This window comes from Dermochelys coriacea, chromosome 11 (assembly GCF_009764565.3).
Source record: "Dermochelys coriacea isolate rDerCor1 chromosome 11, rDerCor1.pri.v4, whole genome shotgun sequence".
Taxonomy (NCBI): Eukaryota; Metazoa; Chordata; order Testudines; family Dermochelyidae; genus Dermochelys; species Dermochelys coriacea.
This window is the reverse complement of record NC_050078.2, coordinates 25,915,462-26,037,357: the sequence shown is the minus strand read 5'-3', so window position 1 is coordinate 26,037,357 and position 121,896 is coordinate 25,915,462. Positions and strand designations below refer to the sequence as shown.

The window sequence follows — 121,896 nt, the reverse complement described above, 5'->3', positions numbered from 1 at the left end:
AATCTACATACCACACAGACTATGCTGACAGCTTGTGCTACACACTCTCAAAGAAACTGCGGAACCACCTGATCAACATCCTCTACAGCAAACAGGGAAAGATTAAGAATGAGCTCTCAAAACTGGATACTCTCATCAAGAACCAACCTTCCACACAAACTTCCTCGTGGCTGGACTTTACAAAAACTAGACAAGCCATTTACAAAACACACTTTGATTCTCTACAAAAGAAAAAGGACACTAAGCTATCTAAACTACTATATGCCACAAGGGGCCACAACAATGGTTCCCGTAACCCACCCAGCAATATTGTTAATCTATCCAACTATACTCTTAGCCCAGCAGAAGAATCTGTCCTATCTCGGGGCCTCTCCTTTTGCCCCTCCACCCCCACGAACATGATACAGTTCTGTGGTGACCTAGAATCCTATTTTCGACGTCTCAGACTCAAGGAATATTTCCAACACACCTCTGACCAACATATTAACCCACAGAGACCTTCCTGCCAACACTACAAAAAGAAAGATTCTGGGTGGACTCCTCCTGAAGGTCGAAACAGCAGCCTGGATTTCTACATAGACTGCTTCCGCCGACGTGCACGAGCTGAAATTGTGGAAAAGCAGCATCGCTTACCCCATAACCTCAGCCATGCAGAACACAGTGCCATCCACAGCCTCAGAAACAACTCTGACATCATAATCAAAAAGGCTGACAAAGGAGGTGCTGTCGTCATCATGAATAGGTCGGAGTATGAACAAGAGGCTACTAGGCAGCTCTCCAACACCACTTTCTACAAGCCATTACCTTCTGATCCCACTGAGAGTTACCAAAAGAAACTACAGCATTTGCTCAAGAAACTCCCTGAAAAAGCACAAGAACAAATCCGCACAGACACACCCCTGGAGCCCCGACCTGGGGTATTCTATCTGCTACCCAAGATCCATAAACCTGGAAATCCTGGACGCCCCATCATCTCAGGCATTGGCACCCTGACAGCAGGATTGTCTGGCTATGTAGACTCCCTCCTCAGGCCCTTCGTTACCAGCACTCCCAGCTATCTTCGAGACATCACTGACTTCCTGAGGAAACTACAGTCCATTGGTGATCTTCCTAAAAACACCATCCTAGCCACTATGGATGTAGAAGCCCTCTACACCAACATTCCACACAAAGATGGACTACGAGCCGTCAGGAACAGTATCCCCGATACTGTCACGGCTAACCTGGTGGCTGAACTTTGTGACTTTGTCCTGACCCATAACTATTTCACATTTGGTGAAAATGTATACCTTCAAATCAGCGGCAGTGCGATGGGTACCCGCATGGCCCCACAGTATGCCAACATTTTTATGGCTGACTTAGAACAACGCTTCCTCAGCTCTCGTCCCCTAATGCCCCTACTCTATTTGCGCTACATTGATGACATCTTCATCATCTGGACCCATGGAAAAGAAGCTCTTGAGGAATTCCACCATGATTTCAACAATTTCCATCCCACCATCAACCTCAGCCTGGACCAGTCCACACAAGAGATCCACTTCCTGGACACTACGGTGCTAATAAGCGATGGTCACATAAACACCACCCTATATCGGAAACCTACTGACCGCTATTCCTACCTACATGCCTCTAGCTTTCATCCAGATCATACCACTCGATCCATTGTCTACAGCCAAGCGCTACAATATAACCGCATTTGCTCCAACCCCTCAGACAGAGACAAACAACTACAAGATCTCTATCATGCATTCCTACAACTACAATACCCACCTGCTGAAGTGAAGAAACAGATTGACAGAGCCAGAAGAGTACCCAGAAGTCACCTACTACAGGACAGGCCCAACAAAGAAAACAACAGAACGCCACTAGCCATCACCTTCAGCCCCCAACTAAAACCTCTCCAACGCATCATCAAGGATCGACAACCTATCCTGAAGGACGACCCATCACTCTCACAGATCTTGGGAGACAGACCAGTCCTTGCTTACAGACAGCCCCCCAATCTGAAGCAAATACTCACCAGCAACCACACACCACACAACAGAACCACTAACCCAGGAACCTATCCTTGCAACAAAGCCCGTTGCCAACTCTGTCCACATATCTATTCAGGGGATACCATCATAGGGCCTAATCACATCAGCCACACTATCAGAGGCTCGTTCACCTGCGCATCTACCAATGTGATATATGCCATCATGTGCCAGCAATGCCCCTCTGCCATGTACATTGGCCAAACTGGACAGTCTCTACGTAAAAGAATGAATGGACACAAATCAGACGTCAAGAATTATAACATTCAAAAACCAGTTGGAGAACACTTCAATCTCTCTGGTCACTCGATCACAGACCTAAGAGTGGCTATACTTCAACAAAAAAGCTTCAAAAACAGACTCCAACGAGAGACTGCTGAATTGGAATTAATTTGCAAACTGGATACAATTAACTTAGGCTTGAATAGAGACTGGGAATGGATGAGTCATTACACAAAGTAAAACTATTTCCCCATGGTATTTCTCCCTCCCACCCACCACCCCCCACTGTTCCTCTGATATTCTTGTTAACTGCTGGAATTAGCCTACCTTGCTTGTCACCATGAAAGGTTTTCCTCCTTCCCCCCCCCTGCTGCTGGTGATGGCTTATCTTAAGTGATCACTCTCCTACAGTGTGTATGATAAACCCATTGTTTCATGTTCTCTGTGTGTGTGTATATAAATCTCTCCTCTGCTTTTTCCACCAAATGCATCCGATGAAGTGAGCTGTAGCTCACGAAAGCTTATGCTCTAATAAATTTGTTAGTCTCTAAGGTGCCACGGGTACTCCTTTTCTTTTTGCGAATACAGACTAACACGGCTGCTACTCTGAAACCTGTCATACAGCAAGGCAGTGGCTGAACCTGGAATAACACTCAGGTAGGATTTTGTCCCCAGTGTATGGTACAGAGAACTTCAATATAAGCTGCTTCATCCTGCCACCTCCTGGAATGCATTCCTCCGTGGACATAAGTACATGAGTGTGTGGCATAAGAGTTTTATCAGCATGCCTTTGGAATGGTCATTGTATTGGTCATCCAGAAAGATGTTTGCTAATGAGACTGATATATGCTCATTATTAGGAGGTGAACCAATTTTAGACAATTTTAGAGAAAAGTCCAGGTTTGTCCTTGTATGCACAATGCTATCTTATACTACACAAATAGATACTATATAAATTAATTAGCTTTGTGATATGTATCCATCAATATGAAGGAAGAAAACTCCATGGAGAAAGTTAGAACATAGGGCTGTTGCAGTTCAACAAATATAGCAAAACAGGAGTGATAATGATTCTAGAACACACTGCGTGGAATCTTGGGATAGCATTTGAAGAGATAAATATATAGTCTCCTCTTCCTTCACCAACAACAAGTGAAGGGCTGCTAACTGACATGAGTCTCAGGAGGGAAAAAAGGTGCCATTTTTTTTCTCACTTCCACACCTTCTAGTCTACATTATTTCTTTTTGCTTGATAAAGAAAATAAATATAAGCTCCTGCACTAAAGTTTTCAGACTGTGCACCCATTCATATCAGTATCCAAAGCAATACATCTGCTAAGAAGATCTTAGAAGCTAAATAACCTCCTTTCCCTTTTTGATTGTGAACTATATGAAGACAAGAAATCTAACATTTAGAAACAAAAAATACTCTTGAAACTGTCAAAGAAACATTACAGCTTACAGTTAAAACAGACCTTAGCTTCTGTTCAGAAGCTTACCAGATGACTGGGGAACTAAAGTGAAGTGTATGGGAAAACCAGACATAAAAATAACAACAGTAGGAATCTGGGCCAACACACACACAAAAAATAATAAAAAAAAATACAGCTTTTTTGTCATGGCTATCTGATTAGGGGCTTCAGCTATTTCTTCCCTTTGTGTTCATATTCCTGTTTAGATGTGCTGTGTGAAATCACCCAGTGATGCCATCATATGGCATTATGTTTTAATACATCCAGGTTCTACTCTGTGTTCTGTTGTTTTTCTCAGATGCAAAGGGATATATTCAGTTCCACTACTGCTTAAGTAGCACAGGGACTTACTATTGTAGGTTTACTCAAATAAAATTTGCTACTTTTTTCCATAGACCAGTGACTGAGGTACTTTCCTTCAATGGTAGGCACCCAAGTTCAAATCCTTTCTCCTCATCAAGCAGAGGGGAAGATTGAATGCAGGTCTCTAATATGCTAGGTGAGTACCCTAATCACTAAGCTAAAGCTCATTAGGAGGGAGATATTACTCCCTCTGCCCTTGTTGTGAATCATTTGCTTGCTTTTGTCAAAAGACCCGGAAGTCAAAACAGATTTTTTTTGGCTCAAAATGTTTTGATTTAAAATTTTTCCTGTCAGTAATGCCAAAACATTTCAATTTGAATTTTTTTTTGGCTTTTCAATTCACTAACATTTTTTTAAATTTTGTGGTTGTTTTAGGTTTGACCCAAAAAGATTATTTTTTAAAACTGCCAGCAAACCGCAAAATGCATTATTTGCCCAGATCTAGTAATAACCCACAAGAAACACTCCTGTATTGAATACTAATGCATATTAATTTATTGGAGTAAAATTGATTTGTAAGCTTAAATCAAATATTTTTATCTACTCACCAATAAGTGATTCTAAGGAATATAGCTATAGGATAGAATCCAGTTTTAGTCTTGACTGTTTTCTAGGATTCAAGTGCCTAAATGTATCTGCCACTAGGGCTGGCTCTCTGAAGAGGTCAGGCACCAGCCTCCCTCTGACAGGCTCCGCTAAAGAGACTAAGCCAACCCAGATCCACCTGTGTGGATGGTTAATTGGATAAGTAGATGAGAGAGATTGAGAGAAACTAAAGAGAAAGAAAAGAAAATGCAAACCCCTCTGGCCAGGGGCAGACCTTGCGCAAGTAAGGGAAGGATTGCAGTCCTCTCCAGGCAGCCGAGAAGTCTGAGCCCTTATAGCAGAAGGAGCTGCTGTTGGAACTCAGAGACTTTTATTTTGGGATTTTTAAGTTTTGCCTGAGCTCTGAGGTAAGAGCCTTTAAACCACTGTGCAAGTGCCTTTTTCAGAAGGCCTTATTAAATGGAGATCTACTGCTGTAAAGTAGAGTGTTTGGCTTCTCTTTGACCAGGCTGTTAAAGTGACCTGATTCTTACCACATCAAGGGAGAAACTGAGGCAAACCACAACAGAGCAACACTCAACCACCAGGAGGTGCTCAGGAGGTGATGGTGGCCTTTTAAAAGTGTCAGACCCAGAATATAGAATAAATGGCTATCCTTATTCTGCAGTTAGGGCAATCATTACTCATGCTGCCCTTAGCAAAACTGAACAGCTAAAATATAAAATCTGGAGAGCTCTTTCTATAAGAGTCCATTTAATGTGTTGGGTATTTTCTGGATTAACACAACTTCACTAAGAAATATCTTGATTATTGGATGCTGTCAGCTGTAGATAAAGAACTTATTTATCTTCTAGGATAGGAAGCCAGTATTTTAAGGCTACAGAGTTTATAACAAAAGGGGCCACCTTTTATGGCTTTGGAAATCTGATTAAATGATCTTAAATGAGAAAGCTTGGCTAGTTTAAGAGGGATTTAGTCAGCTCTTTTTATATTAAAAACTTCATGCTAACTCTTTCCAACACAGAATTGCTAGTGATAAGTTAACTAGTGAATACTGCATATAGTCCTGTTTTTCCAGCACTAACTGCTTTGCATGTAATTCAGCTTTGTACAGTATCATGGGTGGTTTGGGTGGTGTCTGATGCTGGACTTCATCAGTGATCACAAAGCTACAAGAATAGGCATAAGAATATTCAATAAGACTTAGCTATCTAGTCAATATTGAAATGGCAGAAAATAACCATTGCTCTCCAAAAAGCAAGATGGGGATTAGATACAGCACTAATGTGTTTGAATGTCTCCGTCTACAGTAAAGCATACATAATTTATCTTTATTATTCTCATAGCCTTATAAAAGCCTCAGTCATGGAACAGGAGCCCATTGTGCTAGGTGCTGTACAAACTCAGAACTAAAAGACAGTTGCTGCCAATGTTAGACAATGTTGTTTAGCTAACATTTATATTTTAGGGCAGAAAAAAAGATATAAGGCTCCTGCAGTACCAATTATGTCATTTTATTGGCTGCTCTGTTTCCTATTTGGTAACATACTATATTGCCATATGAAGCCAATGTGTTTTTTTAAAAAAATCGTTTATTGAGATTTAAGTAATAAGAAACACCCATAGAGAAAGCTCTATGCACCCTTATGATTAAACTTAAAATCACAAAAGTTTACCATCCAGCAGCAAAAAAGAAGCATATACAAATAATCCTGAAGGACGAGCCATCGCTCTCTCAGATCTTGGGAGACAGACCAGTCCTTGCTTACAGACAGCCCCCCAATCTGAAGCAAATACTCACCAGCAACCACACACCACACAACAGAACCACTAACCCAGGAACCTATCCTTGCAACAAAGCCCGTTGCCAACTCTGTCCACATATCTATTCAGGGGACACCATCATAGGGCCTAATCACATCAGCCACACTATCAGAGGCTCGTTCACCTGCGCATCTACCAATGTGATATATGCCATCATGTGCCAGCAATGCCCCTCTGCCATGTACATTGGCCAAACTGGACAGTCTCTACGTAAAAGAATGAATGGACACAAATCAGACGTCAAGAATTATAACATTCAAAAACCAGTTGGAGAACACTTCAATCTCTCTGGTCACTCGATCACAGACCTAAGAGTGGCTATACTTCAACAAAAAAGCTTCAAAAACAGACTCCAACGAGAGACTGCTGAATTGGAATTAATTTGCAAACTGGATACAATTAACTTAGGCTTGAATAGAGACTGGGAATGGATGAGTCATTACACAAAGTAAAACTATTTCCCCATGGTATTTCTCCCTCCCACCCCACCCCCCACTGTTCCTCTGATATTCTTGTTAACTGCTGGAATTAGCGTACCTGCTTGTCACCATGAAAGGTTTTCCTCCTTCCCCCCCCTGCTGTTGGTGATGGCTTATCTTAAGTGATCACTCTCCTTACAGTGTGTATGATAAACCCATTGTTTCATGTTCTCTGTGTGTGTGTATATAAATCTCTCCTCTGTTTTTTCCACCAAATGCATCCGATGAAGTGAGCTGTAGCTCACGAAAGCTTATGCTCTAATAAATTTGTTAGTCTCTAAGGTGCCACAAGTACTCCTTTTCTTTTTGCGAATACAGACTAACACGGCTGCTACTCTGAAACCTGTGATTATGCAAGGCACTGAATTTAGCCGTATAGAGTGGAAATCTGTCAACTTCATGAAAAAACTCGCACAGATACAGACAGACATCATCTTCCTCTCCAAATGCAAACAGATGGACATCATACCGAAAGGACTGAAGGTAAAAAATCCATTACAATCTACATACCACACAGACTATGCTGACAGCTTGTGCCACACACTCTCAAGGAAACTGCGGAACCACCTGATCAACATCCTCTACAGCAAACAGGGAAAGATTAAGAATGAGCTCTCAAAACTGGATACTCTCATAAAGAACCAACCTTCCACACAAACTTCCTCGTGGCTGGACTTTACAAAAACTAGACAAGCCATTTACAAAACACACTTTGATTCTCTACAAAAGAAAAAGGACACTAAGCTATCTAAACTACTATATGCCACAAGGGGCCACAACAATGGTTCCCGTAACCCACCCAGCAATATTGTTAATCTATCCAACTATACTCTTAGCCCAGCAGAAGAATCTGTCCTATCTCGGGGCCTCTCCTTTTGCCCCTCCACCCCCACGAACATGATACAGTTCTGTGGTGACCTAGAATCCTATTTTCGACGTCTCAGACTCAAGGAATATTTCCAAAACACCTCTGACCAACATATTAACCCACAGAGACCTTCCTGCCAACACTACAAAAAGAAGGATTCTAGGTGGACTCCTCCTGAAGGTCGAAACAGCAGCCTGGATTTCTACATAGACTGCTTCCGCCGACGTGCACGAGCTGAAATTGTGGAAAAGCAGCATCGCTTACCCCATAACCTCAGCCGTGCAGAACACAGTGCCATCCACAGCCTCAGAAACAACTCTGACATCATAATCAAAAAGGCTGACAAAGGAGGTGCTGTCGTCATCATGAATAGGTCAGAGTATGAACAAGAGGCTACTAGGCAGCTCTCCAACACCACTTTCTACAAGCCATTACCCTCTGATCCCACTGAGAGTTACCAAAAGAAACTACAGCATTTGCTCAAGAAACTCCCTGAAAAAGCACAAGAACAAATCCGCACAGACACACCCCTGGAGCCAGGACCTGGGGTATTCTATCTGCTACCCAAGATCCATAAACCTGGAAATCCTGGACGCCCCATCATCTCAGGCATTGGCACCCTGACAGCAGGATTGTCTGGCTATGTAGACTCCCTCCTCAGGCCCTTCGTTACCAGCACTCCCAGCTATCTTCGAGACACCACCGATTTCCTGAGGAAACTACAGTCCATTGGTGATCTTCCTAAAAACACCATCCTAGCCACTATGGATGTAGAAGCCCTCTACACCAACATTCCACACAAAGATGGACTACAAGCCGTCAGGAACAGTATCCCCGATACTGTCACGGCTAACCTGGTGGCAGAACTTTGTGACTTTGTCCTGACCCATAACTATTTCACATTTGGTGACAATGTATACCTTCAAATCAGCGGCACTGCGATGGGTACCCGCATGGCCCCACAGTATGCCAACATTTTTATGGCTGACTTAGAACAACGCTTCCTCAGCTCTCGTTCCCTAATGCCCCTACTCTACTTGCGCTACATTGATGACATCTTCATCATCTGGACCCATGGAAAAGAAGCTCTTGAGGAATTCCACCATGATTTCAACAATTTCCATCCCACCATCAACCTCAGCCTGGACCAGTCCACACAAGAGATCCACTTCCTGGACACTACGGTGCTAATAAGCGATGGTCACATAAACACCACCCTATATCGGAAACCTACTGACCGCTATTCCTACCTACATGCCTCTAGCTTTCATCCAGATCATACCACTCGATCCATTGTCTACAGCCAAGCGCTACGATATAACCGCATTTGCTCCAACCCCTCAGACAGAGACAAACACCTACAAGATCTCTATCATGCATTCCTACAACTACAGTACCCACCTGCTGAAGTGAAGAAACAGATTGACAGAGCCAGAAGAGTACCCAGAAGTCACCTACTACAGGACAGGCCCAACAAAGAAAACAACAGAACGCCACTAGCCATCACCTTCAGCCCCCAACTAAAACCCCTCCAACGCATCATCAAGGATCGACAACCTATCCTGAAGGACGAGCCATCGCTCTCTCAGATCTTGGGAGACAGACCAGTCCTTGCTTACAGACAGCCCCCCAATCTGAAGCAAATACTCACCAGCAACCACACACCACACAACAGAACCACTAACCCAGGAACCTATCCTTGCAACAAAGCCCGTTGCCAACTCTGTCCACATATCTATTCAGGGGATACCATCATAGGGCCTAATCACATCAGCCACACTATCAGAGGCTCGTTCACCTGCGCATCTACCAATGTGATATATGCCATCATGTGCCAGCAATGCCCCTCTGCCATGTACATTGGCCAAACTGGACAGTCTCTACGTAAAAGAATGAATGGACACAAATCAGACGTCAAGAATTATAACATTCAAAAACCAGTTGGAGAACACTTCAATCTCTCTGGTCACTCGATCACAGACCTAAGAGTGGCTATACTTCAACAAAAAAGCTTCAAAAACAGACTCCAACGAGAGACTGCTGAATTGGAATTAATTTGCAAACTGGATACAATTAACTTAGGCTTGAATAGAGACTGGGAATGGATGAGTCATTACACAAAGTAAAACTATTTCCCCATGGTATTTCTCCCTCCCACCCCACCCCCCACTGTTCCTCTGATATTCTTGTTAACTGCTGGAATTAGCCTACCTGCTTGTCACCATGAAAGGTTTTCCTCCTTCCCCCCCCCGGCTGTTGGTGATGGCTTATCTTAAGTGATCACTCTCCTTACAGTGTGTATGATAAACCCATTGTTTCATGTTCTCTGTGTGTGTGTATATAAATCTCTCCTCTGTTTTTTCCACCAAATGCATCCGATGAAGTGAGCTGTAGCTCACGAAAGCTTATGCTCTAATAAATTTGTTAGTCTCTAAGGTGCCACAAGTACTCCTTTTCTTTTTGCGAATACAGACTAACACGGCTGCTACTCTGAAACCTGTGAAAAAAAAATACATGGATAGCACATAGAGAAAGAAGCACAGAACTGCAATCCAACCCGTGTGACCAGAGGAGCCATGGCATACGTCAGTCCATTATCCAAATCTTTACCCCTTTTCCTCAGAGAAGACCAGGGTTTACAATGTTAGTCAGTCTTATGTGTACTAAAGTTATGCGAGCTGGTAGCTCATTATTTGGTGTTTTTCTTAAAGCCCCAGCTCCTGGATTCATGCCCTCATGATTGCAGAGAAAAGAATAAATGTGAATCTTAAAAGGTTCCTGAAATAGAAGGCAAATAAAAAAATGGTACATAATTTTTTTAAAAAAATCTTATAGTTTGGGGCATATCTCATGAGTTTTGAATGTTTGGGATTGGCAATATTGCATTTAGACTAGAGTACTTAGGCTTCTCATGACTCTTCCCACATTTTCATAGACCACAACCTGGGTGGTAACAAAATGGCATTGCAATTTGCTCTACAGCTTTCCTAGCAGTAAGTTGTCATGATTTGTTTCTAGCTAAACCATTCTCGGCAAAGGGTGATGTGTCCCCAAAATACCTGTGAAGTATCTGGTTATCCACTGGGAGTTAGGAGAGCTTTTTCACTGACCTGTTGCGTGACCTCAGGCAAATCAGTTCCCCTGTCTGCAACTCATTTTCCCCATTAATAAGGAAAACTGATGACAGTTGCCCACCTTAAAGAGAGTAGTCCTTGTATTCAAGGAAACATGGATAATTTAAAGGTGTGGCAGCCAGATAGAGCCCCATGTGGATTTATTTGCAAAAATAATGGTAAAATTTGCAAAAGTAACCAAAATAACATGAGTAATATTTTGTAATTCAATAGAAATTTCCATCCCTGCATCTCCAAACACTTTACAAACATTAATTGAATTTCATGACACCCCTCTGAAATAATTATCCTGTCCATTTTACAGATGAGGAAATTGAATCACAGAAAAGTTAGGCGACTTGCACAAAGCCTTGCAGCAAGTTAACGTCCAAAATGTCTACTGAAATATTTTTAAAGCAAAAGTAACTCAGCGTTTTTATACAATATTCAAATAATCATAGGTATCTAAGAGGGGTTAAAATAAGAACTTACTTAGCAAAAGTATTTCCCTCTCCCATGGACTGGTCCTTATCTGATCTTTAAAGGAATGTTTTTATTTTTGATAGGAAGGAAAAGGATGCACTTCTGTATTGTAATTTTCACTTTTAAAATATTACAGTATATTTTTTCCATTAGCAAAAATAATAGCCTTCCAATTTCCCAGTAAAATGTTCTGTCATGTTATATTTTGCCACAGTATAACATGTTGCATCTGACATGACATAACAAATGGCATGACATAACACAATTAAACAAACTGCTGCATTTCAAAAATTAGAAGACTGCTTTTCTTTCCTGTCCACGAACAATTGTCACATTGGGTAGGAAATAGCTCACCTAGATCTTAAAATACTATTGACTAGAAAGTGCTGCAAAGACATTCAGTGGAGATTCTACCCACAAACTGTCAGAAACCTATTGTTCACTAAGACCCTAGGGGTCTTATCCAGCAGAAATGCAGACTCCATGGCTGCTGGCCGATAGAACAGTTGTAGGCTTAGCTTTATGTACAGCTGTGGAGAATAGCTATGGAGCTATTCTAAGGAGATTATTGCTTCCCTTGATAGGGATCACTTATTTCTATTTTAGGTTAATAAAATGCAAATAATCACAAATTAGCTTGAAAGACAAAGTGTCTGATAATTTATTACTATTTCCAGACATTCAAGAAGAGCCTGTTTCTGCCACAGAGCTTGAGGACAGATGGACAGGCAGACACAGATTAGGAGCTAAAAGAAATCCCTATATGTTGTTTCTTTATACATGTCAATCTAATTCACTGTGGACAGCATTGCAGAAACAGCCTTCAGAGGGACTTACAAAAATTACACAGAAAGCTGTATAGCCAGGTTCAAGGGATGAGAAACGTAGTTCTCCATGAATAAGTGACTAGGGCACTGGCCTGGGGATCAGGAGACAGCTGTTCTATTCCTGGCTCTCCTGCTGACCTAGTGTGTGACCTTAGACAAGTCATTTCAGGTCATATTCACAAAGGTATGTAAGTGCCTAACTCCTATTGGCTGCAATGGGAGTTGATGCATAAATATTAATGCCTGTGTGCTTTTTCCCCTTTCCCCCCACACCACCACCCTTTGTCTCTTGTCTTGTCTTTTTAGAGTATAATATTCCTTGGGGCAGGGACACACTTTGGGTTTGTACAATGCCTCCTCCCATGAGATCTCAGTTGAGATCAAGAAAGCCCCTGGGCATTACTGTAATACAAATAATAAAAATATTTCCTCTTTGAGTCACATGTTAAACCCAGATCTTCAGGTACACTTGTATTTTCACATTTTAAAATAAATTAAACTTTCAAAACCTGAAGTAAGTGAAAATATCTGTCAGCATATTATCAAATGTTCCCTCTCCCCACAACTCAATGATTGAAGTTAGGAGTCAAGGGGTGGTGGGGTTTTAGTACATTGCTCAAACTTTCAAAGCTTCATACACAACACATACCAAAAACTGGCACTTTTAATACCCTCTAGATATGCGCCAAATGGATGCAGGTCCTACCAATATTTGCACACTGCAGCAAAACTCCGGTCATGAAATGGACCAATGTGCAAGTGCTCAAGGAGTTAAAATAAGGTAGTTGATCTTGTCAAGATATTTTTACATTTACTAGCAAAAATGTTTGTTCTGTTTTAAATGCTGCAGGGAATCAGTCAGTTTGAAAGAGATGTCCAAGCAGACTCCCAGTTAGATAGTGACTGTCATGGTCAGTAAATCGTTTTGTCAAGGATTCATTTTGCGGCACCACAAAAGAAAATGTGTGATAGTTTGAAACACACTGAAACCACTTTGTGCTGATTGACATGCTGCATCCTCAAAAGAATGATCAACTATGGCTTGCTAAAACCACTCAATACTGAAGACATGGATTTCCAGGCCACCATTAGGTTTACTATGAATTGTTTAACAACAGAGTCTTTTTTGTTTTTAAGTGAAGCAACGATATAATTTCTGTCCAATAACTTTAGCATGAAGCTTGTAAGGAAAATAACCATTTCTCCATGCCCACATTTGATTCAAGAGGCATCTGGCTTCCCTTTCTGCTCTATCCGTACGCCACATGATAGTTTTCTGAGAATGGGGGAGGAAGTATAGGGACAAGATTGCACTGGGCACAGTCTTGTAATAGTTGTCCAACCTCCTATGTGAAATGACCAGAGAAAGTTCGCTATGCACGCAGATTTTAAAGGTAATTCCTAAACACAGTTGGCATATCTGATTTCGGTCTGTATGTATGAAGACTTTTTAAATGTGGAACAGAAAATTAATGTTAGGTTTATTTACCAAAGATTGTCAGTAGACTTTCAGCATTATCTTTTCCTAGGCATACATGTACCAGTTTTGACCATGCACTACTAAATGCCCTTGCATAAGTATCAACTAATAAATGAGTTTGCAGAGAAGAACCCCAGGGAGATGCAGATAGAAGTAGACTGTAAGTTCCCCACTAGTTCTATTTAAATTCTTCTTCACAATATCCACACCCTTTACATATTCATAGGCACATCGTCTGGGATACCCCCTAACCCCTCCGGTATGATAGAACTACATAAGAAGTTGTGCTGAGTGAACCCCTAATGGTTTGGCATTTCAGCTCAAGAAAAGATATGCATTCAAACTTTGCAAACCTAACACCTCCCTCCTAGAAGGCCCATGAGCTTTCCTCCTCCATGTCTTCCAGTTATAGGCGCAAGATCCAGGGATAAATGAGGAAAGCAATGAACCCCCAGCAAAGATACTAGCAAGTCAGCTGGGTGCCAGTCTTACTTGTCGGAAGGTCAGGAATGTTGTCATGGATTACAGCAGTAATGGGGGTTAAGGGAAGAAGTAGAAATGGGGATAGAAAACTGTGGTATTTGATGACAGCAATTAAGCTGACCTTCCACAAAACTGCAATTTCAGTTTGATTTGTGGGTTTGGCTAGGATTATGCAAGGTTCTGATTTTGGTTTATGTGGCTTATACATGTATTTTTAAAAGGGCTGTTGCTATTAAGACAGCAAAGAAGGGAAACCTGATTGAACTGAATCACTTCAGTGATTGGTAAAGTCAAAGGGTGTGACTGCTCTGCAGTGCCCCCGCTAGTCAGGTTTACCTAGCATGTGTGAAATGCAGGTCCCGAACTTTAGGAACAACACAAGCTAGAGTTTCTTCCAACCCCAAAACACACATAGAACTATGACAAGGATTCCTAAATAATCAGTAACATAGAAAGGTTTTGTTCCTCAGGGTGCTCTGTCATAGGAGGTGTGCACACCCATGCACTCAACAGAGATTGAAAAAAGCAGAGTCCACGGGTCTGTGCAGAACAGCCCCTCACACTCTGAAGAAATGGCATACAAGGAGGCTCAGACCCACTGTCACAGCCAGGTCATGGGCAGCCAGACCTAGTAGTTGGAGCCAGAATCCACAGTCACTACATAGGAGTCAAGGGTCGGCTGGGTTGGGATACTGGGAGGTCAGAGGCGGGTAACAAACTGGAGATCAAAACCATGATTTGGAAACCAGAGAGTCAGGCTGCATCAGGATATCAGGGGGTCAGAGGTAAGAGAGAATCTAGAAATTAGGAACAAGAGGTTAGATGCCAGGAGTCAAGCCAGATCAGAATGCCAAGAAATCAAGTTGGAGAAGTAGCAGTGGATAGCAGGAAGCACAAGGTACACAGTCCAGAGCAAGGTAGAATTCAGTTGTTCAGACTGCTTCCTGGTCCTGATACTGGTTTAAGTGGGACCAGAGGGCCAATCGGCTGTTCTGGGATTACACCAATCCACCACTAATAGTGGCAATACCAGTGATATAAATGGTCATGTTTCAGTCATACAGCATCATGTTGGGTTTCCCTTCAAGGGACTCCATATGTTGGGTTTTACTAGCAGAAGTTGGCATAACCCAGTGGTAAATTGGGCCCCTCTGTTTTTTAATGCACTATATAGTCCTCTCTCCTCCCCGTCCCTTGAAGTGTCTCCAGTATACTTTTCTCATCTTGGAATACACAATATGAAATATTTGCATATAGTACCTTACTGCTGCAGTCACTTAGAAAGGGATCTAAGTGAAAAAATATAGGAATTAAAACAATTTGGATGAATCACATATTAAGAAAATGATTGATATTCATTCATATTTGAGGGATGAGCAAGTTCAGTGAAGCTATTTCAAGCTGTGTTTCACCTTTTTTCCAAAAGGAAACAGTTTTCAGAGAGCTAAAAATGTAAACATGGAAGCAAACAGGGTGTGATTCTAATCCTTTAAAAGACTATCTATCATCAGGTAGTGAATTGAGACCTATACATACCATTCCTATGGGAGATTAGATAACCTTCTAGTTAATGTTATATTGCCAGTCACAAACAAATAGAAAACAATATGAACCGCAAAATGTCATAGGTACTTAACAAATGTCAAATATTAGTCAAGGCAAGAGAATATGATCAATTTACTTAAAACTATTTAACATTTAAATTAAACAAAGAAATATTAACAAGGAAGGAAAGAATATTTAAAAACCAAACCACAAAAAGGAAATACACTAAAGAAGTCAGTTTACCTATCAGGCTATGAAATAAACACTCTCACCTCAGCATCTATTTGCATATATTGTCCTTCTGATTTACTAGCATTAGAAACATTTGGCTATTATGCCATGAGGTACTATAGCAGGGATGGCCAAACTTACTGATCCTCTGAGCCACATACAACAATCCTCAGAAGTTTGAGAGCTGGGGTGCATTTGCCAGGGGTCGGCACTTCAGACCTGTGGAAGGCACCTGACAGGGTTTGGGGCTTCAGTCCTGCTCCTGCTGAAGCCCCGAGCCCCAGCAGGCACACCTCATGGGGCTAAAGCCCCGAGACCACCCTCCCTGCTGGGCAGAAGCCCCTACCCTACCAGCCTGCTGCAAGGCAGAGCTCTCCAGCTCCCCTCCCCAGTCTGGTAAGTGGAGAATGGGGGTTGAGTGGGGAGCTCCATAAGCCACACTTTAATGATAAAAGAGCCATATGCAGCTCGTGAGCCACGGTTTGGCCACTCCTGTACTACAGAAAACAAAGCCAAACAAGTAGGTTTAGGTATTATATTGAAAGGTTTTAATGGCTGGCATCAGGTGAGTATTTGCTCCAAAGATAGTTACAGACCTCATTAAAGTTTGTAACTTTAATTACAGTCTGTGAAAAAAAATCAGTCTTGGAGACTCATTGGAAGGAGCAATTAAGCCCTTTATGTATTAGACAGTTACATATAACAGAGGCACCACCTAAGGTACATGGTAAGTCAGAGCTAAGCCATGACTACTGGTAGCTTTTCCTGATTGCAAAGGCAGGGGCTAGGTGATTGGTTTTGCAGGTTCAAAGGCAGCATGAATGAGGTCTCATTTCTGCCCCTGGCTAGGTACAGTAGCAAGTATGGGGAAATGTATTCATAGCATGGCCAAAGAATCTGTCCCTGACTCTACTTCGGTTTTATCCATTTCAAACAAAGAGCACAACCCCTTATTAAACAGAAAGTGTTTCAAGTGGACCTTGAATATATATCTTCAAAGCATAAAACTAGGAAAGCAAGAACTGTTCTCAGATTTCATTGTTGTGGGCTCTGAAAAGTATTTAAATTATATCCTCACCTAAGCTCTGGAAGTCATTTGAAAGACATAGCTAAGCTCCTGGCAGTCTGTTCATGAACTTTGGAGACGATAGGTGCCACGTGACAACTTGCTAGAGAACTGTGCACACTTCCAACCAAAAAAATTCATTTTGCTCTTCTGTTCTCCCCAGATAGTGATTAAAATGGCTAAAAACCTCTGGCCTTAAGTTTTCTGAGCCAGATCCTCAGCCGATGTAAATCAGTGCAACTCCATTGACTTTCATGAAGCAAGGTCAATTTACACCAGCTGAGGATTGGGATCTCTAGCTACATTCCTGTGCTTGCACACCTAGTTATATTAGATAAGCCATGGGGCAAGTAATTAGATGAAATAATGTGGTTTGTTTTATACATTTTCATTTTTAGAACATACTCTTATGTTTGCCAAAATTTAAATTAGCATTTTCTCTTCTATATGGGAGTGGAATAAATAACTATGATACCTAGGTAAGATTACATAAGTATCTGAGACCTGACGATGATCTCATCTACACTGGCTTTATAACTAAGTTCTACTGAAGTCAGTGGAGTTTTTCCTGAGGACATTGGTTTGAGAGAAATCAGAATCAGGTATCCTATATTATATTATTTTGGGGGGAAAATATCTATTCAAATCAGTAAAAAAACATTTCAAATTATTTTTTAAACTCATCATGCATGGATGTGGGAAAGGAGGTCTCTTGTATTTGACTTTTACTGGAAAATATACAACAGACCTGTCCTCAAGTTGCTTTGTTTTGCAATAAGATAAGCTTAGAAATAATTACAGTGACAAAGTCAGCTTCCCTTGGATATGATCCGTGACATTGCTGGGAAACTCAGTACTGCCTAGACTCTGCCAAAAGCTTTTGGCCAGACTATCTGTGGCCTGATACTGCATTCTGTAAAACTGTGTAAATCCCATGCTACCCCAAATCCCTCAATGGCTGACAATAGTTGTAAGTATTTTATCATTGACAAGTCTTTCAGACCAATGTGTTGGAAAGGACAATTTTCTGAGATCTTGGGAACCTTTGTAAGTAGTTTGCATTGGGAACTATGCCAGACGCATGGGCCTAGTTACTTATCCTGAGAGTGAAACAGCCTAAATAAACAACCAGTGGATGAACACAGATGCTATGCTCTAAGGAAATGTCTATAAACTTGTTTTTTTAAAATATAATCAGTTATACACAAAAAGAAAAGGAGTACTTGTGGCACCTTAGAGACTAACAAATTTATTAGAGCTCACGAAAGCTTATGCTCTAATAAATTTGTTAGTCTCTAAGGTGCCACAAGTACTCCTTTTCTTTTTGCGAATACAGACTAACACGGCTGCTACTCTGAAACCTGTCAGTTATACAGTGTTTCATTATTTCCTCCTAAGAGGTCATTACAATATTAGGGCCCGATTCAATTCTCCCTGAAGTTTATGGGAATTTTTTTTAGTATTATTAAATCTTTCCATTGACTTCAATGAGTATCAGAGCAGTCCTTAAAAATGTGTAGGGTCATAAGGCACCTCTTTCACCACATCAGCCTTAGCCTCTCTCTCTGGCAGGGAGGAGGCACCTGGAATCAGTCCCATTCTGGAGGTTTTTGATCTTAACTTTGGTTAACTTAACTTTTACCAAGTGGGCCTCAGGATAGGCCCAAGTAGTTCTCTTAAGCAAAATAAAATAAAATAAAATAAAAAAAAACACAGCACAAAACAAAGATACATTTCCTCTTGCCACTGCTTATTTATATGCTGGCTTCTAGTGATTAGCCCATTCCCAAAGTGAAGTAATCTCAATGTTTCCTCTACAGAGAGGGGAGCAGTCCTCTATCTAGCAAAAGTCTTTACTCCTTGCTGCCCATAACCCTGATGCAACTTTTTTTTCCCCCTACTTTTTCCCACACTCTCACCCCCCCCCCCCAGAAGTGGTTTTTAAAGGTTACCAATGGCCCTTAATTAGACACAGGTGTCTCTGATTAACCTGAGGTAACCTCTTTTCAGGTCATAGGTTAAAAGGGCCTTTATCTTTCCAGAACTGATATACCTTCCTTCCAACACTCTCTTCTTATAGCTGTCAGCTCTGACTTTGTCACAGTAATAATAATTAACTGAAATAATAGGGTAAATTCATTAGAACCTACTCACTAATTATTAATACCAATATTTTTTTCCAAATATTGCTCCCCTTTGCTCTGGTGATTTCTTACTGGGGCTTCTCAAAAACACCTTAACAGTGAATGTTAAACCTACCAATGTCCGAACTGTCTCTCCTTGGAGAACTTTTAGCAACTTGAGCTGAACTTTCTTCATTGCATTACAAGGGGGTTTCATTGGGGTTCTTCCTATTTTAAGCAGGCACCTCTTGGGTCCTTTTGCTTTTATTTGTTCTTTTTACTTTTTTTTCTAATGTTGAAAACTTTGAATTTGAAGAATGCTAAATGTCATGAATATTGAATAACATTTCCAAACAGTAGCTATTTATTTTGTTTTGTAAACAGTTCTATTTACACTTTAATACGTGATAAATATAAGTTAGGTATTTTCCCTGCTGGACACAGAGATGCTTCACAGGTAACGTAAGTTACTAATTTCATGACTATTCAGCACATATTTCTAGATGCTGTTATTCTGATATCCTGCTGACTCATATATAATTCATACTCAATGCAAAGTTTAATGATATCTAACTCAAATATAAAATGAGCTCTGAATTTTGATGTGCTGAATCGAGTTCTAAAAAATATTCTTTCAATTCTTTTTGTAAAATGATACAGAAATAGTATCACCCAAGTCAGAGTGCTTGTGTCATTTACACCACCAACAAAAATATCACTTCATTCCAGAGGCAGGTAATGAAATGAAAACAGGAGGCATATACAAAATCCTCTCAGAAATAAAAGCAGGTGGAATAGTAATCACTCACATTTTTCAGTTTTTCAGATAGGACCTATGTCTAGTTCATGGTCAAAAGTCACTTTAATATGAATCACTCAAGACATCCGTTACACTAGGGAGTAGTGAAATTGCTTACCAATTAATTCCCTTATCATTAAACAGTTTGAAGAGAAAAGTATGATTTGACTGCTGTGAGAAAATATGTTAAAGTAGGAATTTCACAAACAAAAATGTAAATGGCCAAGTTTCTTTTTTATTACTCATTCAATATAGTATTTGCCGCCCATTCCCTACACATCGATTTATATTACCTACCTCTGGCAGGAATTTCTTTTCCTAATAAAATGAAAAAAGTTTCCTGTAAATCTTAAAGTTTGCCTAGTTTTAGCCAACTTAAGGACCTATTCTGCTCTGCAGTACATCTAAGGTGATACGCATTGCTGTGGTATCTGTGCACCTCACAGTCTTTAGTGTATTTATCCTCACAACACCTCTGAGATAGGGAGGTGCTATTATCCCCATTTTTACAGATGAGGAACTGAGGTACAGAGTAGAGCTGGTTGGAAAAATTCTGATGAAATAAAAACAACAAGGAGTCCGGTGGCACCCTAAAGGCTAACAGATTTATTTGAACATAAGCTTTCGTGGGTAAAAAAACCCACTTCTTCAGCTGCATGGAGTGGATTTTTTACTCACAAAAGTTTAGGCCCAAATAAATCTGTTAGTCCTTAAGGTGCCACCGGACTCCTATTTGTTTGTGTGGATACAGACTAACACAGCTACCCCTCTGATATCTGATGAAATGTTGTAGATTTGGTGAAATCAAAATACTTCAGAGACCGTCTGATTTCACTAAAGTACCAACAGAACTTAGCCCGCCATGGAGGTTGCAAAACCTGCCTGGTTTCATGCCAGCTCACCTATGTGGCTCCTCAGCTTCCAGGGTCCGCGATCTGCCAGGCAGGCTGCCCAAAGGCTCCATTCCCTCTCAGAGATATTTGAAATTTCGAAATATCAAAATCCTCCTCAAAATAGAATTGCCTTTCTCTGCACAGCTCTATGACACAGAGACCAAGTAATTTGCTCACATCACACAGGTGGTCTGTGGCAGAATAGGGAATTGAATGCAGTCTACCAAGTCCCAGGACCATCCTTCCTTGATACAATTGCTCAAGTGGATGATTTAGTTGGTATTGGTCCTGCTTTGAGCAGGGGGTTGGACTAGATGACCTTCTGAGGTCCCTTCCAACCCTGATATTCTATGATTCTATGAAGTCCCATAATTATCATCAGGGATCACACAGGAATACTGAAAGTAAGCAAGACCTGTAGGAATTATTTTGCAATGCTCTTACCTTAATTTAGTCATTGTGATGACACAGAGAAACCACCTGCCAGCACAGAAGAGGTTAAAGAGAGCCTTTGGCCCAGTTAGTCCCGCCCCATTATACCTGCGCCAAATCCCAGGATGGGGGTGGGTTGGGGGTGAGGGAGGATGGGTGTTGAGGAGAGATCCTGGCTCAGTTTGGGGCTGACTGCCAAAGAGGCAAGGGTTAGCTGCCTGTTTACCTGAGGGGAAGGATCACTCGCCTGCCAGCCAAAGCAGCCACCAGGAAATAAGTACCATCTCCCTTGCTAAAAGAGACTGTTGAAGAGACTTGGGAGCATCCAGCTGAAGGGTATGTCTACACTACAAAATTAGGTCGAATTTATAGAAGTTGATTTTAGGAAACGATTTTATACAGTCAATTGTGTGTGTCCCACTAAGCGCATTAAGCTGATGGAGTGCGTCCACAGTACCAGGGCTAGCATCGACTTTCAGATAGTTGAACTGTGGGTAGCTATCCCACAGTTCCTGCAGTCTCCGCTGCCCATTGGAATTCTGGGTTGAACTCCCAATGCCTGATGGGGCAAAAACATTGTCGCGGGTGGTTTTGGGTACGTCATCAGTCACCCTTCCCTCTGTGAAAGCAATGGCAGACAATCGATTCGCGCCTTTTTTCCGTGCAGACGCAATACTGCTGTCAGTAGACAGTGCAGTAGGACTGCTAACCGTCATCATCCACCGCTTCCGCTGCGACTCTGCTCTCCTGGTGCCATGAATCCACCTTGCAGGTCCTCTCATCGTTCTGTATAAATATCTATTCTCATGGCATCCGTCGTCATCCACTGCTTCCACAGCAACTCTGCTCTCCTGCAGACGCCATACCACAGCAAGCATGGAGCCCGCTCAGTTCACTGCTGCTGTTGTGAGCATTGTCAACCCCTTCCACATTATCCTGCGGTATGTGCAGAACCTGCAAAAGCAGGTGAGGAGGTGACAACAGGGTAATCATGATAGTGATGAGGACATGGACACAGACTTCTCTCAAAGCGCGGGCCCTGGCAATTTGGACATCATGGTGGTAATGGGGCAGGTTCATGCAGTGGAACGCTGATTCTGGGCCTGGGAAACAAGCACAGACTGGTGGGACCACATAGTGTTGCGGGTCTGGGATGATTCCCAATGGCTGCGAAACTTTCGCATGCATAAGGGCACTTTCAGGGAACTTTGTGACTTGCTTTCCCCTGCCCTGAAGCGCAGGAATCCCAAAATGAGAGCAGCCCTCACAGTTGAGAAGCGAGTGGTGATAGCCCTCTGGGAACCTGCAATGCCAGACAGCTACCCGTCAGTTGGGAATCAATTTGGAGTGGGTAAATCTATTGTGAGGCTGCTGTGATCCAAGTAGCCAATGCAATCACTGAGCTGCTGCTATTAAGGGTAGTGACTCTGGGAAATGTGCAGGTTATAGTGGATGGCTTTGCTGCAATGGGATTCCCTAACTGTAGTGGGGCGATAGACAGAACCCATATCCCTATCTTGGGACCCGACCACTTTTGCAGCGAGTACGTAAACCACAAGGGGTACTTTTTCAACGGTGCTGCAAGCACTGGTGGATCATAAGGGACATTTCACCAATATCAACGTGGGATGGCCAGGAAAGGTACAGGACGCTCGCATCTTCAGGAACTGTGGTCTGTTTGAACAGCTGCAGGAAGCAGACCAGAAAATTTCCTAGACCAGAAAATTACCATTGGTGGTGTTGAAATGCCTATAGTTATCCTTGGGGACCCAGCCTATCCTTTAATGCCATGGCTCATGACGCCATACAGAGGCACCCTGGACAGTAGTAAGGAGCTGTTCACCTATAAGCTGAGCAAGTGCAGAATGGTGGTAGAATGTGCATTGGACATTTAAAAGCTTGCTGGTGCAGTTTACTGACTTGGTTAGACCTCAGCAAAATCAATATTCCCATAGTTATTGCTGCTTGCTGTGTGCTCCACAATATCTGTGAGAGTAAGGGGGAGACGTTTATGGTAGGATGGGAGGTTAAGGCAAGTCGCTTGGTGGCCGATTATGCACAGCCAGACACCAGGGTGATTAGAAGAGCATAGCTGGGTGCCCTGCGCATCAGAGAAGCTTTGAAAACCAGTTTCATGACTGGCCAGGCTACGGTGTGACAGTTCTGTTTGTTTCTGCTTGATGAAAACCCGCCCCCTTGGTTCACTCTACCTGTAAGCCAACCAACCTCCCCCCTTCGATCACTGCTTTCAGAGGCAATAAAGTCATTATTGTTTCAAAATCATGCATTCTTTATTAATTCATCACACAAATAGGGGGGAAAACTCGCAAGGTAGCCTGGAAGGGGTGGGTGAGGAGGGAAGCACCGGGTGGGGTGGTGGATGAGGGGAGGAGGGAAGGACAGGCCACACTACAGTTCAAAACTTATTGAATGCCAACCTTCTGTTGCTTGGGCAATCCTCTGGGGTGGAGTGGCTGGGTGCCAGTAGCCTCCCCCCCCACGTTCTTGGGCATCTGAGTGAGGAGGATATGGAACTTGGGGAGGAGGACAGGCGGTTATACTGGGGCTGCAGTGGCAGTCTGTGCTCCTGCTGCCTTTCTTGCAGCTCCACCATACACCTGAGCAGTCAGTTTGCTCCCACATTAGCCTCAGCATTGCATCCTTCCTCCTCTCAGCATGCTCCTCCCTCCCCTCATCGCCTTCATTTAATGCTTTCCTGAACTCTGTAATTGTTTGCCTCCATGCATTCTGCTGAGCTCTTTCAGTGCAGGAGGACTGCAGGAGCTCTAAGAACACGTCATTGTGAGTGCATATTTTTTTACCTTCTAATCTGCGCTAGCCTCTGGGACAGAAATGATAGGGGGAGCGTAGAAACATTTGCAGGACAAAAAAAGGGAGAGTAGTATTTTAAAAGATACATTTTAGAGAACAAAGGGAAGACTATTTCACACTGAATCAAGTGATTCACATTACATAGTACATGTGCTTTTGGTACAATGTTGCATTTTGCCTCTTATATTGAGTGCCTGCTGGTTTGGTGTGAGACATCACACATGCTCGGCTGGGCAACAGAATTTGGCTTGCAGGCAGCCATGGTAAGGCAAAGGGTTTCGGCTTCTTCAACCTTCATAACATGGGAATGGTTTCAAACAGCAGCGCCCTCGTTTCCCACACCAACCAGCTTCATGGTTTGGGAGCCCGCCTTAGGAGGGTATTGGCTCCCAAAACCATGGGAGGGTAATGAACAGTTCCTGGATGGCCGGGGAGAAGGGATTCTCTGCTTGCCTGTTGTGCGCTATCCTCAACCTCCTCCTCCTCATCCACAAATCCTCATCCCTGTTGCGTGAGACTTCTCCCTTGCAGGTGTCCACAGACAGTGGTGGGGTAGTGGTAGGGCCCCCCCTAGAATTGCATGCAGCTCATCATAGAAGTGGTATGTATGGGGCTCTGACCCAGAGTGACCATTTGCATACTTTGTTTTTTGGTAGGCTTGCCTCAGCTCCTTAACTTTCACATGGCACTTCTGTGTGTCCCTGTTGTAGCCTCTGTTCATCATGTCCTTTGAGATTTTGGCAAATATATTGACACTTCATCTTTTGGAACGGAGTTCTGCCTGCATGGATTCTTCTCCCCATACAGCAATCAGATCCAGTACCTCCTGTTCGGTCCATGCTGGAGCTCTTTTGTGATTCTGGGACTCCATGGTCACCTGTGCTGATGAGCTCTACATGGTCACCTGTGCTGATCAGCTCGCCACGCTGGCCAAACAGGAAATGAAACTCAAAAGTTCCCGTGGCTTTTCCTGTCTACCTGGCCAGTGCATCTGAGTTGGGAGTGCTGTCCAGAGCGGTCAGAATGGAGCTCCCAGAAGCCAATACAGTTGAATTGGGTCCACACTACCCCAAATTCAACCCAGCAAGGTCGATTTTAGCGCTAAATCCCTTGCTGCGGAGGAGTACAGAAATCTTTTTTAAGAGCCTTTAAATCGACAAAACAGGCTTGGTTGTGTGGAAGGGTGCAGGGTTAAATCCACCTAACGCTGCTAAATTTGACCTAAACTCGTAGTGTAGACCAGGGCTAAGACAAAACTGGTGACCAAAGCACAGAGACCTTGTGGGGTTCTGGCTAGGACTACCAACTTCCTAGTCGCACAAAACCGAACACCCTACCCTGCCCCTTCCCTGAGATCCCGCCCCTCACTCACTACATTCCCCCTCCCTCAGTGGCTCACTCTCCCTCACCCTCACTCACTTACACTGGGCTGGGGCAGAGGGTTGGGGTGCGGGAGGGGATGAGGGCTCTAACTGGGGATGCAGATTCTGGGATGGGGCCAGAAATCAGGGTGCAGGAGGGGGCTCTGGACTGGGGCAGGGAGTTGGGGTGCAGGGGGGAGAGGCTGGGGATGAGAGGTTTAGGGTGCAGAAAGGGGTTTCAGGCTGAGGGTGGGGCTGAGGGATTCACAGTGTCGGAGGGGGCTGTGGGTTAAGGCAGGGGGTTGGGATGTGGGAGGGCTCTGGGCTGGGGCCGCCTGCTCTGGGGTGGGGCCAGGGATGATGGGTTTGGGGTACTGGAGGGGGCTCCAAGGTGGGGCCAAGGGATTTGGAGTGTGGGAGGGGACTGTGGGTTGAGGCAGGGGGGTTGGGTGCAGGGGGAGATTAGGGCTCCGGCTGGGGGTGCAGACTTGTGATGAGGGGTTCAGGGTATGGGAGGGAGCTCTGGGCTGGGGTAGGGTATTGGCGTGCAGGTGGGGCTGGGGGAGCAGGCACTGGGGTGAGGCCAGGGATGAGGGGTTTGGGGAGGGGCTCATGGCTGGGACGGGGGTTGGGCTTACCTTGGGCAGCTCCCAGTCAACAGCGCAGTAGGGGGGCTAACACAGGCTGCCTGCCTGTCCTGGCACCATGTTGCATGCAACCCAGAAGCAGCCGGCAGGTCTGGGTCCTAGGCAGGGTGGCCAGGAGGCTCCACACACTGCTCTCGCCCACAAGCACCACCCCCACCAGCTCCCGTTGGCCAGAACTGGCCAATGGGAGTGCAGAGCCAGTGCTCAGGGCAGAGGTAACCCCATAGCCCTCCTACCTAGGAGCCAGATCTGCTGGCCATTTCCAGGGTGCAGCATGGTGCAAGGCAGGACAGGTAGGAACTAGCCTACCTTAGCACCGCAGCACAGCTGACCGGACTTTTAACAGCCCGGTCGGCTGTGCTTACCGGAGCTACTAAGGTCCCTTTTCGACTGGGTGTTCCAGTCGAAAACCGGACACCTGGTCACCCTAGTTCCGGCCCTGTCAAACTTATGGCTGCTCCGCCCAGAGGAACCTGGGACTGCAGCAGGACACCACCCAAGATCTATGCGGGGTCACTGCTAGGGACAAGCCACCACAGTGACTTAGATTAAAAGGGCCACACCCCAAAACTGAAGGGACAGTGATAGGGGGTAGCCCAGAGCAGTGGATGTAGACTCCCTGCTGGGAGGTCCCCTATTCAAGGATCGAATCTCACAGGGCCCTGGGCTGGGACCCAGTGGAGTAGGAGGGCCCATATCCCCCCTACCTTAAAGACTGAGGCTTCTCAACCAGGGATGTTGAGAGTTCGAAACACTAGGCCTTCTGGCCTGCCAAGCTCCCTGTACAGCCATCAGTTGTAACAAATGCATTTTTACTTTAGAATAAGGGTTATAGAAGGAAGCTTACAATCCAGATGGATTCATAGCAGAATTTGGAGTCGACTAATGTGTGAACTTTATGTCTCTTTCAAATCATAAAACATCCCTATGCCTCACTTTTTCCATCTGTCAATTGAACTTAATTCTTCCCTGCTTGACAGGGTACTGTGGCAACTGATTAGCATTTATAAAGCATTTTTGGGTTAAAGGCTCTAACAATATTATTTAATATTAACAATATTAAAGTTGTACAGCAATAACTTCTTGGGAGATTTCTTTTAGTGGTATTTTAAATATAACATACATTTTGTAAAGATAAATTCACCAATAAAAGCAAAGTTCAAAAAAATGACCAATATAAAGTAAAACAAAATTTCTAATCTCGTTCTGTGGTCCTGCCTGCTACACCTCACACACCTTTTTCAGGGGACCTGGATTCTCCACCCTCTACCCTGAGACTAACAGACAGCAAGTTGCAGCCTGTGGTAGGGAGCCTCCGAGTCTGGGTAAACAGACTCAAGATCAGGGGGCTCACGCTATGGCCTTAAAATTAGCTGTGTAAACAGTGCTTTTAAGTTATGGTGCGAGCTGGAGCTAGGCTCTGAAGCCTACTCCCCCTGTAGACTTCAGAGCCTCAGCCACAACATCTATACAGCAATTTGTATCGCAATAGTGCAAGCCCGAGTCCGTCGACCCAGACTTGGATGCTCACTGCCACAGGCAGTGTAGACATACCCAAGTGTCTTCTTTTGGGTGGAAACGTGTAAATAAAAACAGAATGAACCTTTCAGCACTAACCTCAGCAGCTGTATTGTCTTACCGCTGTAGCCCTTAGTCATCCATTCCCTTGCTGCCCCCACCACTGTGTGTCACCATCCCTCACTATATCATATCTTAACTTAAAGCATAAGCTCCTGAGAGCAGGGACATCATTCTTCTGTATCCTCAAGAGACATGTACCTTACGGGTAACATTAAAAAACCTACATGATTAACAATTAGAAATCAATTGGGCCAGATTCCCAGCTGGTATAAAATGAAATAGCTCCATTAAAACTCTGTAGAACTGTGTCAGTTTACACCAGGTAAGAATCTGATGCATCAAATATAAATATTTCTTTACATTATAAATCCATGTAGGATAAATGTGTCTGCTTGAAAACCTGTGATTGCACTATAGTAATCTGGATTATTATTCTTTCTAATAGTATACAAATATTCAGTGCCAGTATCCGTTTAGAAATATTTTGCATTTTATCTCAGTTTCTCATGTTGGTTATGCCTCTCTTTCCATATAAATGAGCGGAACACAATAAACTCTAAAACATTTTAAGGAAATAAAAATAAGAAACCCATTTTTTGAAATATGTTAAATAACAATAGATCTATTGTTTCTCTTTGAGGTCAATTAAGAACTACTAAAGCCTGGTCTACAATGCCCAAGTGTCATAAATAATCATAGAAAAGAAAAAAACCTAACCTTGTGTTATGCTAGCCTTGGTCCTGCTACTACCTTAATAGAACCAATAAAAGTGTAAATATGAACAACCTAGGAATAGGGTTATATGAAAGATTAATCATTGCAGTAGCTACAATCATGCACATGACAAATATTTGAGAATGAGTGTCACAAATAAATGAAATCTAGTTTTGCAGCTATTTTTATTAACCATTTAGACCAGCCAAACATGCAACTTTAATATCTAAAAAGTATATTCTAAAGTTCATTAAAATGGAAGGAATAGTCAGTCCTCGTTGCTAATATCATATTCTGCATAGTTGGCAGTCTCCTTTCTGATAAATCCATCTCTTTCAGATACCTCTACTTTAATAACAGTGCTCATCTTACACCAGTTAAGCAACACTTTATTTTTTTAATGTTTGCTTGCCCTTTCCCAGCTCCATTTTTACAAACTTAGTCTTGCATTTAGTTTTGCATTTTTTTTTAAACTACTCTGGAAGCAAAAATAGTCTACAGAAAAATAGAAAATGATTGGAATCAAGGAAGCAGCAGCACTTGAGACAATGCATATGGACAACTATAGTTCCTCTTCAGCATCTTTCCATGTGCAGGCAGAGCCAATGGGGCGGGACACCTCCACTGGAGGGGAGTTCTTGCACCTGTTGTCATCACCACAGCAATGACAGCTGAAACCACAGTGCAGCAGCTGCCTGAGTCAGCAGCAGCCAGCTCAGTCCCAACCTCAAAGAGGGCAGGATATTTTAACTGAAAGAGCCAGCCTTACCATTTCTGGGTGGGCCTAACAACTCCACCAACCTTCAATATAACTGATTGCTCTCTAAGCATTATTACACCAGAACACAGGGCCAGCATGGGAATTTAGGGGACAGTTAGCTAGCTGGCTCTTTGGACTACACCCCAAAACTAACTGACTCATTTTAACCAGAGTGTGTGAGCGTGTGCATGCACACAGCCCACCTGCTTCTTCCTTTCAGCCCTAGTGATCAGTTTGCATTTTCAAGACTATCTTCTGAAAGAGAAGAGTTAACTATTTGTTGTTGGTTTTGTTTTTAATGAAAGCTCAGCTTTGCTGCCTGGGGGCCCAAAGATTGGGTCTGCTAACGAAGGGCTTGGGTATCATCTGGCTGTGTGCAATATCACAGATTAAAAGTGGTATAAAAATGAGAAACCACCATGGGCACTGGTGCTGTTCATTGTCCCCTTACCAATCCAATGCTTTCCACCCTTCCTTGCAATACCACTGCATAGAGTCTCCAGCAGCCCTGTCCCCTGCCAGGTGGCCTATCCTGATCTCAGGATGTTACCTTCTCAGGTGGTAGCAATAATCTCCCTCCAGCCACACATATGGAGAATTTGCAGCATACCATATCATACTACATCAGCTTATGTTGTGTCACGTCAGAACTAAAGACCTAAGTTTCTGTTTCCAACGTCCCCAACAGCCAGGTAATCAGCTCTCGATAAATAAAAATTGTCATGATCACAAGCCATTGGGTACCACATATTTATGACTATCCAAAGAAATAGGATGTAAATTGGCATATCTGAGTATTTAATTACATCAGGGTGAACAATTCTGTGCCAAATTAAGGGGGAAGCACTTTCAGTGTGGCGCATAGAAAGGACATCTCTGACAGATTCCAATCTCAGGATACCTACAGAATTAATCCACATGTACTTTCAGCAGAAGTACCACTACTGCAAGCCAACAAATATGCACTTTTGGGGGATGGGGGAAGTGGCTACACAACCCAGTGTCTCATTCATAAACTCTCTGTTTATTTTCAAGGCAAAAGACAGATGTGTGATGTAGCTCTGCTTCCTGATAGATGGGACTCTAAAAGCTGCCTCTAATTAGGTACCATAAGCCTCTAAATCAGTGGTGGGCAACCTGAGGCCCGTGGGCCGCACATAGCCCATCAGGGTAATCTGCTGGCAGGCCACCAGACAGTTTGTTTACATTTGCATGGCTGCCCGCAACTCCCAGTGGCCATGGTTCCCCGTTCCCGGCCAATGGGAGCTGTGGGAAGCAGCGTGGGCCACAGGGACATGTAAACAAGTGTAAATGTAAACAAACTGGCAGCCCACCAGCAGAGTACCCTGATGGGCCGCAGGTTGTGCACTACTGCTCTAAATAGTCTCATCCACACAATTTAAGGATTTGAAATGGGGCATAATACAAAAAGCAGATCTGAATTAAATTTTTTTAAAATGCACAATAAAGTTGTGTTTACAGTGAGATTCTTAAAGACCTGCTCATGCTGCAGGGAAAACAACATGGGGGGTGGGGGAGGGAAGACATTCTCTTTAGAACAATTCCACTTTGTATTGTGTATTTTCTATATTGCTTTCCTTTCCCATTTTTATTACTAGGTAAGTTTTCATGAAAACTGGATCTTTGTTTTTTTGAGATTATCTGCACCTGCTGCCTAGCCTATAAAAATGTGGTTTCAAATTCAAAGCAATAAAAACACTGCAATTAACTGGAATGATATGGTTTAAGTTGAAGCCTGAATTCATACAATGGGCCCCTTTTCCTGCTAGTGTATAAAGCTTGCCTCTTTGGTCACAAAAATTTATTTAGCAACAGTGTATTCTTTTTTACTCATTTCTTTTATCTCTGTGTTGTTATTAATTTGTTATTTGTATACATATAGCACCCAGAGGCCACATTCAGGATTGTGGTCCCATTGTACTAAGCACTCTGCAAACAAAAGAAGATTGTAAGTTCTTTGGGGGCAGAGACTGTCTGTGTGTGACACCGTCAGGCAGCACGTTGAGAAGCGGGAGTAGCTACTACACACACCACGTTCCAGCTGGAATGAGATGTTCAGAGAGGTGTAACACTCATTGACCCCTAGTGGCCTTTTGCTACCAGCACAGATGTGTACCATAAACAAACAGTGATCCCCTGGCTGAACTGTATCATTCTGCTTACACGGGGCCCTGCTGGAGGCAATTCAGCAACCATAATGGGCAACAACATAGGGCAGTGTAGGGCTAAGCAGGTTTCAACACCAAATGTGGCTGTGTTATTTCCTCTGGTAACTAAGACAGCCCCATGCTGTTCTTATACATATGGTGTGTACTGCTAGCCCATGATATGGGCAGGTGCATTCATACATGCAGGAGCAGCCTATGCAGTTGCTGGAGCACCAATATGCAGTGACTGTAATGTTAGGTCACAATCTAGCCTTTTAAAATATTAAGCAAATTAACAAACACCTCAAAAGATGCAACTGGCCATCTACTTGCCATTTTCAGTTGGTGGTTTCACACAGGCATCACGATAAATGCATCGTTCCTAATATCCAAGGGCATAAAAGAAGTTCCTAGTTACAAGAAAGAAATCCGTAGGCACTTCATGTAAATTCCCACATAACTTAATAAACAGGACTTCCCTAGAAATTGTCAAAAGATAACTTCCAAATCTATAAGATTACACCTAATCAGTGGTAAAAACAAATCCATAAATAGATCTAAGATTCCATTAAGAGTTCTACTTCCAGCCCAAAAGTGGATGAATTGCTCTTCATTTTATCAAATTTCTCATTTTTATTCTACATAAAGGTCTCCTGCTTGTCTGGATTCCAAAAAATATGAGTTTTTACTGTGAACCATCTCACACTGGCAACAGTAGAGAAGTTGGAAATCAGAGTGCATATGTTTAAGATCAGGAGCAACAGGTAAAAATTTCAGCGTAATCTGGATTGAGCAATTTTCAAGAAAAATAAGAAAACTTTTTTATTCCCCAATGGATAGAGTCAGGTCCTGAAATTCTGTGCTCTCAAAAGAGCATGCCTGCCCATTGCTTAGCAGGCTTATATGTTGAATTGTACCCTATGGCAAAACCAAAATCAATATTAAGACCTTGTGTACACTAACAAACGTATCTATAATTCTGCACCAGGCAGCTCAGACAAGGGTTAGATGATACAGTGTTAAAAGCTTCTGAGCATTTTCAAAGGCACCCAGAGTTAGCCTAGCACTGCTCATTGAAGTCAATGAGAGTTTTATGATTAGTTTATGGGAGCAGAGTTAGGCCAATGTCAAATGTTTTTGTAAATCTCGCCATACACCTTCTACCACTGCTACTAGGACTGGATCTGTGCCATGAGCAAATTACAGATACGAAGCTCATTATGGTAAATGCAGCCTAAGAGTTTATTTGAATACCTTTTTGTATCATCTTTTCCATAGCAAGGGAAGATAGCAGGAGGGTTTTCAATTTGGCTATAATTTAACTACAGAAGGAAATTACTCCTCATTCACTGCCAAAACCTAATTACGAATAAGATTTTAGAATATCAGAGCATATGAAATGAGGTGTTTCAGAATGATTCAAAGGAAATCAACAAAACTTAATTTACTATATTTAATATGATTGTGTACATTTTCATTCTGGCATCAGAATGCCACCTTGTTCCTCATTAAGGTGTATGAACGAGCCTACAATTTCCTCTCCACATCTTTTCCATTTGATATTGTAACAAACTCCTCTACTCCATTTTGTTTGTTTTCTAGCTTCACCCACCAACCCACCCAACCAACTGCTAGAGTAATTGGGTCAAGTTTCTTCCATACAGGGGAACAGCTGTGAAGAAGGGAGGCCAATGAAGCTTGTAAAATAGTTCAACCCATACCTTTCTGAAACAAAGTGCAAGATCCACTTGATCCCCTCAACATCACTCAGGCCACCGCCTGGAGGACAATTTGCGTGGTGCAGCAGCTGCAATAGGCCCTTGTTGGGAACGGGTATGTCAGGGTGGGAGGGGGAATGGCTGTACTGCTGATCCCTATATCTATTCTGGGCATCAGAACAGTTCACTGGCAGCTGTAGGAAGGCTGCTGTTAAAGTAGTCATGAGGATACATAGAGTTTGAATGGGCCAAACATAGCTTAAAGCCAGTCCCCCAACCACATCTTCTGTGTTATACCTATTGTTTGCACCTCTCAGGAGATAAAATACAGAGTGCAGACCAATGGCTGTGTCATCCACTAATAAACTGATAAAACAAACAAACATCCATCTAAAAACTAATCTTTCCCAAGATACTCCAATAAAAAATCTAAAGGAATAGAGTTTTTCTTGGAATAGAGACAAGCGGCTTGTACATAACCCATTACTTGGCAGTGTGAGGTTTGTAAATATGAGAAGCGTTTCTAATCCTAGTGCAAAAACATATTTGAAAAGGTAATTTGATTTGAGATTTACCTAAATAATGCAATTAAGTGCAGTATATCATCTTGTGTCAAGGGGGCATGTTTTCTCATCCCAGTGAGTTAGAATGTATATTGTCCTACAGCTTAGCTAGGATAACTATGCAATATATTTTTCCATTTAGCATTAACAGGAGTGATGCATTACACAGTTATAGCTATCAAGATGAAACTATATTTTTAAAATAAAAAGAATGATCATTTCCCTTTCCAGATCAGATATCTGGAGCTTTATGTTCCCTTATCACAATCCATGGGATTTTTTCCTGTATATGAACTACAGCATTAGGCCTCTCACTTGTTTGAACCAGAGTAAATCATATATAGCTCGACCACACTACTCACTAAATTTGCCAACTTTGGCCAGCAACCCCTTCCAAGTGTTACCACTTGTACAGGCTTATTAGGTTCATGATGAGCCAGTCAAAAAAATAATAATAATAATCCTATAAAAAATTTAAACAGAAAATTGAAATTGCTCCTAGAGTGGGATCTCCAAGTGAGGTACTAAAAAGATGTATTGAGAAGGCAATTGCTGCAGCATGACCCCACTCTAACAATTTTTATGTGTGAGGAAAGCCCAGTGGTTGTATATCAGTAAGGATGAAACACAAAGAGATGGAATAGAGAACAAGTGCCAGAAACATGAAAGAAGCACATTTTCCCCCCCGTAAGTCACATTTTCAGAACTTGGATGCAAAATCAAGCCTGCAAAGAAATGCATACATATAGAAAACTGTTCACCAGACTGGGTGTTTAGGTATGTAAATTTCCTCTGCATGCACTAATCTGAAGTTTGCCTGAGCATTTACCTGTACCAAGTACTTTTGAATGGGATTGATTTAAGGCCTGAATTTTAACAGACTGGGCCAAATTCATCCATGATGTACAGTAATTCTATTGACTTAAATAGAGTTGAGTATGTTTCTCAGGTATGCTGACTTCAATGGAGTTGGGCATAGAACAGAATGGAATTAAGAAGGGAATGAAGCCTCAACACAGCACACAATGGAGATGATGCAAATTACCTTTTAAGATATCAAATGCAGGGCAAAGAAAACATGCAGCATTGATGTTTTTCACTGGAACAATTTTAACTTGCTAAGTGGTGAGACTGCATAATGCACAGCACAAGTAATACGCTGCATAGTTATAACTGTATGCTATATTCCTCTGGGATACAAGATGGAGGATTTTCAGATGTGTCCGAGTCCCAGTGAAAGTCCTGTCACTTAGCTGCTTTTGAAAATCTCAGCCTAAAACAATAAGAGTCTTTGTAAGATTCTCCCATATTATAAAAATGTATCACTTATCCAAATCTATGGGAGATTCCTGGCAGTGAAAGTGACCTCCGAACAGTGCATGATGGACCATCATTTGGCTTGGAATCCACTGATCTATGCCTCAGGGAGCCCAAAATTAAAAGAAAGCAGTTAAGTTTAAAATCACATCTACGTTGAATGGCCCCATGATGAGGTTTACAGACCTAGCACAGAGACTAAGGGAGCGAAGGAGCAGAACTGGGCCAGAAGGGCCGCACCTTCTCCGCAGCTGTAAAGCATGCTCCAAATGAAGGATCTGCTCAAAAGGGCCAGGGAGGCAGAGTGAAGAAGAGGCTGTTTGAAGGGAGGAAAGTAGTTTGTAGCTTCTAGGGACAAAGTCATCCATAGGAGAGGGTCTAGATTGTAGATAAGATCCAAATGGGAGATCAGGAGCCTGCTCCGTTTCCCTCTCCTCACTGTCTGCTGAGGGAGAATAACTGGACACTAGGAAACAAGCTGGGAAATGCTCAGTTGCCTAACTGAGTTGCTGAGGCCAATTGGCAACTCCCACTGGGGGGAAAGCAGGGCTTCAACCACACCGCAAAACGAAGAGTCAACAGGGAGGTAGGAAGCGGCCCATGGGAGGCTGATTAGATGCATCAGGAAGCGGTGCCTCTCCCCTTGGGCCCTGGGCTAGGATTTTGTGCAGAAGGAGGAGCTAGGTCCCTCTACCTTACCCCTCCTCTCTTCTCTCCCACCCTATCTAGGAGAACTCTGGGACACAAGGGAATTGACAGGCCACGACCTGCCCTCCGGGCTTGCTGGCCTCTCAGCAAAACCCACTACAGGGTGGAAGGACTGTTGAGCCGCAGCCTTCTGGCCTCTGACTGAAGCCTGCTGCAGGCTCTCTTCCCCTGTCTGGCTGGGTCAATTGACCATTTATTATATAGCCTGCAATTAGGTCATATAAAAAAAGAAACACTAGCAGGTCACCTGCAGTCATTTTCAGGGTCTACCTAAAGCCCACAAAAGCAAATACATGCAAATATAACGGTGAAAATCTAGATAAACTATCCATCCCTAATACTTAACAGTTTATTCCCTAGATTTTTACAGAGTGTATTGAAGGGATATGCAATCTAGCAATCTTAACTGAAAGTTAAATTTATTTGGGTGATACTTATTGAATTTGATCAAACACAAAGTGGAAGTTATTCAATCATGGTCCATCGTGTCAAAGGGAGGCCTATTCAGAGAATCTTTAGCTGGTGATCAATGCCCCAATCGCTCAACTGACCATAATGGAATCCATGCAGTATGTTGGATCAATGTAGGTGTTGTGCCTGCAGAGTGCACTCCATGTGCTAAAAATCCTTATAAATATCCCTTAACAAAGCTGAACAGGTCACTCACACAAAGATGTTCAATATCTTCTCCTGGATCATTCCTGTGCTATCAGATGCCTAATCAGCAACAAAAGCAGCAGCAGTTTTAGGCTGAACTAATGTAAAAGTTGTTTTGAAAAGTTCGGTAAGAGTCATAGCTCAACAGAGGTATTGGGACTTCATGATTGCAAAGTGCTTGGAAATTACTGACAAGTTCAGTGCATGGGATGGGGGGTTGGGAGGGAGGGGAAGGTGGCTTTAAGCCGAATCTATGTTCCCTCCGATCCTGGGGACATTGGTACATGTTTAGTCCACAGCATAAATTAGACCTACCTTCAGGTTGCTCTAGCTTGTGTCAGTTGTCAATGGCCTTCAAGGCCCCAGGGGCCAATCAGTTGCAAACAGTGGTGCCTACTGCCCATTCTGTTGGTCCTTAGGGATCAATCAGCAGGACACTGGGGCATTCCAGCAACATCTTCAACTTTCTTGTCTTGCTTGCTATGTGCCAGCAGCAGGGAGGATGGTGATGTATGAGTTACAATCCCTACATAGGGAGAATGCTTGAGTGGTCAGACCCACTTGATTTAAAGCTGCTTTGCATTATCAGTGCAATACACAGCAGCCCTAATATGCTGCAAAGTTGAAGCCAAAATATTTAAAACTTCTGAGATCTTATATTACACCTCACTGCAAATGTTGATGGTCATGTGCTAAGACCTCTCCCAAGCTTTAGTCATGCAGGTAATCTCTTCCCTTCAATATTCCAGGGCCTGCTGGCAGAGCCAGCACTAGGCATAAGCAGACTAAGCAATTGCTTAGGGCCCCCGAGCAGCTCAAGGGGGCCCTCCATGAATTATTAGTATGTGGGGGGGAGGGGTCAAGAATATTCCTACTTAGGGCCCCCAATGGGCTGACTCCTCCTTTGCCTGCTGGTATGACACATAAGAGATTCAAACCACACCACTAGAATGCAAGTATTCACACATTAACATTCTTATTCTTGATTGGGAAACATCAGAATAAAAACAGGAGGAAAACGGAATCCTGTCAACACAGGACAATGAGATTGTTCTGAAAACAGGAAACAAACAAAAAAAGCCTATTCATGTTACAATTATAGATAAAAGAGTCATGGTCTTTTAGGGCTAACTTACTGCAAATCGTTAAAATCAATTCAAAGATCAGAGAATTTAAATAAGGGCTTTCAGGAAAAAAATATCTCTATCATCATATCCGGTGGACAGAAATGTGAATGACTTTTAAGAATAGATGGGTTATTTTCTCCATACTGTTGAGTCACAACATTATAAATGGGCTTTCCAGAAAACCAACACTCTCATAAATACAGATATGCCAGCTTGAGTTTCCTGGAATTTCAATAACACTAATTGTCCCTCCTTTTTTCCTTGCTGCTGTTTGCCATATTTCTTGGAAAACAACAGCTGTGTTTATTCTAATAGCGGCATACTGATGACTTGATGAGAGGCTAATCTGCAGGAATTCCAAGTGTGACTATCCTGTAGATATCCTCTCAAAACCCCAGACAGTATTTTTTGGATGATACAAGTCCTTGGAAAGACTAGAAGAGTATGGAAGTCCATCTGGTAGGTTTTCCTTATTTCAGCTGGCTAGTTCATTGAATTTCTTGCAATATATATCTCATTTTTCAGTTCTGGTGAAATAATTTCCCCATACATCATTGTCAAAAAGTAATTCTGCAACATGAACAATTTCAGTCCAGTACCTTCTAAGTAAAGGGACTTAAGCAGTACTCTGAATTACAATAGAAACAAGCCAGAGCATTCATCTAGAAATCAGGGCAATAAATTCAGTGGGTTTGTCAGCGTTTTCTGTGAAAACAATGAAAGCTTGAGACTGCATTATAACTTAGCAAGCAGTTTACATAATATATCAAATGATCCAGAAAAAAAAAGAACCATATGAGCAACTGAATTAACCACTTAAATGCAAAGAGCAGGCTTTCACAGTGTTGCACAGACCACAAGGCATGCATCTACTCTTCAGATCAGTCAGAACTGCACAGATAAATCCCCTCTTGTTACGATAAAAACATACCACAAAACATTTTTTTCTGGACAGTATTTCTAAGAATGGGTGAACCAGGGTGGGGGAAAAAAAGAGAGAGAGAGAGAAACCTCTCTATTAACCCTTGACTCGACTTTTCACATTTGTTGTTAATGCTGCTATTAAAAAATGTTTAATGCCTACAACCCAAATAGGAACTGGAATGAGGAGTAAGAAAGAAAAACTTACGCAATAAACAGAGAAATATGCACAAACCACAACACAGAAGCATGCTGACGCATTTGCTTTATGTAGGTTAAAGGAAATAGTATGGTTCTGGAGTCTAATGGCCTAACATCAGCGACCAATGTCCTTTAACACGAAGGACTCCAAGTAACTCCCTCAAAAAGCTGGTCATAACATTTCCAGGTGTTATTGTACATTTTTCAGTTGTCTTCCTCTAAAGGCTAGAGCATCACTGAGAGCGCTAGCCTATAACAAGGGTAGCAGGCTGTTGTGCTGCTCCAGAGCAGGCTGGGAGAGAAACTGTGATGCAGGAGGCATAATCTTATTCCCAGTCTCTCCACTGTTCTAGAGAAGGAGTAAAAGGTGACAGGTCTACATATGGTATGGGGCATCATATGCTTACCAATGCAACAGATACTTTGGGGGAGCAGTCAAGGCTTTGCTCACTTCTTCCCCGTACCCCATCCCTGTCCCAGCCTATGCAAGGAGGGATGTAGCACCTCTACTTAGCCCGCTTCCCACTGCACAAGGTAGCCTGGTGCCCTGGCACAAGAGAGTAATGGGGCATGTGACATGGCAGTCTGCCTCTTCAGGGCAATAGTGCATAGTGGTCAGTCCACCCTGCCATGTGACACAGCCCTATAAAGGTCTGAAAGGTTTTGTAGATATAAGGATGTAAGGGGATATGGATAGTGAGGAAGTGGTCTGGGACTGAATGGTGCTTGGGAGGAAAGCTCATCACTATATAATTTAGGGCTGAGGGCCAGAAGCCTTCGCCCTCCACCCCCCAACCAATTGGGAATAAGCTGGGAGAAGGGGACCAGCATAAACGCTGCATTCTCCTTCACAGCAGGGCAGATGCCATCAGGAGAAGGCTGGTCTGCTGAACCCTCTGAAGCTAAGGACTAATTGGGGAAGATGGATTGGTTGAGGGAGAAGCTAGCAAAGGTCAAAGGTAGCTAACTTACAATCAGTTCCCAGGAGAAGAGCTGGGGACTCCTGTTTTGAGAGATCAGACTCTTATCTAGACGCAGAGAGGGGTGACCTGGAGCACTTTGGTAGAAAGACTTAATAAATCAGACCCCACAAAGGAATACATCTCTTGAATCAATCTAGTCTGAGTAACTGATTGAAAGATCCTGAGGCCCTGAGTGCAATGCACCAGAAAGCCATTAGGGGGCCACAAAGGGACATGCTGAAGGGCAGCATCCCATGACATACCTATAGGTTAGGTATATACAATTTATAAGGTACAAATAATAAAAACAACTAAGTCACCAGGCGTTTTGCCCTTGACTTCAACAAGCACAGGGTCTAGCCCAAAATGCCCAGCCCTGCCCTGCATAGAGTCAGAACTGCATATTTCCTGTGTCTTGCACCTAACGGATATGACAGTTTGGATTCCTTTCACATACGCATTACATTCCCAACCCAAAAGCGGACTTTGAAACAAACCTAATGTTTCTTTTCAGCCTTGCGGGGTGATGGTCAGCCCACATCCATCTCTAAGAAGAAAAATATCCAAAAGATAACGTGTCTGCCCAATTGGGGGTTGTGGAAGTCAAGGTCTGCTTTAGTCATAGTTGTACATAAACACTATCTGTTCTATGCCCACTATTCTCTAAAATGGATGTCGTTATTCTGGACACCCATGAATCACATGTTGATATAAAATAAACTATGGGATAGTGAAACACATTTCAGAGGTTACGGACATAAAGAGGAGATTACTTCCGCACAAGGGAAGTATGAGAGTTTCCACTGATGCAGAGTTAGTTCCTTACTTTTATATAAAATGTAATAACATTTATATAACTTGGATGTATGTGTAATGTACAATAAAGAGGGATTTATCTGCCACATTAAGCCACATCTGGAGTGAAGTGTGACAGCTGCTTATTAGTGCACAGCAACAGTAAACCGCAGTTTAAAATGAATACCATCACTGCCATGGCTTGCTAGCAATCAGAAAGATTGCTATTCTAATAATGTTCATTTCCTTGTTAGAGACAAGAACTGAGGCACACACAGAGTATTAGGAGATACAAGAACTAACACATACAGAGTAGCCTACTTTTATTTACATTCTAGAAAAGGAGAGTTGGATGGCAAAACGCAAAGTTGAGCTTTGTACCCAGGTCACTATGTGGATTCCAGCAAACAACTCTGTGACTAAACCCTTTTCTCCTCTCAGACCTTTTTAAGGGGTGTTCATTTATGAAAGCTCCTTAAACAATCCTTCCCACATTACATGAACTTGGCTGCTTCAGGACACAAAAGGGAAGACTATTTGAATTCAGATATCAGCAGCACTTACTATTGAAAACAAGGGCTCAAGTGGGCTAAAGGATCCATTACATTAACCATTTATTACATTTCTATATTGACTAAGCTCTATCTATGGTAGTTCTTAATGCCTTCAGCATGTTCCCATCCTAGATATTTACTTCAATAAAGTTAATTTAATAGCTTTATCCCTTTTGGCATATTAAATATTACTATTGTCTTTGCCCTAATACTACAGAAATTGCCCTCATTTGTTCAGTCCAAGTTTCAAAGTTCAGAATATAAGAACCATCTGTCACCAGGAGTAAACTGAATTATTTTAAAACACATAATTTACATATGGCATTTCTGACCTTACTATTAGCAGTGGCCATCTTATTGAAGAGTGATATGACACTGGCAATGTGAAAACCCATTGAAAGACTGTATACCCAGATCCAGCTCTGCTTTATTAATGGTTTAAGAATAAGAAAAAAATCTAAACCCATATCCTCAGCTTCTGTAAATCTGCAGAGATCCACTGAAGTCAGTGAAACTACCTCAATTTCTACCAGCCGAGGATCTGGCTCCTAATATTTAGTATTTGAAAAATGGAATTATAAAATGTTATTTCTTTTAAACCATTAGTGAAACAGATGAGATGCTAGTTTAGATCTTGTATGCTGGGTTCTCACACAGCTAGCATCACAATGACAATTTCTTGGCCCAACAGTTGGCCCCAACAATAGGCTCAGAAATGTCCTTTACAGCTGATTTTGTTTGTTTGTTTCTTACCTTTTAAACTATCATATTACTGGGCTGTGCAAAATAGATGCAGTTCTACTTTAAGCTGGTGAATCATATTTTGTTGGGTAACTCAGTAGGTCTAAATGAAAAGCCTCTCAGAGTTGTAGATACAATTTAATACTAAAAACAGAGGTTATGTTTATATATGAGGAACTCTTGATTTACCCACACATATGGCAATCAATTGTTTGCATACCACATTGTCATACAGCATCATTCACTGATACTTTATGTGCTCATATGGGTACAGCTCACTAGAATAGCACAAGCCAACATTAACAGGGCAGGGTAAAGTAATTCAGCATCCATACACTGCATGTGTGAGTGAAAGTTTGGAGTGAGATCACAGGATGCTAGCCCAGCTGGGCTTCACTGATCTCAAACATGGAAAAGATGGGATCCTGGGTAACCAAGAAAAGAGGTCAGAGTTTGGATCTGGGGTCAAGTGGAAACTTGCAGTGAGAGCCTGGAAGGGTTCGAGTATTAGACTAGAAGTTAAGCGGGAACACAGAGGGCAAGGAGGAATTAGGGCTTGAAAAAACAGGTGGTGGTGGCTGGATGTATGAAGGTTCAGGGTTGGCTTAGGGGAATAAGGTCCAGATCCTCAATGGTATTTAGGCACTTGACACTTCAATTTCAATGAATTAGGCACCTAAATCCCTTTGAGGATCTGAATCTAAGTGAAGTTTTTATTTTTCCCTAATTGAAGAGGAAAATAAGAATGGCGATACTGGGTCAGACCAATGGTCCATCTAGCCTAGTATCCAGGCTTTCTGTTTCCGATGTACTTCAAAAAAAATTTGCTGTTAGTTTTTGTGTTTTTAGCTAGTTGCTCTTCCAATTGTTTCTTGGCCTGCCTTATTATATTTCTACACTTGACTTGCCTAAGTTTTTTGCTCCTTTCTATTTTCCTCATATTGGACATCCATTTTTTAAAGGATACCTTTTTGCATCTAACTGCTTGTTTACTCTGCTGTTTAAGAGAAACCAAAAAAATTGCCATTGTGGCTACTTTTTTTTATTGGGGGGTATACATTTGGTTTGAGCCTGTATTATGGTCTTTTGTAAATAGCATCCATGCAGTTTGCAGGCATTTCACCCTGGTGACTGTTTCTTGTAATTGGTTTAAATAGCTTCTTTGTTTTTATGTAGTTCACCTTTCTGAAGTTAAATGCTGATGTGGTGAGTTTCTTTTGTATTTACACACACAAGAATGTTTAAATTCAATGACATTATGGTCACTATAATTTCATCTCTTGGACCAGGTCCTGTGCTCCAATTAGGACTAAATGAAGAATGACCTTTCCCCTTGTGGGTTCCAGGACAAGCTGCTCCAAGAAGCAGTGATTTACACTGTCTAGAAATGTTATCTCTAAATCCCTTCCTGAGGTGACATATACCCAGTCAATATGGGGATAATTTAAATTCCCCATTATTATTGCATTTTCTGCCTTTGTCGCCTCTCTAATCTATTTGAGCATTTCACAATCAATCATCATCATCATCTTGATCAGGTGGTTAGTATTATATTCCTACTGTTATACTCCTAGTGTTCAAACATAAATTTGCTTAGTAATTAATGCACTGTGTATGGCTATAGTTCAGTTACAATCCTAACTAAATTGCACCACACAATATTAATGCTGTTATTTATCCTTTTACGGGCCATTACCTCTTATCAAATTTGCCTATTGTCATCAGCTCAAATAGTAACAATAAGTGTTGGCAATGGCAGCCTCCTTCTCCAGTAGTACAAAGGCTCTTTCGTTAATGAACAGCAATAGCAGTACATGAACTTTCCAGAAGAAACCGTTTGACGTGACAGGTTTTAAACTGAGTTACCGACTGCCTTTGGGGAAATGAGTACTTTCTGCAGGATAGTGGCACTAGCAGCAGACATATCAAGTGCTCCAGGCTACCCCTTTTACCTGGTAGAGTTTGTGTCCATGTGTCAGCCAAAGAATTAGACTTGTGGTCTCCCAGTAGTAGGGCTGTGTGATAAGGCTGGCTGGCCTTTTCTGCCCCCTGCTGGAGTTACTGGTACCGATAGACCTGGCTACCAGTCCTCCAGAGACCTAGAAAGCCTTAGTCCTCCAGAGACCTAGAAAGTCTGGTAGGAGACACTGACCAATTGGGAGAAGGCAGACAAATTAAGAAGGCTTGCCTGCTTCTTCTTGGGGGGGGGCATGAGGTGAGACTAAGGCTGAGGAAGAGCTCCTCAATGATAGTCCAGAACCCCAGGGCCAGGTCAGGGCCTTGCTTTCAAGCTCTACAGCTAAATGCTTACCTTTGAGTTTTGTTGGTTGGTTTAAAAGACAGGCAGCAAAATTCTGAGTTTGTTATCATTAGTGAATCGTTTAGGGACTGGTGCTAACCTTATGGTACAGGCTGTTCTGTGCCAAGCAGACAGCCATTACTTGTGGACTAAAACAGCGCATGCCTGCAACACCATGCTTGGTCCCATAGGGGGCTACAGAGTAGTCCCACTTGTGACAGGCAGGTTAATCTTGACTCATTAAAAGATATGTATATTAGGTGCAAAGTTTAAATCCAACCACCGGGCAGCGATGGTGACATCACAATGCCCGCCCATGATTCAGGCATGGAGAACATGTGACTTCATGGAGAAATAATCCCACATTTGACATAGTCCCACAATTAGCATATCAGATCTCTTCTTTGCATGCTGCTTGCCAAAGAAGCCAGTCTTCTCCTGTCCCTTGTGCTCTGCACATGGGCTTCAGGAGCACAGGCTCTTCACAGTGACATACCATTGCAACTTCAACAGCAAACACTGCAGACTGAACTGTACCAAACTTGAACGTGTAGTGTTCAAATTTAGTTTTGCTCATTGTTTCTTATCTTTTGAAAATGGTTCATTGTGCCCTAGTTAATAACTTATTTCTGTATCCAGTATGAGAAGAAGCCTAGCTTAGAAATTTTATTTCACAACGACTGTTTCTCTGTATATATTTCACTTTATGACATAGAGCCTTCATTTATATATATATATATTTCTCAAAGAAATTGTTTAACAGGTATAATTTCAGTTAATAAGGATATTTAATCTACTCGATAATTAACAAGTCACTGTGCACTTTCTGCCATAGTTCACTAATACTAAACTATTACTCAGTTTGTGTCACTCAATCTATGGGGTCACCTACCTGCCTTTTAAGGCTTTGTTCTATTCAGGCACTTACACAAGGCCCAGCGCTGTGGCATCTGAGTGCCTGTTGTTCAATTATTATTTCTTTTGAACCCACTTTGGGTTTTTTCCTCTGAGCCCCTCTCCTGCCTCAAACTCTTTTCCAGATACACTTCCTTTAGGGAAAGATTCCAACTAATTTGATTTATTCTTCCCTAACCACATTATTGCTCATTGTTGAGACACTACACTCCTATGGCTTCTGCTGCTGTATGGCGCTAACACATCACTCCTCATATGGGGCCTGATCCAAAGGCCAATGGAAAAATTCCTATGGCAAAGGGCTTTGAATCATCCCCCAATGCTGTAAGGATCTAGCTTTCTGTCACACAGAATAATAAGTCAGATCAGTGCTTATTTAATGAAAACACTACCAACAATCTGCCCACAAGGGCAAGTAAAAACCTATGCAAGAAATTATTTGTTCATAGGTAGAAGTAGCCCAGTGATATTTTCCAATATTCTCACATGTGTTAGCCAAAAGGTTTTTTTACCACACTAGCAGATTGAGTGTTTCAGCTAACAATATACGACCCTTTCCTGAAGGGAGAGCAATTCAGTCCTTCGCTCATACCCTACTTACTACATGCCACATCGCTAAAGTCAGCCAGTCTCTGAAACAAGCTTGATAATGGACATGAACAGTATGCATTAAATAATAATTCTGAGGTGATGAGAGAAAAAATAAGTCGTACTGCTGGATACCCACTCTATGATCAAGAACGCAACTACATTAAATTTAGTCTCAGTACTCTAAGATCTGCACTGGCTACCTCTTTGTCTGTGGGCATACTTTAAGATATTGATCATGGCCTATGAATTGCTGAATGGCCTGGGACCTGCTTACCTGAGAAAACATCTCTCCCTCATGATGTACTGCCACATCTGCAGTCAGCAGAAAAGCTTCAGTTGGATCCCTCTCATTCTAAAGAAAGGAGCTGCTGGAACTTGCTTCACCCCTTTGGTCTGAAATAGCCAGAATCTGATGATCTTCCAAGCATGCTGCAAAAATCATTTATCTGACAGGGGTCTTGGAGAAGGCTGAGAGATGTGTTCCTTGAGTGGTTAAAGTATCTGTTTTGCTGCTTTGGTTTACTGCCAGGCTGAGTTAACTCATTATTTGTTTCAGAGTAGCAGCCGTGTTAGTCTGTATTCGCAAAAAGAAAAGGAGTACTTGTGGCACCTTAGAGACTAACAAATTTATTAGAGCATAAGCTTTCGTGAGCTACAGCTCACTTCATCGGATGCATTTGGTGGAAAAAACAGAGGAGAGATTTATATACACACACACAGAGAACATGAAACAATGGGTTTATCATACACACTGTAAGGAGAGTGATCACTTAAGATAAGCCATCACCAACAGCAGGGGGGGGAAGGAGGAAAACCTTTCATGGTGACAAGCAGGTAGGCTAATTCCAGCAGTTAACAAGAATATCAGAGGAACAGTGGGGGGTGGGGTGGGAGGGAGAAATACCATGGGGAAATAGTTTTACTTTGTGTAATGACTCATCCATTCCCAGTCTCTATTCAAGCCTAAGTTAATTGTATCCAGTTTGCAAATTAATTCCAATTCAGCAGTCTCTCGTTGGAGTCTGTTTTTGAAGCTTTTTTGTTGAAGTATAGCCACTCTTAGGTCTGTGATCGAGTGACCAGAGAGATTGAAGTGTTCTCTCTGGTCACTCGATTACAGACCTAAGAGTGGCTATACTTCAACAAAAAAGCTTCAAAAACAGACTCCAACGAGAGACTGCTGAATTGGAATTAATTTGCAAACTGGATACAATTAACTTAGGCTTGAATAGAGACTGGGAATGGATGAGTCATTACACAAAGTAAAACTATTTCCCCATGGTATTTCTCCCTCCCACCCCACCCCCCACTGTTCCTCTGATATTCTTGTTAACTGCTGGAATTAGCCTACCTGCTTGTCACCATGAAAGGTTTTCCTCCTTCCCCCCCTGCTGTTGGTGATGGCTTATCTTAAGTGATCACTCTCCTTACAGTGTGTATGATAAACCCATTGTTTCATGTTCTCTGTGTGTGTGTATATAAATCTCTCCTCTGTTTTTTCCACCAAATGCATCCGATGAAGTGAGCTGTAGCTCACGAAAGCTTATGCTCTAATAAATTTGTTAGTCTCTAAGGTGCCACAAGTACTCCTTTTCTTTCCATGTATTTTTGGCTCTCAACTTTATATTCTGCATGCCCATATGGTTTGTGATGCTGTGGATTTTCCATGGATGCTATGATACAAATTTAGGATCCAATCCAGCATTATGTAGTGAGTGAGTGGACCACTGGGCTCATGTGGTTCCCCACGCTGTGCCTTTGCACAATGAATTGTAATATTGGGATCTTTCTTTACAGTGACTTCAGTGGAATTTTTATACATTTTGGTCTCTTCCACACTGTTTTTTGGCAAACAAAATATGGCTATGGTGATTCAGGAGTTAATTGTGTTAAGAAATGCAACGGCTCAAAAGTTGTCAGAAGATCAAATATAAAGAGGAGAACAGAGAAACGAAAAATGAAGTACTGAGCACTGGTGATGAGTAAATGAAAACAGTGAGTTAATATCTCTAAGTACATAGAGAGAAAGTATAGGGCTGTAAGTGACAAATAGTTGTAAATAGAAGTATAATGTGAATAGCTATAGCCTCAAAATTTGGATGCAGATTTCAAACATCCTAAAAGGCAGGGGTGTTTGGATACATAATTTTGTTTAGCCATATTAAAGATAAAAACTATTTGCAAAATTTAAGATCTACACCTTCAAACTTCAAAGATGCCCAGATTTAGACTCTTAGTTTGGACCTCTCTGGTTTTGAATTATATAGGTAGAAGAAAGTGACCAGCATAGCAAATACTGAGAAGGCATTAAGTTAAGTAATTCAGTAATGACAGCATGAATATTCGGTGAGAATAAAGACAGACATGCTAGCCTGAAATGTGAGAAGGTCACATGAAAACAAAAACTCAGATGTCTAAAACATCTGTGGAAGATAAGTTCTATCAACCAAGTATGGGAACTGGGGAAATCGTAATGTGAGGTTTTATGGCATTTATGACCATTCGGATTGTGATTGACTGACTGACTAACTTTTTCAAAACACATCAGGTGCCTTTTTATATCTATCTAGCCCTGCAACAGAGCAGCGGGCAATACATTCGTAAAAGCCAAGTTAACTCATTTTGACATTTTGCTTTAGCTTTCCCATGTTTAACTAGCCCCATCTGCCTCAGTTTAGCAATACATGGATCTTTATTCCAGTTGATGATTCCTAATTGAAACAATACACTAAATGCGTCTATGTAAGTATCAGTATTGGGACTTGGAAACAATTCTGTTCTGAGTTCAGTTTGTTTACACTTTGCCAGGATCATCATTTACAAACTTCAGAAGCACATTGACAAATTCGCTTGCTGTTTTGGCAGTGCTTCCATCAATCATCAAACTAACAGCTTCAGCATTTTTCCTAAGCTATTATAGTCACTTTGATGGCTGCAGCAATGTATTCTGCACTGATAAATCAGGAGTGATCATTTCAGATGGTCACAAATGTAACAGCATTTAAAAAAATAGCTGTTAGCAAGCCTTTCTGCCTTTCCCCTCGGTTATTTGAACTAGTAAAACTAGAACTATTTTCTGTGAATTTGCATAGAAACAAATGTGATGATTTGCATTTTTTAAACTGGCCAGTCTAGGGCACCACTTGATAACTGGTCCATTTTTTTTCTTTTCTGCTGCTTATTTCAATGACTGGAAAGAACATTGCATCGATAAATGGGTTGTGTTTCCTTAGGCAACAGGTGCTTATCTTTTGGGTTTCAACATTCAACTGACAGATCAGGTCACATATCTAATAGCTATGTCACAGAAATCTGAAACCTATTTTCTTCTTTTTAAACTAAAAACTTTTTGCTTCAGGACAAGATGTAATTGCAACAGAAGTGCTATAGTTTCTTGGCTTTTGCAGTATTTATTTTATAAGTGCTTGTATACAAATGCAAGAAATCTAAACACAAAGATGAGTGAACTTGAGCACATGGTATTAAATGAGGATATTGATATAACGGGCATCACAGAAACTTGGTTGAACAATGCTAATCACTGGGACATGGTAATACCAGGGTACAAACTATATCAGAATGACAGAGTTGGTGGCACTAGTGGGAGAGTGGCATGATATGTGAAAGAAAGCATAGAGTCTAATAAAGTAAAAATCTGAAATAAATCACACAGTACCATAGAATCTCTATGAATAGAAATTACACATTTGAATAATAAGAGTATAGCAGTAAGAATATACTACTGACCAGGATGGTGATGGTGATTGTGAAATGCTCATGGAGACTAAGGAGGCTACAAAAACCTTATTAAGAAAACCTTAATAATGGGGGATTTCAACTAGCCCCATATTGACTGGGGCCATGTTACCTTTGGATGGGATGCATAGGTAAAATTTGTAGACACCATTAATGACTGCTTCTTGGAGCAGCTAGTCCTGGAACCCACAAGAGGAGAAGCAATTCTTGATTTAGTCCTAAGTCACATACAGGATCTGGACCAAGATGTGCATTTAGCTGAATAGTTGTTAATAACGACCATAATGTAAATAAATTTAAACATTCTTGGAGGGTGGCGATGGGAAATACTGAAGAAACCCACCACCATAGCATTTAACTTCAGGAGGAGGAACTACACTAAATGAGGGGGCTAGTTAAATGGAAATTAAAAAGAATGGTCACAAGAGTGAAAGGCCTGCAAGCTGCATGGAAACTGTTTAAAAACATTGTAATAGGGGCTCAAACTGTATGTATACCCAAACAAATAAACAAACAAAAAAACCCCCACAAAACCATAAGAGAACCAAACAAATACCACCATGGCTAAACAACATAGTAAAAGACATCTTTTAAAAATTGCAAGTCAAATTCTACTGAGGAAAATAGAAAGAAACATAAACTCTATCAAGTCGAGTGTAAAAGTGTAATTAGGCCAAAAAAGAATTTGAAGAGTAATTAGCTAATGAATCAAAAACTAACAGCAAAATTTGTGGTAAGTACATCAGGAGCAGGAAGTCTGCCAAAAAATCAGTGGGGTCACTGGAGGATAGAGGTGCTAAAGGAGCACTTAAGGAAGGCATGGCCATTGCAGAGAAGAAAAATAAATGCTTTGCATTGGTCTTCACTGTAGAGGATGTCAGGAGATTCCCTGAGCCATTCTTTTCAGGTAACGAATTTGAGTAGTTGCCAGATTGAGGTGTCAGTAAAGGAGGTTTTGGAACAAATAGATAAATTAAACAGTAATATGTCACCCGGACCAGATGGCATTCACCCAAATGTTCTGAAGGAACTCAAATGTGAAATTGCAGAATTACTAACTATGATATGTAAACTATCACTTAAATCAGCCTCTGTACTGGGGGGGGGGGATAATTAATATAACACTGATTTTTTTTAAAAGTCTCTAGAGGTGAACCTGGCAATTACAGGCTAGTAAGTCTAACTTCAGTACCAGGCAAATTAATTGAAACTATATTAAAGAACAGAATTGTCAGACACACATAGATGAACACGATATATTGGAGAAGTCAACACGGTTTTTGTAAAGGGAAATCATGCCTCACTAATATATTAGAATTTTATGAGGGTGTCAACAAATGTGGACAAGGGTGTACTTGGACTTTTAGAAAGTGTTTGACAAGGCCCCTCCCCAAAGGCTCTTAAGCAAAGTAGGCAGTCATGGGGTAAGAGGGAAAATCCTCTCATGGATCAGTAAGTAGTTAAAAGAGAGGAAGTGAAGGATAGGATTAAGTGGCCAGTTTTCACTGTGGAGAGAGGTAAATAGCTGTACTGGGCCCAGTGCTGTTTAACATATTCATAAATGATGTAGAAAAAGGTGTAAATAATGATGGGGCAAAGTTTGCAGACAATACAAAATTACTCAAGATAGTTAAGTCCAAAGCTGAGTGCTAAGAGACTGCTAAGGGATTTCACAAAACCGGATGAGGGGGCAACAAAATGGAAGATGAAATTCAGTGTAGATAAATTCAAAGTAATGCACATTGAAAAACATAATGCCAGCTATACATACAAAATGATGGGGTCTAAATTAGCTGTTGCCACTCAAGAAAGAGATCTTGGAGTCATCATGGTTAGTTCTTTGAAAACATCTGCTCAATGTGAAGCCGCAATCAAAAAAAGTTAACAATGTTAGGAACCATTAGGAAAGGGAGAGAGAAGACAGAAAATATCACAATGCCACTACAGTACATAAATCCATGGTACACCTACACCTTGCATATTGCATGCAGTCTGGTCATCCCATCTTAAAAAAAACTATAGTAGAATTGGAAAAATTACGGAGAAGGGCAACAAAAATGATATGGAACAACTTCCATATGAGGAGAGATTTAAAAAGACTGGCAGTGGTCAGTCGGGAAAAGAGAGGACCAAGGGTGGATATAATAGATGTCTATAAAATCATGTATGGTGTGGAGAAAGAGAATAAGGAAGTGTTATTTACCCCTTCACATAGCACAAGAACCAGGGGTCACCCAATGTAAGTAATGGTCAGCAGGTTTAAAACAAATACAAGGAAGTACTTCTCACACCACACAGGCAACCTGTAGAACTCATTGTCGGGGATGTTGTGAAGGCCAAAAGAATAACAGGTTCAAAAATAATTAGATAAATTCAAGGAGGATAGGTCTAACAATGGCTATTAGCCAAGATGGTCAAATATGTAACCCCATGCTCTAGGTATCCTTAAACCTCTGACTGCCAGAAGCTGGGACTGGATGACAGGGGATGGATCATTCAATAAATTGTTCCGTTCTCTTCATTCCCTCTGAAACATCTGGTGTTGGAAGACAGGATACTGGGCTAGATGGACCATTGGTCTAACCCAGTATGGCCAATCTTATGTTCTTATGACCATCCAAGTTTTTTCCAGGTATCACAGAAGGACCTCTTTTTCTTTCTTTTCTTTTCTTTCCTTTCTAAATTTGTGTTATTTAATAAAGAGAGAAATAGAGAGAAATCGAAAAACTAACTCTGTAGCTTGGTGGTTAGAACACTCAGCTGGAAGATGGGAGACCCAGGATCCAGTCCCTGAGCTCTAATTACTTCTTTATCCACAGTGGAATAATTTCAGCAGAAGAGACTGAAGGACCCTTACATCAGATTATCCCACCTGAAAGATGGCAGAGCCCAGTTCAAATTCCTTCTCTCTGTCAGTTGGAGGGGTGACTTAAACTGGGGGTCTCCCACAACCCAGGTGAGTTCCCTAGCCCATGAGCTAGAAGTTATGAAGGAGGTCCTCCTCACAGCAGCCTCTTGCTATAATGGTGTAGGCACCTAACATCAAGATAGGGTTTGCAGCTCAGAATCCCAAGCAGAGGGTGGTGCCTATCTCCAAGAGAGGGGAGGATTTAGGACATATCCCATTCATTGTCTAGCTTAGGCAAGGAGCTGCCTAGCACGCAGGCTTCTGTGAATCCCATTCTGACGCATTTATCTCTCCTCTCTCCACACACACACATTCATTGTACAGGGAGCTGAGGTACCACACTCAGGATTTGTGAATCCCAGAAATTTTCTGGGCACCTAAAAATTAGGGGTGGCAACACTCAGTGTCACCACATCTAAATTTATTTGTGAAACTAGCCCACTGACTAGAATTACCTTTGTTCTTGTATGATTTTTTTTTTTAATATAAATTTTGTGATGATGAAAGGTTCTTTGTTTGACTGCCTTGGAGACTGAAATTCTCTATCCAAAAGACAGGGTACAGGACAGACAAAGGAAGTGCAAGTGTACCTAACCTTTGCTACTTCACATGTATGTCTGAAACTTGACATAGGAGGGACCACCACCTTTGTGTCTGAGAATATTCTCCATTTCCATTCAGTGTGTGGCATCTCTTGGGATTGCCAATCAGTGACAACTGTGGTCATGGTGATAGTTTTTCTGATGTGGGCATGCAGCCACTAGTTCATTTCACACTGAACACCCTTGTGACGTTGGGTCACCAACAAACTAGTGTGCAGCTTCAAACAATTACTCATATGAAACCAAGGGGACTGTTTGTTTGTTTGTTTATGCAAGTGATTGGTACTCGCTTGAAAAAGTGTTTGCATAATTAGGCTTCTGATCCGTATTCAGACTGGACTCACGACTGAAATTCTCCATATTCCACTGCCAGTCTGTTGAGAGAGTACCATTCTTGCAGTTAGGTAAAATGATTTAATTTCTGTATGACTTCAAATATGGAAGGATTTGTCCTCTATGCTAGTGCTTCTATACTTATCAACCATCCTATCAGTATTTCCCCATTAATTATTTTCATCATTTAATTCAAAGATAAGCCCTGCATTTTAAATTCAATGAAATGCTGCCTTTTAAAAATCATGTAAATATAATTTAAAACTAGGTGATACTGACATGAGGTCATGAGATCGACAACTTACCTTTTATAAAAGAATCCTGCCAAAACAACCATTAATTTTTGGGCCTCTTCAGGCACATTTGTTAACTCAAAGAGCATAACATTAAAATGACGGTGTCCTCTGAGACTTACTAAAGCAGGTTTTAATTTTCTCCCATCCTTTGCCAGTGGCCATTGAATATTGCTGAGTGCCAGGCACAATTTACAAAACCTAAGGAGTTATCAGCCCCAGTTACAGGTAGTTCTATTTCTGTGTAAAGAGGCAGAAGTAATACTTTATTGTTAAAAGAAAAGGAGTACTTGTGGCACCTTAGAGACTAACAAATTTATTCGGGCATAAGCTTTCGTGAGCTACAGCTTACTTCATCGAATACAGACTAACAAGGCTGCTGCTCTGAAACCTGTCATGCAAGGTACTTTATTGTTGAAACCCTAATCTGAGCAGAGGACTAATTAAATTGGCTAACGCTTGGGACCTAGGTGAAGAAAAAAATTCTCTCCTAGAATAAAATCCTCCTCTTAAGGAGATGCAGTTGCCAATGTCTGGTACTGTTGTGTCAGTAGACGTTATGTCTAATTCTCCTCTGCCTGACTCTCAAATATGCGTTTTCTGGATTGAGCAGCTGGAGACCTACACTAGACTCTGAACATGGACTGTGTTCATCCATAAATGAGAGTAGCGTTCCCTTGCTCTCGAGTCAGGAGGGAGGCCACTCTGCCTTACTTCTGCAGGCAACAATAGTCAGGCTCAGGCCCTGCTAGCCAGAGCAGAGCAACAAGCAGTCTCTAGTATGCATCTTCCTGACTGGGATGGATACCAATTGGCAGTCTGGGAGCTATGACCCTCTGGGCAAGGCAGAGCAACAAGCAGTCTTTAGCCCTGAGCCTCCTGGTTGGGGCAGACAATAATCCACAGGTACAGGCCTTCTGGCCTATGGGAAGTATGCAGTGAACCCCAGGTGTGTGGGGCTGGCAGTAGGGAGACCTGGGCCCACCTCTATTCAACTGGGTCCCAGCCCATGGTCCTGTTAGTGGTGCATGGTCCCTCTACTGGGTCAATGGGGAAACACAAACATGCTGCTCTACTTCCCAGCAGCACAACTGGACTGAAGTCTGGTTCCCCTGGGCTGCTTCCTACTCAGCTCTGCTAGCGTTGCTCCACAGGCACCGGGCTCCATCTTGCCACTTCACAGTCTGGTGGCATCCTTTCCAGCAACTCCTCGGAGTTCTTGGCTTCTTTGGTCAGTAGGTTGCTGGTCTGCTCAGCTGCTGGTTTGAATTCCTGCAGAGGGCTTGGGCTCCTTAGAAGAGATGTCCACATCCTTCCCTATTCCAGCCCCAACTGAGCTACAGGGTCCCTCCTTTTATACTTCCTATCCCACCCCAATACTTCCAGTGGGGGGTGGGCGTGGGGGCGTTGTCTTTTCCCACCAGGGGGAGTGGTCCCTCACTCAAGTCTGGAGGGTGGCCACTCCGCCTCACTACAATGAGGTATATTTATAAGTGTGTTCCTGATTTCTGGTGGGAGATTTTGGTAGACAAAGGCAGAAAGGACTCTAAAGACCCTAAATGTACAGTACACAGAATTATCACCTGAATTGTGGCCAAATGCAAAGTACAGTTAGCTGAGTGTTAAATCATACAATCATAGAAATGTAGGACTAGAAGGGACCTTGACTGGTTATCTAGTCCAGTCCCCTGCACTGAAGCAGGATTGAGTATTAGATCATCCCTGACAGGTGTTTCTCTAACGTCTCTTAAAAACCTTCAATAACAAGAGATTCCAAAACCTCCTAGTTTGTTCCAGTTATTAACTACCCTTACAATTAGGAAGTTTTTCCTAATGTGTAACCTAAATTTCCCTTGCTGCAGTTTAAGCCCATTACTTCTTGTCCAATCTTCAGTGGTTAAGAAGAACAATTAATTACTGTCCTCTTTATAGTGACCTTTTACGTACTTAAACTGTTATCCTGTCCCTACCTCAGTTTTCTCTTCTCCAGACTAAACAAATCCATTTTTTTCAATCTTTCCTTGTAAGTCATGTTTACTAGACCTTTAATCAGTTTTGTTGCACTCATCTGGACTTTCTCCAGTTTATCCACATTCTTCCTGAAGTCTGGCACATAGGAATGGACACAATACTAATCAGTGATGAATAGAGTAGAAGAATTACTTCTCGAGTCTTGCTTACAACACCCCTGCTAATACATCGCAGAATGATATTTGCCTTTTTTCTTTTGCAACATATTGCATTGTTGACTCATATTTAGTTGGTGATACATTGTAACCCTCCAATCCTTTTCTGCATTTCTCCTTCCTAGGAAGTCATTTCCCATTTTGTATTTGTACAGTTGATTATTCCTATCTAAGTGTAGTACTTTGCCTTTATCATTATTGAATTTCATCTATTTTATTTCAAACCATTTCTCCAATTTGTCAAGATTATTTTGAATTCTAATCCTGTCCTCCAAAATGCTTACAACCCTTCCTGGGTTGGTGTCATCCACAAACTTTATAAGCACATGTTCTGTTCCATTATCCAAATCATTTACAAAATTGTAATGATCCAATCTGTAGCACACACTGAGGTTAGATATTCAGAAGTTTGATAATCTGAGACAATTTCAACTAGAATGTTGACCCCCACTGGAAATGAGGGTGAGTTTATGTTTTAGTCCTGCCAACAAAACTCCACCCAGAACATCTGAACCTGGGTTGATGCACTTCATTCATCCCAAGCCTTTCTGTGCTTCAGCCTTCAGTCTTCCCATGTCATCAGGACTTTGGAGTCCACAAACTGCCTAGCAGTGAGATAATTTTGGAGGGACAGTAATTTCTCAGTAATTAAGATACTATAACTAGCTATTATTTTGAAGTCAGATGTTAGAACCCCCTGTAGCTATGGCTTCAAAATTGGTTTGGCCTGAAAATTGCCAGATGTACTTGGCTTCTTTGCTTAGCAGAAAACTTGACACCAAATGACCATCATCTGATTCCAAATTTTGTTAGGAAAATTTTGCATGGTTCTAGTAACAAATACAGGGCTTAGTCCCGCCTCTGCTGCAATCAGTGGTGGCAGGATGGGCAGGGAAGATTATATATGGCTTACATATTTAATTAGTTAATGTAGGCACAACACTTTAAAAATGTAAAGTTCTGTAACATAGTGATTATCAATAGAATCTTTATGGTTGTGTGCCATAGCTATGCCGACCTAACCCATAGTGTAGATGTGGTATGCTCAATGGAAGAATTGCAAAACATTAACTTCACAGTTTCCGGGTAAATAACTGGCTTAATATTAGGGAATGTGGGGGCACAGGACAACAACAACTAGCAAAAAGTTAAAAGTACTGAAAGTAAAAGCCGTGTAGTGCTGGGGTTTGTGTTCTTTTAAAAACAGTTTGCTGTTGTTATGCTTGATGTGCTTCAGTGTAAATTCCAAATGGCCTGGGTAACATAGGCTTGGAGCAGTTTTTTCAAAACGTTTTTTCCAAGGCTTGTTCTCCTGCAGTTTTGGATGTAGCTGAATTTAGAAAATGGTTTCTCCACATTAGCTGAGCCAAGTGGGACACTGAAGATGCAGGAAGCAGCATGGCTCTTAATCACATCTATTGAAGGTAACACACTGGGATTTTCTTAACATAATCAATGTTTTCATGTACCTGGATGGTCCAAAATTTGGATGAAAATACGTAAAAATGAATAATAGCTTTTGTAAAACTGAGGAATGTTTTGATTAAAAACTAGTAAAAACTGAAAACAAAGAGCCTTGACTATAGCTCATTTTTTATATCACTAATACTCTAATTTGTGGTATTGAGTATAATAACAAAATTTAAGAATCCAGAGGCTAATTAGAGATACAGCTATGTTTATTAGCAGCTAAATTTTTACTATGCGAGCAAGCAACAGTAAAATCCACTTCAGACCAGTTCCCGGGAAAATGCCACCAATGCTACTCTCTCAGCAAGATGTTAAGTGACTAAGTCAATAAAACACAAGACAGAAGCATTTTACTGTCAGAACACCTTCATTGGCTGAGTATATCTTGAGGGTCAACTACTGTTACTAGCACCTATTGAAAGTTGTTGACTTTCACAAATTAACACTTTCATGGACATCACGCTACAATATTAAAGATACTCACAGGCTTAAAGGCTGGAAGGGACCATCATGTTCATCTGACCTCTTGTTCATCTCACTGACTCCTACAGTAGGCCCATAACTACTGTCTGAGTTAATGAAGTTCAAGTCTTGATTGAAAGATTTCAAGTTACAGAGAATCTGCTATTTACTCTAGTTCAGACCAGAAAGTGACCCATGCCCAACGCTGCAAAGGAAGGTGAACCCCCATCCCTAGGGTCTCTGGAAATCTGACCTCAGGGAAAATTTCTTTTCGACACCAAATATGGTGAGCAATTAGACCCTGAGCATGTGGTCAAGACCCACCTGCCAGACACCTGGGAAAGAATTCTGTTATCCTCCAGGAAGGTGATGAGCCTGATTCTGCCCCTTGGAATTTGGTTCCCACTTATTCGGAATTAGGGCCACAATAACAGCAGTACAGCTGGGTATGGTGACAGAGGCAATTCAGGCACTCAGGTGTTGGCATTCAGAAGCCTACAAAATGTGTGTGCACAACCTCAGGTGGTGAGTCAATTTAATGTGTTGTGATTTTATTCCAGATGTTGGAAGACCAGCCATGCAGACCATGGGGTGAATCTGTGGGCATAGGATTGTCTTCTGTACTCAGAGGTGGGGGTCCTAGTTGCCTTGAGGGTTTGCAGTCCAGTGGTCCAGGGACGGGGCAAGCCTGAGTGGGCGTGGAAGGAGGAGCATGTTATTGGACCCATTGATACCACTGTTGCATGCATAATGGTGGCGCACCTTGGAAAACACCATTTGGGAATGTGTAAAGGGGTTGAATTAATGCTCCGAGCAAAGACGGACTTGAAGCTGACCCTTCAATTTTTCCAGGAGAAAATAAAAATTATGTGGTCAGACATGCATTAACGCAGGGTCTGTCAGGGAGCCGTGAAGCACCATCTAGGCAGACAAGATGAGGAGGATGTGAACAGGGGGTGGCCAAATTCCTTGGGGTCATAAGAGGCTTGGCAATTTCACAACATGGGGCACCAGAATTATCCAGTGAGGATGGCATTCCCCTGTCAGGCTTGGGTGGTGATCTGTTTTGGCCATCATAAAACGGGGGTGTGGGAGATGTTTGGGAACCCAACTGAGTTTTGGGGGGGAGGCAGCCATGCTAATTGCTGATTATGGTGGATGTCCAGTGCAGGTACTCCATAGGAAAGGTATACAGTGGCTGGATAAATGGCTTGCAAAAGGTCTTAAAATGGAGGTGTTTGTTAAAGGAATGGAACAGGATGGGGTGAGATAGTTGCAGATCCTATGAATGGTACAGCAGGGAGCTAATCCCTCTTTCTTATAGCCAGCCTTAACCCTCATATGGGGGAGGGGAGTGGATGCGAAGGTCCCAGCAATATATTGACTGGGAGTTGGATGGAAAAATGAGGGGGGGGGGGTGGCAGAAGCCCCTGGCTAACTACTGAATGAACATGGGGTTACCTGCACTGTATATTTTTATCAGTTGGGTAGTCCCAGACATTTAATAATAAAATTGTGGCCTGATTAAAACCATATCAAATGTCTCCTGTCCTTCTTTCAGTATAGCCAATCTGCTATTTCTCTAGTTCAAACAAGCAAGTAAGCTGTGCTCCATGCCCCAGAGGAAGATAAACCCCCATGCCCCAGAATATTTGGCAATCTGAGCTGAGGGAAAATTCTTTTCTGGTCCCAGATATGGTGATCAGTTACATCATGAGCATGCAGGCAAGACCCACCAGACAGACACCTGGGAAAGAATTTTCTGCAGTAACTCTAAGACCTCCCTGTCTAGTGTCCCATCTCTGGTTGTTGGATATATTTGCTAATTGCAATTGTGGATTGGCCATACAACTCTTCTTCAGGTCTGGGAACAAAAAGAGCTCTTGTCAGCTTACAAACTTGTCTCTTTCACTAATAGAAATAGTTCAATAAAAGATATTACCTCGCCCACCTTGTCAATCCAATATCCTGGAACCAACATGGGTACATCAACACTGCAAACATAGCAAAATTATATTTTCTGCATATGATTAAGGGTCATGTTTGTCTGTCTCAGGGGTGGGCAAATTTTTTGAGCCAAGGGCCACATCGGGGTGCAAAACTGTATGGAGGGCTGGGTAGGGAAGGCTGTGCCCCCCAAACAGCCTGGCCCCCTGCCCCCTATTCACTCCCTCCCACTTCCTGCCCACTGACTGTCCCCCTCAGAACCTCTGACCCATCCAACCCCCCCTGCTCCTTGTCCCCTGACCGCCCCATCCCGGAACCCCCAGCCCCAAACCACCCCCCCAGGATCTCACCCCCTATCCAACCCCCGCTCCCTGTTCCCTGACTGCCCTGACCTATCCACTCCCCCACCACCTGACAGGCTCCTCGGGACTCCCACACCCTATCCAACTCCACCTGTTCCCTGACCCCTGACTGCCCCGCCCTAGAAACTCTGCCCCATCCAACTGCCCCCCAGGACCCTCTGCCCCTAACCGCCCTGTGCTCCCTGTCCCCTAACTGGCCCCCACCCCCGGCATTCCTTACCCAACCGCTGCACTGCCACGTGCACCACCGCCGCTGCCACCCCCTTACCATGCCACTCAGAGTGGCAGGAGCTCGCAGCCCTGCTGCCTGTGCAGCGGCATAGCTTCATGAAAGGGGGAGCAGCGGGGGAGGGGCAGGGGGTAGCCTCCCAGCCCAGAAGCTTAGGGGTCAGGCAGGACGATCCCGCGGGCCGTAGTTTGCCCACCTCTGGTCTATCTTAAGAAAGCATCTATTTCTTTATGTTTATATAATGACTATCACTACAGGTCATCAGAAGATTTTGAACCCAAACCTTCCCTAACAAAGCGTTGATGTCTACCACTTGAGAGAAAGCAGTAATTCTGTAAGTAGATGGCAGTAGGCTTTTGTTCTAAGTGTTGACTAGCTACTAGATGGAGATCTGAGACACACTTGAAGAGCATGTTACATATACACTATGAAGCTTCTCTTGGGAATATTAGTACTTGAGAATCTGTTGATTCCAGACAGTATAATTTCTATCAGATAACACTTAAGAAAAATTAAGTTGTATTATGTAGTCCTCTGTCCTTGATGAACAATCTTTTCCTCCAAGCTTAGAAATACACAAGTTTTTGTATAGCTTTTGAAGGCTATTCATTTACATAGGTCCTTAAGCTCCACTCCAGCAATTCTGATGAGTCAAAGCTTTGTACCTTTGTGTGAAATAAATACATGAAAGTAAAGTCGGCCAAGGCGAAATCTCTAATTTTTCAGTACTTTAGCATTATGTCTTGAACAGACTTGTTCTGACCCTTAATTCCAAAGAACAGTTTTTAATGCAGTTTTACTCTGAAAAGTTATTCTCTAAACATAGGTACTATAGGGCTTTGTTTATTATCTCAATGTTTATCACATTGACTTATTGTACAAGTGAAAGAACTTTTTTCTCTAACTTCCAAATTCACCCTGGAATCTGAAAATCAAGCTGGGCTTTTTCATTTTCATAGCCTGTGACCTGTAACAATGGCTCTGCAGACCAAACTATAATTATCCCTTTTGACCCAAGCAGTTAGCCAATAATTTGGGATCTTACAAGTTGTTCAAGTTAGAGGGAGAAATTGGTGGAATCTAGTGTTTCTTTGATGCAATCCAATTTATTTACAAGGAATGTACAAAGTCTTGTTTCCCTGAATGTAGCAGGAATCAAACAACAAGAGTCAGGGTGGGTCACAGTTCCAAACCCTTCTTTCAGTCAGCACTTAGCCCAAAAGCTCTTTTGGCCCTTTTAAAAGCTATGTTCCCAGTACTTCTTGGTGTATCTCTATGGTGTTTTTCACTGCTTTGTCTACACTATGGGGGTTATAGAAGAATAGCTACCACCCAATAGATATGCCACTGTAACCCTGCAGACTCTACAGGGATGTTACTACAGCAACAGCAGGGGTTCTTCCATCACTATAGTAACTCCACTCCCTGAGCTACAGTAGATTGGTTGACAGAAGAATCCTTCCATTGACTTAGCTTTGTCTACAATGTGGGAGTAGATTGACAAACTTGTGGTGGCTAGTGGTGTGGATTTTTCATACCTCGGAGCACTGTAGCTATGTTGGCCTAAGTTTTAAGTGTAGACTTCTCTCACACTGACACCTCTCTCAAATAATACTCTGCAAAGTACCTGCATTCTTATAGACTGCCTGAGCAGTCTCATGTGTGCCTTTTGTTTGGGCAGTGGCATATGTCTGTTTGTTTGGAGACCCTTATTGTTTCAGCTTTCTGGTTCCATAGAAGAGCTTAATGGCTTCTTACAGCTCTTTTAAATGATGGGCAGCTGTAACATCTGTAGCTGTCATGAGGGCTGCACAGTCTTACTGTCTTCAGTAGGTTCAGTAGGTTGCATAGTTTTACATGATTGGAACTTAAGAATTTTAGGCAATTCTGTTGATGACCAACCACGCACTGATCGAGGCAATCCAGGGCTGTAGGCACACCATATGTAGGGCTGCCTAAATCATATCTTCCCGTGTGGCATGGCATGGGTAGGGCCCTTCTTCCTTAAAGGGTTGCAGAAGCCCCAGCCTTTTGTAAGCAACAGAGGTACACTAGGAGACAGCCACTGGCTACAATGAACATATGTGGGGACCATAAGGAACGAGACAGTTTTGATTAGTGTAATGAGAAGTGGTCACTGCCCCCAAATGCCTAAGCAATGCCAGGTGTTTTTCAGGCATTATGGCATAGGTGAGTTTTAAGGAGAGATTTAAAAGATGATCCTTTTGATGATCACAGAGATCCCCAACATCTCTATTATTCTTAAAGCTGTTCCCTCTTATACATCATGTGCACTCTGTTGTTTTTAGAGCATAATGGGTCTCTGCTGAGGGGGAAGTCTTTCCTATTTAATAACTAATAGCAACATCATGTATATGTTTCAATATTAAAATCAAATACATATGTACTACTAGATTTTCTGGTATCTCACTTAAATTGTTAGGAGATGCCTAGGTGCTTCTGGGAACAGAATTTGCCCCATAATTTGAAAATTTAAGTAAAAAATGCAAAAGTCACAAAAACTTTAGGGAAACAGGAAATAACTGACATTTTTGTATTAGTCAAATATTTGTGCATCACCATACAAATGTCACAATGAGGAATTTCATACCAATGTGTTTTGAGCAGGACCTCAAGCAAAAGATTAAAAAAACCAACCCCCTCCCCCACACCCAGCCATCCCACCAAAGGCAAACATAGTGACAAATTGTGTCTGAACTTTACAATAAGCTACGTAGTTACATTCCAGATAGCTCTCTCAAATCTTGCAGGTGGTTGTCTCATACCAAATTTACTAGATTTAAATAAAATAAATAAATTAAATAAATCAATCTTCTAGTGCTCCCTTTTTGAAAAGGGTCATTATTCCTCAAACACTTTTTGTCTATACAATTCTGGCCCTACAAAGTGTTAGTTACTGTTCCATTCATTTTTAGGACTTTAGTCCAGCTTTCCATCAAAATCTTTACACCATTACAAGCATTTGACTGTCCTTGCTGTTTAAATAAAAATATATAATATTTGTTTAATTGTATATAATGTACCTATAACATTTTTGCCTGCATTATGAAGCTGTTAAAATATTTTAGAGCCAGAAAGTTGAATGGCAATCACTGGTACAGGAAAAGCTGAATGGTGAACTAAATACAAGCTGTTTTATGAAGAATATTTGTGAAATATTTTCCCAACAATAACTTATGTCTAAAATAAATTTAAAATTTGTTAAAGAACCTAAAAGCCGCACTTCTCTCCTTTTCACCTGAAACTACATCTATTATGGAGGAGTCATTACTAAAGAAACTGTTCCAGCTATTACATCTTCTCAATTTCTTTTCATAGTAAGAAGTCTAAGAATTTTCAAACAATTTGACTGTTTATCTTAACAGCCATAAATACTTTAAAGTTAGTAGCATAAATGACAACACATCATTACTTAGATTAGATTCACTTTGGCTTGAATGCAGTACCACCATATCCTGAGTAACATACGTTAGGGTTTTTAAAAACTCAACTTTGGCAAAGTTCTGCTCCGTTGCACCTCTGCAACTATGAGTAGATTTTGTTTTTTGTTCTCAGTAGTTTACAGAGATGTTGTCAACATTCTAACATAAAAATTGATCCTTTAAGATGTACTAGAGATGGGCCCATACTGGAACACTGAATCCAATCTCATTCCTCTCAAATTCTGGGTAAGTTTGGACCTGAATCCAGATTTAGATATGTATTTCATGGCTCAAATCTCTGTCTAATGCTAAGTAACCACAGGACCTAATACTAGCTTTGATGGGGTGAAAGCCCCAGTTAGTCACATTCACTTTACCTGGACAGTAATTAGGTAATTACTTGTCAGCCATAGAAGGTAGGACTAAGGAAGGATGAGGTGATAACTCAACAGGCACCTGGGCCTTTTACATATTCTGGGAGAATTCAGGGTAGTGAAGAAAGCCACAGGGAGGGGACAGGAAGGCTGGCTTCTGTGAATGGCTAAAGTACCAGAGATTGTTGGAGGCTAGAGTCTCAGGAAGGTTTAAGGTGTGCAAGACAATGCTTGACGTCAGGGATGGGGAAAGGCAATGGAACCCTAGGAAGGATAGCACACAGGATCCAGAGAACTGGTTGAGTCTTTGGGACTTGGGACTTACCTGACATTGTGTTACTCTGGAAGGGGTTTGGATGAGCCTTATCAGCTGGAGCAAGGCACAAAGATAGATGTCCTGCAGAGGGCAAAGGAGATGACAACCAACTTAACTTTGGACCCTTAGATGAGGGTGTGCCCTGGTATTGAGTGTGCATCATTACAATAGCACTTTTTTAATAGATTATCTTGGTGCGTCTTGAAAATATCAAGTTGGTGTTCCACCCTTTCCACTTACACCATTGTCTGAGTTGATGGGGAGAGGGCATGCCAGTATGGAAACTGTTAAGTGTTCCTCTTACTGAGGAAAGCTATGTGCACCACACACCACAAAGCTATGGATACAGCTACATTTCCAAATTTCCTTACAAGTCCTCAACTATACACTTTTGAGGTATATCTTGTTCTAAATTGAGGGGATGGAGCTGTCCTCTATAGAGGACTCTCATGCCACAAAATTAGGGGAGCTGCTCAGTTGTGAGATACAGAGTAAAATGTTAGCTGTTTTCTCCTGTCTTCAAGTGAGAGGGAGAGCCTGCCAATATCTCACTTCCTACATGTTGGCTCTGTCTCCCTTCCATCACAGTCCTGATTTCACAGTAAAACTACAAATATAGAAGCATTTTTCATTAACTTTAAAATGGGATGCGACATAAAAGCACAGAGCTACTTGTTCATGTCTTTTTTGATACTTTTGTTAGCATATCCTACTTCCCATGCCAGTCCTTCCTTTGAAAACCAAGATCTTTCATAACAAGCCAAAAAAGGCAGCCAAGTTTTTATGGTTACTGTCCTCTTTATTCATACTTGGTAATGCAAGTCTCTTCTCTCAAAAGAATATCTCATGTTAAAGATTAAGATTCATTATGGAAGCATCTAGTCTATGTGCTACAATATGCACCTTTGGTAAAATACATCAATTGATTCTAGGAGCTTTAATATGGAAATCAAAGGTCACCATCACTTACATTCATTTATTTTCTGTACCTAAAAATCTATTAATCACATGTATTACATTCAAGCAAATGCAGGGAAAAGGCATTACACTTTCAGATTTTTTTTTATTTTAATAGCTTGGCATAAAAGTGGTTTTAGCTTTTCTAAGATATTTTGTTTAAATAAATGCCACAGTGGCTACTTGCCAGAATCTATACAAAAATAATTCGAAGCTTATTTACCTGCCTGCCCCCGCCAAAAGCAATAGATGAATAATCAGTATGATTAAGCTTGACTAAAAGCAATGCAAATAGGCTAGCAAATAAGGTGTTTACACTAGAATATATTTCAAACTGGGACTTAAACTGACAGTTTGCATTTGTCCATCACCTTCCATTCAATGGTCACAAAATGATTTTTAAAAGAAAGTAATTATTAGCCACAAAATGACCACTGGACTTTTCTGTTGACTATAACTTGTGAGGTGAGTTTTGTATAAACTTGAAGCAGATCCAGTGGTCTGGGCCAATCACTTCAGTGACAATTCAAAACAGGTAATACACAGATTCATTGTCATGAACACTGGTTAACAGAATAAACCTTTTATAAATGGATTTATTTGCTGCAGCATGTATTTACTCTTTAGGAAACCAGTAGCCAGCAGTGAGATGTAGACTTGTGGCAGACATAAGGCACCATTTATCAACTGTGAGGGCAGGTTCCCAGAGGAAATACTAAGGAGTAAACCAAATGGGAACATAATGAATATTTCTTTCTTCCTGGCTCATTTTCCTCTCCTGGCTCAGCAGTAACAGAATGATCTGATAAATATTGAATGTTCAATAGAGTTTTGCTTTGACTTAATCATACATGACTCAAAAGGAACAAAACATTAGCTAGCTGTTTCTCTCCCACACCCTCTTGTGGGAGTGATATCCATGTGACAAATTGAAGAGCCATGTAGTACATGTATTATTTGTGCACCTGGGAGAACTTCACCTGCCAGGATCTGCTCTAACATTCCAAACCACTGAGCAGCTTCACATAGCCACTTTTTTTTTAAGTCAACCTGCCACAGACATGGATTCATCTTCTCTCCCTGCCCCCCCACATTCCAAATTACCCCTTTCTGGAAGCCCAAGACAAGCACAAGTGCTGGGTTAGTGACTGTGACTGCTTTTCTAAATATCATGGCTTTAAAGTCTGATATCTTGTGACCCTATAGGACTAGGGGAAAAAAAGACCACATTCTCTGATCAGGCCACTTTGTGCCATGTAAGCAGTGCAAGATAGAATTCTCCACCAGTTTTCCCTCATGCAAACACTCAGCTCAAGGTGAGCTGAGTGTTTGCATGAGGGAAAACTGGTGGAGAATTCTATCTTGAATTCCACTTGGCAGAAGCTGCCCCCTCTCTCAGTGTAAGGGGCAGGAGAGGACATTCTGGGGGGAAAAGCAGAGGCATGGCAGAGCAGAGCTCCAATACACCTGATCCTCTACCGTGTAAATGTCATTATCAATGGTGGAAGTTACAGTAGGCTCTCCGCTTCTCTAACTTTTGCCCAAAGTGGGTGGCTATGGATCAGAGAGTTGCTCCATCAGAGAGTTGCAAGTTGCTCCATTCCTCCCACAGCTTCTCTGTGCAGCTTGGACAAAGTGGAGACTTGTGTCAAGGAGCTGTATCCCATTGGAATTGTGAGACTCCCAGCTTTGCAATGAGGCCCATTATATTCTCTTTTAGCTTCAAAAGGACCTGATTTACTGTTTTTTTAAAGACATTTTTAATGTTTAGAAAGCTATTTTTAGTCATTTTTGGAGGTGTTTAACAATTATATATTTTTTTCTGAGCCCTGGACAGTTGAAGTTCCAGTTCATAGATTCACAGATTCCAAAATGATGATGATCATAATTCTACCATGTCTATCTAGTAATGGAACAATACCATTGTCAGGTTTATTTTTATTCCTAATACATTTTTTAAAAAACCCTTATCTTTAAAACTGCTGGCCATAGTGTTCGTCTTGTGTCCCTTGGCTTCCCTTATCAATTTTCTACAATTCCTAACTTCTGATTTATATACATTACTATCAACTTACCCTTTCTTCCATTTGTTGTATATTATTTTGTACAGCTGCCTTCACTTATCCTCTAAACCAAGTTTTTTTGGAACTAGCACAGCCTTCTTCCTCAACTGTGGACTTTGGGCATCTGATAAGGTGTTCTTAAATGATTCCCAGTTATCATTCACATTTTTCTGTTTAAATTCTTTCTCTGAGATGATTTGGCTCATAATTGTTTAAAGCTTTGTGAAATTGGCCCTATTAAAGCACCAAATTGATATTGTCTAGTCTGGACTGTATTCTGCTTCACATATTATGAATATGATCAAGTCATGCTCAATTGTACCTAAGCTACATGAACTTAGTTCTGTGATCATTTGCTCCTTGTTCTAACCAAAAAAGTCTAATATAGAAATTCCACATATTGGTTGCAACAATTTTTGCATTAGGAAATAATCTATAATGTTTAGAAATTTCAAGGTTTTAGGTTTCAAGGTTGTTTTCAAGGTTGCTGGCTGCTTGAGACCTTTAGCTTATGTTACAGAAATTGAAGTCCCCCATGCTAATTAAGCTACCTGGATTTACAGCTGGATTGATACAACAGATAAGACAATATTTATAAATATTGTCTTAAGCATTCCTGAAATAGTTTTGTCATAAATATAAAGGGAAGGGTAAACACCTTTAAAATCCCTCCTGGCCAGAGGAAAAACCCTTTCACCTGTAAAGGATTAAGAAGCTAGGATAACCTCGCTAGCACCTGACCACAATGACCAATGAGGAGACAAGATACTTTCAAAGCTGGAGGGAGAAACAAAGGGTCTGTCTGTCTGTGTGATGCTTTTGCTCGGGACAGAACAGGAATAGAGTCTTAGAACTTAATAAGTAATCTAGCTAGATATGCATTAGATTATGATTTCTTTAAATGGCTGAGAAATTAGACTGTGCTGAATAGAATGGATATTTCTGTCTTTTTGTAACTTAAGGTTTTGCCTAGAGGGGTTCTCTATGTTTTGCATCTAATTACCCTGTAAGGTATTTACCATTCTGATTTTACAGAGGTGATTCTTTTTACCTTTTCTTATATTAAAATTCTTCTTGTAAGAAATTAAATGTTTTTTTCATTGTTCTTAAGATCCAAGGATTTGGGTCTGTGGTCACCTATGCAAATTGGTGAGGATTTTTATCAAGCCTTCCCTAGGCAGGGGGGTGCAAGGTTTTGGTGAGGATTTTGGGGGGGGAAAGATGTTTCCAAATGACACTTTCCCAGTACACCCAGTCAAACGTTTGGTGGTGGCAATGGAAGTCCAAGGGCAAAGGGTAAAATAGTTTGTACCTTGGGGAAGTTTTAACCTAAGCTGGTAAAAATAAGCTTAGGAGGTTTTCATGCAGGTCCCCACATCTGTACCCTAGAGTTAGGAGTGGGGAAGGAACCTTGACAAGTTTACTGCAACATGTGGCATATATAGAAAAACTGTGTTGTTGTACAAAGTTTACCAGTACTCATTAGGAATAATGATGGGCAAATCTATGAAAAGAGATAAGGTTTAAATTTTGAACCTTCCCCTCCTTCTATACCAACCCCTCCCCTCAAAAATTCCAGAGTGTTTGGATGTGGAGTTTTGATTTAGGCCTATCTTGAATATCAAACTCAAGTTTGAAAAGAGTGCATGCAGTGATAGGAGAGAATTTTGAAAAAGCAGTAGATAATTGAAATCAGCAATGATTGTCAAGTGCCAATCAATCTGAGAAAAAAACAACTGAAAAGGGGAAAACTATGTAGAAAACAAACTGGTAGTTAAAAAGGAGGGGATGCTTCTCAACAAGATGCTTTACTTTTCAACCTGACAGTTTTTTGTACATTTCTCCTCCATGTTCTTGCAATCAGAAACTATATCAGTTGCTATCTGATGCTTTAGCATGTGGGAGGAAAGTTACACTTCCCTACCCAACCTTAACTTTCCTCCTTATGTTGAGCATAAATATGCATGAAGATAAGAACACTTAACTTGGAGATAGATACTTTGATAACAAGATGGGGTTTTACAATCTCTAGTATGCTATAACTCTAAAATAGTAACTTATTACTTATTGTTTAAAATGCAGTAAACATATTAGAAAACATTATGGTAAACATAGCAATACTTACATAAATGTAAAGCACCTTATATAACACACTCCATAACCCCAAAAATAATGTTTTCTTTTGACTCATAGAAACAGCTTGGTACTCAATCAAAATATCACACTAGCCGACAAAGTATGGAACTCTGGCATATGCTATTGCAGCCTGACTAAATTAATCTTGAAATCTTTAATTCTAATTAAATATGTATACATGTATTTCGGAACACAGCTAGGGGAAATAGCTTAGTTGAGTGGGGTGATAGTAAAATAGAATATATGGCATTAGTGAAGTGTCTGCATCACTTTGTGGTTCATTTCTAGGCTTTCACATTTTGAGGGGGTTTTCATATGGAAGAATTATTTTATGGAAACTAATACAATTTCTGGATATGAACTCCAATTGATGCACACCTTCTGCCTTAATTGTGGCATATTTTTGTTTCCTAAAAGACCCAATGGCCTGAAAACTGGTTTAGCAATTTACTGATTTTTTTTTTCCCCCTCCTAGTATCTTCCAAAGTCTCCAGATTGTGACACCAAGAATTACTGATGAGACATTTAAATCAGCGAGGCACTGAGCGCTCTCAGCTCCATTGAAATGAGTGGCATGTGTGGGCAGTCGGCACCTTGCAGGGTTTCACTTTTTCTGTTGTACGCTATGCATGAGATTCAAACCGGAAGATCTAAGGCCATCTCTACACTGAGAGCAGGAAAATGAAGGTGAATCAACTACACTGTAAAGTCCATGTGCATAAATTAAAGACCCATGTGGATGCTCTCTCTCAGGAGATAAGTGGCCTAAGTTTGTTGTAAGTAATCCTCTTTGGAGAGTCAAATGCTCTTTAATTTATGTGCGTTGACTTAATACCCTTAGTTGATTCACCATAACCTTCCTAAATGTAGACTATGACTAGTCCTAACTTACTCGGCAAAACAAACTGACACAGCAAACTACACTTGAACTCTTTCTCTCTGCAACCCAGCTGTTACCCTGAAATTTTATTTATGACAAAACTTCATTTATTGAGATATTTTCATAGGCATAACTCTACTCTTGGCTATTACACATTGACATCAACAGAAGTTAGACTGCTGCTAGCTCTCCTTGCAAAACTTTGTCTGAAGATTGCTGTGCACTGCTGAATTAAACCCAAGATATTGTCTGTGCTTGCCATTTTATCCTTCTGTGCAAAAAATTTTACAGGCCCTTCCAGTGAATTTCTACAACTGTTTTTTTTTTTTTAAAGTCAGCAGTCCACTTAAGCCAGCAATAATGTCCCAGTGAGATAATGAAAAGAAGTCTTCTATCACTTGATCTGAACTACATGAAAGATTCAGAAATATAAATCCAAAATATAAATGGCCTTTCTCTAGAACTTTACTAATCCTTTATAACTAGGCTAAACACCAGCATACACTGATTTCTGTGGAATAAGTTTAGGAGACAATTACTATAATTATGCATAGGAAAAGAAATCAAAAGTTAAAACACAAAATACATACTAAGTAATATTTTAAAATATTAGTAACTGAGATTGGTTCGTTGCTCTTAGTGATAGGGTTGGTAGTTAACGACCTAGAATGAAACAGCTGTGCCAATAGAATTTATCATAGCTGTAATATCTATTTAGTAGTTTTATTTTGTATTTGTTTTAGATTGCAGTTTGTTGTTGTAGTGTTACTATACTGAAATTCCACTCATTCACAAAACCTTAATTAATTGGGCAATAGATGTGATAGTTATGGCAGGAATTGATTGTGTATTAAGCAACTCATCAAACAGGACCATGTTAAAATGACATAAGTACCTTTTAGTTTATGCAAGCTGTGTCCAACCAGGGCAATTATAGTGCAGCACTTTGGTGCATGCTACAATTCATGCCCTGATAGTCCAAACTGCAGGGTCATATAGACAAGCCTTAGGTTTTAGGCTCCTGTGTGATTCTGCAGAATACAATGTGTCCAATTCTCCTCTTCTTGTGTAAATCAGGAGTGAAGTCAGTGGAGTTACCAGTATAAAACTAGTGTGAGAGAAAGAACAGGCCCTTTATATTTACTTCCATTGTATATGCAAGACATAATTACAACAGAACTCTAATCTCCTGATAGTGTTACAAGAGTAAATCAATTTGCACATGCATCATTCTGTAACTGCTGATATTTTTTTCCTCAGTTTTTGTATTATTTTTCTCTTGCTAATAATAGACTTAATCAGTTGCTCTTGTTAAGAGTTGGTATGGCAACCCCCATTTTTTCATGGTGTGTGTGTGTGTGTGTCTGTATAATCTTTCTACTGTATTTTCCGCTGCATGCTTCTGATGAAGTGAGCTTTAGCCCACAAAAGCTTATGCTCAAATAAATTTGTTAGTCTCTAAGGTGCCACAAGTACTTCTCATTCTTTCATTTGTACAAGTCCCAGTTTTATAGGGACAGTCCCAATTTTAGGGTCTCTTTTATATAGGCTCCTTTTACCCCCCCGTCCCGATTTTTCACATTTGGTGTCTAGTCACCCTAATAGTAACCCCCAAAGAGACTGAGGCAACATAGTAAGGGACAGCCCTGAAGAGTTTACAGTCTAAATACATAAGACAGTTGAAGGATGCAGGAAAAGCAAGTGTTATACTGAGGGCTAGATCCACAACACTCAGAGTTGCAATGCCTAAAGTTTAAGTGCCCTGTCACCCAGTGGAATCCTCAGGTTTGAATTAGATGCCCAGACTCCCTAGCAGGCTGCTGGAACAATTTATGTAGTGGAAGTGCTGAGAGCCATTGAACCAAACTGTAAACCCTATGTATGATAGAAACCAAAGCAGGGGGTACAGCAACACCTATGCTTCCTATACAAGGTATGGGGGGGAGTTTGGTGAATAAGAATGGGATTCATAGAAGCTGGCAAGGTCAGTGGTGAGTTGCTTAGGCTAAGCAGTAGGAAATGCTAACGAGTGGCAAATACAAAGGGAGTTAGGTGCCTAACTCTGGGATGGAAGGAGATGCCATTGTCTGCTGGGAACTCTTAGCTGTGCACGCTCTATTAGAGTTAAGTGCCTAAGTCAGGTCAGTCCTTTCTCATGACCCCCCCCCCCATATGAGAGAGACCACAACCCCATTATAGTCAACAGCTCAATGGTTAGAGCACTCACCTGGGATGTAGGAGACCCAGATGCAAATCCCTGCTTTGGGGCAGGGATTTGAACTTGAATTTTCCACATCCTAGTGGCATAGCCTGACCACTAAGCTATACAGTGCTGTTGCTTTCTCTGGCCCAATGAATATTCAAGTATTTATATGAGGTGGAACTGTACCAGGAGACACCCACCCCAGAATAGCCAATTGCCTGGTGGCTAGGGCACTCACCAAGGACGTGAAATCCTGGCTCTAAACATCTCAGCAACATCAGCTCTTTAGCAGTTTTGTGCAAGCTCAGTGGCAGGAACTCAAGTAACTAGGGAATTTAGATGCCTACAGGCTTGTGCAACAGTTGAGTGGAGGGATGGGTTCAGGATCTCAGTGGTGCCTAGAGCTACAGCTACACTATGAGCTGGGGTGTGATTTCCCCTCCCCACTTGTGTACACATACTCACAGTAGCTCTCATTGAGCTAGTGCAATTATAAATAGCAATGCAACCCGGGAAGTACAGGAAGCTGGAGCAGAGGCATAGATGAGCTGTGGTGAATATGTACCCACTGACTTCAGGTGAGTAAATTAAACTAAACTCAATTAAGGCCACTATAATGCTGAACAACAACATTCACACATGGATTTAATGTGGCTTAATGAATCTGCTTCAAATTCACACCTTTAGTTACTTTGGATTAGTTTTTCTGGATGTCCTCATACACACAAGCCCTAAGGCTCTTTGCAGATCTAACTCTGTGAACCTTAAACTTGATACAGAGTGTACTCGGCCTTCTTGAGATCTAGTCTAATTTACAAAAAGTGATTTAAAAATAGATGAAGTCCAGTTAAGCTTTCTGTATATACTTCCTTTCCTTCACATCCTGTGAGTGAACGCCAGGCTTCCTCTGTCAGAGGGCTACTCCCACCTTGCTTATATTCAGGACAGAGACTGGTTAGCAACACCTGCCCCAATGAATGAACAGTAATTAACCTGTAGTTTACACCTGCTAACAGACTGGGCAACTGTAGTCTCCCATTACTGTGGTATGCCTACTCTGGAGCTGGAGATGTTTACCCAAGCTGGAAATTACATACCTGTGCTCCTCTGATCAAGCTAATGGGCTAAAAATAGATGTGTAGGTACAGGTGCCTGGATGGGCTGGCTGCCCAACTATGTACTTAGGGTTTCAGATGGGATTGTACTTGGAGTATGTAGCCCACTCTGCTGCTTGAGCTGGCGTGGCTACACTCTTCTTTTTAAAAAAGAAAAGGAGTACTTGTGGCACCTTAGAGAGTGCCACAAGTACTCCTTTTCTTTTTGCGAATACAGACTAACACGGCTGCTACTCTGAAACTCTTCTTTTTAGCGCACCAGCTCGATTGCAGCTAGCATGTGTACTTCTACCTGAGCTAGAAATTACACCACCCGTTTCGCTGTAGTCAAGTGTCAATGCTGCAGCTTCCCTGGCAAACCTAAAACAAGAGCTGATTGGAAAATTTTAGCTGGAACCATTTTCTGTAGGAAAATGCAGTTCTGTTGAAATCTAAATGCTTTGTGAAATCGTACCAATTCTGCCAAAGTTTAATTCTGGAGAAAAATGGAAAAGTTCCTGCAATGTCAAAATCAAAGCAAAACATTTGGATTGATCTGAAATGACTTTTTAAAAAAACTCCCTTTTGTGGAGAATTTTGAAATTTTGGGGTTTCATTCTGAATCAAAGTGAAGCCATAATTTTCAATCTCAAAATCCTTCATGAAATGGAATGTCCCGGACAGCTTCAAGTGAAAGCAAAAATTACCAAGATTCATCTAGTAGTTCTGAAGCTCAATAAATTTTGAGGAGTTCTAGGCTATGCAGAAAACTAAGCAGGTTTTGGCTAGTTTGGGGGGGGGGGGTCCTTTGGCCTTGATTTCATCTTCTGTACAGGTCATCGTTAGGCCTGAGTCAGCTGTTAACTTGTTTTCTGGAGGAAGATGCTTCAGTTGGCTACCCCTAGTATTCTGCCCATTGTATTTAGCAGGTCGTTGACTGTTCATCTTTCTATTTTTAGTATTTTCTAGGGGCAACATCACGTTCAGTTCCATTCCCTTCCTCCTTCCCGTCTACATTCCTTGTTCCGTAGCAGTACCACAGTAAGCAGTATTGCTGGGCCTATTACTGTACGCTGCACAGCATTTACTATATTTTGGAAACTGATGAAATGACAAAATGAATTGTATCATTCTAGGGAATGGAATTGGTGACAGCATGCAACTGAAAGATGCTTCTTATTTCCTTTTTTTTTTCTTTGGGACTAACTAAGTTAAGGAGAGGTGCCTTGCTGTCTGCTCAGGAACTCTGCTGTGGCTGAACGCACTGAGCACTGAAATTAGAGAAGCATTTAAAATAAATTCTACTTAAGTTACTTGTGGTTATAGGCTAAATATGTGCCAGCTTTAGGTAGCCAGTTTGAAAGGCAAGTGCAATGCCCATTACTTGCTCTGCACAACTGCTGCTGGGCTCTGTACTGTATACACAAAAATGTACACACCAACTACTGAACTTCAGATATAGCCCCATATGACCCAAAAATCTTAAATCTACACCAATTCTGAATCTTGAAAATTATTTGTCCTTTCTGTTATAACCAGTTGCCTGGGGATTTTGGTAGCAGGAGAACATTTTTATTCCCCCCCTCCCCCCGCTATCTCCATACAAAAACAACACGTTTTTAATAACTTTTTCCAACCACTTACAAGGTTTTTCACTAAGATGTAGATTTCCTCTCCCTCCCCCATCACATTTTATGATTCTCTTTCTCTTTTGTCTTCATGCCACAGATAGGATGCTGCCAGCTTCAGAGACAAACAAATTGCTGCCAAGGCTGTGGGAAGGTTTTATGACACAGGAAGTAGCTATTAAGCCAGGGGTGGGCAAATTACGGCCTGTGGGTCAGATCTGGCCTGCCAGCCATTTTAAGCTAGCTCTCAAGGTCCTGCTGGGGAGCAGGGTCTGGGGCTTGCCCTGCTTTGGTGCTCTAGCCAGGGAGCAGAGTCGGGGGCCAATCTATGTGGCTTCCACAAGCAGCGACATGGCCCTGCTCTGGCTCCTACATGTAGGGGCAGCCAGGGAGCTCCGCTTTGCATGCTGCCCCCGCCCCAAGCGCCACCCCCACAGCTCCCATTGGCCAGGAACTGCCTGGCCGTGGCTCTGTCTAGGAGCGTAGGAGCCACAGTGGGGACATGGCCACTGCTTCCGGGAGCTGCTTGAGGTACACGCCGCCTGGAGCCTGCACCCGAGTCTCTCCCTGCACCCCAAACCCCAGCCCTGATCCCCCTCCTGCCCTCTGAACCCCTCAATCTCAGCCCAGAGCACCCTTCTGAACCTCAAACTCCTCATCCACACCCCCACTCCAGAGCCTGCACCCCCAGTCAGAGCCTGTACCCTTCCCACACCCCTGCCCCAGCCCTGATCCCCCTCCTGAATCCCTTAGTCCCAGTCCAGAGCACCCTCCTACACCCCAAACTCCACATCCCCCACCCCAGAGCCAGCATCCCCAAACAGAACCCTCACCCCTTCCCGCACCCCAACCGCAATTTTGTGAGCATTCATGGTCCGCCATACCATTTCTATTCCCAGATGTGGCCCTTGGGGCAAAAAGTTTGCCACCCCTGTATTAAGCCAATGGAATGCATTTATGCACACTCATTGGGCAGATTTTTTCTAATGCCACTTGCAGAAGGTAGCCTCAACCATCTGACTTATAAATGCCAATATTTAGAATGCCAAGGCAAGAAAGCGAAGTGAAAATACCATAGTAAATTTTAATGGGATTAATTTATTGTAGGGAGATAAAATGAGTGGACATAAACTAAGGCTCTTTCTTAATCTGTTGTCGTTGACACTTTTCACATTGTCCTATTAATGCTTTAATGGAGGACAGATTAAAAACTGCTTCAGCATGCTCAAACTTTCAGAAATCCAGCAAAGCAGCTCTGCTCCAATTTCTAGGAAATATGCTGCTCCTTGCAAATGCTGTCTCCAACTGCTATGCAAAAACCATCCCAAATACATCTCTTTGTAAATATATCTGCCTGGGCTTTCACTCAGAAAGTCTCTATACCCTACTCTTGCCAGGTGTCAACCATCAACCAATAAAGGTGAGCCATATTAACTTCCATTTAAAAATAGTTGTTTGAAACAAAATGTCAATTCAAATCAACCTAAACAATATTTTGTTTTCCATTTCAATAAGAAAAACTGAAGAAAAGAAGTTTAATTTTCCATTGGACAATAAAATGAACAATCGGTTATTTTATCAACACTAGTTGACCACTGATTTAGTTGCCTGAATATGGATTTCGAAACCTAACTTCAGGCTCTTAGCTTGAAAAAAACTTGGCCTTCATGCTTGCTGTGCGAGGGGGCAAAAGCATGGAGACTCCTGACAGATGTATTCCATAATCCCTGGATGCCAGAGAAGAAATCTCTATGGTATTTCTCTGTAGCTCCAGTAGAGAACATAATGTGGTTCTATCAACCTACTGCACATAGGATGAGATTGATCCCTGCGCAAGTGGCCCTCACAGTGCCTGTGTACCAGTTAAATTCTGCTTGAGCCCTCAAAATCCACAGTGAGGATCCATCTGACTGAAACCTTGTGTAGCTGAGTAGCAGTGAACAACTGTTGCTCCCAAATACCTTGCAACAGTGGCTGCAGGTAAGCTGCATGACAAGCATGCATGTTTGGAGGAGTTGGTTATTCAGTCATTAGTTTTTTTTTTTTTAAATATATACACACACGGAGCATAAAGTGTTCTTACTTGGTGTTGGTGCCATTTCCTAGGAGTTGGCTTCATCTCAGAAATTCCCTGCTTGTGAAATTGATTTGGTTTCTCTCTCCAGCTCATAAGGCCACAGACTACTTTTGCTTGCACTCCTAGGTTTTAACATAATTTTAAATGAGAGTTGGAGAGTTGCATACTGTGGCTGTTTTGTTTACCTTATGTAAAATTGGGTATCTGTCATCTGAAAAGTCCCACGCATCTCATGAAGTGTTAAAGAAGCACAATGGTGTCTATGTGCATCAGACAAAGCAGGTGGGGATTACCAGTAAAGGTCTATAATTTGCCCAAACAAGTAAATTACACTCACTGTGTCTCACATTCCCAAAACAGAAAAGTAATTAAAAAAGACCAAAATTAGTGTATAATTTAGAGCTGGTGCTGGGCTGCTCCACTTTATTCCCTAACACTAGGATCCACTCACTCCCCTGTATCGCCAACTATATTTCAGTTTTATAATGAAAGCAGTATGGAACATTGCATTTTGTACAATCCATATGCTAGAGTATTTGAGATAATGAGCAGAGCACACGGATAATTTACTTGCACCCACCTGCTTTAAATTGCTCTCTTCCCTTTCGTGTAAATTACATTGGCAAATAGTAACAAGATTTTTTTTAAATAGAATTGATTAAGAAATATTATAAATTGAATGGAATTTTAAGGGATGATTCAAGCAATATAACTGGGTAATATATAGGGCATTAATTCTCTAGAAATATCTTATGCAATTATTGCAGTTTTGAATTGCATCATGCATATAAAAATCCATATGTCTGTATTTTTATTGTTACCATATAATAGCAGTAATAACTTCTGTGGAGGGTATTTGTCTGTGTAGTGTCCAGGTGGGGTTAATGACCCTCAGATGGGCCTGAGACCATCAGCTCTTTCAGACTGGTTATTAGTTCCCAGAAAATGCCCTGTATTTGATTACTGTTGCATAAATATAGAATATAAAAATATCCTTCTCCATAAATATTATACCTAGCCACTTTTTACCACTAGATAATGCATTTAGAACTTGGTTTAGCAAAGCTCTTAAACAGGAAGGCACAGAAAGATGGAGGCTAAAATTTACAGAAGTCTGTATTGTACTTTGTACCCCAGCTACCCCACAGAGGTGTTTGAAGCAGTCTACTATAATACAACATGGGGACGTGGAGGATAGAAAGAGCAAGATATCACCCATAGCATCTGTATAATGCACTGTGAAAAAATAAAATTGCTTAGTTTTTCCTCTAAACTAAGAGGAAAATTAGGATACATATATATAAGATGGCACGGGGGGACCCTATATGGCAACAAATACATTTTTATAACAAAATATTTAATTTTGTGTATTGTGCATACTGTGACAAAGTTGCTCCTCTGCCTCCGTGGGTCCTGTGTTTATTGGCAGATTTGCTTGCCTCAGAGATTCACAGCAGCCCTCAGTTTGGCTATTCTTGCTAGTGGCTCAAACCTGCCATCCATTCAGCTAACCTCATCACTGGCCAGCCTGGGGCAAACGAGAACAATCCTCACAGCCTCTGTGTCCCCTGGGTTGGGGACAGGGCAGATCCCTTTTCAATTTAGACCTTCCCTTCTAGTGTTTCTCAAAGACCAGGTCAACTCCTCCTGTGTCCAATCAGGAATAAGGGGAGATGTGAGGTGGGGGGGAGCCCAGGCCTGGATCCCAATAAGACAATTGAATCGAGAAAGTTCTTAATTGGCTCCAGGTGTCTTGATTAGCTTGTCTGTCTTAATTGGTTCTGGCAGGTTCCTGAGTGCTCTTGGCAGCCCCTGCCCTAGTCACTCAGGGAACAGAAACCTGTTTACCCAGTGGCTAGTAGATCTGCCTCCTCTGCTGAATCCTACTGGCCTGGAGGAAGGAGGGAGATTGCTGCTGTTCCTGGGCCTTGGGGTCTTGTTGCTGCTGCCACCACTCTAGCTACCCCTCTGGCTGGGCTGGACACCACCATCCCTCTTCTCTGCTACCTGGTTGCTGACTAGCTGCTGGACTCCCCCCCCCCCCGCCTTGGGTGCTACTGCTGCTCCAGCTGCAGCCCCTTGGGAGGGGGGGCTGCTAGCCCATTCCCCGGAGGGGGGGAGTGAGGGACCCTTACCCCAGCCGTTGCTACTGCTGCTGTGGACACCAACACCACCTGTGAGGGGTCCTTTCTGCCGGCCTGGCCACTGGGCTGCTGCTGTCTTTGCTGCCTGGGAGCCGCTGACCCCAACGGAGGAGGGGACGAGGCCATCTGCTGCTGCGGGAGCTCACAGGGACTCTGCAGACCACTGCGGAGGGGGCCTTATGGCTGAATAACTTTTGAACTGTGCTCTTGTGGTGGGGGTTTTGACTGTGTTTGTGGGGACACCACGGGTGTGGCATGGAGCCTGCCCCCTAGTCCATCTACGTGTTCCCCCGACCACCACCATCGTTGCTGTCCCCTCCACCACCCCCAGTGGACGCTTACCATCTGCCTCAAGCTCCTGCCTTGGGGACTCCGCTGCTTGCTAGGCTTGCCGTGCCCTTTCACCACCTTCTGGGCCTGAAGCAGCAGCCAGCCCGCACGGACTCTTTGAAAGTGCACATGGGCGCACATGCCCCCCCATACCCCTGGACTGGACCCCTTTAGCGAGCCCCCAGCTTTGTCCTTTGTTACCTGCCCCATTTTGCCCCTTGCAGCCTTTTTGCCTCCCCTTTACCCCAGCACCTCACTGGCTTCACTTTTGTATGCCTGCCCCGCCCTTTCCCTCTGCAGTTTTTGTTCGTTTGCCCAGCCCCGGCCTCTGAAGCTAACTCCCTATTTCCCTGTCCTGCCTCCAGCCTGTTTCTCCCCCCTACCCACGTGGTACCCCTTCCCTGATTGACCCCTTACTCAGTGCGCCCATGCCCCCGCCCATGCGCTTGTGCTCTTCCCCTGTTTGAGTTTGCCTCTATCTCACTGCACCCCCCTAATGTTGTTGTGACCTCCCTCCCCTAGTGCAGCTAGAGGAGCCGGATTCCTATCCTGAGTCGGTGACGCTCCCCTAGGAGCCCTTGATACCCTCTGTCCAGCCCACCCCTTTTGGCACCCTCCTCCCCTGCCTGCAGCCTAGCGGGGAGGAGTGGTCGACCTGCCTCCCCTTTTCCCTCCTCTCTCTGGTGTCTTCCCCTCCCTCCCTGCTTATTATGGCAGGGGACACGACGGGTGGGGCCCCTCCAGCAGCCCCAGATACCCTTCCCTGCCTGTCCCTCTGTCACCCCCCCCCAAGCCTCTACCTCAACTACTGCTGCCAAACCACCTGCCACCGCCCCAGCCGGGGCACTGGCAGCGGCGGGCACCGGCGTGATCTCCGCTGCTGCCACGTTCCTCGCCCCCTCGGATTCCGGGGGACCCCCCCCCCAGCCGGCGGGAAGGGCCAGGAGAACAAGAAGGGAAAGGGCCCCGCCAAAAAAGACCAGGCTCTCCATGGCAGTGACTGCCCCCACTGCCGCAGCCCCACCACCGGTTGCGGTGTCCCTACCCACTGCTCCCTCCACCAGCTCTGCGGGTGTCCCTCCATCAGCCCCCAGGGCATATGCCCAGGTTGCGGCAGCCCCCCCGCATGCCACTACGTCATCTCTCCCGCCCACTGCCTCTGCTACCAGCTATAGCGGCCGGGGCCCCTTTCACACCATGACCAGGAAGCATGGCGTCCGCTGCCTCCTGATGCCCGCCTCGCCCCACGTGGAGACGTACTTGTGGGCATTGGCAAGGGTGGTGGGGCCCATGGCCATTGTGTAAGAGGGGGGTCCACAGGACCTGGAAAACCAAATAATCATGGAAGACAACTAATGAACAATAGGAACAGGAGTGTGGTCAAAGGATCAAACGAAGGGAACCGGACACGGACACCGAGCAGAGAACCCCGGACAGCGCCCACTGCTCCTCAAAGGCATCAAGGGAGTTAGTGGACGCCACCCAGAGGAACTCTGCCCGAAGGTGTGAACGGACAGAGTATCGGAAATGGGCCCCATTGTCACAGGAGACTCCATTGGCCAACCTTCTCACCTTGGTTTTATAGATGGCCACTTTAGCCAGGGCCAGGAGGAGGTTGAGCAGGAGGTCCCGTGACTTGGTGGGGCCACAAACAGGGAGTGCATAAATAAGAAGGTGAGGGGAAAAGTGCAACCAAAATCTTAACAAAATATTCGTGAGGAGCCGGAATAGGGGCTGCAGCCTGGCGCACTCCAGGTAGACGTGTGCCAGGGTTTCCCTCATCCCGCAAAAGGGGCAGGTGTCCAGGATTGGGGTGAACCACGACAAGTACACGCCCGTTCTCACGGCCCCGTGAAGGAGCCGCCAACTGATATCCCCGGTGGGCCTCGGGACCAAGGTGGAATAGAGGCCGGCTCCAGTCAGCACCACCCACCAGGCTGTTAAAAGTACGGTCGGTGGTTCTGTGGGGCTAAGGGAGGCTAGTCCCTGCCTGTCCGGGCTGCAACCCAGAAGCGACCAGCAGGTCTGGCTCCTAGGGGGCAGGGGGCGCCACACGCTGTCCCCGCCTTGAGCACCGGCTCCACACTCCTATTGGCCGGGAACCACGGCCAATGGAAGCTGCGGGGACAGTACCTGCAGGCAAGAGCAGTGTGCAGAGCCTCCTGGCCCCCGCGCCTAGAAGCCGGACCTGCTGGCTGTTTCCAGAGCGCAGCGTTGGGCCTGGACAGGCAGGAAGCCTGTCTAAGCCCCCCCCAGTGTTGCTGATTGGGAGCTGCCCAAGGTAAATCCGAGCCCCAGCCCTGAGGCCTCCCAAACCCAGAGCCCCCTCCTGCACCCCAACCCCCTGCCTCAACTCACAGCCCCCTCCCACGCTCCAAATCCCTCAGCCCAGACCCCCAGCCTGGAGCCCCCTCCTGTACCCCAAACACCAGAGCCAGTACCCCCCAGCCTAGAGCCCATACCACTTCCCATATCCCAACCCCCTGCCTCAATCCACAACCCCCTCCCATACTCTGAATCCCTCTGCCCCACCCCGGAGCCCATACCCCCAGTTAGAGCCCTCACCCCATCCCGCACCCAACTCCCTGTCCCAGCCCAGTGAAAGTGAATGAGGGTGGGAAAGAATGAACCACTGAGGGAGGGGAAATGTAGCGAGCAGGGGGCAGGACCTCAGGGAAGAAGTTGGGCAGAGGGTGTGGTCTCAGGGAAGGGGCGGGGCTGGAGGTATTCAGCTTTGTGCAATTAGAAAGTTGGCAACCCTACCTGAGTCAAGTCTATGCATGTTTCTATTTGCATGTATATAATCCCAATGTATGTTTTAGAGTTGGTGTGGAGAATGAGGGACTTGTTTGATATTACCTTGCCTGACTGCCAGGAGTTAAATCATTGGAGGCTGTTATTGGAGAATCCCACAGGAAATGAAATAATGACAAAGATAAGGCTCCTTGAGGAAACAGTGCCTGGACCATCAATGGGAAGAAACTACTTATCTGGCTCCATCCAGGCTAGAATGGTTTACTCTTCCCAATGCTGGGCCTGGGACCAAGGGGAAATTAAAGCCTCAAAAATCCTAGAAAATGGAGGGGTTTGGGTGAGGTAGACGAGGCTATCCATGGTGTTTCAGTGAAAACTCAAACTGACTGAGACACAGACAGGTATGTGTGCTGTGAGCAGGACAGGCTGCCTCTTCCAAATCCGAGATTGAAATAAATCGGCCTTCCCTGAGCAATGGATAAAGAGATTAAACTTAGGTAAGGAAGTATACATGTAGGCCTTTTGTTATGTTAACCTATTTTTCTGAATGCTTTGTGCCTTTGTGTGAATGAATAGAGAAAGCTGTATTTTGATTTTGCTGTTCTTTTGCTGCTACAAATGTATACGGTCACAGGTTCATGAAAGAAAACTATTACAGGTGCCAAGACCAAGTTGGGTATGTGTTGTCAGCAAGGTTAGGTATGAGGGGGCTGAAATTCAGAGATCCAAGTCTCAGTGATCGGTTCCATCCAGCATGAGATACAAGAAAGCCAGGCCTGTCAGCTAAGGGGGACACTCAAGAGGGAACAAAGGGGTCTCAGAGGCAGTTTGCCCTGTAGCTATGACAACTGGGGAAGAAATTTGTGAAGAATCTTAAATTTCAGTCTTTCATTCAGCAAGCTTTGGCAAAACATGAATTTTCATTTATTCAAATTGTTTTCATAAAATATTTTACGAAAACATTCTTTTTCAGAATTGTTCTTTTGCCCCCCATCACCTTTTTTCTCTCTCTCTCTCTCTCTCTCTCTCTTTTTTCTTTTCATCACTGAAAAATTGGGAGGTGGGGAGTAGTAGGAAATTTGTGGGGTAGGGAGAGGAAAAAAGATCAATAAAACAACAGAACATATTTTCAAATTTTGTCAATAAAACGGGAAATCTTGAATAAACATTTTATTTTCAAACATTTCCACTTCTGAAAAAAAGATGAAAATGTTCCTTTTGAAAAATTTCAGCCACATCTGTTTCTTTCACAATGTTTACAAGAAGGAAGATAACAATTAGAGCTGAGTGAATAATGTATTTTTCACTTTGCTGTCAAATTATTTTTGGGTCAAACTGAAAAATGAAATGTTGACATTCTGATTTACCAAAAATTTTTTTTGGCCTGAATCTAAATATCTTCTTTCAAGTTCAAGCATTTAAAAAAAAAAGTTTTAGTTTTTCAAAATAAAATTAAAAGAAATTTCAAACATGTCTTTGAATTGAAAAATCAAAATGTTTTAGTTCAGAAATGAAAGATTCTGAATTTTTTCCCCCTCCAAATGAAACAATTTGGTGATAATGACACAAACGTGCGACATGTTTCAATGTCACTGAATCTGCTTTCTCTCTTCCCCTCCTCCCCCCAAAGATCTTGATTGAAAACATTTGCACAGCTCTAATAACAATAACAGTAATTCAAATATACATCTTAGGCATAGCCTCCACTAAGCTTATCGATGTATCCTGCCTCCCCTGAGGGTATGTCTACCCTTTGAACTGGGGACATGCTCAAGGAGACATCCCTGCCCTTAACTCTGAATGAGCTAGCATGCATAAACATAGAGTGTAGCTCTGACGGCATGAGTGGCAGGATAGGCTAGCCATCCAGCGTAATGTCTAGTATCTCCATTGGGGTACGTTTGTGGGGTGGCTAGTCCCTTCCCTTGCTTGTGTTGCTATGGGTACATTCTATTTTTGGTCCACTAGCTTGATCAGAGCAGGTACAGCTATGTCTCCTCAAGATGGAAATTACACCCCATCTTGAAGTTGTGTTCAGACTGTAAGGTGTTTGGAATTGAGACTGTTTGCATTTTGTGTCTTAAATGGTCCCGAGGACACTGTCAGTATTCAATAAATAATTATAAGAACAATAATAATGCCTTTTGAGAAAAGGAAGTGCTTGAAGGACCTGAAGGCTGAACAATGGTGGACTAGTCAAATAAGGTTCAAGCCAGAGGGTTTGCATAGAAAAAGCCCAAGAAATGAGAATGGGAGAAGGGTATGAAACTACCATCCAACTCTAAGCTGGCTCCCCACCCCTATTTGATAATTTATTGGCAATGGCCCATACACCAGCTATAGGCCCGAATCTGAAAACCTTTACGCACATAACTTCTACATAGCTACTCATGTGAGCAAGGGTTTGCAGGACTGAACTGTAAGTGCGTCTGAGATGCTAAACTTGTTAATTCTTTTTCCAACCACTACCTCAATATAAGTTGTAATGCTTTGCTTTCAGGTTATAAAGCAATGGAAAATACAACATTTTGCACCAATGTTGTACACAACATAACACATTTTATAAATCTGTTAATCACACAATTTAACAGTTATTTAAACCTAAAATTACAATTTCCCAAGATGCATTAAGCCATCTTTTATTTTAATGCAGTGTGATTTTGATATATTGCTCTAATCAGAATTGGCTCTGGGTGTCTGTCATTAAAGGACATCTGCTCAGTGGAAGGGTTGGAACTGATGGCTACCAATGTGTTCGGAAGGATAATTGTGTCAATTCACGCTACGTCCAGGCACTAGAAATGATGCGCAGTGCACTATCAGAACTAGGTGAAGGTTCTGACAGTAGCAGAATCTGCTCACAGTCGCTTCTATGAGACATTCCCATAGTAACATTACTACACACAGTGTAATCTTTATTTAGAGAGCCAGAAGAACTGGAGTTGACTATGAATTCCAGGTTGGTTACAGCATGATTTGTAAATTTCTGGGAGATAGTTTGAAGAAGGTATGACATCAGAGCATTTCAAAGGTTAGTTCCAAGTAAAGGAGACATACAGGAATACCTGGTAACGACAGCGACTTTTAAAAACATTTAATGCTATAGAAGAACTGCTACGTTATTGGAGGTGAAATGGATAATGAAATTGATTATAAAAACAACAAGGAGTCCGATGGCACCTTAAAGACTAACAGATTTATCTAGGCATAAGCTTTCATGGGTAACCCATGAAAGTTTATGCCCAAATAAATCTATTAGTCTTTAAGGTGCCACTGGACTCTTTGTTGTTTTTGTGGATACAGACTAACATGGCTACCCCCTTAAATTGATGATATTTTTGTACTTGAAATCTGTTTTATATTCTATAATCAAGGAGACACTTAAGGCATAGAAGAAGAAATGAGTAGAGGTGAAACAAAGTAGCTACAAACTCAGATAAACAAACTTCTCAACTTATGAGCTGAGCTGTCGTCTTGATGTTCATTCTATGCAGTTAGGTTTCTCCTAGGGCTCAGGTGAATCTTATTTCCTGGCAATGAAGAGTGAATCAAAAAAAGCTCAAATATTGTGCCATAGAACTGAGAAGAAAGGAAAACAGATCATTTGGAGAGACCCAGAATAGCTGTTGAAAAGGAAAACCCCAAAATTGGCCTAGTTGGAAATTTTTTGTTGGATGTCAAATTGGGTTTTCTGCTAATTTTTCACAAAAAAATAATCTGCTTTCCACTGAAAATTTAATATTTTTTTTTCATGGAAAACTTTTCAACCACAAGAACTTTTGCATTTTGGCCAAAAATAATTATATCTGTATGTGTTTTGTAGGGGGAGTGTGTGTGTGGCATTTTTTTCTGTCCAACTCTCTCCAGAATAGATCCCTGTGTTGCTTACAGAGTGAGACAGCTCAATGTGAGCATTGTTTTGGTCGGCAGTCCTCTGACAGGCGCCATTGAAATCAATGGCAGAATACCCACTGACTTAAATGGAGCCAGAATTTCACCCCAACTCAGCATGCTAAGAGGGAAGGATGTACAGTACTTGCATAATTGAAACGGGGATTGGAACTCAAGACTCCTGGGTTCTAGTCCCAGCTCTATCCTTGAGTGATTTTGTGTGTATATGTGTGATGTCATATAACCACTGTGTAGTTCAATTTGCCCTTTTGTATTTGGGAATAACAATTAATTTACCCATTAATTCAGTCCACAACAACAGAACAAGGGAGTTCTGGGAGCTGTATGCCTGATAACAAGGCATGCTGGGAAGGAGTATCAAAGGGTATAAGTAATTCTTCTCTTAGAACAGGGAGAGAACAGGGGAAGGAAAAAAACCTGCTACAAGTCTCTACAGGCACAGATTAGGAGAGGGGATTGTGCTCTGAGTGTCTCCAATCTAGGAGAGTCTGTGAAGGGTTTTTGAAGAAGCTGGTGAAAGGGACCACAAAGAGGCCTAAAAGACTGCAAACTGTAAGGAAAATGAACCCAAAGGAGGGGGTGTTGCATTGGCTAGAGAGCCAGAGGGACAGTGAGCTAGCTCCTAGGGAAGAGAATTGAGGGACTGTGGTAGAGCAAAGGAAGATTTGCTGGAGGGTGGTAGAGTGAGAGTGAAACCTGCCCTTTAACTCTGAGGGATCACCGGGGTCCATTCCAGAGAGGGGAGAAATTTAACATACTCTTAAAGAGAGGGCTGTGACCCAGTGAGAAGTCTGGGAGAAAGTTTTGTCGTTTGTTTACCCTAGAAGGGGTGGAGTTTTGACTTAGTTGGAGGGCTGAACTACACAGCCAGTGTGAGGAAAATTGAGGCAGCAGCCACATTACATTGTATTTAGTATTACAGTGAACTTGGAGAATATCTTTTTAATGCATTCAGTGATTTGTGCAACATGCCAGTACTAGCAACATTACTTTCTATTTCTGAGGCAATTCAAGTTAAACTACTTGCATATCTCACTTTGATCTAGACTTGGCAAATACAGAGGTCTATTCCAATCAGGATCAACATTGTTTGTTTTTTTCTCTTAGCTTTTGAAGTGCTATAAGTGCATTTCTACTAACATGTTGGCATCCGTGGTGGTACTTGTAAACTGTTCATTTCAGAAGGTAGACTAGAAGGAGGTGAAGGGAAAGACAACACAACAGTTGCAGTTACCTTACCTATTGCAAGATAATTTTGTAATTACAGTTTTAATATATGTATTTTTTTAATGGATGAGATGGCTCTGATACTGGTTTGGCTGACTTCACTAATGAGTAAAATAGGGTTGAGGAACTTCAACCCATTATTTTACTGGTTTGTGGTTATAAATAAAGGAGCAATTGTACTTTTCTGACCTTCATTTACAGTATCACTAAGTGGGTTTTTGCAGTTTTACATTTGTCTATAAATATTTTAGGAACAGAGCTCTTAATTTATATTAGATTCCCATCCTGTCGTGTGTCTGTCTTTTGGTACCTAGCACAGAGGCACATTTGCTAATGATGTTGCTTTTCCCTCATGAATATATTTAAAAGTTTGTAGCAAGGAGAATAGTATTTACTGTATTAGCAGTTTCAGGGCATTTAGTAGAAACAAATGGTCTTTGTTTCAATCTGATGATCTATAAAATGCCTTGCAAAGGTTTGTGTGGGTGTCATTTATCTTTTAAAACATGATCCTGCGCGGTGCTGAGCATGCCTGTAAAGTGCTGAATACCTAAACTCCCACTGAAGTCAGTGGAAGCTGAGAGTGCTTGGCACCTGGTACTATATAGCTCTGCCTGCCACCCATACTTTTTAAGACATGGATTGTGAAATCACATTAGTATGTGCACAAGTGCAGCTGCTGCTTAAGTTGGGGCTGAACCTGTTTCACAAACATTGGAAACTTCCAAATTTTTGTAATATTTGTTCTCTTTGTAAGGCATCAGGAAAGTCTGGTATTTCACTACCCACACACCACTGGAATCAGGTAGTTGATAGTGTATCATTAGCCTGAACTGGCTTTGGAGGAATTAGCCTCCACATGCCAGCCTTTGGTTACTTGACCCACCTGAAGGTGCTGATTTCATTATCTCTGTTGTGAGATGAATGGCCACATGTTGGTAGTATCAGTGTTATGTCATGTTACCAATATCTATTTCAAATATTTAATAGCATTAATCACAATTGTTACATGTACGTATCTGAGCACATGTTGCACTTCTAATTATCTGTACTGTGCTGCATATCCTGGGTTCACTATGGAACTACCTTGCCCTTCCTATAGTGCTAAATGGGAGAAGGGTCCCAGCTAGATCTCAGTGAGATGGGAGGGGGTCTGTGTATGGTAAAAGATAATGGGAGGGTGGCTGGTAAGGAAAAGGTTGAAAACCATCAAGACTGAAGTAATACATGGGTAATAGAATGAACAGGTTAAGACCAAAATGCAAATACCTACCTGAAATTAATTAGCATTCATATGCCATTTGCTTTTTTTCTTCTGAGAAAAACGTGCCTTCTCTATTCCTTCTAATAAAAATAAAATTTGTTATAACAAAATGAGATTCTTGGAAGAAAGACATAAACCAGCTGAACAGATAGTAAAGCCAGTGAGCCCATCCTCTCTATTCATTATAAGTGAGGAGTAAAATCCTGATCCTAGTGGAGTTTTGCCATTGACTTCAATGGGGGCAGGATTTCATGCAAAGTTTTTAAGGGATTTTGAAAATGCAGGTTTTACCCCATTAGTATAAAATGAAGTGCATGGGTCTAGATATTCTTTTTACTAGAAAGGGGAAAACATTAAAGCAAATATATCCAAGTTGTTTCAAACCAAGTTAATTTTTTGATGTTACACCAAAGCTAACAGAAGAGGGTTGGGAATTGGAATCCTTTTCTATTTCAAGTTTAAATCAAATTCAGACTAACTTCAGTTTAGATTAATCCATAAAAGTTACTGAAGACACAAACTGATTTTTAAAAAAAACAACCCTGTAAAATGGTCCATGTGTCACAAATCCAAAAAGACAGGCTTCCCCATGCCACCATCTGTCACTGCTCCTTTCAGCACATCCAAATTTATGAGGTGCTAACAAATGGGCTACTCTGTTGCACCATGGAGTGCTCTCTGCACTAGCAGGTTTTCTTACACTTTTGTTTTCTATATTGATCTTACTGGGTTAGGTGAAGAATGCAGATTTTAAGGGTAGACAGAGGTAACCATGCATCCTAGCTGTTAAGTTGCTTTACATTAAGTGTTCCCAGTTCCTATACTTGATAAATGCAACCCAGTTGTGCACATGTATCTGTCACCCTGCCTCTCAGATTGCAACCTCAAATGTTCTTAAAATAGCTCAGACATGACTGGCAAGACTGTAGTAAATAGCATATACTCTGGCACCATATGCTAGGATTAGGTGACTCTGATGGGGGCTGGGGAGAGAGAGAGTGTAAATATTTTTAAAACATATAAACTTTTTCTTTTTTTAACTTTTGGGTCCTTCAGAACTCTTCAATCAAACTATTTTTTTGTTGGCTTTCAAGAGAAACTAATTTAAGATATAAATTTCTAGCTAAATAGACTCCTGTGTTATGCAATGATAGTTCTTGTCCTGCTTTTAGAAATGTTCAGGGAATTAAAAATAAAAAATCTGAGCTTGGGTTTGCCAGAGTCAAATGAAACATACATCTTAATTTTTTAAAACCATGCTCTAATTGTAAAACCCACCATTTAGGACTGGATTCTTTAGTTGGTGAAATGAATTCTCACCTGATGATAACTTCAGTATAATCTCATTTATATACACACCATACATATACATACCCTCCGTGCGTGTGTGTCGCATGCTTTTTATACATAATATGCACAATGATAGCACCAAGCAAATACAAAAATAATTTCCCCCACATTCACTCAAAATTTTAAATAAATAAATCTATGTCCCTTTTTTGTGTTCACCTTCCATGAACATTAATGCATTCAAATTGTACTGGCATGAATGTTCACAGAAAGTGAATTTGTATTTGTGAGTATTCATGGATATTGTATTTTAAATGTGTACATTGGTGAAATTCACCTTTGTGCATGGTCCTTGCACAAAGGTGAATTTTGCAAGTGTTTGTACGTCAGGTGCTTGCTCACTCAGTCAGTCAAGAAATAGTAACGTATGAATTACCTATCAATCACAGCTTGAATAGCAAATAGTGAATATGACATTTTCACTGAATGGTTTACAGTCAATCCAGAAAATTCACAAAAATATTTTGCTGAACACTTTCCAATAATCAATAAATGTGAGGACATTACAGAAGACGCATGAGAAAATCACAAACAGAAAGAGGCTCAAATTAATTGGATGAATTATTACTTATCTTTTTACTTGCCATCTGTGTACATATTGTATATGTGTGTGCAAATGCATTTGCAAGCTGGCTAGGTAGATAACTGCATCTGTCTAGTGGGGGTGTAAATATGATCTGAAAACTGTTAAAAATTAGAACTTTTTTGCAGACATTGTTTCACCATTTTGCAATTTGTAAAATTTGTAGTCAGCTCTAATATTATATATGAATACTGATATATTGAGGCCACTTGATTTCCCTCCCCCCCCAATGATTGGTTAAGTATCAACCATTTGCCAAAAAATATTTGTACCCTTTTCTTTACCCAGAGAGTAAAAGACCCACATATATAGGGAAACAGGCTATGTTGGATGTGATGGTGTCTTCTGAAGGCCAATAGGAGTAGAACGGGTAAATATTTTAAGATGGAGCTTTATAAATTTATGAAAATGACTATCTGATGGGGTTGCCTTGAGGTCTCTTCCAGTATTATGTTTAATAGCAGCTGATCTAATCTAAACAGTCTTCATTGGTATCAGTACCCCGACTCACCTCACTACTAGTGCTCCAAGGACAGATAGCAGCCAGGCAAGCAAAAAGAAAAGACCAATTTCCTCCTCTGTAAAATACAGCAAGATCCTCATCTGGGGCTAAGAGCACACAACACAGCTCAGGATGGTTGCCTTTGTCCTCCTAGAGTCCTGGGTTATTTGTGTGCCAGACTCATACCCTAGCATGAGTTAGAGAAGACTGAAGTGCTGGCTATCAATGGCCCTCAGGGCCAATACAACACCTGGGGATTAGCTGAGTCTCTATGAACGCATTATTCACACCACCTTTCCTTGGGTGTGTCCCGTACATGAGCTTCAGGAAGAGGCTTGGATGGAACTGCTATGCTGGTTCTACACCACAGTCATCTGCAAGATCCCCCTAATTGTGACAGACCAAGCAGTTATTGTGTAGCTCAGGATCTGGGCCATCATAGGCTTAGCACCTTCCATCCGAGGACCTCAAAGCGCTTACAGACTTTAAAGAGCTAAGCTTCACAACAGTTCTGTGCAGAAGGTAAGAATTATCTTCCTTTTACTGCTTAATAAAATGAGGCACTGAGAACTATATTACTTGCCTAAAGTCGCACAGTGCATCATTAGTAGAGTGGGCTATACACCCCCAATAGTACGACTCCACATTACCTGCTCTAAACGCGAGCAAACTTTCCCTTTCAATAATAATACCCATCCTGTATCTAAATATGTGAAGAGAAAATGGCTTTGCCATTTACATGCCAAAACAAACATCCCATGCTGCACCACCTCCAGCGCTTCTAAGTAGACAGAAACATTAAAGTTGGAAACAGAAAATGCACTGTTGGTTGCTTTACTTTATAGGTTCTGACTCTGTGGGTGCTCTGGTGCTGGAGCACCCACAGGGAAAAAAATAGTGGGTGCTCAGCACTCACCAGTAGCCCTGTGGATCAGCTCCTCCCTCTCCCTCCCACTGCCCCTGCCCGCTGTTATCAGCTGTTCAGCGGCGTGAAGCAGGTGCTGGGGGGAGAGATGGAATGGGGGTGGGAAGAGGCAGGGTGGGAAGAAGTGGCGTGGAGTCTTCAGGGCTTGGGGGAAGGGGTGGAGAGGGGGTGGGGCCTGGGCTGGACTCCCAACACCTTCAGGGAAATCCCAAAGTCGGTGCGTCTGCTTACACCTAGCCATCTAGATGCTGAATCTAACATGCAATTTTGGAATCCCTGTCACAGCGGGTCACTCACGATCAGTGAATCAGTAGCTTTGTTTGTTTTTTTCGCTGAGTTCTGTGGTACTGTGTTGTGCTACTTTTCAAATGCAGCTATGATCAGTTTTGTTTTTCCACTCTTCTGCTCAGTTAATGCTAGTTTATGCTGTCTCAGAATATACTTTGTCCTGCAGCAGAGAATCCTTCTCCCCTCCCATAGATACAAATAACTTTTTGTGGACTACAGTTTAAATGTGAGCTAGATTTATGAGCAGAACTAAATATTACTTGGAATGCAAAGTATTTGATATTACTCACATATGACATTATCAATCACAAGGCCTTGAGAGCAGTGGTTGTGACTGAAACACAGCCTGTTATGAGGATATTTATTATTATTAGTGCCTCTGGGCTATTCTCTCCTTATGTGCCATTTTGGGAGCCTCCTTAAAATCCATCTGCTGCTAGCTAGCTGGCAAAAAGAAAAATAAACATCTGCATGCCTCGTGTGTGTGTGCGCGTGTGTGCATGCATGGGTGCGTGCATGCACGCACGCACAACAAAGTATTGTATGGGGTAAGGTGTGCTATTCCCTGCGGCAGCCCAGAATCTATTACTTTGTTCTGTTTTTTTCTGATGAAATTCAGAGTCAAGCCCTTCAAGCTCCATTACCGAAGATGTGAAGTCCACAGAATAATTAGGAAACATTTTTGCAGGTAGTTTAAGTTGTTTGGATAATTTTTTGGTCATAAGATGGATTTGGGTGATTTCAGGACATTTTTGTAATGACCATCATGAGCACAGGCAGGTGTAAGTATAACTATTTCACTTCTGGTCCAGTTCAGTGCTGCCTGTGTATAATATATGGATCTTTGTAATATTTTTGCTTTTGGTCTAACAATCTAGTCCCCGGCAGGCAATTTATTAAGCTGCCAACTTGTAATCATATAGTTGACTTAGAATCTGAATGAGTTTCTAAATATCCAACTGAAATCAATTGTGACTCTTTATTTTAGGCCTCAGACAGCTTGAAATTGAGACAATAAATGAGAGTGCCTCATTCCAAAAGAATGAGAGTTGGCAGCTTTGCAGAAGGCTGAAGGATTGGGGGAAGCAACCAAAGGCCCAAGTTTCCTCTCCAAGAAGGAACAGTTGACATTATATATTTATCAAATAGACTTGTGTTTGCTTTTGTCATGTTTGCACTTTTGTTTAAAAGGCTAAACTCCCTCCAAGATCCATTGACACTATACATAGACAAAGAACTACTGTCAGTTTACAGTTACTGTTTTTCTGCCTACTTTTGTATGGTAAACCTTAGAAAAAGAGCGTAACTGTAATAACTTTAAAAGACGCAAGGCAGATCTTTAAGTGTCACCATTACTATTTCTAAGAATTTCATTAACTAAAAAGTTCATACAAATTGATCTTTTAAGATCAATATTTTTGTTAAATTTTGTAACATGCCTAAAGTCTCATTTCTCTAAAGTAACTCTTTCTATGCCAATACATCTAAATCACAGTAGACAGCTACTATTCTAGAAAATGACAAGATGAGTAGTTTTTACTTTTATCACTCTTTAGTATTTGCAAATGTAGCTATGACCCCAATCTAGAAGCCTTTAATTCAATTATATTGAACAGCATTTAAAACTCTGAACAGATGTATGTGCCATGAGATTAGCACAAGTTTCACCATCTACATAATCTCTCTTATTGCTGTTTGAAGTTCTGCTAGTACTGTAAGTTGAATTTGTTTGGTATGAACTGGAAATCTAAATAGCTGTACAAACACAATGACAGATGGCAAAATCCCAGTTGGAACGTGTGACCAGAAAACTGGCTGCTATTTGTTTTCACTCCAGGGTAGACAGCAGACATACTGTGTCTGTAGAACAGCTGTGGCAAATATTGAATTCCAGAACTTTCTAGCACTGGGGAGCATTTCCAGCTAGGGGGGAAGGGAGGCTACCTGTGTGATTGTTTTGTCCTCCACATGGGGGGATTGAGTGTTTTCTTCAACTCTTTCCTAAAACTGAGGAAATAAAAGCCCAGGAAGTTGTGACTGAGTAACAATATACTGTACTTACTCTCTCAACTAATTATAGTGTGCTGTGTTAACTGACTATGAAATACATAGAATTCTGGTAGTGTTTCCCCATGTGAGAACATTTTTTTTAAATGCCTGAGAGAGTTTGGATCTTCAGAATGTTGAGGAACAATATATTTTTCTTCTTCTTTTTAAGGCAATGAAATATTGTTTTTTTTAAAACCTCTTTTCTTTTACAAGATGACTGTTGGAAAAGGACATGCTATCATGTGAAGCCAAGTCAGCAATGCTTTATCACAGCAAAGCTTCGGAATTGATTCTTTACTATTGGAACAACTTTATGTTCCTTGGAATTCAAAAAATCAAATCAAACACTAACACTAGATTAGAGTATTGTCAGGATTGAGAGAATGAAGCCAACGTAACACTTATAAAATACTAGATATAATAAATCTGAGATTTTTTGGATGCCTTTGGTTCCATGAACGGCTAGTCTTGCTAGGTGATGTGTTAAAGATCTAGTCTCTTTTTTATTTTTCCTTTTGTTTTAGGAAGAGACAGTTTTATTGGCATATTAAAAATAAGTGGTTTTCTCATCCCCCTAAGGTCACTTAAAACTGATGATCAAATGTTGTGTAAAATATTCTAGGGCCCTGCCATATGCTCTAATGCTCCTGGGCCCTAAAGAGATAATAGCCTGGGTTTTTTTCCAGACACCAGCTATTACCCTGGGACCACTTCCATTCTGTCTGCATATGTCTCTCTCATTCCCTTGGGGTATGTCTGTCACAGAACTCCTGGAATGGGTAGCCTGAATCCCTGTAACATCCCTGAAACTTAAGCCTCTGGGCTTAAAGGGCCAGTATACTACGTTGCAGGTCCCATTGCAAAAATACAAACCATTTAATTTAGCTAGTGTTATAGGCTGATTTTAAGAAAAGAATAACGGGTGGGTTTTTTTTCCTATTTAAAAGAGAGGCTCAGGACTTTTTCAAATTCTTTGATTTAATACAAAGCTAAATTCTTAAGAAAGGACACTTAAAGGGGGACTAAAAGTATTAATGAATTGTAATTTGGCCACACCTATGAAATATGAAGACATGTTAGCATGTGAAATCCATTTATATATAAAATAAGGAATGTATACAATCTTGGGCTTGTTTTACATTACTAAATGAGGTCTTGGGCACTTTCTCACTACATAGAAAAACTAGGTCACAGATCTCAATGCAGGAAATGTTTATTCTTTTTCTCTAAACATAAATAATCACAAAACATGATTTAGATCAGCTTCTCTCAATCTCTACCTTTTATAAATTAAACAGCATTAGTGCATAGTCCCAGAGCATATGAAACTTAAATTTAGCATCCATTGAGACCCATCATAGAGGCTTCTGAGGTTGCTGTGCCTATATGGGAAGGAATTTCACAGATTGGGAGTTCATGGAGTTGAAGAAGAGTAGACTTGCTTGGGGATCTTGGGTTAAGAATGAGAGGCTGAGGTTTATTCAACAGTCATGGTTAGGAGGTTTCAGAGTAGCAGCCGTGTTAGTCTGTATTTGCAAAAAGAAAAGGACGACTTGTGGCACCTTAGAGACTAACAAATTTATTTGAGCATAAGGAGGGAGTTAGGAGGGAGGATCTGAGGCCTATAGGAAGGTATTGGAGAGGCAGGCTAGGCCTGTGATAAGATCATGGAGGGGGTGAAATGTTATAGTGGGAGTTTGCTAGATGGCCCTGGAACATGTTAATATATTGCTACACTAACAAAGCAGATTGTATTACAATCTCTGTTAGAACTTCTAGGAATAATAATTAATAAAAAACCCTGCTAGCTCTAAGATGCTATTGATCTGTTCAAATCACAGATGCTAGAGAGGCTACTATCATCTACACCCCTTCCTTCACTTCTGCCTTGCCTAGTGAATCTGTGCTACCCTTTTACAAACTGTTTTTGTATGTCTGAAAATTATATTTTTACTATTATGATGAGTCCGCTGAAGTCTGGAAGCCAGTTTGCTAATAAACTATCTCGGTACTGTAGGCCACTGCATACTTTATACATCTCTACTTCTGATAACCTGTACTTTATTCAGTTTCTCCAGACAGATGTTGAAGTAGCAGAGATGCTGGTGGGAAACATGGTAAAGTTGTGAAGCAGATAGGCTTGCCTATAAAAACTGACCCCTAAAACTGTTTATTTTTTTAAAAAAAATTTAAAGGAGGAAAATATTTTTTACCCTGACAAGTAGCTATACCACTCTAACCCCATAGTGTAGATGCAGACTCTTGGAATGGAAGAAATTTTCCATCATTGTAGGAAGGCCATCTCCCCGAGTGATGGTTAATGCTAGTTGCATTTATGCTGGGGATTAAATCAGAATACCGTGGCATTCAGAGTGTGGGTTTTTCAATTTATGTTGACCTACATTTTAAGTGCAGGCCAGGCTTTGGAAAGTGAAACTTTTCTTTCAGTGGAAACACAAATATACAGTCAGTCAACAATGATAGCAGTTTTCCACAAAGGACATCCAAGAAACTAATTACTCATGAATCTCCTGAGGAAGTTTGATACAGAGTTCAATCTATTCACATATGTCCTTCAGAGACCATATTCCATAGTGTAAGACTGTAGTCTTTCCTGCTTTCCCTAGGATCTCACATGGGGAGGTCAAAATATTGACAGGACACTGCTTGGGTGGGAAGTGAAATAAAGTTTACCACAAGGGAGAAGCTTATGATAATTATCCTTACCTATCATAGTACTCTTTTTTTTCTTTTTCTTTAAGACATAAATCTCAAAGCACTTTATAAAGGTGATTGAGCATCATTATCCCCATTTTACAGATGGGAGAAAATGAGGATTGTGATACTGGAAAGGGGCATATGGCCAAATTCCAGATGGAGTGGCCCTTTAAGAAAACCCCAGCGTTCTCCAGGAATGACATATTCATTCAGAGCATCTGTTAGCCATTCAAGGAAGTTGGGGGATAGGAATAGTCAAGCCCCCTCTGCCTCTCCTATCCTCCACGGATCCAGGTCACCAGGAGCCTCATTGTCCACTTCTCCACTGTGCAGCTTCCAGGGGCAATGCCTTTACAATCTCTGGTACCATGATGATATCTGAGGTTCCCTTTCTCACCCAGAGAATTTCCCAACTTGAAGTCCAGAACATTTCTCTCCACTGCTTTCCTTTCTATTGTTTGTCATACTCACTTATTGAACCTTTTCTTTAATTAGATAGGTTTCAGAGTAGCAGCCGTGTTAGTCTGCATTCGCAAAAAGAAAAGGAGTAGTAAACACTATGGGGAGGGACCAAGACCTTTGTCTTTGCATAATGAACCATCAATCCTGATGGTGGGAGGCTCTGGATATTACTACAATATAATTTATAACAATAGTTTATATGACTATTTTTAATTAATAATAATAAACAATAGTTTATAAAGTATTGTACCAGCTAATTAGGCACTGAAAGCAGCACATGAGACCACTTCAGAATTATGGCATCAAAAGCAGAAAGTCTTCTGGTTTGATTAAACTCTAGGAAGTAGCCCAAGGCTATATGTAAATTCAGCTTCAACATATACACAAATACGGGGCCTGAGTTTAACACATAACATGCAGTGTATGGTCTCTTCTTCCATGACAATACCTCCACAAGATAATAGTTTAGTAGAACAAGCTTGTGGAATCCTAATTGTATCTATAGCCATGCAGCTAAATGTCCTAAAGCAGTGCTGACAACTCACCCAATGGCTAGTAAATGGTTCTGAATAAATGTATTACATTTATTCACTTCCCAAATTGTGACAAACTACCTGCTTTTCTGTCTTGATTTAGGAGCTGGTAAAGCACTCCACCAGTCATATGCTTTTGAATGGCAGCCCACAGAAAAGGTAGACCAAATTTGGAGCTATTTTTGCAGTGGCATACCAAAAAAGAAGACTAATTAGGGACAAACACATCTTTATTTGGTCTTCTGCAGTAAAACTGGTTAAAGTTTTTCCATCCATACAGCTGTCTGTAATAAATGTAGCCAAAATGAAGACACGAGGTATTTTACAAGGGAAACTTTTTATCACTATCATATGTACAATAGACTTTTTTGAGGGAAAGCTAGATGTTATAAATCGATAATTTTTTTGCTACATTGAATAAAGGGCTAAAATGTATTAAAAATTAATTGTAAGTAATATAATGTGACATTTTACCACAGAGTGGAAAAAGCTAAGGGGAAAATTCACATCTGGCATAAATGGATGCATCTTCATGGGCTGGCTGGAGCCACTTACACCAGATTTGCATGTGGCCCTAAAGCTATTTTAACAAGGCAAACTGCCAGTTCTTTGCTCTATTCCAATATTCTTTCCAGGTAAAATTCATCATTTTAATATCATACTTCCAGCAGACCACATGAACACTTAAATTAGGTAAACCAGCACCTTGGTTACTGTTATAATTAGGTTAGAGAAAAATATTCATTGGGGGAAAAGATTTCTAAAGGAATAAAGGAAATCACTACGTATGGTGGTGCGTACATTCATTTTATATAAACTATTTACTATTGGGGCATTTGTACACACTTAGTATACAGAAAAGTTGATATTTTTCCCTTAAACAAATGTACAATGACAAATGATTTTGGAGTGGATCTGCTGTTCTTATCTAGGCACAAGAACTGTTGATTTTAGACATCTTTGTCATCATTTATATGGCTAAAAACAGTGATGTTAAATGTCCCAGGTTGGTGATCCAGTGGATTGATTCAGGTGGTGCAGAGTGGATGATAAAGATACTACCGGGATATGATTGTTTGGGACATTGAAGTCAAGCTCTGCAGTCACACACAGGATTGTGTCTTGGTCCCCCTTTATTGAGGAGGTAGGCACATCTGTCATGTGATGTTTGGATGTGATTCAAAGTGGACCATATTTTTCGTGGGAGTGAAAAGCTACTGCATTCTTTTGTTGGTCTTTGATGCAGTGTTTAGTCATGATGGTGATGTCCTTCCCCCTTGCTTGCCATTCATCTTCAGGGGAAAACTGCAAATCTTTGAGCTCTTGCATTGCAAGCCAAAAAGGTTTTCTGGATTTGACTTGGAATCTTGATTATTTAGGTGTTAATGTATTGGAAGATCTTTGCTCCTTTGGATAAGATGGAACTCCCTGAATTCTCATATCATGACAAATTTGGGTGGATGGATATGCACTAGTGGGGGAAGCTGTGGTTGTGGTATTAATTTTACCGTGCCCATAATAATCTGCATGCCAGCGTTAAGTTGGAATTGACAAGCGATGTATGGGGGCTATGAGTCCAGACAGATGAGCAGTAATCTGTGGTAGAGTAGACAAGAGCCAGTGAAGAGGTCCATAAGGTGTTTGCATCAGTTTCCCAGGTGGATCCTGCCAGTTTCTGGATGAGATTTGCACACATCTTGATTTTTAATTGGGGTCTTTCTTGAGAAAGGACTGAAGAATTGAGCATTGGAAGAAATCAGTTCTGTAAAATGTAATTTGTTGTACTCCTTAGGCATGCTGTTTGCCAGACATGCAAACATTTTTAGATGGGTTTTGGAGTTGGATTTTTTGCTTTTATTTTTTGCTTCTGGCAGATGCCAGCATCTCCCTCCTGACTGCTAATGAGTCCCATCACCCTTCTTTGGATTGGGTTTGGTCAAGTGGTGATCTTTGGTGTCTCTCCACTCATTGTTCCTTCAGCAGTTTTTTAAACTCCCATTGTAAATTAGCTCCCATCCCCTTTAATTTCACAAAGTAGTTATAGGCAAGCATTGCATCATTCTTACAGCCAATTACAGCAGCAGGCAACCATTTCAAAAGACAACCATTAGAAGGAGTTTGAGAGTTTGAGTTACCAGTGATCAGGTAAAGGATCACGCTGAGAATAAAGAACTGATCCAAAGCCCACTAAAGTTAATCAGAGTTTTTACATTAGCTTGAAAGGTCTTAGGCTTTGGATCAGGCCCTTAAGTGAATCAAATGTACAGTTCTATATTCCATCAAATATGGGCTAAACCCAGAAAGTGGGACAATGGCTGCTTGAAACTTCTACAGCTCACTTCTAGATTTGTTTTGTGAAAATGCTCTTTCATTTACCTAACTCCTTTAATACAAAAAGGAAGTATAGAAATATTCAGCAGCCAACATTTTACTTTATTTTCAATTTTTATAAAGTAAAAAAAAAAGAGAGAAACTGATAAACATAGAGAAAAGATAACTGAGAACTTATGACCTTTCACATTACATGGATAAAAAAAATCATGGAATATTTAATGGTTTTCAACTGGAAACAATGTTTTCTGTTTTTTTAATACATTTCCTTGTTGTGTTTGCAAAGTATTGCTGCATAGTCTGATGGCTGACATATGAAACGGACAAAAAGCAAAAGTAAAATCCTAGTCTGCTTTCATTATCTGAGTGAAATGCAGAAGGTAAACATCCCCAACAAAATGGGTGAAAAGTAAATTAGATTTTTATAGTTATTTCAGTTTTAATAATTTCAGGTGGTTTTAGCAGTATATAATAGGCAAAAAAATTTGTGTTCTTTTTACATTTTCAATCTGTTGACATTGAAATCTGTCTAAAAAGCTACATAGTTTACCACACTTACATTATTCTTCTACTAAATATTTCTCCATCAGAGTGGTATTACCAAGATTCAGCCATCATTCACCCATTCAGTATGCCAGGTTAAATGGCAGTGTTCCATTTTCTCCATGCTCTGGGCCACAGTTCAACATTTTAAGACTGAGCCTTAGAATTTAGAAGACTAAAATTCACATTTTTGAAGATGAGGCATTAGATAAACTTTTCCTTTAGAAATTTCAATTATCTGAGAATTTAGGACATGACTGCCATTAAACTATCAATATATTTATTGTTAGGTAACCTTGCTTTGCGGTTTCTTTCAAACATCCAATAATATCAATTAGGATTTTGCTTTGTTTTGCTTATAAGCTTTGCATGTATCCATTGTTTGCCAAACTTTACACAATTTAATAATGAAAACAGACTATTCAGCTAGATGATAGGAGTAGGCCCCTATCAAATTCATGATCCATTTTCGTCAATTTCACAGTCATAGGATTTTTAAAATAGTAAATTTCATGATTTCAGCTATTTAAATCTGAAATTTCATGGTGGTATAATTGTAAGGATTGTGACCCAAAAAGAAGGTGTGTGTGTGTGTGTGTGTGTGTGTGTGTGGTTTGCAAGATTATTGTGTGTGTGTGTGTGTGGGGAGGGGCGTTGCAGTACTGCTACCATTACTTCTGCGCTGCTGGTGGTGGCGGCACTGCCTTTAGAGCTGGGCTGCTGGAGAGCAGCAGCTGCTGGCTGGGAACCCAGTTCTGAAGCCAGAGCCACCGCCAGCAGCAGTGCAGAAGTAAGGATGGCCTGGTATAGTAATGTGACCCTTACTTCTATGCTGCAGCCTGCAGAGCTGGGCCCTCAGTCAATAGCCACCACTCTCTGGCCCCCCAGCTCTGCAGAAGGGTGGCAAGGTATGGTATTGCCAGAGCTGGGTGCCTGGCCAACAGCCACTGCTCTCCGGCCATCCAGCTCTGAAGGCAGTGCAGAAATAAGGGTGGCAATACCTCAATCCCCCTAAAATAATCTTGCGATACCCCTGCAACTCCCTTTTGGGTCAGGACCTCCAATTTGAGAAACTCTGGTATCCCCTGTGAAATCTGTATAGTACAGGGTAAAAGCACCCAAGACCAGATTTCACAGCATGTGATGCATTTTTCGTGGCCAAGAATTTGGTAGGGCCCTAGATATGAGTGAGTAATGCTACCCCTTCTCCCACATTTAATCATCTCCTGCTATCCAGTTGTTAAGGCTCAGAGTATCACTCTAATATGACTGGTTTACTATTAACAATATACATAAAATACAACTTACAACATAGGCAACATTCAGCTCAGTTTATCCCCACTTTTGCCAACCGCAAAACATGTTCATAATTACTGCATTTAACAGAATTATACTGACAATACTAACTGACCCTGCTTGGGCCGAAAGTGAAGACTGAAACCTGGGCTTTCAATACTAATGGTCAAATCCTACACAAATTGTAGTCAGTGGCAACATTCCCACTGAATTGAAAGAATGCAGGACCAAAGAAGCATGGTGCTCTACATTGAGCTTAGTGACTAAGTCCCCTAGTTGGCAGCTGTAGAAAACTCATTAACCTTATGTGTGGACCAACTACTAAAGGTGAACAAAGACCCACTCTATGTTAACGAGAGTTAAATTTAGCTTGAGAGATCATAACCAAAGTGGTATGGACCCACGTCCAGAATATTGGCCATATACACCACTGCCTCACCTCTACCACTGTTGACATTTTCTTTCATATCTGCATCTCCTTTTGCTTTCATTACAGTGTGCCCCTTCTCTGTGAACTCCCCAACTTTTGGTTCTCCAGCATATGCAGCATGCTGTTGCCCCACTGTATTCCAAAGGTCAACCAAACCCTCATCCCCTGACAATTCCATTTGTTCCCAAGGGATTAATTTATCAGTTCCCTCCATTTGTTTACACTACTGTCCTCTCTCTACCACACCCCTGTTGCCACTTTTGGCACCATAACCCTCTCTGTGGTTTATGCCATCTGGAAAACCCTTCTTGTATGGTGTCTCTTTGCTTTATTGACTTTCCATCTCACTGCAAATGTCAGCTAAAATCTTATCTTTTATCCCTTGCCAATACCTCCTAATTTCCCTCCTCCCCTTTGCTTGTATTTGGCTCTAACTGAATGGTTTAGCTCTCTGAAATACTTATTGTCTGGAAGACGCTGTATAGATTAAAGTTGTTTTGTCTGTTAGAGTTTTGGGGTGAGCCTCTGACAATTTTTCTAAAAACAAATATAATTTAAATCAGCAAAAATTTCCGAGCTGCCCATTGTAACTCATATGACTACTGGCTTATATACATGTTCCAATTGAAATTTCCATCTTCCAGAAGACATTGTTACTCCTCATAAACTGCTAGCTATGGAAATATTTGTACATGGCTATAAATACACCAATCACTTGTAGAGTTTTGGTAAAATATATAAACCTGAAGAATATATTCTTATCTATGGGAGTGAGTTCAGGAGCCGCAAGATCAAGCCTTGTATCATTTGTAACTATCTATCTGGTTAGTTTTAAATTAGAAATTTATCTTTGATCTATTTTTTTCCTACTTTTCAATGAATATTTAAATGAAAGGTACATATGCATCAAATTCTGCTCCGTTACATTTATGCAACCCCACTGAAGAGACAGGTATAAAATAGAACAGAAATTGCTGCATGTAGAATTTATTGGCAGCATTATTTCCTTAAGTATTTTGAGAATGAGTCTCTCTCAGCAGCTTCTTACAGCCATGGCATTAGTAATTATATAACTTAGATATATTATTTTAAGTTTAGTCTTTTGTCATTAACTAATACATTTTATAATATTCTACAAAATGGCTTGTATAAACTATTGTTAAAAGAATTAACATTCTCATACCAAGAATATGGTTAAATAAAATAGCTCAATCTAAGGAACAGAAATTTTAATGTGAAGGTTCATTGGCCATACTTAACTCATGACAGTTTGCGTTCTTTTTCATAATGCTGTTATTAAAGTACAAAGGGCCAGAACATAATTGCATTGATTTCCATGGACTTACACTAGGGATGAATATGGCTTCAAGTGTCTAGTTTGTTTCTTATATCAGTAGTTCTCAACCCATGGCCTGCTTGAGGCCCAATCAGCACACAACTGTGGCCCATGTGACATCCTCAGGGCCATACAGACAATATGTATATTATGTGGATGCGACCCACATCACATAGAGAGCTACATATGTGATGTGTCCACAATGGTAAATAGATTGAGAACCACTGCCTTAGGTGTGTACATATAAGAAATCAATACAAGTTCCATTTACATAACTCAGCCCAAAGTGTCCAGCTAAACTCTGAGATTTTTGAGCTTTGTTAGTTTGTGATATAGCTTTTATATGGTTGAACTGAGGGTAATGTGAGAGGAGGAGAGGCTTATTACCACACTCACCCATATACATTTATGGTTTAATTAAATGTCCTGTGTGAAACTGGAGTCAGTAGAGTTGTTCGTGTAAATGAGGACTGAATTTGACCCAATGTTTTTTCTGCCTGCATTCTGAGTATGGAGATAAAATAAATGCTACTGGATATAAAGTTTTAGTTACTTGGGACCAGTTTTGGCACCCTTACTCTCACTGAATAGTACCTTACTCCTTAACTGGTTCCCCTTGCAATCAGTAGGGCTACTTGTGGACTAGGGTATTACCCAACATGAGTAAGAGAATACAAATATCTCCCTTGATAACTCTCTGATATCCCTAGGCCATCTTCTGCTCTCAGTTGCATGCACAGTATTCAATGGGAATTGCCTGTACTTATCTGAAGGCAAAATTGTTCCCATGTTGTCCCCTATATCCTTATGTGTTGGTGGGGGGGAGGAGGAGATTTCATGTGTGAAGATGTACATATATTACAATTCAAAGCTATTGCATGTTAGCTATGTTTAGCAGCAATCTGAATTGTACTTGACTAATTATGGCCATTGCTCTGCTAATAGTCAATCAGAAACTCTAAAGTCTGTGTTTTGAAAATTAGCTATTCAACAGTTAAACTTTTAAGAGAAGTTCAGCCTAAGTTTCTTTATTCTCTCATTAGCTTCTTGGAGAATCCAATAGGGATTTTCTTTCAAATGCTATTGCAATGGTAGTGATTGATTGCCTGTCAAATTGATGGATTGTACAGTGACAGTATGCAAGAGATTTCTCCCAAAGGATGGCATTTACTATTGTGAACTCAGAGTTTGTTGAACTGGTTTAAGAGGGAAGTAAAATTGGGATAACTGCTGAGTAGCTTCTGAGAGAGAGAAATTCCTTCTGTAGAAATAGACTGCGCCTTCATCTTCTGGGTAGCATACTCTTACTCGGTGAGGGCTATATTCTGCCACCTTATTCACACTGAGTAGCAAATTATTCCATGAATAGTCACATTACTTGCCCCACCAAAATGAATGAGATATGGTGCTACTCAATGTGAATCTACTCCATAGTCCATAGAAACTGATTTTTTGGATCCAAGTTGCCCTTTCTTGGTTTTAGAGTTTTGGCCCCTTCTTGGTTTTGCATAGGCTGAGTCTTTTTTTTTTTTTAATATTCAATACAGGCGCTTAGTGCCCTGGATAGACTTTTTCATATTTTGCATATTGTGGACTTCTGGAAGCAACATGGTCTTGAATCTAAGTACTGTACCAAGGAACAACATTTGGAGCAGACTGTCAGATTAATCTTTCTGTGCTTTGTAGCAAATACTGAATTCCTTCATCCATGGAATTACCTTAACTGTATTTTATTGATATTTTTTGTTTTGTTTTTATAAAGGCTGGGAAAACACAGTTTGGATGAGTTTGCACTCACTGTAATACTATGGTCTTGAAAGTTAAACTTGAAGTCAAACATAATTGGGTTCACATTGTAATTAGGAGGTGCTGTGACACAAGGAGTGGAATTAAAATCACTATGTGATAAAAAGGAACAGAAGGAAGGCACCCTTTTATGCCACTTTTTATAGGAAAAAATATGTGGGTTTGGGTTGTGTTCAGTCACTCAGGAATTCCTGGAGAAAAGCTTCATGACCTCAAAGTTGTTTCGAGAACATGATGGTTTAAAATCAGAGCTGGCTTTAGCAACTTGGACCTTGCAAAATTATTTTTCACCTCTTTCCCCCCTTCCCCTGCTAAAGTCACACCCCTGAGCACATGCTGTCTTAAGCCCCAGTTCTGCAGTCAAGCTACTGTGCTTAAGGACTCAAAGGTCTTTGCAAGCAGATCCAATTGCACAATAATAAATGCTATTATCCTGATAATGGCATTTTTCTCAAGAATAAGAGAAACTAAACAAATCAAATGAAAGTTAAATCAGAGGTGATATGCTGTGAAGCTCATTAACTAACTTCATTTGGTTTGTTTTTAGTTAATTAATCAAAATGTTTCACAAACCTGCATGTCCTGTAATAACCCTCTTCAAAAAACATGTATTTATAAATGTAACACTAAGCTGCTACAATTTCCCACAGGACACTGGGGCCTGATCCTGCTGCTCTTGAAATCAGTGAGAGAACTCTGGGTTCAGCTAGAGCAGGATCAGGCCCTTGAAACTACTAAGACCATAGTCAGAAAATGATTTGCTAAATCCTGTGAACCTGAACCCAGTTTTGATCAAATCTGGGTCACATTATGGTTTTGTGTTGAAATCAGGCAAGCTTTGCATTTTTACATGGTTTTGGCATGAAAGCTAGTTTCTCAACTGACTTTCACATCAGCTGAATCTGAAGAAATATTTGCACAAAACCCTGCAGAGTGAAACTTGGTAGCTTGCTACCCCATTCTTCTCTGGGGTTTGCAGGATGCAGCTGGATGGGCTGTTTCTTTGCCCTGGGGTGAGGGGCAAACATTCTGGGGTGAGGGACAAACTCTCTCCCCACTTTGACACCCCTGATATCTTAACTGATATTGAGGAGTTGAAAGGTTAGAAAATATATGTCCAGTCTAGCTCTGGTTACGCTGTCTGCCTGTTTACTCTGATTGTGAAACACCCCAGAGTTTACTGTGCTGGGATTTTTCTGTTGAAGTCACAGCTGGTTTGTATCAGCCCCAAAACGAAATAAATTGTTGTTTCAGTATGACTAAATGAGCATTTCCTGGCCCTACTTGACAGACTAGGGGAGGTGGAGGCAGGCAGGTTGCCTATCCACCAGAAGATACCAAGCCAAATAATGGGAGCTGGCCAGTCAGCTATTTAGAAAGCAAGATGGTGAAGTAGTCCAGCCAGTTGCCCCTTGAGTCTCCAGGGTCATGTAAATGTGGGAAGGGGTAAACATGTCTCCCCATCACATAAGGGAGAACTTGGACTGGCTGGGACTCAGGAAAGAAAGTTGGATCCTGAGCAGTGATGAAATGATACATTTCACAGGATTTGCTTGATGTTTTAGATGAACCCTAAACTCAAAGTGAACCTAATGGGCTATGATATGTGATCTATCCTCACAGGAATAGTTTGCCAATAGCCTCCATGGTTGCAAAGCTGCAGTAATGACATACGAATCTATCCATTGGTATCACTGAATCAAGCTAATGTAAGAGAATGGTCCCACAGGAGCAATGTCTTCTCTTATGAAAATAAATATCTTAGCTTTGCCTCTGTTTTGCTTTGGCTAAATGTTGAGACATTTACCTAGCAGCAGGAGGCTATTATGTTCTGATAAGGCTCTTGTGTTGCATTATCAATAAACCAGTTTGGTTTTTTGTTTGGACCTCTCTTTTGCATGTTTAATGAAGTATTTAAAATCTTTGCAGAGTACATATTAAAATAAGACATTTTATTCTTCCAACATAATCCTTAGACGAAAAGATAAACCCATAGCTGTTGGCCTCATGCAGCATACTCAGAAGCTTTGGAAATGTTGGCATGTCATCAGTCATTATGCATCTGATTTACGGCTTGGGAGAAAAGCATTTCTTAAATTGCTGCCTATGAGGGGTAGAAACATAAAGTCACAGGGACTGAAAGAGGTTGCTTGCACATGCCCTACTCAGAGATTGCAAGGGGCTGGGTCAGCTCCTTGTGCAAACTAAGGCAGCCCTGCAGGCTGCCATAACTTGTCCCCCCTTTTGCTAATGTCCCTACAAGCTTTGCGGCAGCAGAATATTGCCAGTGCAAAGGATATAAACAGTTGGCCCCACAAGCGTAGTCAAAATATGTTCAAGATGCCTTATCCTGTGAAATACAGTGAAGTCCTCTTGGGCTTGTCTAGACAGAGAGTTAGTGCAGGCCAACCTGGGGTGTACAACTGCAGGGCACTAGTGTGCCATGCACTAACTGTCATGAGGACCCTACTACTGCACACTAAATGTTCCCTAGTGAACCTTGATCTACTGCTATTTGAACTGGGAGTAGATCAGAGCACACTAGGGAACTTCAATCTAGAGCACGCTAGCAGACTCCATGCAGCTAGTTGTTATGCACCAGGTTGGTGTGCAGTAGATTTACACCCCAGCATGTTGTGCACTAAATCTGTCTATACAAGCCCTTAGTTAATTAAAATGATTAGGAAAGCTCTCTGGGTCAGTAATTACATGGGAGATGTTGGGGTGCACTATGCTGCTGGTATAATCCTTGTGCCTACAAGAGAGAGAACTCTTTAAGCGATCTATAGTGAAGGGGTGGATAGGAATGAGTTGTGTCTGGGTCATTATTGCTAAGCAGATGCACAATTAGCACTCCACAACCAGAAGTTTCTGGAGTTGGGTGTGTTAATTTTGTGTATGCTCAATAGGTTCTGTTGCTAGACTTAGACTCCAGGAGGACAAGTAGTCAGGGCAGCTACTTTGCAAAAGGCATTGTGTCACTGTGTGGATTAGGAGAAGCTGAGCCCCAGGAGCAGAAAGCAGGCTGGTTTGATAGATTCATAGATACTAAGGTCAGAAGGGACCATTCTGATCATCTAGTCCGACCTCCTGCACAGCGCAGGCCACAGAACGTCACCCACCCACTCCTATGAAAAACCTCACCCATGTCTGAGCTATTGAAGTCCTTAAATCATGGTTCAAAACTTCAAGGAGCAGAGAAGCCTCCCTCCAGTCAACCATGCCCCTACAGAGGAAGGCAAAAAAACCTCCAGGGCCTCTCCAATCTGCCCTGGAGGAAAATTCCTTCCCGACCCCAAATATGGCAATCAGCTAAACCCTGAGCATATGGGCAAGATTCACCAGCCAGATACTACAGAAAATTCTTTCCTGGGTAACTCACATCCCATCCATCTAATATCCCATCTCAGGGGATTTGGCCTATCTACCCTGAATATTTAAAGATCAATTACTTACCAAAATCCCATTATCCCATCATACCATCTCCTCCATAAACTTATCGAGTAGAATCTTAAAACCAGATAGATCTTTTGCCCCCACTGCTTCCCTTGGAAGGCTATTCCAAAACTTCACTCCTCTGATGGTTAGAAACCTTCGTCTAATTTCAAGTCTAAACTTCCTGGTGGCCAGTTTATACCCATTTGTTCTTGTGTCCACATTGGTGCTGAGCTGAAATAATTCCTCTCCCTCTCCTATATTTATCCCTCTGATATATTTATAGAGAGCAATCATATCTTCCCTCAACCTTCTTTTAGTTAGGCTAAACAAGCCAAGCTCCTTAAGTCTCCTTTCATAAGACAAGTTTTCCATTCCTCGGATCATCCTAGTAGCCCTTCTCTGTACCTACTCCAGTTTGAATTCATCCTTTTTAAACATGGGAGACCAGAACTGCACACAGTATTCTAGGTGAGGTCTCACCAGTGCCTTGTATAACGGTACTAAAACCTCCTTATCCCTACTGGAAATGCCTCTCCTGATGCATCCCAAAACCGCATTAGCTTTTTTCACAGCCATATCACATTGGCAGCTCATAGTCATCCTATGATCTACCAATACTCCAAGGTCCTTCTCCTCTTCCGTTACTTCTAATTGATGCGTCCCCAACTTATAACTAAAATTCTTGTTATTAATCCCTAAATGCATAACCTTACACTTCTCACTATTAAATTTCATCTTATTACTATTATTCCAGTTTACAAGGTCATCCAGATCCTCCTGTATAATATCCCGATCCTTCTCCGAATTGGCAATACCTCCCAGTTTTGTATCATCTGCAAACTTTATTAGCACACTCCCACTTTTTGTGCCAAGGTCAGTAATAAAAAGATTAAATAAGATTGGTCCCAAAACCGATCCCTGAGGAACTCCACTGGTAACCTCCCTCCAACCTGACAGTTCGCCTTTCAGTAGGACCCCTTGCAGTCTCCCCTTTAACCAATTCCTTATCCACCTTTTGATGTTCATATTGATCCCCATCTTCTCTAATTTAACTAATAATTCCCCATGTGGCACGGTATCAAACGCCTTACTGAAATCTAGGTAAATTAGATCCACTGCATTTCCTTTATCTAAAAAATCTGTTACTTTTTCAAAAAAGGAGATTAGGTTGGTTTGGCACGATCTACCTTTTGTAAAACGATGTTGTATTTTGTCCCATTTACCATTGACTTCAATGTCCTTAACTAATTTCTCCTTCAAAATTTTTTCCAGGACCTTGCATACTTCAGATGTCAAACTAACTGGCCTGTAGTTACCCGGATCACTTTTTTCTCCTTTCTTAAAAATAGGAACTATATTAGCAATTCTCCAATCATTCGGTACTATTCCTGAGTTTACAGATTCATTAAAAATTCTTGCTAATGGGCTTGCAATTTCAGGTGCCAATTTCTTTAATATTCTTGGATGAAGATTATCTGGGCCCCCCGATTTAGTCCCCTTAAGCTGTTTCAGTTTCGCTTCTACCTCTGATATGGTAATACCTACCTCTATATCCTCCTTCCCATTTGTCATGCTACCATTATCCCCAAGATCCTCTTTAGCCTTATTAAAGACTGAGGCAAAGTATTTGTTTAGATATTGGGCCATGCCTAGATTATCTTTAACCTCCACTCCATCCTCAGTGTTAAGCGGCCCCACTTCTTCTTCCTTCTTAGTTTTCTTCTTATTTATATGGCTATAGAACCTTTTACTATTGGTTTTAATTCCCTTTGCAAGGTCCAACTCTACTCGACTTTTAGCCTCTCTCACTTTATCCCTACATCTTCTGACCTCAATTAGGTAGCTTTCCTTGCTGATCCCTCCCATCTTCCACTCCCTGTATGCTTTCTGCTTCTTCATAATCACCTCTCTAAGATGCTTGCTCATCCAGCTTGGTCTGCAACTCCTTCCTATGAATTTTTTCCCCTTTCTTGGGATACAGGCTTCTGATAGCTTCTGCAGTTTTGATTTAAAGTAATCCCAGGCCTCTACCTTTAGATCCATAAGTTCTTCAGTCCAATCCGCTTCTCTAACGAATTTCCTTAATTTTTGAAAGTCAGCCCTTTTGAAATCAAAAACCCTAGTTGCAGATTTATTTTTGTTAATCCTTCCATTTAGTTTGAACTGAATTAGCTCATAATCACTTGAGCCAAGATTGTCCCCTACAACCATTTCTTCTATGAGGTCCTCGCTACTCACCAAAATTAAATCTAAAATGGCATCCCCTCTAGTCGGTTCAGCAACTACTTGATGAAGGAATCCATCAGCTATCGCATCTAGGAAAATCTGAGCCCTATTATTATTACTAGCACTGGTCCTCCAGTCTATATCTCGGAAGTTAAAGTCTCCCATGATCACGCAGTTTCCATTAGTATTTACTTGATTAAAGACATTAAAAAGGGCTCTATCCATATCCAAATTAGATCCCGGAGGCCTATAGCACACCCCAAGCACTATCGTAGGAGAGGCTTTACTAGTTTTCTTCCCCAATGTAATTTTTGCCCAGACGGACTCTGTCTTATCCATTGCATCGCTTCTTATTTCTTTACATTCTACCTCATCATTGATATACAATGCTACTCCACCCCCTTTACCTTTGTTTCTGTCTTTCCTAAACAGCACATACCCTTCAATACCTGTAGTCCAGTCATGACTACTATTCCACCATGTTTCTGTTATCCCTATAATATCTGGTTTCACTTCCTGCACCAGTAGCTCTAGTTCCTCCATTTTGTTACCTAGGCTCCTCGCATTGGTGTACAAACATCTTAATTTTTGCTGTTTGGACTCGCTCACATTTTGTACCCTATTAGGCACAGTCATTCTACAACCTATTAGACTAGTATCCACACCGCCCTTGCTCCTTATATACATTCTCCTACCCATGGCTGTATCCTTTCTTTTCATCTTCTTCCCTCTCAATGCTAAAATCTGGCGTGGAGATTTTCTGGACATCTCCCATCCATCTCCCCCCAATTCCTAGTTTAAAGCTCTCTTTATCAGTTGTGCCAGCCTCGATCCTAGAAGTCTATTTCCTTTCCTACTCAGATGAAATCCATCCCGAGAGAACTGACCTCTGTCCGTGAATGCCTCCCAGTGGCCATATATCCCAAAGCCCTCCTTATAGCACCACTGCCTAAGCCATCTGTTGACAGTCATAATCTTGTCAGACCTTTGTTGCCCTTCTCTAGGAACAGGAAGGATCCCGCTAAAGATCACCTGAGCCTCAATTTCCTTAAGTGTCTTCCCCAGCCTAGCATAGTCTCCCTTGATACTTTCCAGCGAGAATCTGGCTGTATCATTTGTTCCCACATGAAGGATAATTATGGGATTCTTTCCCGCTCCCTTTAGGATCCTTTTCAACCTCAGGTCTACATCCTGCATCTTAGCACCAGGAAGACAGCACACCCTTCTATTCTCAGGATCAGCTCTAGTTACAGGCCTGTCTATTCTTCTCAATAAAGAGTCCCCGATCACATAGACCTGCCTTTTCCTGGTGACAGTGCTATTCTCCAGTCTCTCCCCTGTTCCCTCTGGCTGCAAGTTCTTTCCATTCCTATTTTCCCTTACAATCCTCTTCAACCCATCCTGTATCCTGCTGGGGCTCATATTTGGTGTAGTCTCCCTTGACTCTTCCGCTTTTCCTATAGGACTAGCCTCTCTTCTCTTCTTCCTTACCCTTCCACCTTCAACAAGTACCTGCTGAGCCCCTTCTTCATTTTCCAACTCTGCAAACCTGTTCCTAAGCTCTATTTCTCCTTCACTAGCCTGTCTTTTTCTCTGCCTGGTTCTTTGAGTCACATGTTTCCACTGACCACTTTCCTCATCCAGTCTCTCCTCAAAATTCCCCAGCCCTGCTTCCATCCGTGAGTCTAAGCTTTTTCCTTCAGATACCTCATATCTTTGCTCCATCATCTGCTCAAACCCCTTCCTAAACTCAACAAGACTTTCCACCTGCATCTCCAAACCTCAGATCTTTTCCTCCATCAGCTCTATCAGACGGCATTTCATGCAGAAAAATCTCTTACCGGTTCCCTCCTCCAGGATCATGTACATACCACAGCTTCCACATCCAGTCATCCTCAATGTGTCTTCCACTACAGGAGTCACTCCCACAGCTACCTCTGTCTCTGTCATCACCTTCCCACCTAAATCCTGTTAATCTGGGAAACACAAGCCACACCAAAAGACCACCCGCCCCAGCAAAAGCAAACCCCAAACAAGCACTACAATACAAACTCCCACTCAAACTCCCCTATTTAGAGCTCTGTTTGCTAGCTCCTGTGCCGCTGCAAGACTGGCTGGCTACCTTTATAGGGCCCCTAGTCAGAAGCCCCACCCCCTAAGCAGGGCTCAGCTGCTCTCTCAGCACACAGCCCCACCCCCTAATCAGGCTCAGCTGCTCTCCCAGCACAAAACCCCTACACACACACACACAAATACTAAAAATACAAAACCAAGTACAACTACCTTCTCCTCCAACAGAACTCCAACTCAAACTCCCCTGTTTAGAGCTCTGTTTGCTAGCTCCTGTGCCGCTGCAGCTGTCAGAGTTAGTTTGCCCTAACTCTGAAGCATTTGGGAAACCCTGACTGTGTTAATTACAGAAAGGGGAAATTGGGAGGGAAAGCTAATTTCTTTTATTTAATTGTATACTTGGAAGGTTGTTTTTAGCCAAACTGTTTTAGTTAATTTGTCTCAACTAGTATGATTCACCAACTTTTCTCTTATTTGAATGTAATGATGGAGAAAGAGTCATTTATATTTTGTATCCGAGGGATAGCTGTGTTAGTCTGGATCTGTAAAAGTGGCAAAGAATCCTGTGGCACCCTGTAGACTAACAGACTTATTGGAGCATAAGCTTTCTTGGGTGAATACCCACTTCGTCAGATGCATGTAGTGAAAATTTCCAGAAGCAGGTATAAATATGCAAGCAAGAATCAGGCTAGGGATAATGAGGTTAGTTCAACCAGGGAGGTTGAGGGCCTCTACTAGCAGTTGAGGTGTGAACAACAAGGGAGGAGAAACTGCTTTTGTAGTTGGCTAGCCGTTCACAGTCTTTGTTTAATCCTGAGCTGATGGTGTCAAATTTGCAAATGAATTGAAGCTCAGCAGTTTCTCTCTGAAGTCTGATCCTGAAGTTTTTTTGCTATAGGATGGCTACCTTTAAATCTGCTATTGTGTGTTCAGGGAGGCTGAAGTGTTCTCCAACAGGTTTTTGTACATTGCCATTCCTAATATCTGATTTGTGTCCATTTATCCTTTTATGTAGGGACTATCCAGTTTGGCCGATGTACATAGCAGAGGGGCATTGCTGGCACATGATGGCGTAGATTACATTGGTGGACCTGCACGTGAATGAACTGGTGATGGTGTGGCTGATCTGGTTAGGTCCTGTAATGGTGTTGCTGGTGTAGATATGTGGTCAGAGTTGGCATTGAGGTTTGTTGCATGGATTGGTTCCTGAGTTAGTGTTACTATGGTGCAGTCTGTAGTTGCTAATGAGAATATGCTTCAGGTTGTCTGGTTGTCTGTGGGTGAGGACTGGCCTGCCTCCCAAGGCCTGTGAAAGTGAGGGATCATTGTCCAGGATGGGTTGTAGATCACTGATGATGTGTTGGAGAGGTTTTAGCTGAGGACTGTATGTGATGGCCAGTGGTTTCTTTCTTGGGCTTGTCTTGCAGCAGGAGTACACGTCTGGCTCTGTTGATCTGTTTCCTTATTTCCTCGTGCGGGTATTGCAGTTTTGAGAATGCTTAGTGAAGATCTTGTAGGTGTTGGTCTCTGTCTGAGGGGTTGGGGCAAATGAGGTTGTAGCTCAGCGCTTGGCTGTAGACAATGGATCGTGTGGTGAGTCTGGGATGGAAGCTGGAGGCATGAAGGTAAGCATAGCAGTCGGTGGGTTTTTGGTATAGGGTGGTGTTAACATGACTGTCACTTTTTTGCACTGAGATGTCTAGGAAGTGGACCTCCCATGTAGATTGGTCCAGGCTGAGGTTGATGGTGGGGTGGAAGCTATTGAAATCGTGGTGGAATTCCTCCAGGGTTTCCTTCCCATGGGTCCAGATGATGATGTCATCAATGTAGTGTAGGTAGAGAAGGGGCGTGAGTGGACGAGAGCTGAGGAAGCATTGTTCTAGGTCAGCCATAAAAACATTGGCATATAGTGAGGCCATGCGGGTCCCCATAGCAGTGCCGCTGGTCTGGAGGTATATATTGTCACCAAATTTGAAACAATTGTGCGTGAGGATAAAGTCACAGAGCTCAGCAGCTGGTTGTGCTGTGGCATCATCAGGGATACTGTTCCTGACAGCTTGTATGCCATCTGTGTGGGGGATGTTTGTGTAGAGAGCCTCTACCTCCATGGTGGCTAGGATAGTGTTTTCTGGAAGATCACCAATGCATTGTAATTTTCTCAGGAAATCAGTGATGTCACAGAGATAGCTGGGGATGCTGGTGGCGTAGGGTATTTATATTTTGCTATCCTCAGTTTTATATTTTTCTTGTAACAGTTTTTTTTTCCTATATACATAAACTGAGTGGTTGGTTAACTAGCTGACTAGCTAACTGAGTGATGTCAGCAGAGGATGAAGAAGAGTCTGCATGGAGTCCAGCTGAAGGTTTCTACAAGCAAGAGGAAAGAAGATATTGTTGCAGTGCTTTTGACTGAGTGGACTATATAAGATTTTGTTGATTAAAGACTGTAACTGAGACTCAGGTGAACTCAACCGTAGCTTTTGGGAACTCTGAGTTACTTCTCGCTGTGTTTCTGTGGAGACTGACCTATTGAGATTTAATTTGTTTTCTTTGTTTATGCATAACTGAAGACCGTATATGTGGGTTATAAAGTGGCCATGTTATGATGTTGTAGAAATTAAGTTGATTATAATGTTTCTTTATCATAAGATTTTATAAACTTTTTACTTAACTTAATTCTTAATTCCTTTGGTTCTTTTTGGACTTGGTTTGATGAGGTTTACCCTGTGCAATCCTTGCTGAAAATCCTCAGTGACTGAATTCTAGGTCTCTAGGTGCTTTTCTGTGGGAATTGTTTTTAGATACTAGGAGACGGGCAGTGAAGTAAATTCTCTAGCCCACCCAAAAGTTACACTGGCATCAATTTTCAGATGGAGTATGGGTCTAACTTGCTCATGATCTTTGCAGCCTCCAGGATATTCTTTAGCCACACTACTAGCTGGATTCCAATTCCAGTTTGCATTCTGCCATTAAGAATTATCATTGCAGTACTGATTGGATGATATCCAATATATCCTTGCAGTACTGATTGGTATATATTGCTTCCTATCCTTAAATGTGCATGGTGTTGTGCACTGTTAGAGATACTGCATTCCTCTCTACAGTTGTCTGCACTTCAAGTGGTGCTAAAGATTTTTGACTTTAGTGCTGAGATTTAGAGTTTGGCAGCATTTGGTAGGTGCGGGGATCCCTTTTCCCTATTAGCACCAGTTGTGGGTCTCCTCTCAGTTGTGGGTCTTAGTTGTGGGTCTCCTATACTTGATTTGTCTCCCCCCGAAGGACACTCCAACCAGCAGCATCACCTGGGAGTAGATGGATGAGGGGACTGGTCTTCCCTGTCCTTGCCACACCTCCAGATTGTGAAGGGGTGTCACTGCACAGACTCCAGGGCCTAACAGCCTAGCCCTCCTCTCATCCATGTTGGGCCCCTAACCACTAGCTTCATTAGCAGATGATCTCTTCTGGGAGCTGCTTTTCTAGAACACTCTGCTCCCCTGTAATGACCTTCCAGTCACCAGCCATATCAGGAAAGTTATATTTTTTATAGCCTGCAATGTCAAATTCTTCTTAACGTTAGGCATCCAAGAAGCAGCTATTCTCCCTGACAATAACTTCCAGTAAGTGAGGAACCATTTTTCAGGAGGGAAGATAAGACTCTCCAATCAGCATAGCAGTTCACACATTTAGTCTTACTTGGGCTATGACTCTAGGGGTTTCATGCAAGACTTCACACAACCTCCTCCCCATAGGCACTCCCTATGGGCTGTAATATGGGGAGCAGGAAGCCCCTGCTGTAGCCCAGTCCCTCTTTGCAGGCTGCTGGATGCCAGAGTCTATGATCAATTAATTATTCCCACCCAGTTCACTTAATATTCTGATATCACTTGATAAACTATGAACATCTCCCCTAATCTTCCTGGTCTACCTTTCCTCCCTGGTCCCCAGCCACACACTTATCATTGACTTGCTTATTTTCTGTGACTGCCTGGGGGATCATCTCCTTAGACCATGTCCCCTAGTGGACAGAGAATTTGCTAGCCATACCATCTAGTGATGTAAGTCCAGGGGGTCGGTAGTAGGAGAACCTGGGCCCTCCTGTTTCTCCAGGTTGCAACTCATGGCTGTGGGTGGGCAGTTCAGGTGTGTCACCTGGGCTAGGGAGTCACCCAGACTATTTTCTGGGTTACTTTCTACTACAACACGGCCTCTCTAGAAGCATGGAAAAGGCTTCTCTTATGGCCCACAAAGTGTCACCCCTAGAAGGGGGTCAGGAAATTCCCTTCCTCACTCAAGAGCAGCTATTCTGCTGTCTCTTCTGCAGTGGCTTGTGGATCTGAGTTGAAGTTGACTTCCGGGTGGTGTGGGGCTCCTGCTGGATTCTTGCAGGAGCTACTTGTGCAGGTCTGCTCCCTTTCGCTGAGGGCCCTGAGTGAGCTAGGCTGCACCCTTTGAAACTCCTCCTCCCCTGAGAGCACACCCAGCAGGTGCAGCTGGGCAGAGCCACCTGTAACCAGAACTGCTCCTTAGCCCCTGCTCTCCCATGTGGGGTTAGAGCACCTCATCACACACCCTAATCCTCAGCTTTGGAGCCATGGGGCTGTTGTCTGTTTGCCATTTCCCTCCATCCTAAGAAAACCACATGCTTGTGCATCTTCCCTGGACGAAGATGCACTATAAAATCATAGGGTTTTAGGGAGAGATACAACCTCATGATCTGGGCCTTGGCATCCTTCATGGAATTCAGGAAGTGGAGGGGTTTGTGGTCTGTGACTAGTAGGAACGTGCTCCCCAGTAAATAAAAACATAGCACATATAGCTCCCACTTCATGGCTACAGCTTCCTTTTCGATGGTGGATTAGTTTTTTCTTGTGGGAACAGTTTTCGACTTATGGGACTGGATGATCCTCACATCATCATTCTGAGATAGCACTGCTCCAATGTCCATATCTGATGCATCTGCCTGCAGGATAAACTGTTTCAAGAAGTTGGGGTAGAAAAGTACTGGCTTATGGGTTAGAAGGTTTTCTAAGTCTTTAAATGCTCCATCGCAAGCTTCCATCCATTTGATCTTTTGGGAGCTAGTGTCCTTTACTAGGTTGGGGGGGGCACAATTGTTTCAAAGACCAGTACAAACTGCCTGTAATAGCCAGCCAAGCCCTGGAACCTTCATACCTGCTTCTTGGGCAATGGTGCTGGGCAATTCTGCAAGTGTAGTTGTTCTTTCCTCATAGTATACTGGAGGTACATCACTTCATTTTTTCCCAGTCAACATCTGGCTGGATTTGCAGTGAACCCCACCTTTTCAAGGTTTCACCTGGTCCTTCCAGCTGTGACTAGATGACTACATCTTTGATATAAGCGACTGCTTATTGGTTGTGCAGTTGCAGAACTTGATCCATGAGCTGCTGGAAAGAGGCTTTGGCTCCATGGAGGCTGAACGGCATGGTTACAAATTGGTACAGGCCAAACGAGATAGGGAAGGCCATTTTTAACGTGACTGTGCTGAAATTGGGATCTGCCAGTACCAGTTCATCAGGTCTAAGGTGGAGAAGTATTCAACGGTCCCCAGCTTCTCCAGCAGTTCCTCCACATGGGGCATTGGGTACATGTCAAACTTGATATTAGGTTGACTTTGCTAAAGTCTATGCAAAATTGAGTCTGTCGGTCTTTGGCACTGGTATGATCAAGTTTCTCTACCCATTGTGGGACTGTTTCTGAATTCAAAGCAGGCCATTGTCTTAGTCATTAGGGGGTCAAACTCTTTGCCATTCCCTGGCTATTTATTTCCACGTCCAACTTAGGGTCTGGTCCTCTTGCTGTTTCCTTGCTAAATCCACATCTTCTCTTCTCCACTAGATGCTTATAACTCCGGATGCCTCTTGGTTGACAGGGTATTGGGTTGGGGTTCCTAGCTGTGAGGGAGTACCAGCTTCTGCATCTTCTGTCTTCTCACAAGCTCTCCTGGTTTGGTTGTTTCCGTCATTCCTAGGTTGGAGCTGGCTTCCTCTGGCTGGTCTCCATCACACAGTCCTCATAATCTCCCTGAAATGCTTCTTAAGATTACAGGATAGGCCAAAATGACTGACAGCCCCACAAAGCAAGACTTTGTGTGGTTCCTGACCTTCAGTTGCACTTCCCTCATGTGGTAGGGGTACACATTTCTGTGAATTCATTGCAGGTTGATAGAGGAACCTGATGGGTCACAGGCCTCCACTAAACTCTCCCACAGTAATATTTGACTGTAGCCTGAGTACACTAGGCCTGTTACCTCAGCCACATTGACCCTCATTTTGGCCAGGTCCCATTTGTGAACTCTGGTATTGCTGTCCAAGCTTGCCTGTAGCTGTAATCCATGAATGGACATTCATGCTGAAAATATCCCCTCCGGCCACATTCAAAGAAGCTCCCAGTTAGGAGTGCTGCTGGCTTCTCCTTTTCTGGGGAATGCGGGGCTCCTGGTGGAGTCTCACTTTCTTTCTGGGACTCTGTTCTCCCTGTTGCTTGCTATCAGGGGAGCGGGGGGTTGCCACAGCTTCTGGTTGGGGACAGCCTTGAGATTGGCTGTCGGGTTACTAGATACTGCCCTCCCCTCTTCACCTGACCTTCAGTAAGGATTGGTATTCTGGGTTCTGTTGTCTCAGCTCTTGGTGCCATCCATCAGAGTCACCACCTCCCCTATTGTTGCTGGCTGGTGGCACTTCACCCAGTCCTGTCAGCTGGCTGGAATTATCTGGCTAAACTGCTCCAGCACAATGTCTTCAGCCACCTGAACTGCAGTCTGCTTCTCAGGGTTCAACCACCACCAGCACTGCTCCTTCAAGTGCTGTGCCACCACCCAGGGTTGTGTCCCTGGAGGCTACTTCTCCTTCTGGAAACCTTGGCAGAATGTCTCTGGATTAATGTCCAAGTAATCCAAAATGGCAGTTTTCACCTTAATGTAGTTCGGTGCCTTTTGTGGGGTCTAAACCCCGTAGGGTACTTGAGTGTTGCCAATCAAATATGGGGCTGTGAGGGTGTTTTCAGCAGCCATTGAACCGTCGTGCCCACCTGCTCAAAAGTGACCAAGAAGGTCTCTGAGTCATCCTCTGGGCCCTTTCTTGTGAATTTGTCTGGAATTCTGGGGCTGAGGAACTGGGGGTCATGGTGCTAAGTTGTTGAATGCCCCCTGGGGCTGCAAGAATGTCAATACCTGCTGGACTAGTCATTGTTGCTGTTCCTGGTATTGTACCACCAAATTGAAGAGGAGGAGGAGCTGCCGCTGTTGTGATGTTGTGAAAAGTTCCTACCTGTAAGAACAGAAGGACAATGGAACATACTGCCTCAAAAGCTGCACCCCCAGCTTCTTCACTTGAAGATTTCGAAAGGAGGTTGGATAGCCATTTGTCTTGGATGGTTTAGCCACAAATCCTGCATCTTGGCAGGGGGTTAGACTTGGTGGTCCTTGCGAACACCTCTAACCCTGTGATTCTATTATGTTTGCTGCTGTTGTTGGGCAGCTATTTGTCACAGTAGCTGGCTCTCTTGTTGGCTTTTGATCATCCATTTGAGCAGCTTCCCTAAATCTATGTTCTCCCCTGTGTGGTTTGTGGTACCCCCCCCATTTTGTCCTTCCAGCTGGACTGGGGCTATACCCACATTCTCCATCAGATATAATGGGAACCATGTCCGCTAGTGGTCAGAGCACTGGCTGGCCATACCAGCTAGTGGTTCAAATATGAGAGGGTTGGAGGTAGTGAGTAATGATGCAATCCAAGGAGTTGGCAGTAAGGGAACCTGGGCTCTCCCACTCCTCCAGATTCCAGACCAGGGCTCTGGAGCAAGCAGTTCAGGTGTGTGGCCTAGGCTAGGGTATCACCCAGCCTACTCCCTTGATTACTTCGTACGGCACCCCCGAGTCATAGTGAAGGCTTGTCTTATGGCCTGTAAAATATCCTCCCATCCCCCAAAGGGGGTCAGGAGAGTCTCTACCTCACTCATGAACACCACTGTCTAATCTGTGATGGCTTGGAGTTCTGTGTTGAGGCTGGCCTCATGTCTTCTCCCTTGCACTCACTGCCCTAATGCACTGAGCTGGTCTGCTCCCTCTTAAGCTCCACCTCTTCTGACAGCACGACCAGCAGGTGCATCTGGGCAGAGCCTCCTGTGACCAGAGTTGCTTCTTAACCCGTTCCCCAATGCGGGGTTTGTACACCATTACACATCCCACCATCCATGTATTCTCTCTTGCGCTAACATTCCCATATTTT

General features: G+C 42.1%; 1 long non-coding RNA gene across 1 annotated transcript; it reads left to right on the top strand.

Moving 5' to 3' along the window:
- Window positions 1-4,821: 4,821 nt before the first annotated feature.
- LOC122458014 lies at window positions 4,822-57,018 on the top strand. Its single transcript, XR_006277830.1, has 3 exons — window positions 4,822-5,043; window positions 51,990-52,126; window positions 56,811-57,018. It is a non-coding gene; the product is annotated as an uncharacterized LOC122458014 (long non-coding RNA).
- Window positions 57,019-121,896: the final 64,878 nt, after the last annotated feature.